Source organism: Triturus cristatus, chromosome 6, assembly GCF_964204655.1.
Source record: "Triturus cristatus chromosome 6, aTriCri1.1, whole genome shotgun sequence".
In the NCBI taxonomy this organism is placed as follows: Eukaryota; Metazoa; Chordata; class Amphibia; order Caudata; family Salamandridae; genus Triturus; species Triturus cristatus.
In genome coordinates this window covers 1819967775-1820111953 of record NC_140589.1, presented here as the reverse complement: position 1 = coordinate 1820111953, position 144179 = coordinate 1819967775, and the positions used below count along the sequence as shown (strand labels likewise).

General features: G+C 45.3%; 1 protein-coding gene across 1 annotated transcript; it reads right to left on the bottom strand.

Moving 5' to 3' along the window:
* Positions 1-62813: 62813 nt before the first annotated feature.
* Positions 62814-121002, bottom strand: LOC146822088 (fucolectin-like). Its single transcript, XM_085613189.1, has 4 exons — positions 120875-121002; positions 109163-109230; positions 99157-99448; positions 62814-63132 (listed from the first exon to the last, which is right to left on the bottom strand). The coding sequence occupies exons 2-4, from the start codon at positions 109227-109229 to the stop codon at positions 62958-62960; spliced, it is 534 nt and encodes a 177-aa protein (XP_085469315.1). The 5' UTR covers position 109230; positions 120875-121002; the 3' UTR covers positions 62814-62957.
* Between the last annotated feature and the right edge of the window lie 23177 nt (positions 121003-144179).

Genomic DNA, 144179 nt, shown 5'->3' with positions numbered 1-144179 from the left:
AAAAATGTGGACACAACGTGTCCACACTAATTGCAACTCCACCAATGTGGTGTACCTCATCACGTGCCCCTACCAGTTGTGGTACATGGGCATGACCACAGGAAAGATAAAGCAAAGACTATGCGAACATAGAAGCAACATTAGATGCCAGAAAATTACAACCAAAATGAGTGAACATTTCCTACAGAACAACCACACTACCAACGACTTTAAATGGACTATCATTAAGCAGGTTAACTGTGGGAAAAACATACCACGGATATTGTTTGAGAAGGAACAAAGATGGGTCTACCGCTTAGGCACACACAAACAAGGCCTGAACGACGATATTCCCTGGGGTACTGTACTGAGGTGGTAGGATCCCCTGTGCGATAGTACCAAGATGCCACTTTTGAGAACACTCTTTCTCACCCCAAATTTCCCGTGTAAGATAACAGACAGATATACCCATTAAGTTATATACGGGTCCGCAAATAAAACCCCCCTTCCCAGTCCCCCGTGTGAGATTCACGCTGCCATATAGTCTTTATGAATCATTGGAGGTACCCATATAGGGGATTCCTTTAGTAATACACCAGGTCACGAAGCTCTGTAAAACATCTGAGCTTAGTACCAGCATTAACTGAACATTAATTAACTATGTGGTGCAGCCAGCCCGTACACTTTACAATCACGCTGATACTCCCTTAATACATAGTTTCTATGAACCATTGAGGTACCCATATAGAGGGCTGCCCCGGGGAGGTTTTTCTGTTATACACCAGCCCACGCAGCTTGGTGTAACATCTGAGCTCAGTTCCACCATTAACTGTACATTAATTAACCTTTTGATCCTGAGAGGTCGTACTCTTGACTAAATCCCCCTTTTCATCACTGTCGAGGCTACCAGCACGCGGGTAGACCTTAATGACTGGGAGTTTAATGTCAGCTAAAACAACTCGCACCAATAAAGTTTTCTTGAAGGCATACTGGACGAGGTATCAGCCTTCGTTGCTCCGACAACCCAGCGAGTATCAAACGCCACTGGCATCATTGACATCACTTCCGCTATACACGTCCCGTGATTGGCCAAGTGTAACCGTCTAAACACCATTATGTATTCTGACACGCCCATGACATCTCAGGAATCGCGCGTGATTACCCGGTTTCCCTACTTGTTTAAAAACCACCACCGAACCGGACCTCGCATCGATAGGGTCCAGTTTAAGAGGGAACACGCAGGTACCAAGCTGGTGCCTGGCGACGTCGGCGTGAGTCTTCTTGGCGCCTTTTGAGATAAGTGAATTATGCATCTCGTGGGTCTTGAACTCACTCCTCTTTCTTCCCCCCCCTTTTATCCATAGGGTGTGCCATTCTCGCCACCACCCCCCTCCCGAGACCCATGGTGTGAACAAGTTTCACACTTAACCTGAGACACATTCTGTATACTTTGTAAATATCGTTTTAATGTAGCATGTGTTTGTGTGGGATTTCGGCCATGCCGCCTAGGCTCACTTACTAGGATCTAAAGGAACTCCTCCCACCAAATTCGAGATACCGCTAAACGCCCTAGTAGGCGTGCAGGTGAAATAGCGCTATTTGGAAGGTACCAGTCACATTAATCTAGCTGGCTGTATTGAAATTTTGAAATCTAGTGCATGTGATCATTCACCTCAGGGAATTGACTCACCTTGAGTACAAGTGCACGTTTTAGAGCACCAGAGCATGATATTCTTGAAACAAACAATTGCGCAAGATAGAACATAACGGTTTGTCTTGTCTTCTCTTTATATGTTTGTTATTGTTTGTCTATCTATTTACAGGTACAAACTGGTTTCTCTGAACAAGAGCGACTATCCACCATACTTTGACTGACCTTTTTTTGACACTATTTTCACTTTCACGTCCTCAGGTCAAGGTGGGCCTTAGCGCGACCATACCGCCGAGGTGTAGCCTTTTGGTCCTGAAGAATGCCCAGTAAATTATACTACTAGGGCAGAAACATGTCGTCTCCACGCCATGGGAAATAGCTGACCAATCTATTCAGCCCTTTCTTTCCCACACCTTGTTCTAAGTGTGTCTGATTGGCCATTTAATACAATTTTCTTTGGACACAATCCAGACACTTTTAATCACTTCATTACACCTTCACTTTTCACCACTGAATCCAGCTCCGCAGTAATTCCGGCGTTAATGAAATGGCACCAGTAAAACAAAATGTGCACAGAACCAGACCTGTAATCAAGAACCGCATGCAGAGTTTGAACCTTTGGTTTCTAGCATGTTATTTTCCATTCTTTATAATTTGGAATGGCCAGTACTTTAGTGGAAATTTGGCTGGAAACTGTGGGCCCGATTCATGAAGGTAAACTGAGATGAAAGTCTAACTTTACGACTTTCAGTATTCACAAAGAGCCTTTAAGAGTAGTAAAGTTAGACTTTTGTTCCGGTTTAACTTAAGTTTTTGTCTCAGTTAGACTTAAGACCAAAACCTACGTTTTTGTCTCAGTTTACCTTTTGTGAATTGGGCCCTGTCTCTCCAGGCCCAGTATTCCAGCTCTAGTTACATGAAAACACATGACTCTCTCTTCGCTTACATTATAGTTACTCTTCCTAGAACAGTCCATGCTCTTGCTGCTAACAGTGACCTTGACCAGACAGAATACAAAGACTTGAAAAGAAAACCATTTGCCAAAATAAATAGGATGTACATGGTTCGCTTCTCAAAAACAATCCAGCAGCTGACTTTTAAACAATACCTATTGAATGCTGGAATTTGATGATGCACAATTTTTATACTAAAATAAGAACTGGTAAAGAAGAAGAATAATGCAATCACTTTGTGGTTTCCATATGGAAATTTTAGAAGAATGACCAAAAAACACCATTTAGTCACCTGTTAGTCACATTTTATCCTAATAAATAATCATATTTTTATCTATGTTAATTTCTATAAAGATACAATAGTAAGGACATGACAATAAAGTATGATTGTATTACAAAATCAATAGTTGATCAATTTTCTGTGAAAAATTAACCTTCTCAATAAAGAGTTGGTTGAGAACAATAATTCATTTTACGGCTCATCATTGATTTTTTGGCTTTCTGGTTGCGTTAGAGTTTCTTCTGTTTTGCCGCACCATCTGCATTGTGTGTCGACTACCCCCTTGCTTCGCACGTACCAGTATGCTCTTAGGGGATCAGCCCAAAGCACATTCTCATTAGGGCACACTTAGTGTGATAGGGGAGCGGCAAGCGTAGATAGTCGGTAAGAGTGCCAAGATGCTAAAATTTCGCAGCCCAGCTGTAATGGTGTTTAGATTTTAAATCCATTAAGTCCAGTTACCCTGAGATTATCTTGGCGTGCTTTAATATTAGTTTTGCAATTGTTCTCAGCGGTAGCTTGCTTTTTAGTGAGTCTTCTGCACGTAAGGTCTTAATTGGGGTTTCTAGAAGCTGGGCCAATGTGGAGCCGGGTGACTGGAGCTTCTCCCAAAGCAGATGTTTCATTGTGTCCATCGGGCCGTTTGTAGTGTTCTGCAGTAAGTCACACATTTTGCCTTTAGGGATAAATCCTGCTTTATCAGTTGAAATTCTAGCCATTTTTGTGACTGTCTAGTGCAATCTGGGAGAGAAAATAAGCGGCATTACCAAATACCTTGCTGTCTATCAAGCCACTTGTGGAGATTATCTTTGAACATCATTGCACCATATGTCAGGGCTGGCATCTCCTAGGCCTCTGTATTTCGGCTTGTCATATTTCTTTTCAGCTGTCCCTTCTTGTAGGTCAGATGTTTTGCAGTTCTTCTTAGGGCACCCAGCGGGGCATGCTTGCCCCCTCTTCCATCCAATGTAACTTCGAGGTACCTAAAGCTTGCTGTTCATTCCAATCTTTTAGCTCCAATTGACCAGAAGCTCTTTATTAGGCGTCTGTCGAAGACCATTGCTTTTGTTTTGTTCAGGCTGGTGGTAATTTGATTTGCTACTCAGTAGCCTTCTAATGCGTCCAGTGATGTTTGAAGGCCAATTTGGTTGTTGTCGAGGATTGCCATATTGTCTGCATATTGCAGGCCTTGTTTTTTCTGCTTTATTTGTCTGGGTGAGCAGATCCTTGGAACTGTCAAGTGGTCTTCCGTGACTGCCATGTAAAGGTTGAAAAGAATCGTGGAGATTGTTTCTGACATCGCCCAATTTGCTGTTAATTTGACCCTGACCCACGTGCTGTGTACTGATATGATTGCATTTAGGAGTTTTGATGGTGTCTGCCACTTCTTGAATTTTTTCCCATAATCTGCCTCTGGGGATATAATCAAAGGCGTTGGTAAAATCGATAAAAATGCATTTTTCTGAGGGCCTTGGATCTCATTGCTTCCTCACTCAAACATGAAAGCATTAGTAAATTGTCCTTTATGTGGCAGTGCTTTTAAACACCTAATTGAAACCATGGCATCAATGTATTCCCATAAGCCCACCTTTCCCATTGTTTTAATGTTATCTGGCAGATTTCTGGCTTCTAGTTTTGGTGAGCTTATTCACTAGGGCCCAACATTTCTTAGAGTCTTTTTCTTAAGTTTGGAGTGTAGCTTAGCCCAAATTAGATTGTTACTTGATTGGTTGGTTGTCCATAACTGCCTTCTGTATACTTGCCTTAATTTTCTTATTCCTTCTCGAGTTCCTTTAGGGGCCTGACTTTAATATTTGAGGTCCTGCAGGGCTTTAATTAGCTCCTTCTTTAGATGTTTTATTTTCAGGCTGTCAGCCTGCGTTTCTCTCACATGTTCAGCTCTTCTTTTAGGGACTTCTGCTTATTCATCTTGGAGCGATGTGATCAGGGTGGGCCATCCTGTTATTAGGACCTCTTCCCTCTGCTTCATGTAGCCTTCCTATTATGGCTGCACTTTGTGTGTTGACTTGAGGGTTGTCCATTACTCACTACTCTTAATTTGAAATACTTATAAATACTAAATAAACTGCTTAATTCGATTACTAAAAACCTGGCTAAGAGCAACCATGCATGCTGCTACATATAACTTTAGTTGTGCACTACAAGGACTAAACTTGGCTAAACAGACACCCAATACATTCTTTCCCTTACAATCTCGTAAACCCAAAGCGTAAATTGGCAAAATGTATGTATGTGCTGCAAAATGAACCCACTGCTTGTTCAAATACATCAAAATTAGTCTTTTACAAAAATATATTTAAATGTGTTTGAAAAAGCATTTAAGAAAAGGAGAGGCCTGGCAGAAATGGTAGCTGCCGGTCATTGAAAATAATGACGTTTTTTAGAGGATTACAAAGAAAGGAGAGAGGAGCAATAGGAGAGAGCATAGGATAAAAGTCAACGTGGGATTAGCAACAAAGGAGCTTGATGCGGGATAAGAAAAACTAAATAGAAAGTAAATAAATGGACAGGAAAGAAAAAGATAAACTGTGAATGGAGGACAGGGGAGCAACGCGGGGAGTTCGGTATTTAGGGTGGATGCAGAAAAAAAAACATATCTACTCTCACAGACTATGGAAAGAAAAAATGTGGGGGCATATCATCAAGGGCCGGCGATAAATATCGCAAAGCGCGCTTAGAGCTTGCATATTTATCGCCGGCTATCTCTGGAATTTATCTCCCTGTTAGCGCGTTATCAACAATGCGCATCGCCGAGGCGATGAAAATTCCAGAGTTAACTGCCAAATGTGCGATTATCGCTGGAAATCCAGCGATAATCGCACATCGATTGCCGATACGTTGTTGATAGGGCAGGGCAGACTTAGCCATTATATCCACCTTCCATTGGATATCATGGCTAAGTCAGCCTGAAAGCAGGCGTAAGGAAAGTAGCGATAACCGCGGTTAGCGCTACTTTTCTTATCGCTCTGCAGGTTAGCGTTCACATTGTTGATAGGAGAAATGTTGGTTAGCGACATTTCTCACGTTGTTTTGGGGAGGAACGTCCACTTTGCATCTCATTAGAGATGCAAAGCTGGGCGTTAAGGGAAAGGGCGCTGCGGCAAGGATTCACGCGATAGCGTGACCTTGCTGATAGGGCAATAAAATTATCGCCGCTTTTGGCCCGAAAACGGACGCTTAAGCGGCGATAATTTTATCTCGGGGCCTTGATGATATGCCCCGTAGTTCGCTGAATGTGAGCAGTGGAAAGAAATATGTAATTTATCAAAAGGGTGGCAAAGAACCTATGTCCAAGAGAGGGACACGAGAAATCATTGTTCATTGCATTTTATGTTTCTTTGTCTCCTCAGGTGGTTTTTGGTCCTGCCTCGCCACCCACCACTGCTGCAACTGAGGAGCTAGTTGAGGTGGATGTAACATGCGATGCGGAGGATGGACAGGAATGTGTATCCTCAGTCCAGGACAATCGTGATGAGGTCATGTCTTTTACTTTGATTTGGACAACTGTGGGTATCTGATTCAGAATGATTTTGATTATGGACTTTTAATTTATATGTTCATTAAATTCTTTTTCTAAACATTTTATATATTCCTATTTCTACATCATATGAATGATGTCAATTGTTATTACATTAACTGTCATATCACTGCGTGCTTCATACATTGGTTCACAATCATTCAGTTCTCTTCCAATGCTTTTTGTTCCTTTTTTCAATTTTGAACTCCATTTTGTGTTTAGAATAAAGGAAGGAATTAGGAAGATTTATACGGCTACTCCGAAGAGTGTCCTGGTGATAAAGGAAGGGCAAATCAAACGCAACAACCAACAGAGCCCTAAAGCCCAGAGGAGAAAAGCCAAGGACCGGTGAGATGGCCACCTCTGATTCTTTTTTTCCCAATTAAACAGTTCTTTACCTTACAACTAAACTAAGGTCTAGGTAGGGTGTAAAATGACCGGCTGTATGCCTGTCAGCATGTGTGAACACAAGCATAATGATGCATGTATTCAAGTCTAATTGCCAATAAACAATTTTGGCAAAGTCAATAACACAGCCATTTAGAGCAGAGACCTGTTGGCTTTGCCAGTGTTTGTTTCTAACCTAGTGCATGGACGTTATCAATACACAATTAAAGTGGTCGGATGGCTTCAGATGCATGTAGGGTGGTGATGTGTGCAGATGGGGAGTGAATGATAATTGCAGTGTTTATGGGATGGGAGTTGCTGTCGACCTTCGCAGGCATTGCCCACATCCTGTGCTAACGCTCAGCCCACAATGGGAGGAGAATAAGGTTGTTCACTGTGAGCAGGTTAGTTGATCGGGGGATGGTGAGCTACATAATAGTTGCATATTGCCGCCCATATCCCTATTTCTTGGATCTCATACCTAAGAGCCTTTTAGAGGGCATTTACTGCACATATCACCCCCCACCCCCCAAAGTATGGCTACCTTGTTCTCCTCCTTGCTGAGGGATGGCACCGGAGAGGACGTGGTGCGGAGATTGTTCCATGGGAGAGAACTGTGCCTTATCTGGGGCATCCTCTCTGTGAGAAGACGTCGGGGACAGGAGTTGCATTTGGGGAGATGGGTCTAATGGTGGAGGCGGGAGGAGGAGAGTCCTTCCATCATCTAGCACCTTTGTTCTTGAGCCTGGGTATCTGAAATCTGACAGGCTGCTGGCCGGCAGTGAGGTGTCTTCCGACATGGGCCAGCAGTTTCCTCTTTCTCTGCAGGTTTCGAGGCAGTGAATAACACAAATATTGATAAAAACTAATGTGTTACCTAAAATATCATGTCAAAAATACTGTTATTGCTAAAATATCGGGTAAAGAATATCGCCGTAAAAAATATTTTGTTTTCTATATATATAAAATATTGTTTTAATGATATTGTTGGGGAAACATTCTTTGCAACAAGATGCCTTTACCACAACGTCTTTACTGGTGTCTTTATCAGTCATCCATGTGCCAAGCATACCTTTACCATGCATGGTAAGTACATGTATGGTATAAAGAATGAATATATCTACTACTGTGGTATACCATGGTACATTGCAATGACAACAAGCATTGGCATAGCCAATAGGTCTCGCTTTTGGGACCTTATAAGTATATGTGCCGCGATTATAGCAAAAGTAAAGAAATAGAAGAAAAATCTATTTCTTTACTTTTGCTATATCATCTATTTCTTGACTTTTGCTGTAATCGATAGGATGTGGTCCGTCGGCTTAAGCTGCCGACTTTGGTGCAGGACACCAGGGTTCGAGCCTCGAGGTTGCGTCCACATCCTGTGATTCTGGGCAAATCACTTAATCTCCCCTTGCCTGAATGTGTAATGTAAATATGGTGCTCATGTAAAGCGCTCCAATACCTTCGGGTCGAGTTTGCGCTATATAAATATGCAAAAAAATAAATAAAATATGGAGACACCATATGGCGCCACGCGCTCCCGCAAGGAAATCGCCAGACGTGCACACGTTGCCATTGCAAGCAATGGAACGCGTGCAGGTTTTTGCCCCCAAAGCTGTGCTGGCATTAGGTCTCTCTCCTACGCAACGCATGCGCGCTGCGTACGCGAGACCTAAAAAGGCCGAAACACAATAATATTAGCTAGTGAAAGGCAGCCCTATTGTTTTGACCCACTATGTGTTTGTTCTGGGATTGAAGGGGAAATATTGCTTCCTATTTTTAGTGGGCTCTTCTGAGCGGTGAAATAATGAATCCGTATTTAGCGTAGAGAAGAAGATTTAATTCATTTCAAACAGCACAACGACCACCCTCAGCTCCAGGTGTCAGCCATCAACTGACAATCCTGGAACTTCGTACAAGAACCCCCAGAGAGGTCCAACTCCCACACTCCAAAAGGAACCCTGAATAGGCAATAAACACAACACTATTGTTTCAACAATGTACAGAAACACATGAGGCACTTTAAAACATTCTTATACTTTTATATGCATCCATATGAGACCTAGGTTAGTAGTATTTTTAAAATCGGTATGAACACACAATGTAAAATGAGGGAAAAAAGTGTTTTACATGTTTAAAAAACTGTTTACGGGGTACTGCATTCCTATTGCAAAAACGATCTAGGTTGTATCGCGGTTCCTATGAAATAAAAAACAATTACATTACATACACTGCACTCTATGCCACTGCACTCTTTGCCACTGCACTGTATGTCACTGCACTTTGTTTCTGCACTGTATGCTACTGCACTTTATGCCAGTCTAGCCACTCACTGTGCGCCACTGTACTCTATGACAGGGAATTGTACAGCACTGTACTCTGTGCCACTGCAGGGTATGCTACTGCACTCTGAACCAATGCACTTTATGCCACCTCACTTTACTCTACTCCAATCTACCCACTTCACTCCACCCCACTTCACTCTACCGTACTTCAATCTATACCACTCTACACCACTTTAATCCACCTACTTCTCACTTCTCCACTTCTATCTACACCACTCTACTCCACTCTGCTCTAGTCTACCCCACTCTACTGTACACCCTTTACTCTACCCCACTTCATTCTACCCCCTGGTAACTCTACTCTACTCCGCACCACTCAATTCTAAACCACTGCACTCTACTTTGCACAACAGTACTCTAAGCAACTGCACTCTATTCCATTGTAGTCTACAACACTCTACTCTACCCCAGATTATTCTACCCCAGTTCACTTAATACCATTTCACTGCAGTACACTGGGCTCTACGCTACTCTACTCCACTCTACACCACTGCATTCTATGCCACTGCACTCCACTCTACACCACTTCATTCTACCCCACTTTACTGTACGTCACTGTACTCTGCCCTACTTCACTCTATCCCACTTCATTTGACTTTATGCAACTCTAAACTACCATGCCACGGTCTACTCAACAGCACTGCACTCTAATCTTTCTCACTGTACTCTAAGCAACTGCACTCAATGCCAATCCACTCAATGGCACTCTAGTGTATGCCATGCTACTGTACCCTAGCTCATGCTACATCACTTCCTTCTACCCCACTTCACTCTATCCCACTTCACTCTATGCCACTCTACTCTACCCCAATGCACTGTAAAGCACTGCACTCTACGCATCTGCAATCTAAACTACTGTGCAGTACGCCTCTGCACTATATGCCACTGCAATCTATCCACTGTATCCTATGCCACTGCACTGTACCGCACTGCTCTCTTGTCTGCCCCACTTCACCCTATGCCAATCTACTATACCCCAACTCCCTCTACTCCACTCTATCCCACTTCAGTCTATGCCACTCTACTCTACGCCAATCTTCTGTACCCCACTTCACTTTATCCCACTTCACTCTACACAGCTCCATTGTGCTCCACTCAAACCCAATTTACTCTACCCCACTTCCTTGTGCACCACTGTACTCTACACCACTCTACTTTACCCCACCTCAAAGTATGCTACCTACTCTCCACCACAATACTCTAAATGCTTCACTCTATGCCCCCCTACTCTACTGCACTCTGTGCCACTATATTCTACACCACTCTGCTGTGTGCCACAATGCTGTAGGCCACTTCAAACCACTATACTCCACTCTAGTTTACAACACTCTATTTCACTCTTTGCTTCTGCACTCTGTACCACTGCAATCTACACTATTGTGCTCTACCCCACTCTACCCCAATTCACTCTACACCACTTCGCTCTATCCCAATTCATTCTACTCCACTCTACTCTACCCCTCTTCACTTCACTATCCCCCACTTCATTATACCTAACTTCACTCTACCCTACTTCACTAAAAGTACTCCACTCTACCCTACCCCACTTCACTCTATGCTACTTCACAGTAACTCACTTACTCTACGCCACTTTAATGTACCCAACTCTACGCAACTTCAATTTACTCCACTTCAATTAACCTAACTTCACTGTATGCCATTGCACTCTACGCCACTGTAATCTACCCCATTTAAGCCTACCCCATTTCACTTTACACCACTCTACTCTAAGCAACTGCACTCTACACCTCTGCACTCTATGGCAATCTACTGTACACCACACTACACTTTACTCTATACCACTCTGCTCTACCCCACTTCACTCTATCCCACATCAGTCTACCACACTTTACTCTATGCCACTCAAATGTACATCACTCTACTCTATGCCACTCTGCTCTCCCCATTTTGCTCTACCCCACTGCACTTTACCCCACTTCACTCTATGCCACTATATTTAATTCTGCATTACTCTCCTCTACGTCGATGCACTCTACACCACTGTACTGTAAGCTGCTGCAGTCTATGCCTCTGCACCCCACACCACTGCACTTTATGCCATTGCACTCCACTCCAACCCACTTCACTCTATGCCACTCTACTTTACCTCACTTCATCCCAAATCACTCAACTCTATGCAACTCTACTCTACCCTACTTCATTCTACCCAACATCAGTTTACATAATTCTACTCTACACTATTCAACTGTACTAACTTCATTATAACCCATTTCACTCTATGCCACTCTACTCTATACCACCGTAATCTACTCCACTCCATTCTACCTCACTTCAATCTACCCCACTTCCCTACATGCCTCTCTTATCTACGACACTTCACTCTACCACATGTCACTCTACTCTGCGCCACTCAAATTTACAACACTGTACTCTATGGCACTATACTATATACCAGAGCTGAGCAGAGCTTGTTGAGTTGAACTCCGTGGAATTACGTGGACTTACATCCAAACTATGTGAGATTTTACGGAGTTCCGCGAGCAGCGGAATTCCGGTCTGCCATGCACGCTCAGGTAAACCAGTCGTTATAGTACAGGTTGGAGTCACACGTGGCCATTGGATTTCTGAATCTTAGTACAGGTTCACTGATCAGTTTAGCTGCTGCATTCGGTCAGCAGAGAAAAAAGATAATTATTGGGGTACCTCTTTGGGTCTCTGGATGCGCAGTGTTTGTAGATTGCTATATGTCCCGGTGTACGATTGATTCTGGCTTATGGTAATGTCAGGTGTGTGACACGTGGTCCTGCTTACAGTCTGTGAACATAAATATATATATATGTTATGCACACAAGTGTTCATGATTTGTACTGTGTTTTCCGTGGGAGACTGTACGATGTCTATATCGTCAGATGTGCGTCACCACGCAGCATACTGTTACTACTCTTCTGTGAAGTGCAAACTGGGGCTGCTGCCACCGCTGCCAAGTGCACTCTGGGCCAAGGTGGACAGGAACCACTATCTTTTGCCGGGTCATTCAGGCACACTCACACAAGCAGTGATCACTGAAAACAACTCAGCAAGCTGTAAAGGATTGACAGTGGGAGCTATGGTGGGTGTAGGAATTGGAAACCTAGGGCCATTTTTACTATATAACTATATTTTCCCTGCATCTTGTGTCTTTCAGTCCCTGAGACTCCATTGATTGCTATAGACTGGGCAAGCTAACAAGCGCATGATAAGGAAGTACTGTGTTTAACGTCACAAGGACTATGGGCCCGACAAAATCCTAAACTTACTACACATGGTATTCACAGAATGCACTTATGACTGTCCTAAGTTCACGTCCGCACTCGGGCCAGAATTTCCGCACCCTAACAGTGATTAGTTTGTTGTACTGATGAGAATTTGCTGAGTTGTTTATGAAATCGGACATTTTTCACATTTCTTTTCCAGGCCCTTCAGCTTCTCGCATTTCACTTTCACTGAAAAGGGAGTACATGTCCCATGACGTGAAATGAAGTGTTCTCATGCCGCCCAGAGCAAAAGCACTCATTCGTGACTTTATACCACACTCAGAAATCTTGATTTGCTGTGCTCTTTATGTAGATTATGCTTTAACTGCTTGAGGACGTCGAAATTGATTTTTGTTGATGGGAGGGGCTAGAACATTTCTTGCTGCTTCCACCTTCGTGTTTAAACATATGAGTTCATTTAAGTAGTGGGTACAGCAAACTCCGTGGCGGCGTTTTTGCCAAACTTTGTGCTCCAAGCAGAGCACGGACTGATAAAAATTGTGCAAACTCCACGGACAGAGCATATTTTACTGCCCACCCTTACTATATACTGCTCTACTCTACGGTTCAGTGACTAAATATCGAGGGACAAAATATCGACTATACAAAAAATCAACACTAAAATATCGAGGGACAGAATATCGACTCCCTATCTACAAACAGGTAAGTACTAAAATATCGATTCCAAAATATAGACTGTCAAAATATAGTTAGCCAAAATATCGAATTTTTTAAATGTATTAAAAATAATATAAAATTAATTAAATATTAAAAACAATTAAATAAAACATACATAATATAATATAAAATAGCTTAAAATGTAAACATAATATAAATAATTTTAAAAAGTCGAGATTTTGTTGGCTACTGAGAGCGTAAAAATTACTATTCCCACTCCAGTGAGTGCAACAGTAGGGAAAGCGTTGGATAGCGTAGGGGTAAAAATTACTATTCCCACTCCAGTGAGCGCAACAGTAGGGAAAACGTTGGATAGCGTAGGGGTAAAAATTACTATTCCCACTCCAGAGAGTGCAACAGTAGGGAAAGCGTTGGATAGCGTAGAGGTAAAAATTACTATTCCCACTCCAGTGAGTGCAACAGTAGGGAAAACGTTGGATAGTGTAGGGGTAAAAATTACTATTCCCACTCCAGAGAGTGCAACAGTAGGGAAAGCGTTGGATAGCGTAGGGGTAAAAATTACTATTCCCACTCCAGTGAGTGCAACAGTAGGGAAAACGTTGGATAGCGTAGGGGTAAAAATTACTATTCCCACTCCAGAGAGTGCAACAGTAGGGAAAGCGTTGGATAGCGTAGGGGTAAAAATGACTATTCCCACTCCAGTGAGTGCAACAGTAGGGAAAACGTTGGATAGCGTAGGGGTAAAAATTACTATTCCCACTCCAGAGAGTGCAACAGTAGGGAAAGCGTTGGATAGCGTAGAGGTAAAAATTACTATTCCCACTCCAGTGAGTGCAACAGTAGGGAAAACGTTGGATAGCGTAGGGGTAAAATTACTATTCCCACTTCAGAGAGTGCAACAGTAGGGAAAGCGTTGGATAGCGTAGAGGTAAAAATTACTATTCCCACTCCAGTGAGTGCAACAGTAGGGAAAACGTTGGATAGCGTAGAGGTAAAAATTACTATTCCCACTCCAGAGAGTGCAAAAGTAGGGAAAGTAATGATTTAAATTAAATATAAGATGACATTAATTATCAATACTGATAAAAAGTCAATTAAAAATAATTACCAATTAATAACAATTAATTACCATTTAAAAATAATAATTGTCAATTGATAAAAATTTAATACCAATTAATAATAATTAATTACCAATTACAAATTAATTATCAATTATCAATACACATAAATAAAAAATTAATTATTTACTTTATTACAATTAATTTACTTCTCACCCAATTCCCCTACAAACCCACAACCCGCTCCTATTAATAACAAATACAATTAACATAATTATCAATTAATCAATTAATATAAATTAATTACCAATTAATAAACAATAAATTACCAATTAATAATTAATTATCAATTAATTAATTATCAAAACATATAAATATAATTAACATTTAATTAACCATAATTAAATTACTTCCCACCCTATTCCCCTATAAACCCACAACCCGCTACGGAATTAAATTACGCAATAATTAAATTGCATAACATTCATTTGTTTAAATAAATTAAACATACATTACAACAATAATACATCATTTTAACACATATACTACCATACATAACACAAAAAAAAATTCGATATTATGGTAATCTATATTTTAAAATTCGATATTATGGTATTCGATATTTTTAAGGTCTATATTTTGGTAATCTATATTTTTAAGGTCTATATTTTGGTAATCGATATTTTGTACCCCAATTTCGATATTCTGACCTATCTATATTTTGTAGAGTCGATATTCTGTCCACTCTATATTTTAACTTCGATATTCTGGGCAGTCGATATTTTGCAATCGATATTTTGGGTGTTTACCCTACTCTACGCCACTTCAAGCCACTCTACTTCACTCTACTCCACTCTGTGTTACTGGACTCCACTCTACTCTACTTAACTCCATGTCACTGACCTCTATGCCACTGCACTCTACTCTGTACCACTGCACTCTATGCCACTCCACTCTATGCTGCCCTACTCTACACCACTCTACTCTACTTAACTTCACTACGCTCATCTTCACTATACCCTACTTCACTGTGCGCCACTCAACTATACGCCACTTTAGTCTACTCCATTGCACTCTACACCAATTCACTCTACTCTGCACCACATCATTGTACCCCTCTTCAAGCAAACCCCACTTCTCTGCACACCACTGTCTTCTATGCCTGAATTCTACCCCACTTCACTCTACCCCACTTCACTCCATGCCACTCTACTGTGCACCACTCTACTCTATTTCACTTCACTCTACTCTGCATAACTATACTGTAAGCAATTGCACTCTATCTCACTGTACTCAACTGCGCACTACTGTACAACACGCTACCTGATCCTAGGTCACTCTATCCCACTGTACTCTACGCCACTCTACTATACCCCACTTCAATCTGCCCCACATCACTCCATCCCACTTCAGTCTACACCACTCTACCCCACTTCACTCAACACTACTCTATTCTAATCGGCACCACTCTCCTCTATGCCACTGCACTCCACACTTCTTGCACTGTATGCCACTGCAGTCTATGCCTCTGCACTCTACGTCACTACATTCTACTGCATCCCACTTCACTGTAGTCTACGCCACTCAATTCTACCTCACTTCACTACACACACATCACTCTATCCCAGTCTACCCCACTTAAGTCTACATAACTCTCTTCGGCACAATCCTACTGTACCCCACTTCACTTTGCCCCACATCATTCTACCCCACTTCACTGTTTGCCACTCTACCCTATACCACTCTACTCTGCCGAACTACACTCTACTCCACTTCACTCTATTTCACTCTACTCTACACCACTTCCCTCTACTCTGCACAAATGTACTCTAAGCAACTGCACTCTATGCCAATGTACTCAATAGCACTCTACTGTACTCCACTGCATTTGACCATAGTTCACTCTACCCCATTTCCCACTACTCCACTTCATTCTACACCACTCTACCCCACTTCACTTTCCCCATATCAATCTATCCCACTTTCCTCTATGCCACTTTACCACACACCACTCTACTCTATGCCACTCTACTCTACTCCACTTCACTGTACCCCATGGCACTGTATGCCACTCTACTCTACACCGCTCTACTGTATGAAAATGCACTGTATACCACCTCACTCTATGCTGCTGCACTGTACGCCACTGCATTCTATGCCACTGCAGTGTAAATCAATGCTCTGTATGCCATTGCACTCTACTCCACCCCACCACACTCTACCCACTTCCCTTCATTCCACTTCACTCTACCCCACTTCACTCTATGCCACTCTATTTGGTCACTCTTCTCGACACCACTCTACTTTACTTTAGTCTCTGCTACTCTACCCTACTCTACTGTAACCCACTTCACTCTGATCCAATTCACTCTACGCCACTCTACTCTATGCCACTCTACTGTACCCCACTTCACTGTACTCCACTCTACTATACCCCACCCCACTGCCCCACTCCACTCTACACCACTTCACAGTACCCCACTTCACTCTACGCCATTCTATTTTACCCAAATGCACTCTACCACACTTCATTCTACCCCACATCACTGTACTCTATTTCACTACAGTGTATCCCTTAGACGTGGGGATGAAATTGATTCCAACATTTGCCATATTCGCCTCAATGATTTTGGGTAATATTAAAGGGGAAGCAGCAGCACTTACAGTGAGCCAAACATCTCGCACAAACTCCATTAGTAAATTAGGAGCTAGAGCTTAAAACAAATAACAACAAAAAAAACGCTGACACCTACACCTTTTATAGGCCAAGATAGTTTAGGAGCCATCCTACTAGGTGCCACACCAGGAAGGATGGTGTCACTATTAGCGCATGAGGATTTGGGACAACAGGTCACAGCAATTCCTGTGGATACATGTCTTTCTGTGTGGCATATATGTTTTGATAGTGCATACACCAGCGCTACTGTTGTAGACAGTGCAGATATCCAAAGAAATATTGTTCAGAGCCGGTGGATCCCATAGAAAAATCTGATATGGTAATTGAAATATCAGCCCTTGAAATAAGCCCAATTTATGCATTGTTGATAGCATTTGACAGGTGGCTGAAAATGTGGGCCTCCACAGTATTTATGGATCTAGGGATCAAAGTAAAAGACATATCAGATGAGGAAATGTTTGATGATGGCCCATCAACTGATACAATGGTTTTTGAAATAGATATTCACGTGTAGAGTACAGTTACACATGCACAAGACAGCACAATAAGAGAAACGGATTTGGCAATGATACAAAAGCCCCAAATGATGTCTGACTGATTAAAGGTGCTGAGCCTGTAGACATAACACTGAAACACGGGGCAATACTGCTGTGGTATGCCATTATCCATTATGCAAAGAAGCAGAAGAAGGCATCTTTCCTTCATTACAAGCGATACTTGAGCATGGAGGAATATATGAGAGAACAACACCCTGTAACACCCCAATTTTTCAGATAAAGGAAGCTTACAGGGGAACTTGGAGGATGATTCAAGATGTCCACCCCCTTAACGATATAGTAATGCCAGAATTTCCAGTGGTACCAGACCCGTCAGTCAGACTGACAAACATTCCTATGGATGCCACCCTCTTTTCAGTGATTGATTTGAAATATGTATTTGTCAGCATTCCATTTCACCTAGATAGTCAGTACTTAACAGGGTTTACGTACAGACAAACTCAGTATTGCTATAAGGCTCCTTCAAGGCTATTGTGAGTCCTCGAGGATCTTCAAACGGACAGCGAAAACGGATTTAGCAAACGTGAAATGCAAAAGCACCCTTTTACAGTACGTGTATGACATTCTGGTACGTAGCCCCACTGAAACGTATTCAGAAACTGTACTATTGGTCTACTTTGCATGCTTGCAGAAAAAGGATACAAAGTGGAAAAAGACAAATATATAATATTTGCAGACAGAAGTTCACTATTTAGGGCAGACAATATCCAAAGAGCGCATCAGAAACATGCCAAGCCCATCCCCACAAAACAAATGCGGCAGTTCCTAGAACTCTGCAATTTTGTGAGACAGTGGTTATTTAGTTATGTCACCCTAACTGCTTCGGTGCTCATGACAAGCCCAGCTCGTCATGAGGCACAGTGGAACCGTCGCGGCCCGCCCACGCGCGGTTGATTCCCCGCCTGTGCGGGAGAATCAATCAGTGGGCGGGGTCGTGACGAGCTCAGCTCGTCATGAGCACAGCTCCACTGTGCCTCATGACGAGCTGGGCTCGCCACGAGCACAGCGCCACCGCTGCCGCCCCCCTCCCGCGTTGCGGAAGAATTACCCACGCATGGAAGGGGCTAACTGCATCACTTCTGACCACTCCAAAAGAGTCCCATACCAATTGGAACAAAATAAACTGGACTGATGAAAGAGAGAGAATTTCAGGAGCTAAAGAAAGCAATCACAAAAGCTCCAGTGTTAGGTACACCTGAGTACAGAAAATAATCTACCTCTTCTGTCATAGTAATTGAATGACAATGGTGGCAGTACTGACTCAAAGGTTGTCCATGGGATGCAAACCAATTGACTACTACAGTGGGCTGCTGGATATCATCATGAAAGGTCACTACGCATGTGAGCAAGCGTTTGCTACAGCAGCATTTGCGGCCCAGAAATGCACCACCAAATTGATGTGGTGAACTTTAAACACTGTATGTAGAGCATGCGATATTTCCTATCCTGCAAAGAGGCAAGAGCACCATCACAACTCAGAGTGAATCTGTGTTCAAAGTAATACTTTCAGTACCATCATTGCAAGTGGTTTGCTGTCACACAGTTAACCCAGCAACATTCTTTGCACACTCAATTACTGATGATGAACAAGTACACAGCTGTGCTAGTTACATGACAGATAAAGGAAGTGAGGTGGGAGAAGACCCCATCCTAGGGAGCATGTTGCTCTTTGTTGATGGGTTCTCTTTAATAGATTAGGAAAATGGGATTAGATATTCTGGGGTAGCAGCTGTAAGAGCTAAACAGCAGGGATTGTCTGATGCATTATAAAGTACTAGTCAGATGCCACAACCTTCTCATTTGTCAAAGAGAGGCTGCAGAATTAGTGGCCATTATTGAAGCATTGCAGCGAGCTGAGGGACTAGAGGTCACCATTTATTCAGATTCAGCATACATCACCACTACTGTATATTCTAGCACTCACAGATGGGAAAGGAGGGGAATTCTTAAATCTGATGGGTCCCCCGTGATGAACAAAATATTTTTGGCACACTTAATAAAAGCTTTAACTCTTCCATCTAAAGTAGCAGTGTTAAAGTGTGCAACGCACACCAATAAGCAATACCTTATCTCCAGGGTTAACGCTCTGGCAGATTGGGCAGAAAAAGAAACAGCTAAAACATCCCAAAATTATGGGGGGGCGTGTCTTGGCCAGCAATCATGGTGGACACCGCTTAAGGGAGCTCTGTGCGCCCGCCACCATAATCCAAAGATTATCCTACCCATCCTGACTTGTGTGCAGCAAATCCTTGCTGAACAGGACGGCAGCATCATCTGGTACGCCTACAGAGCCATAAACTGCGGAAATCCGGTGAACTGAGGGCGAAAGCGGAGGTCAAGACAAGCACGCTGTGGCCTGAGCTGGCTTCCGGCTCCTGAGGGGCTGTGGCCGTGTTTGGGGTTGGGGCGGATTGCCTACCTTACCCGAGGTAAGGGGGGTGCAGGGAGGTCCACTGGGGTTGGCTGGTGATCGCACGCTCTTGCCCCCAGGGCCTTTACCGGTGGTGGTTTGCTCACGGGGTGGGGCCTCATAGGCCCGATCAGCTTGCCGCTGTGGTCGTGGGGCTGGTCCCGGCTCGGGTGCTGGTCGGTGTGGAGGGCTGTCTGCTGTAGGGCTTAGGATGGGGGGTGTTGGCACTTCACGCTGCATCTGTTGGGCTTCACCAGTGCCATCAGCCTTATCTCCCTCGGGGAAGGGGGGACTGCCTGGGTGTGGGGCACTGGTACATGGCTGTTGGCTCACTGTGTGGCCGTGCGGGGGTGTCTTGGCCCATTGGAGCACAAAGAGAGGCTGACCCGCTATCCATGAAGCAGCGGTTTCCCTGGGGTGCGGACCAGGGCCCGCTACCGCATCTGCACCATAGCCGCCAATTTGGAAACTCCTGACCTTGAAAACAGGCTGCGTGTTGTCGGCCTGGGCCATCATTCTACATCATTAAATGTGCCCGACGAGGGGGCTCGGCTAAATGGTGGCACCCCTGCATGGTGGAATTTGGACCTGTGACCCATTAGCCTTACCTGTCAGGCCTCCGGGGGTAGGGTGCTGCATTTGGCAGCAGGAGTCCGGGGTGCTCTGCGTGCTGGTGGTCCGGTGAGCGTGGCTCTGCTAGAGGGGCCCGCTTGGCTGTCAGTCACTGGTTGCAGAAGCTGCTCAATTAGTTCCAGTGCAGCTTGCAGCCTGGGGAAGACAGAATCTCTGAGGACCGGCCGCGGAGGCCCCCAAGAGCGCCCCTGAAGTGGTGAATTGGTGCCCACACATAACTTGCTGGAGCTGGAGTGACCAGAAATTGCTTGCGCCATCCACCGAAGACCCAAACATGTGGAAGGACAAACCCGGTGCCACAGGACCGAAACAGAGCACCCTTTACCAGTTCGCAACATCTGCAAGCGGGGGCCCTCCCCTGGTCCTGTCCCGGATAATGCAGGTTTGCTAGCAGCTATTACGGATGCAAGGGACTTATTGGAGGCAAAAATAGGCGCAGTGGGCACCGAGGTCTCATTCCTGCGACAGGATCTGCGTAAGGCTGTAGACCGTATCACGGAGGCCCAGACGAGGGTGTCCACAGTGGAGCATACCCTACAGACTCTTCAGCAGCAGGTTAAAAAATTGACTGTGATTTCCCAGGAGCTTGTTGCCCGTGCCGAAGATGCTAGGCATTGTAATCTCCGCTTTGTCAGCTTCCCGGAGGGCTGTGAAGGCGCCTCCATGACTAGCTTTCTTATGACATGGCTTCTGGATCGGCTCCCGGTGGACAAGATATCAGTGTGCTTCATGATTGAGAGGGTGCACAAGGCGCTTGTGCGAAAGCCACCTCCCGGAGAAAATCCACGGCCTGTCATTGCCAAGCACCTAAATGATGTGGATTGGGACGCTGTGCTGCAATATGCCCGACAAAATAAGGACAATCTTGTTTTCGACTCAAGGCCCATTATAGTCTTCCCGGACTACACTTGTTTGATGCAGCAACAACGACAGTCTTTCATTGCAGTGAAGCCAAATTTGCGTGAACTCAACATCTCTTACATGCTCCTGTATCCTGCCAGGCTCTGAGTGAGTTATAACTCTAAAACATTTTTCTTTGATTATCCTGAAGTGGTCTTCGCCTGGTCCGATGAAAGGGCCCATTTGAAGCTGCAATACCGGCCTCCACTGGAACCAGATTTCTCTGTGGGCTCGCTGCAGAATCGATCACACAGAATGAAGTCCAAGCGGCGGCATCGCTCTGGCTCTGAACGTCGATCTCCAAGTCCTGTGAAAGCTCCTTGACTGACTCACGGCTTGTGATAGCCTTGTCATATATAATGTTCTGTTTGTAAGTTGGACTTGCCTTGATTATCATGCACCGAGCAGAGTTGGCTGCTATACATGGTGGTTGACCTACACAGCCACTAGCTCCCCAAGGTTTATGTTCGGAGGGGGGGTTGGGATCCATTTGGGGGGTTCCTTGGGGTCCACGTTTGGGGTCCTGGGGTTCCCCTTACAAAGAAAGATGCTCCTTTTTTTTGGCAGTATGGGGTGGGGGAAGTGGGGTCGTTGACAGGGGGGGGCTTCATAATGGTAAGGTTTGTTTTATTATTGTTTGTACACATTGACGCACATCCCACTCCTTGATATGCAGATTGCTGCTCCTGGACCCAGATTAGATAATCGGCTAATACAGCAACAACAACTTCTCATGTAGGTAATCTGACGGTGGAGTCATGTAATGTCCGGGGCCTGCTCAACAAAGTAAACCGGGGGCCAAGCGTTATGGGGCAGACATTCTTCTACTGCAGGAGTCTCACCTCCTAAGCAATAAGGCCCCGTGTCTCGTTAGATTCGGATTCCAACAGGTCTTCCACGCAGGGTTTACTAGGGGTTCATGTGGGACCGCCATCCTTTTTCATGCCCGTGTCCCTTTCCTCCTCAACAAACAATGGTTGGACCCTATGGGCAGGTGTTTTCCTGGCTGGGACGCTATATGCGAAACCGTTCACGCTGGGTAGTGTGTATGCTCCTCCGCCCCTTGGGGCTACATTTGTGGAATGTCTGGCTCAGTTGTGGGGTGAGCTCCCTGGGGGTCTGACTTTGTTGGGGGGTGATGATTGGAATGATGTTATGACAGCATGTGACAGGAGTCGGGGTTCCGCCCCCCCCGGCGGGTGCCTCTAGGTTGTCTTCGCTCGCGTGGACACTGGGTTGGGTGGACCTTTGGCACGCATTTCACCCTGCAGAGACAGATTATACATACATATCAGCGGTGCATGGGTCTTTGTCCCGCTTGGACTATATGTTCACACTACAGAGCTATGTTCACAGGTTCTCCCAGATCGCGTATCATCCGAGAGGGTTATCCAATCATTAGCTGGTCATGGCACACTCCTCCTAAATTTTCAGAAACCCACGTTTCTATGGCGGATGTCCCTGTGGCATCTACGTGATCCAGTCTATCAGGAGTGCCTTACCACGGCAATCAAGGACTATTTTTCCTTGAATGTGGGTACTGTTTCATCAGGTGCTACCCTGTGGGAGGCCCTGAAGCCCACCATCAGAGGGGTGGACATTAGTTATAGGACTAATGATAAGCGCAAGCGTTCCAGAGGTCTGACCTTTAGACTCGATGTGCGTCCCTGGAGGCGAGGTGCACACAAGGGCCTACCTCGGCCCTTAGAAGGAATTTAGCCATGGCACAACAGCAGCTAAGCAACCAGCTGACAGAGGAGGCGAAGGACATTGGGTTGGCATCCCAGCATAGGATATATCAATGGGGGGATAAGTCCAGTAGAATGCTGCACAGATTATGTCAAGCCCGGCAGGGCCCAGTTATGGTCCCCTCTATCAGGGTTGGTGATGACATTTTATGCACTGTGCCCTCTACGGTGCTAGAGGAATTTGCCCGTCACTTCTCCACGCTATATAGCCGCAGGGAACAGGTATCCCGAGAGCTTATCGCTGAGTTCTTGAGGGACATACCCCCCAAGAGGTTGTCAACTCAAATGAGAGAGCAACTAGACGCCCCCATTTCCATCGATGAACTGACAACTGCAGTCAATATGATGCGTCCAGATCGTGCTCTGGGTCCGAACGGATTCCCTATGGAGTTTCTTTGCTCTCATATGGCTACTCCGGGTCCGCATCTGCTGGCCACGATCCATGAGGCCCTCGAGCAGTGTCTGCTTTACAGGGATTGGCGTCAGGCCGAGATTGTCCTATTCCTAAAGCCGGCTGCCCTCTGGAGGAGCCGTCCTCCTATCGCCCTATCTCCTTAATTACCTTTGAATCCAAAGTACTGGGGAAGGTCCTGGTGGATTGGCTGGGTGCAAGTATTCAGGACCTGATCCACCCGGACCAGTCTGGCTTTTTGCCGCATCTGGCCACCTGCCACAATATTCACAGGGTTCATAATGCCATGGCGATGGCTTCAGAGTTGGGACGTTCTGCCGCCTTACTCCTAGCAGATATGGATAAGGCTTTCAACTCTCTCAGTTGGGAGTTTCTTTTCCAACTCTTGGAAGCGATTAATTTTGGTCCGCGGTTTTTGGCTTATGTGCGCTTCCTCTACACTGCACCTTTGGCCTCTGTGCGGATAGCTGGTCATTGCTTCCCTTTCTTCTCAATTGGCCAGGGCACATATAAGGGTTGCCCCCTATCCCCTCTCCTCTTTGCCCTGGCGGTGGAAACTCTGGCGGTATAGGTTCGTAGAGAACCAGTGCTTAGAGGTTTTGACTGGCCACGTTCACAACCAGACCGAATAGCGCTCTAGGCGGATGATGTCTTGTTTTTTATGACCGACCCCTGGATCTCTTGCCCCCGCATTCTGCAGATCCTTCGGCTGTTCGGCTAGAATTCAGAGCTTCATGCTAACCCCACCAAATCAGTGTTGTTTCCGGTGTCTGGTCATCAGGGTAGGGGAACTTGGGCTTCCCAGTTGAGGCACACCACAGATAGGTTACAATATTTAGGAGTGTTTGTGTCCCCCTGTCCGCAGACTACGTGGGCACACAATATCAACCCGCTCCTCGCCAAGCTCTGTGAGGAGACGGCTGTCCGGTCATCCCTACCGCTTCGCTGTACGAGCGGTCGGCTATATTCAAGATGGTCTCGCTCCCCAGGGGCCTTTACCACCTACAGAATTGTCCTTATCACATCCTGCGTGCCTGGTTCGCGCAAATTACTGTGGTAAACAATATATTTTTATGGGGGGGGCGATCCACGTGGCACTTTAGACATGCACGCAGTCTACCTATAGTGGAGGCATAGCGGCTGCCGACGTGAACTCCTACTATGTGGCGGCGCACCTGTTAATTATTAATGATTGGTGGTACAATCCACCTACGGATCCGGCGTTTGCCCTGGAACATGCGGCTATGGAAAGGACTCCTCTTCTGCAGCTCCTCTACGGTGCACAAAGCCTTGATCAGTTGCCACAGGCCAGTCAAAAATGATCAGGTTGTGGCGGTATACGGTCCGTCGAATGGGTTGGCATATGCGGCTAATGCAGGCAATGCCCTTATGGCACGGCACCTATTTGCGCTCGGTGGCTGCACTAAATGGGTTCCGTCAATGGGACCTGATTGGAATCTCTACCTTGGGGGATGTCGTACCGTGTTCAAATCATTTCAGCAATTGCAGGAAGAGTTCCATCTTCACAAAACTCAATTAAAAAACGACATTACACAAAACAAGGAGAGCATGGCAGGATGATATTCCAGACCTAACGGATGACGATTGGGCAGAGGCGATAGCTAGTCCCCGTGGTGCCGCGGTTGCTTCCAGATTCCATCTCATACAGTTTGAATATGTGCACCGTGCGTACTATACCCGTCTCCGTCTTTGGAAGATGGGAGTAGTGGCATTCCCACTGTGTTTACGATGCGACAGGGAGGAGGGGACATTTCTGCATACTGTGCGGAGTTGCGCGGCCCTTCAGCCCTTTTGGCGTAAAATATCCTCCTGTCACCAGGAGGTGCTGTTGTGGGACCTACCACACGATCCCCGTTTGGTTTTACTCCACAGCACAGAAGATATAGGTGGGAACCGATATAAACAGCATCTTCTCTTCCTCGCCCTTACAATTGCCAAACGTGACATTGCCCAACAATGGAAAGGCACCTCTCTGCCGACACTGGGAAAGTGGCATAGAGAACTAGATAAGTGTATGGGTGCAGAAATTGCGGTATTCTAGACGAGGGGCTGTCCCCAAAAACATAGAAGAATTTGGTCCCGTTGGGCAGCATACCAGAGCATTGATCTTCCACCTTTACCATCACAAGCCCCGTAAAAGTAGGTTCTTGGGAGGGTTGCAAATTATAAGGTATGCCGTATTGTCCTGTCTATTTGGGTGTGCGGGGAATTGTTATTTGTCTACCAATATAGGTGGGGTGGGAGAGCATGAGCGCAGATTCCAATGTACTGTTATTGTTATTTTGTGTTATATATACAAATTGTACCCTTTGATATCCGCACACTTGGCGAGCCCTTATTTATGTATCCGTATGGGGATTTTGTGGCCCTTCTGCCCTCGTCAAAATCTAATAAAATACGTTTACAATAAAAAACTCCCCAAATTATAATGAATATGATGAACACACATTACATGTAATAACAAGCAGGTAACAGCATGTTATTGAATTGCAACACCCATATACAGAGTCAGTAAAGTTGCATTTGCTTGAATTGCAAAAAGAAGCACTCTCATGAAAGGGAGCTGTTGGGACAGCAAGGCTGCAACCTTGCCACAAGCCCTGTTGTACACTGCTCTAGAGCAACTACATCTCCCAAAAGAGCATCTTCTTGCTACATTACATGCAGATTGGTTTATTCAACAACTTTGTGAATTGATCACAGTATAGCTCAAAGCCTGCAATAAAAGTGATCATCTCAACGATACGAAGCCAGACAGGTCCATTTGAAAATCTACACTTTTAGATTTTGTCGACATGAAAGAAAGATGTAACAATTACAGGTATCTTATAGTAATTGTTTTGTCCATTTTCATTTTGGATTGAAACAGGACCCTGTGTACATAGTGATGCTAAACCAACTTTCTGATGAGAGAGGTAATACCTAGGTGGTGCTTGCCAGAAGCGATTCGCTCTGATAATGGCCCCCACTTTGCTAATACAGTATTTCAACGGCACCGCCCTAGGAATAAAACCTAAACTGCCATCCGTCTATCACCCCCAAAGTAACAATGTTGTAGAGCACCTGAATGGCTTCCTCAAGTCAAAATAAGTAAACTCTATGCCACTCTGTAAAATAAATTACTGCACTGCCTACCATAGGCTTTGTACGCCCTCAGAAATCACCAAGGAAGCAACCACCATTTGAAACCACATCAAATAGTCACAGGACATCCCATGCCCACGCCTTTAACAATAGCATAGCAAAAAAATGAATTCCAGAAGACGGCTGAGGTTTTGAGGGATGAAATGAGTTGTTACTTGTCTGAGTTAATGAAGTCTGCCAAGCTCTTCTCCAAGCAGATATTGAGAAAGGAGAAGTGCACCACTGCAGCCGTTGGCCAACTAGTGGACCTCTGCAATTTCGTTAAAAAATGGCAGAACAAGAAATTTGAAGGCCCCTTCTCAGTGGCAATGACGCCCCCCCCCACCCCCCCCCCCACTGCCATAAACATCAACAGCAGGGAACCATGGATCCATCTGACCGATGTTCGACTGGACCCTGCCTTGCCTCAGACAACGCCACAGATAGACAGGGAACAAAAGGGGGAAAGAGAGAAACAGGAGTAACAATGTCTCCCTTCAAAGCACGAGTGGAGTATTTTGTCGACTCTGCTGGCAGACAATTATGTTTTTCTGCTTTGTTTTTCTTTTTATGTCTTCTTATGCAGGTGGCTACATTGCAATGGTATTTTAACTCATGTAAGGCACCATGTCAAAATATTGTGCGCTTGCAGAGAGCAGTACCCGAGCATAGATATCCCATAGTATTCATTCTTACTTATTTGATATTATGTAGTACCAACATATGATGGAGATAGGTACGCAGACTTCTAATAAATCATGTTTTGCTTGTTTCTTGATTACTCATGCCACTGACTGGTTACACTCATCCAAAGAGGTAACGCTGAATATTATCATGTGTCTATTACATCGTTTCATGTGCGAGCGCGGATGCAGCCCCTGCAGGTAAAACAGGAAATATTTCTAGTAAACACCACACAATATGAAAAAGAGTTAGCAGATATAGTGAATGTCCTTACAGAACGCAAAGAAGTAGTACTAATGTTAGTCAATGGCCAAGAGAGGAATTATGAGGTACAAGGATGAAATGTGGAGAGCCAAAATATTGCAAACAGGATTTTTAGGGGTATCCTGACATACACTATTCTGTAAGAATAACTTAGCCACACCCCAGCCCCACGATTGTCAAGGGAGGCTGTATTTCTGAGTAAATGGATCAGTATACATTCATGGTCAGTGGCACCATGGCGCCAAATTGGGGTGCAGAGCCATTTCTTTATGGAGAAGAAACCAAAGAGACAATAGCACAGGACAGAAGTGTCGGACAGTGCGGGATGAGAACATATCTAGATTAACTTGGGTAGAAACACCTACAACCCTTCAAGCAGATAGGAAATCCATTATTTTCTCTTTATGTTTCAGGGGGAATCAAATGGAATCGGTGGGGAACAACATCAATTACAATACCACAACATAGAATGCTGACACGCAACTGGGCACCTACAGTCTAATGGACTGCTACTGGAATTGTGGAGAGTGGTTGTATACACAACTTATTCCAGATTGGAATGGTCTCTGTTCTTAGGTCATTGTGCACACCCCCCTTCCTAGTGATTCCAGGAGTGGATATTGCAAAGCTACATGACTATCTTATGAGCCATCCAACTACCTTGCTGCATTATCATTGGAAGAAGAGAGCTGCAGATTATATTGGTACTACAACCTGGAAAGACTACCCACAGGAGCACAGCCTGTTCAATGATGCTCAGTTGGTTTTCAGAAGCATTCTTTCAGTCATTCAAGCAAAGCAACTGCACATTGGTTGTAGATAACTCGCTTGGAACTCATGAAGGTGATCAACACCATGCAGTCAAAGAAGAGTTGGGAGCTATGATAGTAATGTTCATGCCGCATAGGTATATTCTGGACTTCCATGGAGGGGGGACTATGTGCCAAGAATGCAACTACTTCTGTACGTACATCCCAGCCAACGATGCAGACAATGGAACATTAACAGAGGCCATACCAACTCTGCATACCTTGCGAAAGAAGATGGTGTACAAGGGGGATGCTCCAGAAGATTGGTTCTCAGGGAGGTGTACCTGGATACCCACCTGGATGTCAGGACTAGTTAAGGCCTTGTTACCTATACCTATGGTAGTGCTCTTGATGCATTGTGTCTTCCAGTTAGTGATTAAAAGGATTAACCAGAAGTTTTGCAGGGATGGTCATCACTAGATTGGTGAAATGCAGGATGTTGAGGAGAACAAATATACATTAATAGATGTAAGTAAAAGGGAAGGTAAGGAAATAGTTGAAGGTTCTTCTTGAAGGCAGTGAGATTGCTGACCATGCATAGGTCTTTCGGGAGATTGTTCCAAGTGAGCAGCCCTAGGTAGGAGAAGGATCTCCCGCCCACTCTAAGTTGGTTGATCTGGGGCAAACTTGCCAGGAGAGCAGAGGAGGACCTCAGTGTCCGTGCTGGGATGTATTCGTTAATCCTCTCTCTGAGGTATACGGCACCAGAGTTGTGCAAAGCCTTCTGCATTAAAACTATGCCTTATAAAGTATATTCTTCTTTATAGGGAGCCAGTAGAGGGCCTTCAGATTAAAAGAAATGAGAGACCTAGGTGAGAGATTGAGTAGCAGTCTGGTCGCCGAATTCTGCACCACCTGAAGTCTGTTGAGAAGGAACTCAGGGAGTCCGAGATAGAGGGCATTCCCATAATCCAGCCTCATCATGATTAGAGTCTAAATTACCTTTTTGCCTGCTGACTCAGACAGGAGAGGTAGAATTTTGTTTAGCATGCGGAGAGTGCTGAAGCAAGAGCCGCTTAAAGCTTGAATCTGTGGTTGGAAAGAGACGGTGCTGTCAACTTTAATACCTAAATTCTTCACAGAGTTTTGAAGGGGGCAAGGCTGAGGCATATCGTTCGGCCAGCAAGTTCTCAATAGATTGTGGGGGATATCTCTGAAGACCACAATCTCGATTTTGTCCAGGATGCACTTCAACGCCGTCGCCTCTACCTGTTTCAACACCCTCTGCATCCTTCGGAAGACATTCAAATGGATCCCCCCGAATCAAGAAAGACAGTCACTCATAACCAGCAGACTGGACTAGGGAAATGCCCTCTACTCCTGGATCAACAAATCACTGCTCTGCAAACTCCAGACCATACAGAACACCGCAGCCAGACTCGTCCTCGGCATCCCTCGACACAAACACATCACCCAACACCTGCAAAACCTCCACTGGCTCCCAGTTGAGAAGAGAGTGACTCTCAAAATACTCACCCACACCTACAAATGCCTCCACAACACCGGACCCCAATATCTCAACGAAAGAATCTCCTTCCACATACCCAAGATAAACTTCCGATCCACCAGCCTCTCCCTTGCTGAAACCCTGCGCATCCGCAGAGCAAGAACGGGTGGAAGAACCTTCTCCTACATCGCAGCTAAGACCTGGAATGAGCTCCCGATCAATATCAGACGCACCCCCACTCTGCACATCTTCAGTAAGACCCTCAAGACTTAGCTCTTCGACTGACCGGAGCTCCCCCACTCCCCCTCCCCAGCGCCTTGAGACCCTCACGGGTGAGTCGCGCGCTTCAAAATTCCCTGATTGATTGATTACGTCACTCTGCTAGTATAGCCAACGGTGTGAGGTAAATGTTAAACAGGGTGGGGGTAAAGGCAGAACCCCACGGTACACACACAGTCAGAGATCTGGCTTGAGAGGCATATGGTGGCAGCCATACTTCTTGAGTACAATTGCTCAGAAATGAGGTCAGCCAATACAAGGCCATATTTCTGATCCCTAACACTTAAAGACGCTAGAGAAGTTTAGAGTAGGGCACAGTATCAAAAGCTGCGGCAAGGTCCAAGGGGATCAGAATGGCCTTGCCTCCCTTGTCAAGACTGTTCCTAGGGGGCGTGGCTTGACCGGCTGCAAAATGGCCTCACTCTGAATGGGCTCTGCCGTCCAAGCTCAAAATCCTAGACAATCCTGCAGGCATTTCACTAATCGCCATCCTGAACTCGCATCGTCGCCACTCACCTGCTCAGGTGGCATGGTTTGAGACCTTTCTTACCTCCCTGGGCCGCTGTTAGACCGAGATCTGCTGGTGTGCGAGGTCCAGGCCTGGGCCCTGTGGTGTGCACGGACTTCTTGGCCCTCCCGGAGCTGCCTGCAGGACCCTGACCGGGACCGGATCTCTGTCCGAAGCAGCATCTCCACCCTGCGGATGCTGGAGCTGGTAGGTTCGCTGTTGCGGGGGCGTTTGCGGCGGGGCTGGAGGCATGCACGTCATGCGGCCCGGCCTACGCACTACCCGGTGCCTTCATTTCTCTTTCTGCGCCCGGGGTCTAGGCCTCTGGCATCAGGCTTGGCGAGTAGGGCAGCGCGCTCTCCTTGACCTCCCCGCTGCATGCGGCCCACTGCGACTTCCGGCTCCCCAGCGACGGCGATCAACAGCTCCAGACTTTGCCCCGGAGGCCGCTGGGGCCCTCACTGCGGTGGTCCCGCGGTACTCCCCTGAAGTCAGCATCATGCTGTTGCCCCGCTTGCTGCCTCTCGCCTCGGCCCCTGCTGCCCTGCGTGGACGCTGCGGTCTGCTGCCTCACCCCAAGCAGATCGGCGAATACTCCCAGCGGCATCTGACCGAGACGCGGCCTCCTGCATTACATGGGCTGGGCCCTGTTGCGGACCTGTAACACACTTCTGGACTCTGCGCTGGTGATACTCCCAACCTCACCTTCAGCCTAAAAGTCTGCCTGACCTAGCCACCTCTCCCCCTGTTGGCCTAGCTGCCCGTTTTGTGCTACTCATCCCCGGTGTGGACCACTGGTATAACTAGGCATAATTTGGGTCGCACCCACGTTTGATCTGGCGCTGGATTCCGCTGCTGTACCTGCTGCCTGGGGCTAATTGTTGCGACCAGCCCAACCTGCCCATCCTGAGCCTGACACAGCTGATGCGCCCTCACTTTGGCTGCTCGGTCGCCTGACTGTGGCGGCCGCCTGATACCGGATCCTCATCCCATCGGACCCATTCTTCCACCACGAGTGTCCCATCTGAGTGCTGGGCCCCCGCCGGCTGACTGCGTCTTGAGCACCCTGGTCTGCTCCCTCACCATGCAGCCTCCTCTCCTGTCGCTAGGCTGCTCCGACTCCCTACGTCCACTGGCCATGGGCAGAAGTGACCCCAAGCAACCCAAGATTGCCTTCGACCAGCGCCGCCAGACACGCCAGGAGGGTGCCGGTGCGGACAGAGGTGACCCCCTAGCTACTACCTCAATGGCGCAATCCAGCGAGGATGATCTAAAGGCCATCATGCTGGAGGTTAAATCTACGGTCACCACCATAGCGGTGCAGCTATATCAACTGTTGACCGGCCTGGACACGGTGAAGGCCCGGGTTGACTCCCACGAGCTCGCCTCCTTCATGTTGAGACCATAGTGTCTGACGCAGAGGATGCCGCTACCCAGGACCGTCAGAAACTGTTACAGATGGACAAGTTACTAGCTATTATCTGCGACAAGAACGAGGATTTGGGGGCGCGCTCACGTCAAAGTAACCTTCGCATCACTGGAGTGCCCGAGTCCACCAACATCTCTCTCATGGAGGACTATGTGGAACAGCTGGCTCGGGAGCTGTTCGGTGACGTCCTCTCACCGTTTTTCATCGTTGAGCGCGCCCATCTTTCCCTTGGCCCCGCCCGGGCCCTGGCTTGCCGGCACGTCCCATCATTGCCAACATATTGAACTTCAGAGACCAAGATGCCTTTCTCCAGGCAGCTAGGGAAAAAGGGGGAATCCGCAACCAGGGTAACAACCACTCGTTTTACCCAGACTACACCATCACAGTTCAGGCGGCTCGCCGTAAGTTCCTACCAGCCAAACGGATCCTACAGAAACATGAGATCCCCTACTCACTAGCATACCCGGCCAAACTGCGCGTCAAACAGGGCACAAAGACTCTCACCTTCCCGGATCCTAGAGAGGCACTGGCATTTGCTAGAAAACTCAACAAATCTCACCGCTCCTCACCTGCAAATTCCCAGGCTGCTGCTGCTGGAAATCTCAGTGACAATGACTGACTCATTCTTAGTTCTCTGCTGTTGTATCCTTAGGTTTGTTTGTTCTCCTGGTCTGTAATATTGATGTAGACCTCTGGTTCCTGCGGCCCTCCGAGGCACCTCTGTTTGTCTGTTTATCCTCGATGTGTAGTTCTGTTGCTCTTTAAAGGCCATCCCTATGTCTGCATACTCTTGCGGCTTGGCCACCCTGTCTCCCTGGTAGGGGTGTATGCCGGGCTCCGCCATGTCTCCACGGGATAATTCCCATCATGGTCACGGAGAATCCCTCTGCAAGTTCTCGGTCCCTGGGGTGGGTGTACCTCAGCCTGATTGGGGGGTTGGTGTGGGTGCAGGGTTGGGGGTGTTCCTGGGGTTTTTTGTTTTTTGGGCGGGCTCCAGGGGATGGGTTCTTGGGGTTTGGGGTCATGGCTTCTTCATGAAGCCTTGTTGTTTGTCTTTGCACAGTCAATTGCCTATGACCTGTCCTTACCCAGGTTTCTACTTCGTGTTAATCATCTTCCGGCCAAGGGCCAGTACTGTTTGTACTATTGGTTCATTTCAGAGATTGCAAGATATGTTTGTTTATATTATGTCACAATGTTCCCTTGATTATTGTAATGCTCCTCTCACACGCATCTCATCGCATTGCTCACCGTCCATCCATGCAGCTTCTGCCCACCATACCACTATTCACAGACATTCCTCCCTTGCTTACTGCACCCTGACTGACACTATACTTTGGACTGGGAATATCCGCGGGCTGAATGACTACCGCAAGGCACACTTGGTACATGCTCATCTCACTCGACACAAGGTGGACATATGCTTTCTATAAGAGACCCATTTTATGCAGCCCACTGCTACCAGACTCCTCTCCCGACATTGGGGCGAAATCCACTCCTCCTTCCATTCCAATTATTCCTGGGGGTTGTCCATACTACTACGCAGAGGGCTCCCATGGCAGACTTCCCAAGTAGTCATCAGCCCTGATGGGTGTTTTGTAATACTTTGTGGCGCCTTGCGAGCTCAGCCCCTGATACTCGCGGCAATATACGGTCCCAACTGCGACGACCCAGACTTCTTTGCTCATGTCTGGCACCGCATATCATCTCGTGGCCCTGCTGTTCTTCTTTGGGGGGGCGATTTTAATGTGACCCTGTCCGCCGCCCTGGACCGGTCTGGTTCCCATCTCTCTCAACCACGCGCAACCTCACTTCTTAACTCTATCCTCCTGGACAACTCACTATATGAAGTGTGGCATCATTCTCACCCTGCGGCACGCGAGGGCACATGTGTCATGGGCTCTTGGGGCTGTTGCTCCCGGCTGGACCTATGGATCACCTCCCCTGACGCACTGGTCTGGATGACCTCAATAGACCATATGGCACGCACTCTTTCCGATCACGCTCCCGTCCGCTTATCGCTCCGGTTCCCCCACACTCCCTGCTGTGCTTTCGCATGGCGGCTCCCTTCAAATGCTCTTCACGACTTGGTATTCTGTGATGAGATACAGACCGCAATTGTGAATTATTTTGAGCTCAACGAGGGGTCGGTGGACTCCCCGTCTACGCTCTGGGAAGGCTTTAAGGCAGTCATCCGCAGGGATTGCATTTCCAAGCAATCTGGTGTCTTATGCTCCATCCGTGGTACTCTGGACAAGATTGAAAGGGAGATCAAATTGTTGGATGCCTCTCATGCCCAGCGCCCAAGTGCTGACACACTTGCCCAGATACGTGAGAAGCTTACTGAATTTTCCGATGAGGCAAATAGGGAACTGGCTTTTCTCGGAAGAGAGGCGAGGGTGCGCCGATTCGGTGAGGGTGACCGCTCCGGTAAGACTTTGGCTAATCTCCTTAGGCGGCCTCAGGCGGCATCGTATATCACCGCCCTGCAAGATGGTGAGCCTTCACGCACCACCTCCCCAGATGACATCAAAGCCCGCTTCACCGAATTCTACACTCAACTCTATACAGCCGGTTCGGTCCCGCCCCACGATGTACTCGACCAATACTTTGACACTCTTGAACTTCTCTGGCTCGTAAATGCGTATCGGGAATACTTGGATGAGCCCCTCTCTAAGGAGGAGATTTCAGCTGCCATAAACAGTATGCCAGGTGACAAAGCCCCTGGCTCCGACTGCCTACCGGCGTCCTTTTACAAGGCATTTGCTCCCGTACTGATCCCGCATGTTGCGGCGTTGTATAATGAATCCTTTGAATCGGGTCAATTACCCCCATCGCTGTACAAGGCACTTTTAGCATTACTTCTCAAGCCGGACAGGCCCCCTGAGCTGAGAGATTCATATGGCCCCTTTCCCTTATCAACACAAACAATAAAATCTTTGCCAAGTTGCTCGCCTCCTGCTTACTCCCTCTCATGCCACTCATTGCCCGCACTGACCAATCCGGTATCATTCCCGGCCGCGCCAACTCTCATAACCTTTGGACGATCTTCTCCGTCCTGCATCAGATCAATCCGTCACTTCCGGCAGTGACTGCTCTACTCGATGCTACCAAGGCTTTCGATACCCTGAAATGGCCTTTCCTTTTCTACCTTCTCCCTCGTTTGGGTTTCAGTCAGGTCTTCATATGCAAAGTGTTACTTTTCTACACTCTCCCCACTGCTCGCCTCCGTATCAATGGCCAGATCTCGGAGCCCATTCCTGTCAGGCGTGGCACCCAACAGGATTGCCCACTCTCCCCCATGCTCTTTGCTGTCACTATGGAGCCCCTTGCGGCTCGCCTCCGGTAGCATCACACTCATAGAGGCATTGGCTTTGCGGCGCGGGCTTTACTAGTCTCCATGTATGCAACGATATCACCCTTTATGTTCGTCACCCTCTGGAGAACCTCAGTCCTCTTGTCCGGAAGGTGATACGCTTTGGTGGCTATTCCGGTATCCAGGTTAAATGGAACAAATCCGTATTATTCCCTCTCACGGATGCCACGACCCCCTTTGATTCTGACTACTCTTTCGTGTGGGCCTCGGAGCCAACTAGGTATTTGAGCATTTGGTTGAGCAGGGACGTGGATGAACTCTGGAGGGCCAACTTCGGCCGCGCTGTTGATTGGTTTGAGTCCAAGATCCCACTTTGGAACCGACTGCCGCTCTCCCTGGCCGGGCGCATAGTGATCCCAAAGATGGTGGTACTCCCAAAATTCTTATACCTTTTCGTCAACATCCCCATTCCTCTCACTGCTCATTTCTTTTGCAAGGTCCGCTCACTGCTCATCACCTTGGTTTGGGTGGGACAACAACCCAGGATCGTGTATAATACTCTGACCCTTCTGATGTCGCGAGGTGGGCTGGGAGCCCCGGATTTTAAGCTTAATGCCTTCAGCACTCAGGCCAGTTTTCTTCATTTCTGGCTCCACCCCACTCTGTTCCGACCTCATGTGGCGGTGGAGGCTGACCTTGTTAACCCGTGGCCGCTTACAACTGCACTCTTCGCCCCGGCGAAGCTTCTATGTACTGAGATCGATACGGTCGAGACCTTGCGCTGGGCCTGGGATGGCATTCGTAAGAGCTCCGGCTCGGATTTGCTTTCAGCTAACACAATGCCCATCGCCAATCACCCAGCTTCCCCCCACTCCAGTCGTAGGGATGGCTAAACACGCTGCTCGCCTCGGCATCTCCACACTCTCGGATCTGTACCCTGGGGAGAAATATTTCTCGCTTGCCCCCGATGCTGGCCCCATGGACACTTTGTTATTCTATCAGCTTCGGGCGGCCTGCAGGAAGCTTCACCCTACTTTCCCCCAACCTCCCCCATCGCTGGCCTCTCTTGATATGCTTTACGCCTCTTCATCTCCAAAGAAATTGGTCACTAAGATCTATGCTTATACACTAGCGACTTCCTCCATTTCCACCGATCGGGCATGCGCTGCATGGGGCGAGCACCTGGGAATTGAGATTTCTCAAGCGGACTGGCTGTACTGTTGCACTCAGATTAAGCGTCTCTCCCCCAACTATCGCTTGTGTCTGATACACTTCAAATATATACACAGACTATATCGCACTCCCACCCAACTCCATAGAATAGGCCTTTTGGCCAGTGATAGATGCCTGCGCTGCTCCGCGCTCAATTTTGCTCATCTCGCCTGGTTATGCCCCCAAGTTTCAGCATATCGGCGGGAGGTCTGTGCAATTATCTCCGAAATCACCTCTTCACCACTCCAACCTGACCCTGTGATCTGCCTCTTGGGCTTCGTTAAATTTTGTCCGGATGCCTCCCGTCATCTGACTGCCATGCTGTTGGTTCTGGTGAGGCGCAAGGTCTCCATGTGATGGGGCCGCAGGCCCGCGCCCAAGGTGCCTCTTTGGCTTGAAGACGCATCTCGCTGCCAGACCCTCCTTTCTGAGTTCTGGGATCTCCTGCCAGCCAAATCCCGTCCACTGGACATATGGGGCCCACTCATCACCTACCTCTCAAGCCGTGACTCTCAGCAATCCGCGACCTCACCCGCGCTCCCCGCCGGCTCCCCGCCCACGGCGGCCACCAGTGTTGGTCCATAAGCTGGCCCCTACTGATCCACGGCCCTCCCATCCTCCCTGCCTACCCCCCTCTGCTTGGTGCCCCCCCCGAACGTTTGCTCTCGCCCCCTCTTAATGAATCCTTGATAAGTCCACATGGCATTGTCTCTATTGTTGCATGAACATGCAAGTATTCCTGCTGTGCTGCAATGTATTGATGTGCCTCATTTTTTGCATTTGTGGTACCTATGTAATTGTACTGTGCATATTTCTCAAATAAAGATTTTTTGAAAATCCAAAAAAAAAAAAAAAAAAAGACTGTTCCTAACCTGCTCAGTAACTTCCAGACTGTGCTGAAGTGGAGTCAAAAACCAGATTGGCTGGGGTGTAATATTTTATTATCCTCCAAGTGAAGGGACAATTGGCGATTTACTTCCTTCTCAGAAATCTTGGAGAAGGCAGGATGAATGGGGATGGGCCTATAGTTAGCCAATTGCTTAGAGGTAGCTGCCCGTTTTTTCAGCGGAGGGATCACTTCAGCCCTTCACACCTGTCGCCAGCGAGGTGTTAAGTATGTTGTTCACTACACGATTAATGGATTCAGTTCAGGACAGAGGCTCATTATGAGGGCCTGTCGCACATCTTTATGTTAGGATTACCTTAAATGGGATAGGGCAGGATAGAAGTGCAGAATTAAAACTCTGTGCAGGACCCGGTGCCAGGATAGCTTTGCATGGGACAGTTCATGGAAGAGGAGCAATGTGGGGTTTCAGTGCGCTCTCAGTGGACCGCTCGGTGCAAGGACTGCCAAGTAGTTGGTATTTTACTGCCCTGGGCTATATTTTTATGTCCATGATTGTTAAAAAAAGATAAGTTAGGAAAAGCAGTGAAATCTGCTATTTTTCCCTGGTAAAATCCAAAGCCAAAACAGCGAAAACAGAAAGAAATCACTTTGAAAGTATTTGAGAGATGCCTTAAACAGATGGATAACGTGCAGGTTTCCACACCCTGTCAAATATCAGCACTTTTTACCATCATTTGCAAAATCCTTCTCCAGAACTCCTATTTCCCACTTCACCTTCAATCCAACACACCTCTTTAGGGAGCCAATCCTTTCTCACTCTGGAGAAAAAAGCAAGATTCTGATTTCTATGCCATGAGTGAAAGGGAAGTTATCGAGGTTTTAAATAAAATGAAGGTGAACGCAGGGGGCTCTAATGTCCGTCCCTTCTGCACCCGTGGCTTCAGACAGTCTGCTGCCCTTCCACAGGGCCACGTCTTCTGTTCCTGCCATGTGGAGCACAGAGCCCACTCATCCTGGGACCCACTCTCAGTCTCCGAAATTGATTTAAATGAGGCCTCAGTCGCTGTCGTAACATACAGGTTATATTTTAGTTTTTTTTGCCCTCCGACCTGGAAGCTGTGGGGCGCCTGACGCAACACATGGGGCTGCGGGTTCATCAGTCACACCTCAGATACAACCCAATCTGACTTCGCACTAGGGAGATAGGCTCGGGATAACATAGAACTGGCTACCGGCCTTTGTCAGGCCACTGAAAAACAAAAAAATCCCCTTCCTGCTGCTCTCCTTAGATGCCGGAAAGACTTTCGATAGACTAGATTGGCAAAACACTTTTAAGGACCTGGACAAGACTTACTTTGGCCCAAACATAAACAAATGGATTAGAACTAATAATGTTTGCCTCCAATAGGGGCCGGCATGGATCGGGGTGGTGGGGCGGCTTTAGAGGGAGATGTAAAAAAGTAAAGAAAAAACGAAAAAAAGTACCTCCTCGCCACTCTTCCGCTCTCACCCATGTCGTCTCAGTCTCTCTGGGGACAGAACTGGAAGCAACAAGGTTCCCTCCCCTAAGCCAATCACAATGCTGCAATGCAATGTTGTGATTGGTGTGAGCGCTGTGGATCGGCGCTCACCCAGGGAATGAGGGCCTGGGCCTGTTCTCTCCCCAGGCTGTAATGCAGCCTGCATGGAGAACATGTGAAGTGTGAATAACTGTTTGACTGGCCCGAGAGGCCCAGCCAAACAGTCATTGCACACTTGGAGTGGGCAAAACACTCCTCCCCTGCTCTGAGAGCTGAGCAGCCCTGCCCGCCCCACAAAGCTGTCTTTCAAACCCCGCCCTTCTGTTTCCGAGGGAGGCGCTCCATTCTATGCAGAACTGATAACTAGCCACTCACTGGTGAGGCAAAACAAACAATGGCCAAGAAAGTGTTATACAGAAGTCCCCACGAGGGAGGCCTGGGGTTCCCACAAATTGGCAGATGTATCAGAGCTGCACTGCTCTGGTTGCTTCTCGACTTGGCTGACTCATGGAGTGAGAAGCTGTGGGTTCGAGTGGCGAGAGGTTTCTCCCCTAGCCTTATGCACATATTGCCCTGGCTCCCCCATGAATGAGGCATCACGATGATCTCCTCAACCCCTAGCGGATCACCTATAGTCATTGGAATGCCATTATTATAAGGGGAGGAATCACATCAAACCCCTTCCCAATGTCTACAATCCTTAATAACCCAGATTTCTGCTGGATCTCGTTGATGGGGCTTTTCGTAAGTGGTTCAATAATGCCACTGCGATACTAGGAGTACCATACAAAAAGGGAAAATGTCTTGCCGCTGATGAAATGGGTTGAAAATGGTCAATGCATACCGATAATGTATTCAGATTCACGCAGCTGCAATTCTAGGCAACTGTGTCTGGAACGCACTCTATCCAATTTTTGTTCCATTTTTTTATTTTGAGTTCCTGCTGTTAGTATGAAGCTTTCACATTGATGACTCTGATTTAATTGTCATAATTCTACATTCATTGACACTGGACTGCTTCAGTACCTGTCATTTATATGTTAGTTGGTCGTTTGTAATGTTTGAAGTCCAGGATATTACTGTAGACAATTAATATGTCCCAAACTGTGTTGTGCTTGCCTATCGAGAAGGTAATAAAAACTGGCCCAACACTCCAAGCCTGGAAGTCACCTTAAAAGTACTAGTTATGCCTTGATTACCTGCAGGCATAATTACTAAGAGCTGCCAATTCCAAACTAGTACACCAGCCCAGCAGTGCATGTCCAGCTGACATGGCCACCCTGAAGCTGCCCATTCCATACTTGTATACTAGCTTAGCTGTGCATGACACGCTGACATGTCCATCCTGGAGCCTTGGAGCATCCCATTCTACCCTAGTACACCAGCCCAGTAGTGCATGACACACTGACATGTCCACCTGGGAACCTTGGATCTGCATACTAGTACACCAGTCCAGGTGTGCATACCCAGCAACAAGTTGTTAGAATTAAAACGCATAATTGTCATATTACTCGTATTTTACCTGGTATTATGTTAGCATTTATTTAGCTATCTTATAATACATGCATGCGCAATAAACAAGGGCAGATGTTATGTAAGTTAGGTTGACATCCGTACCAGTATTTGCTCGATGTAGATGCCATCTTGTATTATAAGCGAAACTGTTACGCATCATTTACGAGAAATAGTCCTTGGTGAGTTTTGTTTCTCGAATTTTGAATCTTGCTCATTAACACACGCCTTTCTCTCTGTGTAGAGGCCCTCTCCCACCTAGCTTAGTAGGGAGGATAAGCCACACCACCTTGGCCAGTAGATAGCTTGAACCAGGCTGTGGAATTGAAACTTATGTTCTGTACCCCCATTGTATTACTTATACCAGTGTTTTTCCATGATAGGCGGGTCTTTGTGGACTCCGCAACATACATAATGTAACTGTATGCTTGTTAGAGTCAGTCCCTCGTCAGCCATCATAGGAAGCTGGTTTGACTGGACTCCACTGCAGTGTACTTTGTGAATAAACCAGTTAGATTGCATTCTCTACTGCGTCATTGACTCTTCATTTTCTGGGAAGGCTAATGGAGGTCGAGAGTGACCCGAATGACCCTAGTTGGGTCACTTCCTTCAGTTGGTACCCGAACAGGGACTCTACCAGGTGACCCATCCGCCCCGTAGTCGGGCTGTGGGGTCAGGGTTGCGTCCGGTCAGATGGGCAGATCGGGGATCTCCATATGATAGAGCTTGGTTCTCGCGGCTGCCCCGCCTGTCTCATCGGGCGGCTCCTCGTCTACTGGTCATCTCGGCTGGGATCCTGAAAAGGCAAAACCATCGGATCTGACCGTTTGGTCCAAAGAGTCGGCAGTGGAGAATATTCTTGTTTGACCTGTGTGCATCAGGTGAGTTCTTCTTGATTCTTTGCATATGAGGCGCCACCTTGATTACCTTGGTGGATCTGCGGACTCTTGTGATACGGAGCATTTTTTAATGTTCTGCCAGGCCACTTGTTGAATTTGGCTTATTCTTGAAAAGGCCTTGGGCTAGATCCTATCTTGTCTTGGTACAGTCTGAAGACTGACTTGTCTTGGTGCAGTCTGAGGACTGTTTTTGGAGACCTTTTGTTTGTGTGTGTGTCTTTATTACGTTAGTGTGCGTGTTGATTGAGTGAAATAGTGAATGTGTCTGATGCTAGGATGCCTTGTTGGAGTAAAGTGTGGTGCTCGGGGTGGCACTGCTGTTCTGTTGAGCATTGGAGGAAAGGCAGCCTGCGCCTCCAGAAGGCACTCTGAGTTTTGAGATGTATGTGAAGCACGGTATTGGCCCTATTATATTTTGTACATTGTGGCACAAGTATACGATGGACAATGCTGAGCTTCAGTGGCCACTGGATGGTACCTTTGATTACATTTTTTTTACATTATTTACAGGACTAATAGTTCGCTAGAAGAAGTAGGCAGTCAATGTTTAATAATTTGCAGGTATGGCAGAAGGAAGCTAAGCAGAGGCGTATACGGGCCGAGAAGGAGTCTAGGAAAAAGGCAATGCAGACAGTGGTTCAGAAACCTGTAGCTTATGATAAGGAACAAACTGAAAAAGGTATTGAGTGTGCAGATAGGAAGTTTCGATTACAATGTAATAAGCCTTATGTTGTTAGAGAGGAGAAGGATCCCTTTGTGGAGGATTTATTGGACACTCGTCCCCAACCTCCCTATGCCCCGCAGAGAATCTACTCTGTTCTCCCGACGTCTCAGTTCCCTATTGCTCCTTTGCCTTCCTCTGTTTTTTCTGCGGACTCGACTGCTTCGGCTCCAGCCCTGCTTACCTCCCCTTCGGTTTCACAAGCTGAGAGTGTGGTGACTGCAGGCACCCCTGCAATATCTGCTATTTCTGCTCATGTTTCTCCTCCATCTCTTACACCTACAACCCAGTCCTTGCTGACCTTGTCACCTGCGTCTTCTTTTTTTGTGACTTCCCCAGACATTTCATCCCCAGTGTTGTGTAGTGTCGGGACACCGGTGCGTGGGTCAGATGGAGGGAATTGGGCGGCAGCACGGGAGCGAATGGAGAGGGTATTCGTTCGATCTGATGTGGGTGAAGAGGAGTTAAAGATGGTTACAAATCAGGCGGCGCAATGGGCTCCGAGTCCGATTTATAGTGTGGAGGATTATGGAGTGTGATGAGAGATCTCGAGCGATTTGTGCAGCAGCATGCCCTTCAACATGTGTTGGCTACATTGATTGGTTTGTGGGAACAGTGTATTGGTGGCACATCTCCTCAAATTAATTATGACATTTGAGATCGTGTATATTCCGCTGGTATGGCCCCTGCAGAAGTTTTCAGCAATGTTGGGATACTGCTCGGTTATCGCGAAAGTTTGCATCACTGTACTCCGCCTAGTGTATCCCAATTTCCGATGAGGGAGGTGCACCCTATTTTTCATCCTGAGATCCCTGAGCAGCGTAACCAGAGAGGTGATGTGGTTCAACTGTGGGTAGTGGCTCATTTACAGGAACAGTGGGTCTATACCCCGTGGAAGAGAAGTGAGGTGCTAGCTCAGTTACCAGATCCTAGGAAGAACCCTACGGCGTATTATAAAGAGTTAACAGAGACCGCCTCCTTGTCAGTTATGACCTTAACAGATATTGAGACGTTTTTCGTGCTCTTGGTGCCCATCTATATGTGGCGGCAGGTGTATACGCAGGACTCTGTGGTACTTGCAATGAACTTAGGGCATGGGATTAGGAGAGGACGGCGGGTGAAAAACCTAAAGCTGAGATCCTGGCTTTGCCAAGTCGTATTATCATTTATATGCATTCTCTTATCCCACCCAGATGTGTATATTGGGATAAGCTGACGGCATGTCGGCAAAAGAAAGAGGAGAGTGTGTCTGATTTTTTTTAAGCCTGGGCAAAGCACTACGCTACGCTCGTGTAGTTTGCGAAGTTTGCGCTACTTCGCACAAAGCGAATTGCACGTAGCACAGTGCAAACACGCGTAGCGTATTGCAGCGGTCATTTTTTGCATGCTCGCAGTCCTCAACGTCAAGTTGGCGACCGCGAGCAAGCAAAATGACATCCCCGCGAGACTTTTTCCTTGTTCGCGATCAGCAACATCAAGTTGCCGATCGTGAGCGTGGAAAATAAACCTCCCGGCGAGCTTCTCAACGCGGGGAGGTCAGGTTTCTCATTGCGAGTGGTCGCGTATGCTCGCGACCGCTCGCGATGAGAAACTACCAGTCCGCGTTGAGAAAGCTGCCGCTCGAGTAGAAATCTACTCAAGCGGCAGAAAACGACCGCTTGCACTGTGCAAGATGCAGTTTGCACTGATTGCACAGTGCGGACAAGCATCCGGCACTGTGCAATCAGTGCAAACAGCATCTTGCACAGTGCCTTACGCAGTTTGCAAAGCTACACGTAGCTCGCGTAGTGCGAAGTGCACTTCCCGTAGCTACGCGTAGCGCTACATCGCAAACTACGCCCAAGGTTAATTTTTTTACTCAGTTTGAAGGGGTGTTTTGGGATTTCAGGGGGCAGGATTTTGTCAGTTGAAGGTGGTGTTCCTCTGTTTGTTAACAGGTTTGTAATGAATTTGCTTCCGGAGATTGCGGCTCGATTGCAAGCTTCTGAGAGTGCTTGGACTACCTCCTTCCCTTAAGTGATATTGAGTATGGCTCAGTACTATGAACATCGAGAAAATGAGGAAAAGGACAAGGTGGAAAAGAAGAGTAAGGATTTGAAGACAAGGGTGTTGATGTAGCAGGTTACAAGGGAGTTTGGCAGGGGATGGAGCACTGGCCCGACTCAACGGTCCCGGGGTGCAGGTAGAGGAGGTGCACCCCTAAGGAATCAGTGTGCGTAGTGCAGAAAGGAGGGACATTATCGTAGTGAGTATCCGGATTTGTTACAAAAAATTGCAGTACCTAGAGGGCGGGGTTCAAGTGGAAGGGGCCGTGGAGAGATTAGTGAGGATGAGGCTCAAGCTGGTGCATCCTCGTGGGGTCGTTCTGACCAGAACTATTTGGATGACCCCCGGGGAAGGCAGTACTATCATGATGATTATAATATGGATGATGCAGCAGGGATGTCCTATGGCTAAGACAGCCAGGCACAGCCAAGGACAGGGAAGGGGACCAGTCCATATTCCTGTAGATCAGCGTGATCCTTATATCACAACAGATTTGCATGGTTCGGATCAGAAATTTTTGGTGATACAGGTGCAATGAATAGCTCTGTTTCTCGTTCGCTGGTCCCTGGGGCAGCCTTGTCTGGCAGTAATAATATTTTGATAGGTTTTTCAAGCGTACCGGTTTTGAGACCCATTTCCCGACCTCTTGCTTTAACTGTTGGTCCTTTTACTGTGGACTCCCCATTCCTGTTGACAACAAATTGTGGGGAACATTTATTAGAATTGGATTTGTTGAAGAAGCTACATGCTACTATTTACTATTCCCCAGATGGTGTCTATATCATTTTTGGACCTAATGTGGTTAGTTCAAAACAGTGTTTGGCAAAGGATGCACCGCTTCCTATTGAATTTCAGGATATGCTGTCCTCATTGGGGGCTACAGGGGATACGGATGTGGGGCTGTTACAGATACCACCAGTTTCAATACAGGTCAAGAATAATGCTGTTCCAAGTTCCAATAATGTCAACAGCAGGTCACCTATGTAGGTCACCTGCTGTTGAAGGCGGGTCCGAGACTAACACCTGAACGAGTTGATGCCATTGTTAAGATGCCTGTCCCTGTGACACAGAGGGAAGTGCGTGCTTACATAGGCATCACCTCATATTGTCGACACTGGATACCCGCTTATTCTTTATTAATACAGCCCCTGCTTTGCCTAACAACTAAAGATGTACATGAACCCTTGCACTGGACGCATGAATGTCAGCATGCTTTTGAACAATTAAAAGCTGTGCTTTGCTCTGCACCAGTGCTTGGTATACCTGATTATAAGAAGCCTTTCGTGCTGCACGTACACAAAATGGCCGGATGTGCACTTTCTGTGTTAACACAAGCCTTTTGAGGTAAGCAAAGGCTGTGTGCTTATTTTTCTGCTACGCTTGACCCTGTCACCAGAGCCCTCCCGAGTTGTTCAAGAGCCACGATGGCTGCGGCGGTCTCTATGCGACAATCGGCAGGGCTCGGCCTTAATCATGATCTCACAGTAATGGTACCTCGTGCTGTGGATGTACTGTTAAACAAGATGCAGCACCTCACCAGATCTCGTCTGACTGGTTATGAATTGACTCTATTTGCACCTCATATTACTATCAAAAGATGTGCCATTCTCAATTCAGCCACGTTACTACCCCTCCCTTTGGAGAAGGAGGACAAAGATGTCCATGATTGTCTGTTCCACACCAAAATAGAAACAAAGGGACGGGTAGACTTGACTGATGTTCCCTTATCTGACCCACAAGGGGACCTATATGTCGGCTCTTGTTTCAAATTGTCAGATGGCACCACTACAGCGGCGTATGCTATTACAACGCTGCGCCCTGTAGTTGAGACATTACGTATTCCTTACCAATCAGCACAGGCTGCGGAGCTGATAGCCCTTTTGTGAGCATGTGAACTGAGTGAAGGACTGATCGTCAACATTTATACTGACAGTCAGTATGTTTTCGGGGTGGCTCATAATTTTGGGCGCCTCTGGGCAGAGAGAGGATTCTGGACTTCAATGGCTCTAAGATCCGACATGGCCTGTTGATAGAAAGGCTTTTAATAGCCTTGACCCTTCCCAAATGATTGGCAATAGTTAAGTGTAGTGCCCATAAAGCAATTACTGATGATGCGGGGAGGGGAAATGCATTCGCAGATCAAATAGCAAAAGAGACAGCTAGGTTGAAAATAACGAAAATGTTTGTGGCAGGTGCTGCTAGGTGGGACCAGATGTTACTATGTTTGAAAATTCATTAGAAAGTGTTGGAGAAATACAGAGTGAGGCAACCGTTGAGGAGTTGGCAGTATGGCAGGAGAGTACAGGGCGTTTAGATGTTGAAAGGTGCTGGACTGACAAGTCTGAAAAACAAAGAAGGATGTTACCCAACGCATATGTATTTCCTGTAGTTACAATGGCACATGGTCCAGCTCATATTAGCGCAAAGGTAATAAGTAGGTTAGTGGAGCCTGTGTGGCGAAATGACAATATCTCAAAAGTTGCTGCCCATTTAGTGAAACATTGCATGATTTGTTTGAGGCATAATCCTGGAAAAGGTACCCCTATACCTTCTGTTAATTTCGAGCCACCTTCCTTCCCTTTCGAGGTTCTCCACATGGATTATATTGAAATGAAACAAGTTAATAATTTGAAATATGTCCTAGTGGTTGTTTGTGCATTTAGTACATGGATTGAGACTTACCCAACAAAGGAAAACACAGCCATGGCAATGGCAAAGGCTCTAATTAAGGATTTTTGCCAGCACTATGGTTTGCCCTGCTTGATTTGGAGTGACAACGGAAGGCACTTCAATGCAAAAGTGATCCAGTTGGTGTGCGTTGGTTTGCACATCAAGCAAAAATTTCATGCAGGAAATCACCCTCACTATACAAAAACAATATTCACAAGGAACTCATTTATAAACATTGGTATCTTATGTGCAACATCTATCGTTGCTTTTAAATTAATCACAAAGGATGTCACAAAAATGACCTTAGTAAGCAATAACACTCAGAAAGTAATATTCACAATGAGCCCACAGAAAAACCTTTTCTTTTCAGAATCTACCAAACCTCAGCCGAGGTGAATATATTTAATATACAATTTCTATGTTGCAGACTTGTTGTCCATATACAAAAAAGAAAATACAAATATTCCTAACAATGACAGTGATTTGTGACCCCAAGTGAAAGAATCATAACCACTTATTATGTGACAAAGTGAAAAAGTTAAAAGGGTTATTGGAAAATTACAAGGACAGACTTTATACAATTTTTACAATAACTAAATCCAAGCTGTCTCTATAAGTGTTGTCGATGGCGTTTCGACCCGCTCTAGATACTGGGTCTCATCAGGACTGTGTTTCTTGGGACGGTTTTAGCTCATACATACGTCCATGTAGGATCCAGTATGGTATTGCTATTCTGGATGGATAAATCTGACCAGACTTTCATTTGTCTTTATCCGAACGTATCAGTTTAGAATATAAATCTTCTTGTTATCAAGGAATCTAACGAATTATAGATTCCTAAGGTTTTGATCACTCATGTGTGGGGATTTTGTCTGGCCTTTTGATAAAGAAGGATGAGTCTTCTAACTTTTGTCGTTACTTCAATAGTAACCCTTTACGAGGCGCTGACCCGTTGGTGTCAATCGCCAGGTCTACAGTTCAATTTATTCCGTGTGTTGGTAGCTGACTAAATCCCGCTATGATAGCGGGATTCGTTAGATTCCTTGATAACAAGAAGATTTATATTCTAAACTGATACGATTTCAGTCCATGATACTAATGTATCTATAATGTTTCAAAAGGAGCTTGATACTATTATGCAAATAGATGAAGGTGTTTTTGGTTCAACTACATCTGTTGCAGGTTCTGTTCCTGATGTTACTTGTACTGCTAATGTCTAGTGTTATTTACCTCTATATGTTTGCTATGCATATATATATATATATATATATATATATCGGTATTTCCCATGCTATTGCCTGTATTTCTCAATTGTCTACACCTTTAGAATTGTAAAGACCCTTACCTGATAGCAAGAATAAAGGCGTTTGTGTTAGCTAAATAATGCTAAAAGGAGGGTCTCTTAGAATTTAAACGTATAATTGTCATATTACTCGTATTTTACCTGGTATTATGTTAGCATTTATTTAGCTATCTTATAATACATTCTTGTTTGATGCATACGCAATTAACAAGGGCAGATGTTATGTAAGTTAGGTTGACATCTGTGCCACTATTTGCTCAATGTAGATGCCATCTTGTATTATAATCGAAACTGTTACAGCATCATTTATGAGAAATAGTCCTAGGTGAGTTTCGTTTCTCAAATGTTGAATCTTGCTCATTAGCACGTGCCTTTCTCTCTGAGTAGAGACCCTCTCCCACCTAGCCTAGTAGGGAGGATAAGCCAGATTACCTTGGGCAGTAGATAGCTTGCACCAGGCTGTGGAATCGAAACTTATGTTCTGTAACCCCATTGTATTACGACATCTACCAGTCTTTTTCCATGATAGGCGGGTTTTTGTGGGCTCAGCAACATACATAATGTAACTATATGCGTGTTAGAGTCAGTCCCTCATCAGCCATCATAGGAGGCTGGTCAGACTGGACTCCACTGCAGTGCACTTTGTGAATAAACCAGTTAGATTGCATTCTCTACCGCGTCATCGACTCTTCATTTTCTTGGAAGGCTAGTGGAGGTTGAGAGTGACCCGAGAGACCCTAGTTTGGTCACTCCCTTCACAGTCCACTGTGGAACCTTGGAGCTGCTCATTCCACGCGTCCAGCGCAGCCCAGCTGTCCATGCTCAGTGGACAATTCCACCCTGGAACCTTGGAGCTGCCCTTTCCACACTAATACACCTGCCCATCAGTGCATGCACCTGTTATGGCCACCATATAACCTTGGAACTACCAAGTCCACCCTAGTAAACCTGCCCAGCATTGCATGCCCAGCTGACAAATCCACCCTGAAACCTTGGAGCTGCCCATTCCACCCTACTACACCAGCCCCTTAGTGTGTGTCCAGCGGTAAGTCCACACTGGATTCTTGGAACTGCCCATTCAACACTAGTACACCAGCCCAGCAGTGCATGCCGAACTGGTGTGTCTACCACGCAACAATGGGGATGCCTATTCCACTCTAGTACATCAGCCCAAAAGTGCATGTCCAGCAGATGTATCCACCCTGGAACCTTGGAGCTGCCTATGAGTGGAGTAGTGGAGAATCTAATGGTGAAAACACCCAGAGTGCCAGAGCAACAATGTAGAGATGAGCAAGCAATAGCAGTAACCCTCATGGTCAGCTTGCTAAGACCCTGTACTATTATGGAGAACTTAAATTCCCCTTCAGAGAAGACCCCATCCTTTCTCACAGCCACCTTTGCCTTTGGCCTGTCTTTTTGACGCTATCAGTTGCCAGCTGTGCTAGGTCTCAAAAGTGTCTGAATTAAAATATGTGATGCCTCATTCCTAAAGATCTCTGGGCTTTTGGCTTTTCGAATATTTCCAGTTTCTTTTGCCGCTTGGACCTTGCTCATGATGGAGAAAGGTTTTGTATTTAAGAAACTTGCTTTTATGCAATCCTCCCAAATAACATGTAACACCGTAACCAACAAGTCTTACAAATACTAATATTGCTTTACATACAAACATACTGTATCTAGGGGACGCTTTCCTATGTGTATTACTAACAAGTAACCCGAGTGTCTAAAAATGGCCGCTAAAAACGCAGGAACTTCATTGCGCATGCATCTACTGCATCTATGTAGTATGACGCCTTCTGTGCTTGGGGGGGAAACTTTGCAGCTGCGCAATAGCTTTAAAAATGGCCGCTTGAAACTCACATGATAATTCACATGCTGTCGCTTAAACTAAACTTATAAGTTCTACTAAGCACTAATGCGAAAAGATTAAAATAAGTAAATGGGAATAGAGTAGAGATAAATGGTATACAGTGTCACATTCTAAGGTGTCTTTTCTGACTTTATTATTAGTTCATATTTGGGCCTCGGAGGGTGACTGAAATCCCTACCCCACCTGATCCGCGCGCAGGCGCATAGACACTTGCCGGAAACTATGATGGCACACTTGAATCACAGCCAAGGCCACATTGAACGAAAACGCCTGGGAAAGCAAACTGATGGCCCGGACAAGAGCAACAATTTTGAATAAAATGTATAACTTGTATCGATCATAATTTGAAATGTGGGTGGGAATAAAGCTATGGGAAAGTAAATCAAGGGCCGGAAACACAGAACAATGATCCAAAGAGAAAATATTACTTTTAATATGGCGTGATGAACTCACCTCCTCGCCCTGACCAATCAGAATAGGGGAAAATATGAATATTGAAACTTTTGGGGGTGGTACATGAATACAGAATAGTATAATTGAGGTAAGTTAGCTAGCGACTATTGTCAGACTTGTCAGATCCGTCATTCCGACTTGTCACCAACCAAACACGTATGCTGCTACAGATTCTGTCCGAGACGCTGTCTCAGACCCTGCTGCTGCCAGAAACTCTGATTGAGAAAATGAGATACTAATCGATAATCTAATCATTTAGAAAGGGATTTCGGAATAGGGACATTCGAGGAGAGTAGTGCCTGAGAGCGGTGCGACGCTGGCGTTGCACTTTAGAAGAGGTCACCATCCCAGATGAATCTGCCGATCCTCTGTCTTCATCCTGTCCTGGGAGATTCAGTCTGGCCCATCTTTAAGGAGTTGGGTTCACCTATCACCTTAGATAAATATAATTCTGTAAACTTGTCTTTGTACCTGCTCTCACTTTCCTCCCTTTTCCAGGTACCGTCTTCATTGATCATTATTATGACTTTGCTTTATTTGACTTTTATCTTGCCTCTTGAGAGAAGGTGTTTAAGCTGCATTTGATTCTGACCCACAAAATTATTGATTTAGATAAAGATTTTAAAACTTTTTGAGTTTGTGGTTATTTCAATTTAAAGTTAAATGTCATTTTCTACCTTAAACTATCTCAGCAACCTGATTCATTGAGTAAAGGATTTATTAAGGAGATCAAGGGGCATATCAACAACAAGCGGCGATAATTATCGCTAAGCGCACTTAGTGCTCGGATAATTATCGCCGGCTAGCGTGGATTTTTATCACTGAGATAGCGTGCTATTAGCAACGCTTATCTCAATAGCGATAAAAATCCTCACGCTAAGTGGCTAACGTGAGATTATCGCTGGAAACCCAGCGATAATCTCACGTTAGCTTGTTGATAGGGACAGACAAATTTAGCCATGATATCCTCCTTCCATAGGATATCATGGCTAAGTCAGAAAAATACCAGACGTAAAAAAGCAGCGTTAACCGCGGTTAGCGCTGCTTTTTTTGTCTCTAACAGGGTTAGCGATATTCTTGATAATAGAGAAATGTCGCTTAGCGACATTTCTCCTATTATTTTACTCTGGAACGCCCCCTTTGCATCTCATTAGAGATGCAAGGGGAAGCGTAGAGTAAAAGGGTGCTAACATGCGAATTTGCATGTTAGCACCCTGTTGTTGATAGGGTGCTAGTTTTATCTCTGCTTTTTTGGCTTTTAAAGCCAAAAAAGCAGAGATAAAGCCCTTGTTGATATGCCCCCAAGTTGGTAAAACTTGGTAAAGGTGAATATCAAATTACAGGTAAACTCAAAATTGATGACAGCGGGCCTTACTAGCTTATCTATGTGAATGTTTTTGGCCCAGTTGAGTATTAGGTATGTGTGTGTAACCCAAGCTTGTAACCCACGCTCCATCAGTTTTGCTTGGCAGCAGAGTCATGTTTTAGGTTCTAGTTAGTTAGGTAGAGAATACTGTGGATTGAATTTATGATTTATGCATTAACAACAGCTATTCGTTAATTATTTATGTATTGTTTCATGTTGTCTGGAAAATTCCTGGGAATATTGAATAGCGGGTGGCGAATGGAAGCCATACTGCAGTGAGGTTACTTGTCTGGATCTGGAAAGTGCTGAAAGTTACGCAGGACTAGAAGCACTGATTTAGGGATTATTTTTCTTTCGTATAAAAGTGAGAGTAATTGGTAGCAAAGGAGTTGGCTGGTGAAACTTTGGTCTTATATCACCTAGAAAGGGTAATACTGAAGGAGTAGCAGGTTGTCTGATGCTTGTGTGAAGAGTAAGCGGAAAGTTTTACTCGTAGTGTGTGAAGAGTAAGCGGAAGTGTTTTTACTCATAGTGTGTGAAGAGTAAGCAGAAAGGGTTTACTTGCAGTAAAAGGTTGACTATTCTTTGAATATTAGAGGATCAGGCACAGTAGCGCATGTTTCTATGTTGTTGAATAATGAAGATTGCATGTAAAATTGTGAGAAAATAAGTTTTTGTATTACCTTGTAAAGGAGGGGTCAGTTGCGGGTGCTGCACTGACGTCACAGAGAGTCGCGCTGGGATTGGTGGAAACAGCGGATGTGTGACTGACGTGAGAATTGTGAAGGGGTCAGTAGTGAGGAGTGATACTGACGTCACTGAGAGCCGCGCTAGTATTGGCTAAACGCACAGTCAAAAACTAACTTTGATTGGTTACTCTATTGGAGAAGTGTATTAAGAAAAAGTGGACATTTGAATAGCTGTAAACATAGAAATCCCATGAAAATATAGACAGTGGATTTTGTATGTACGATCCAACATTAATAGGGACTCGTCCAGACAGAAGATATTTAGACTTTGCCCATGAACAGTACATAAAAGGGAGATCACGCAAAATGCATGGAGCGAAAAGAAAAATGTCATTTATGCAGAAGATTAAGAATTATTTTAAAAAGGATAAACCCATTAAAACTAGAGAAGGAATTCTCATTCCTCCTCCGAATACTCTCGCATCCTATATGATGGTAGAAAGAGGTTATCAAACTTGCGTATGGTTAGAGAATTGGGTAGAATATACAAAAGATAATGGAATACGTTCCCAGAGTACGGAACATGTAATGGAAGAATATTACATAATTTACGCACTAGAATGAATGAGTTAGAGCCAAGACCCAGATTAACTCAATATGAAGCGCTAGAAGAACGGGAGACTGAGGCATTTGAGCGAGATAGACCCAGGAGTAGCAGAAATTTGAGTAGATTTTATCAAAAATTTCCCCGTGAAACTCGAGATAAGCAGATGAAACTGTGGAGGCAGTCCATGTTAACTGAAGGGTTATATCCTTTATTGATGGCTGAGGAACAGACAGGAGAAAAGTGCACAGAAAAGAAAAAGCATTTAACATTAACAGGTTGCGGAGACTCAGAAGATAATTATTTAGAAGATATTTTAATGAAAAATCCTCTGCCTTATCAAGAAAGACCTAATAGAACTACCCCGAGTGCTCCGATTTTAGATGCACCCTTAGTGCCACAAATAGTACATGAGAGAACAATGGAAAGGGTGCTTCAGAGAAAAGAAAGAGGAGCAATAAATAAGAATAGAGACAAATTAATACAGAAGATAACACAATTAAACTCACATCCTGAAGCTCTGACTATGCCAGTGACTATAGGTCCTGTTGTCCCATTGTACAAGGATAAATCAAATTGTTCCAAAACACCTGTCATGACTGCCCCTATTGTTGAGCCAAGAAAAAAGGAGCTAAAAGTTGACGACCAAACTAGTGATTGCGAGTCTGTAATTTCATTAATGGACTTGCCGATAAGAGGGCAAATAAATGACACACCCAGAAGAGTCACACCAGGTTGCTCAAAAGAAGTACAAATTGAGACATCCACCGGATCAAAAAGTGCCACCATTGTAACTCCAGAAGATATAGAAAGATGGGCACAGGAAATAGAGAAACCAAATCCACCACCGAAAATATTAGACATATTCAAATAAAAGTTGAATTAGAAGAAATTATAGCTGGGAATGTAGGATTAGATAGGTTAAATACATATAGTGAGGAAGAATTGCTGTTTATTTGCAGAAGCATAACCCGAAACACGAAAACATTTCATGAAAAATGGGTAAATTCAGCTTCTGAAAAGGGAATAGAAATAGGGCGATCCAAAGTATTGCAAAAACCTTATAGAGCAGAATTTTCCGATAAGGAGAACATGGACGTGTCAGGAAGAACACTGCAGGTTAAAGAATTAATGGTTATATTGCAGACATGGGGAGACTTAAAGTTCGGTGGTCAAAGAAAAAGGAGGAAGCCCAAAAAAAACGAGAAACATCTGAATATTTAATGAACGAAACAGAGAAGGCTGAAAGGTTGTACCCGATGAGAGAAGTTCCAGGAGGGGGTTATGAACATGTCCTGTGGACCCGACAGGATATTTTATCATTTACAAATGATTTCCCTAAGTTGAGAGAAAAACCAGTGTATTGGTACAGGCAAGTTGAGAGGTTTGTGAAAGTATCGAAAGTTTTGTTGAAGGATCTAGATGGTCTTTTTGACATAGTGGTGCCTGCTGATTTGTGGACCGAATGTAAAATTACAATCGATTGGCCTTATAATGAATACCCGAGAAATGAGAAAACAGGAGCTCCATCAGAGGAGGTTATGAAAAAATATAACCAAGTAATCACTTTCTTAAAAGGGAAAATTCCCCCGAAAGAAACAGATTGGATAAAGATAGATAGTACAACTCAGGAAAAAGATGAATCTGTACATGTGTACTATGAGCGCCTCCTGCAGGTGTTCAAGCAGTACAGTGGATTTGAGAGTATTGGGGATAAGGACATGACTCATTTTGTGTATCGATTTGTGTCAGATTTACGAAAATAAATATCTAAAATGATTAAGTAGCATCATTTGTGCTGGCAAACAAAGCCAATAGATGAGATTTTAAAATATACAAAATATTGTGGAGATGAAATTGACAATAGACGAAAGAATTTAGAAGAAAAAGTAATGTGGGCTCAAGTAAAATGAGCAAACAGCAAGAACTCCAGTTACAAAATCAGGCAGGAAATATAGGAAGGGGGCAAGGTCAAGGTGAAAATAATGGGGGAAAACCGAAAGGGCAGTTGAGCAGAGAAGAGGCCAAGAAAAAGTTTCCTTGTCATGGGTGCATAAAATTGGGGCATTGGAAAAACGAGTGTAAAAGCATACAGCTTAATGGCCCAAATCAAAATTTAAATCCACAGACGCAGAATGAGGTGCTAATGAATCAACTGCAGCAGGTTGTAAACCTACAGAGTCAATTGCCACCTGCCCCTTTGCCAAATTTAGTGAGTCAAGCCAAGTACAGTGCGGACACCGGATTCCAAGAAGGAAGTGGTAAGAAAAATTATGTAACATCACAGTTTCTTTTGCAGGATACATATTTCGAAGATCAAGATCAATGACGGTGCCTGAGAGGGAGGAGAAGGAGTGCCTACTTGGCGCATCCTTACCGATAGATCAGTCAGGTCCATATATTGATGGTAAGGTAGAAGGAAATGATATTACCTTTTTGTTGGACACTGGTGCTACCCGTTCTACTGTGAGAACAGCTGACATTCCAAACCTACCCCTCTCGGGAGAAGCGATCCAAGTAGTGGCCGTTTCTAATAAACAAATTAGGACCCCTATTACAAAACCAATGGAAGTGTGCATCGTAAATTTTAAAGAAATGCACAAGTTTGTTGTGTGCGATTCTAGTCCTGTAAATTTATTGGGAAGGGACTTGTGCAAAAGGAATTGCACCATATTTTGCACACCAGACAGTGTTGCCATTCAGACACCTGATGAAGATGGAATATATAAGATCATGCCAAACAAGGAGCAGAAGTAGATGAATTACATTCAGTAATGATCAAAGATGACTTACCCGATGAGGCTAAAACGACAGTGAATCCTGAAGTGTGGGATTTTACAGGAAAAGAAGTAGGGTTGATGACAGATGTAGACCCTGTTAAAGTGACTGTGAAAGAAGGTGCAGTCTATCTAAATACTCGACAATACAAGATGAGTCCTGAAATAAAGGCTGGTGTTGCAACAGAAATTGATCGAATGGTTGAGCAAGGCATACTAAAGGAAATCATGAGTAGTCCCGATAATTCACCTACAATTGGCATTAAGAAACCAAACAGAAAATATAGGGTAGTTCAAGATTTAAGAAAGATAAACAAGATTGTTGTGCCATGTTGCCCTATAGTACCAAACCCTGCAGTGATTTTGTACCAAATACCATGCAATGCAAGATCGTTTACCTAATTGATTTATGTCATGCTTTCTTCTCCATCCCACTGCATCCTGATAGTCAGTTTTTATTTTCCTTTAAATTTGAGGATCATATCTATGTTTGGAATCGCTTTCCTCAAGGGTACGCAGAAAGTCCTTCGATCTTTAACCACATTTTGAAAAAATGTCTTGAGACATTGGTACTACCTCAAGAGTCAGTCCTGGTGCAGTATATTGATGAAATATTGGTTGTGTCTAAAACATGGAGTGACTGTGTAACTGATTCCATTGCCCTACTGAACCATCTAGCAAAGGGTGGACATAAAGTGTCCCCTGAAAAACTACAATTCTGCAGAAACGAAGTAAAATATTTGAGACACCAAATAGAATGAGGATTAAGAAGAGTGACCACTGAGAGAATAAAAATAATAAAACAAATGAAACTACTACAGTTACAAAAAGAAATAAGAAGGTTTCTTGGTGTTGTAACACCGTAACCAACAAGTCTTGTAAATACTAATATTGCATTACATACAAACATACTGTATCTAGGGGACGCTTGCCTATGCGTATTACTAACAAGTAACCCTAGTGTCTAAAAATGGCCGATAAAAACGCGGGAACTTCATTGCGCGTGCCTCTACTGCATCTACTTAGTATGACGTCTTCTGTGCTTGGGGGGAAAACTTTGCAGCTGCGCAATAGCTTTTAAAATGGCGGCTTGAAACTCACAGGATAATGCACATGCTATCGGTTAAACCAAACCTATAAGTTCTACTAGGCACTAATGCAAAAAGATTAAAATAATTAAATGGGGATTTAGTAGAGATAAGTGGTATGCAGTGAAATAATGTATTGTCACATTCTAATGTGTCTTTTCTGACTTTATTATTAGTTCATATTTGGGCCTTGGAGGGTGACTGAAATTCCTACCCCACCTGATCCGCGCGCAGGTGCATAGACACTTGCCGGAAACTATGATGGCACACTTGAATCACAGCCAAGACCACAATGAACGAACACGCCTGGGAAAGCAAACTGATGTCCTGGACAAGAGTAACAATTTTGAATAAAATGTATAACTTGTATTGATCATAATGTGAAAGGCGGGTGGGAATAAAGCTATGGGAAAGTAAATTAAGGGGCGGAAATATAGAACAATGATCCAAAGAGAAAATATTACTTTTAATATGGTGTGATGAACTCACCTCCTCGCCCTGACCAATCACAATAGGGGAAAACACGAATATTGAAACTTTTGGGGGTGGTACATGAATACAGAATAGTATAATTGAGGTAAGTTAGCTAGAGACTATTGTCAGACTTGTCAGATCCGTCATTCCGACTCCTCACCGACCCAACACGTATGCTGCTACAGATTCTGTCCGAGATGCTGTCTCAGACCCTGCTGCTGCCAGAAACTCTGCTCGAGAAAATGAGATACTGATCGATGATCTAATCATCTAGAAGGGGATTTCGGATTTCGGAAGAGGGACATTCGAGGAGATTAGTGCCAGAGAGGGGTGCGACGCTGGCATTGCACTTTAGCAGAGGTCACCTTCCCAGATCTGAATCTGCTGATCCTCTGTCTTCATCCTGTCCTGGGAGATTCTATCTGGCCCATCTTTAAGGAGTTGGGTTCACCTATCACCTTAGGGAAATATAATTCTGTAAACTTGTCTTTGTATCTGCTCTCGCTTTCCTCCCTTTTCCAGGTACCGTCTTCATTGATCATTATTATGACTTTGCTTTATTTGACTTTTATCTTGCCTCTTGAGAGAAGGTGTTTAAGCTGCATTTAATTCTGACTCACAAAATTATTGATTTAGATAAATATTTTAAAACTTTTTGAGTTTGTGGTTATTTCAATTTAAAGTTAAATGTAATTTTCTACCTTAAAGTATTTCAGCAACCTGATTCATTGAGTAAAGGATTTATTAAGGAGATCAAGTTGGTAAGACTTGGTAAAGGTGAATATCAAATTACAGGTAAACTCAAAATGTATGACAGCGGGGCTTGCTAGCTTATCTGTGTAAATGTTTTTGGCCCAGGTGAGTATTAGGTATGTGTGTATAACCCGAGCTGGTAACTCACGCTCCATCACTCACTATCATACACATTGCCCAGCAGTCAAACTACAAGATCCTACCCAATGGACCTACTCTGGTGGTAGAACTGTTTTCGATTCACCTTTGACTCCTGACCTTGATATGTGCATTTACTTCATCATTTGTTACTGGTAACCCTGACCTTGATCATGCGCTTTTATTGCATCATTTCTTACAGGTAGTTCTGACCATCAGGCCACAATAAGACCCTGTCTGTAAGACTGCAATCAACCCCTGTGTGGCTGTCTGGACCACCACCAGGATGTTCCCCTAAGTATAGTAGATCCATGCCATCATCATCTGAAAATAGCACTCAACTCAGCTGGTTGGCTCCAGTATCACCTGTGGATGATAATACCCAACTTCCTGTTCTGCCACTGAGAAGTGGCAGAAAATATATGGTGTTGACAAAACTCAAGAAATCATGTAAGAGTAAGCAAATTTCACAAATTTCAATCTGAACTAATTTTACGACCGGACACACAACACCTTGAGCTTCTACAGCTTACATGAACAAAGGTATCCCAATCAGTCAGTCCGCTCTGGACATAGAGATGGGCCTATAGTTCACAAGAGCAGTACAATAGAAGCAGCGAACCCTGCACATAGCAAAGAGTCGCCATTCGTCGCTCCCTGAGTAGGAGCCGATGTGAGGTCATCTTTACCCAGGGTACTCCGTGAGGGGCAAGGAGTCATCTTCAGGCCAGCCGTTTGAAACAGGGTGATAGGTGAAGGGTCCCACCCAGATCCTTCCCATTGGTGAAGTCATCCTAGGGGTGCCACAACAGAGGGGACCTAGAAATATTGCAAGCCAGTGGAGCTGTCTCATTGTTCCTCAACCACGTGACGGAAGGAATCTCCAGAAATACTGTCTCTCTGGCAGGGTGGCACTTTGGAAAGAACACCCTCCCATGCTCTCCTAGAGCAGAAGGTGGCAATTTGATATGAAGATAAAGGGTCTACCTGAGAACTAGGGATAATTTGCCGCTTTTTCCACTTGATGAGGTAATGCATTTTGTGGTCTGGAAGGTTGGTTGACCTGCTGGAAGTCATGGACCTTTCAGCCCTACCCAGGGTTGCCTGGAAATGATTATTGATGGGGGCTTTGCTTGAAGGCTGGTCAGGCTCTGGTAGACTGGCAGGGGCAGTGTGTTATGTGGTACCCTAGTGTTGAGTGTTTTGTATTAAGCTGTGGGGATTTTTCATCCTTCGCCTAGTCACCGGTGAAGATTGTGTTAATAGATGTTCATGCATCATTTGCCCGTGATCACTTGGCAGAGAACATGAATTGTTGGCACCAGGTTCTAGTGCCCTGGGGGATATAAATAGATTATCCACAATTTTGAACTGTTTATCATTGATGAATGATAGCTAAATGCATTTTGGCTTTACATATTTCAAGTCTCCCTTTTTGCACAATCTGTTTGTTGCCTTCCTTGTTTTCTTGCTTCTCATATCTAAGTTTTATGTAACTGCCATTTTATTCTTTCATGGAATTTTGATTGATTAAATAGCTATGTGTGGTGATGTCATCAATGCTTTCACTGTGAGATAAATTTGCATAAAGAACTTTTAGGGGACTTGAATATTAATGTTACATACAAGAAAACTGTTGAGGTACAAGCTATTTTGTGGTTGAGCATACATAATTGCACACAACATAGTGTCAGCTGTGATATGCACACACGTCTGCATTCACTATTGATCATCTAAATATGCAGAGCAATAATGCTCCACCTCCTTTTCTTCAAACTTGGAGATCCCCCCATATCTTGGAAGTCATGGTTCAGGGCGTTCCAAAATACATTGAAGCCACAGGAGGAAATCGATATTGTACCAGAGGAAGAGGTTTCTTCTAGAACATAATTTGGGGTTTGGAGGTCAATCCATCTATGAACTCTTACCACCACTTGAATTAGGGGAGGATCAAGAAGATGTTGATGAGTTTCAGCCAGCTGTCATGAACCAACTTTCTTTTGATGTTCAGACTAGCTTGATAGTCCATCGACATAAATGTTTCACAAAAGAACAGCGTCAGGATGAGTCTATTGATAGTTTTGTGGGTGCACTGGGCATACTTGTGGCTGATTGCGAGTTTGAAAATTGGACTATGCAAATGATACGGGATGAAATTGCTGTAAGCTGATGGGATAAGAAGGTACAGGAAAAATTGTTAATGCTAAAAAAAATCCCACACTTTCAGAAACCATTGATATTGTAAAACGTATTGAGCTGTCACAAAAGTCGTACAAGGAGTTGACACGCAAAGAGCAATGTGGTGTTGCTCTAATGACAGAGTCTTGGAGTTACAAACAGGATACTGGTAAGAGAAATGTCGAGAAAGAAGAAGGGAAAATCCATTCTTTAATGTAGAAGAATATGTGTTTTCGTTGCGGTTATCCAAATCATACACCAAATGGTTGTCCCAGTCAAAAAATTTAAATTGTAAAGTCTGTGGGAAATTGGGGCATTTTGTTAAAGTGTGTCAATCCAAAAAAGATACAATTTTACACCATTCCTGAGAAAGAGATTAGTGAAGGATCTGAAGATGAACACAGTTTTGGAAGGGGTGTACTTTCAGATGTCCAGGGAGGCGATTGAGAGTGTGTTGATTCTTACTATGGCTTGGTAGAACCACACACTTCGAGTGTGACTCTTACTCGTCATGGGGCAAGGAGGAATGATGGGAAGAGTGAGCTGAGGGTCTGTGGTGTGGCATGTATATTTTACGTTTTAGTGCCCAGCACGTTGTCAGTGCACTATATCCACTCATCTCTGTATCAATGCATTTGAATGTCAACATACTGTGTATTATAATTTCATTGCAGCTAATAAAGAATACAATTCTCAATATTTTTGTAAATATTTATCGCTCGGAGGTCTATAAAAGGGGTATTTATGGGTTACCTGTATCTGAGCTTGTAAACATACATCTCCCACCTAAACTCTAGCTGCTTGACCCTTCCCACCCCAGGATCCAGGGCCCTTTCATAGCTCACGGTAGAACTGGATTCCTGTGGCTGCAGATGCAACAGGTGCCCGCGAGCACTTTTCAACCTAGAACTATCCTACCCTCCCCCCATCCAATCAAAGAAGAGCTGGGGTTCCATGATGCAACCCACTACCTCTCTCTGACTCTCAAGAGAGAGGGTAAGGCATTACTTCCAGCGCTGCTGACTTTGGAACTGGGAAACTAGATTTGATTATCGGCTTTGGCTCAGCATCCTGTGATTCTGGGCAAATCACTATGGGGCATATCAGCAAGGGCAGGCGATAATTATCGCTAAGCGCACTTAGCACTAGCATAATTATCGCCGGCCAACTCTAAATTTTATCACGGAGAGAGCGTGCTATCAGCAACGCTTATCTCCAAAGCGATAAGATTCAGAGCGCAAGCTGCCAACTGTGCGATTATCGCAGGAAATCCAGCGATAATCGCACAACTTTTGGCGATAGCTTGCTGATAGGGCCCCACAAACTTAGCCATGATATCCACCTTCCATAGGATATCATGGCTAAGTCAGTTTCAAAGCAGGCGTAAGGAAAGTAGCGATAACAGAGGTTATCGCTACTTTTCTTGTCGCTATGCTACTTTGCATGAGGCTTGATAATAGGAGTAATGTCGCTTAGCGACATTTCTCAGGTTATTCTGGGGAGGAACGCCCACTTTGCATCTCATTAGAGATGCAAAGCTGGGCGTTAAGGGAAAGGGCGAAGAAGCATGGATTCACGCGTTAGCGCGTCCTTGCTAATAGGGTGTTCAAATTTTCGCCGCTTTTCGTCCGAAAACGGACGCTAAAGCGGCGATAATTTTAACTCCGGCCCTTGCTGATATGCCCCTTAATCTCTCTGTGCCTCACAAAATATGAATATGACCTTGTATAATGTACTCATGTACATGCTCATGTAAACCGCTCCAATGCCTTCGGGTCGAGTTTGTGCTGTATAAAACTGCCCCAAAAAAATCCAGAGCAAGGCGGTAGAACTGTCTTCCGGAGATCTGTCACACGACTGGCTTAGGAGGTCAAGCAGAATATGGCTGTCCTGCCCCCAAGATTGATAAACAGAACATCAAGTGATAAAATAAAATTTCCTATGTTTTATCAAACAGGAAAGACTGCCGTTTCTCAGAAACATTGGCCCTAACATTTCCTACGGTAAATATCAGCTGATTAATACACATCTGCAATCACACATCTGCCAAGATCAGTCTTTAATGAATGTGTAGACCTATTATTTGTAAACACATTGAAGATTTTTCCTGAAGTGCCCTTGAAAGATCAGGAGATGAGTTTCTGCTGTCTCAATCTGGTATCGCCTTGGCATCATTTCTCTGTGATACGCTGAACCTCTATGAAGCTGTGGCTCTCTCCTCACCCCAGTGCTCAATCTGTAGAGAAGAAAGTGTCAGGGCCCTTGTTAGGAGCCGCTGCAGCTTGCACCGCCCCTACCAGCGCTGCCAATGACAGCACCATCATAGCGCCTAACATCACTGATAATTCAGACTATTCCAGAACACCCAAAGCTACAAGAATGCTGCGGGTGACAGTTATTAATCATTTTTAATTTATATTGTATTCCTAACTCACTTGTTGTGCTCATCTCAAAATTAGACAGACATCGCCACCATGTGGTGGATGGTAATTAGTGCTGGAGTTGAGAATGAAGTGCAAACCACCGGCTCAAATTAGGCACTGGCCAGGCAGCTCAGCTTCTCCACAGGGTACGCAAAGACTTCTACTTCGCACGGCGTTAAATATTCCCATCTACCAGGCACAATGATGTTCACATAGCGGCCGACCATTCCGTTGCACTCAAATGACGGTGTTGCACCTGCCAGGATGTTCGGAATTGTGTAACACCTGTGGAAACAAACAGGGCACACTTAAAAGTTGATACTTATCAAAAAACTATTGTTTACTGTTTCTGTAAAAGAAATATGTTACATCTATTGTGCACTTTTATTTGTGCAGTGTGTAGTACAAACAGAACAGTGGCGTAACATAGGCCCTAGCAGCCCCAGGGTTCCAGGGGGCCCCCAAGCTATATATAGTGTTCTTAGAGACACAGTAACGCAATGTAAGTGACCACAACTTTGGGGTAGCTTCTACACTGTGTGCACTTTCAGTTATAAGCCAAACCTGTTGTATTACTTTTCAATTAATTGCTGGCATCATTTCACCAAAATCTCCTGGGTAGCGGAAGTGGTGAACCATGAGGTTCCCAGGCATTGTATGACTTGTGGTCCTGCATTATTCCAGTTCCTCAGCAGTCCTGCAAACCACCAACCTTTGACCCGCCTCTATCACATGAGGATCACCCCCTCTGGAAGACCCAAACAGGATCTGGGTTTGACAACTGCGTTGCCAGGTTTGTTAACCGAGCCAGAGACTAGTCAGGTGGCAATGACAGAGCCAAAGATCAAAGATGGGGCAAGAAATGCACTCTTACCGACCTTGGGGGCAACAAACAAAAGAACCAGTGGACAAAAGGACTGGGGGCAATGGCAAAGATAAAGGCTAAGATAGGACAATCAATGGAGTCGTAACAAAGCACGGAATATATTGAGCCACAGATGAAGGCAAAAGAGCTATAAACCAATGTGGGCATAGGATATGTTACATTCAATATGGATCATTTTCAACGACTTCCTTTTACAAAGCATTTTTACATCTTATAGTCATTAACAACGTATGCATGTATGGTAATGGATATGCGATATAAAAAAGGGGTTGTAAAAGCAAGTCGTTAAAAAGTATTGATCCTTACTACATTTGTGTGTAAGCATTCCACTGCAGAATGCTATCTATCATTGTCCACTAGGTGGCAGCTGGAACCAGTGTTAAAAGGGCTCCTTTCAAGGGTTACTCATTTTATGTCAAGATTGGAGCTGTATTATGCTTTCCTTTCCTTTTATTTATTTATTTAATGCAATTTTATGTAGCGCGGACTTTACCGAAAAGGTGTCACAGCGCTTCACAATAAAACCAAGTATGTTACATGAGGAAATTTACATACTTACACGTTACAGATACAAACGAGATAGATGAAAAAGTAAAATAAAACAATAGATGGCAGTCACACAAAAATCAAAAACACAATAGGATTAGGATCGTACAGGCAAAGATTACATATTTACAACATTGTAAGAACTTCCTTGAGGGACATGAGAAGGGATGTATTTATTCTGGAAGTGTCTTTGGCAGAGAAGAGATTTGAGGTCAGTTTTGAAAGTCCGGGTAGAGGTGGTGGTACCGAGTACTGGAGGAAGGGAGTTCCAGATTCTGACCGCATTGCCTGAGAAGGATTGAGCCATACATCTTTCCCTTTTGAAGGTGGGTGACTCAAGCAGTAATTTTTCCTCATTACGTGAAGGTCTAGAGCCTCCAGAGATTTTAAGTTTATTTACCAGGTATCGCGGGGAGGAAGTGTGCAAGGCTTTGCGGGTGATACAGGCAGTCTTGTAGATTGATCTTGCTTCGAGGGGAAGCCAATGGAGGGAAGACAAAATGGGTGTGATGTGGTCACTTCTTTTGGCCCCAAATATAAAACGAGCTGATGAATGGAGAACGGATTTAAGAGGGGAAAGGTGGGATTTGGGGAGGTCAGTAAGCAGAGAATTGCAATAGTCCAATCTAGAGAGAACCAGAGACTGGACCAAAATTTTTAGGTCTTGCTCCAGAAAGAAAAGTTGAATCCCCCAGAGAAGGCGCAGTTGGTAACGTGCATTCTTTGCAATGGAATTGATGTGGGAGTGTAGATTGAGCCTTTTGTCAAGAATGACACCAAGGGAGTTAGCGCTGTCGACAACGATAGGTTTGCTGTTCAGTTTATTCATCCAAGATTGAACATGAGGAGGAGAGAGTGAGGTAGAGAGCAGGAGGAATTCAGTTTTGGATGGATTCAGAATGAGTTGATGAGCTAACATCCAGTTTTGAATAGAGTTGAGAGTAGAGTTGAGGATTGAGATGTCGTGTGAGGAAGACAACTTAAAGTAGATTTGGGTGTCATCAGCATAGAGGTGGTAAAGTATTCCAGATTTCCTTAAGAGATTATGCAATGGCTCTAAATAAAGATTGAACAGAGTGGGTGCGATTATAGATCCTTGAGGAAAGCCTCGACCTACTGCCATTGAACATGAAAGGCTGTTAGTTTCTTTAATCACTTGAGATCTTTCAGAGAGGATTGAAGCAAACCATTTAAGCACTGATCCTTCCAAGCCCATTCTCTGTATTAAGGTGTTAAGGAGAGTGTTGTGATTAACAGTGTCAAAAGCTGCAGAAAGGTCTAGAAGCAGTGCATAATTTGTGCCGGTGCTTTCCGGTGCTTTCCGGTGCTTAGCACCGGCACTTATTTCTTAGGGCCGGGGCTACACACAATAGATAACAGTCTGCCCGGCAAAGAGAAGATATTACACAGTCAAGGGTAAATCCATGCCTGCCTGGCTTCAATCAGTGGTGCCTGATTGGGCCGGATTTGTGAATTCTGTAAAATATTTAAATTTGGATGATTGGCTGCCCGCATTATCACGAGGCACACTGACTGCACACACACACACACACTCACACACACCGCCAGAAACTGCCTGGTTGTGGTGACGTTTGCCCCATCCTCCCTCCTTGACTTTGAATCGGCAAGTGTTTCCTCCCGAGTCGGATGGATCAATGCCGATCAGGGTCCCCACTTTTCGCCCGCCCCAGCATAATGCGCAGCTGGAGTGCTAGTCTTTCGACAAAGCAAGCAGCTAACAGCAGGCCTATAAATGAAACCAAAAGAAGGCAGTAAGTAATTATTGAATTTTTATTTCTTAACATATGTTACAGAAGCAAGTATATATTTTTAACGGTTTTGTTACATGCGTGCCCAGAATGAGTGCAACTTGTGATTTCATTCTAGTGGTTGTTTTTATGTGAAAGTAGCGATGTTACATGTGGTGGCGGCAGTCTCACATCTGAGCGCAGGGTGGGGTCAGTGATGGACTCCGCCTGGATCTTAACCTCCTCACCTATTCCTGGGTGCTGTTTTGGGAGTCTCAATCAGGTTTTGGGGGCATCTGCCAAGTGAGCTAAATATCTTAACTTTTATTGGGGCTTGCTTTTGAGGTCTTAGGCAGCCTTCAGCGCCTATGCTGCCTGAGAGCGTATCTCGGTCTGGTGAGCCTGTCACCTAATCTCTGGTGGGCGGGAAGTGGAAGGCCTCTGGGAGTTGTGGCATATCTGGAGTGAACAGGCACACACTCCACGCCCTCCTGCGCTCACTGACCCACTCTGGTGACAGATCTGGGCAGGACTTCTAGTGCCTCGAGCCCTAGTGCCAGAATGATTCCTCTCACTCCAGTGGAGAGCCAGAGCTTGCGAGGCAGGCTCTGGCAAGCGGGACGGAGGAAGCAGGTGGACAGAGCGACCAGCAGACAGTAAACAGCGAAAAACACAAAAATGCAGCATATAAACTGAAGCATTTTGCAGAATGTCTGACAGCGAGATCCACATGCAGCAGGCCCCCCCTTGAAGCACCCGCGAGTCCCTGCACAGAGCTCAAGGTCGCCATGGAAAAATGGGGAGTGCTCCTAAAATGTGATGCTTGCCTACAAGAATGTACCCCATAAAACTACTGAGCACAGCCTATACAGTGCGCACCACAAACTGAGTCATTAGGCGCTTTAAATATTTAATGAAACTACCTATCTGTGGGGTTTCCGTTTTATTGAGCTTTGTAAATGGAAAGGCTGACTTTCCTCTGCCATGATCCAAATCTTAAAACCACAGATTATATACAGATCTGAACTGTACAGCAGATGGGAGGAGCCATCTAAACTAACTTACTAAAAACAGCAACCCATGACCTGCAGGTTAAACGCAGGTCACTGCAGTGCGCACATTAACCAACCAAGCTATCATACTAGGAGTTAAACCTGGGCCCTGTATGTGGCACAAATATCTCTGTAGTTAGAAGAGAACCGGCCATAGGAGGTCACCAGGAAGCGTGGCTGGGGTGTACATGAAGGACATGCTCCAATCCTGATGCCTTGGATTTTGTTTTTCGCAAGCGAATGAAATCGGATTCTAATTTTGGGGTGAACAAAAAAAATACGGAGTTTACTTTGTCCTCTAATATGGCGGACTTCTCTGGCTTCACCTGGCTGCTGTAGAGAGATCAGAGTTTTGTCTGGTGGCAGTTGGACTCATCTAAGTTAGTGCAGAGTAGGTGCAGACGGCTAATACGACGGCTGCAAAGAATGTGTACCATAGAGAACAGTATTGTATGTGCAATGCTCAGTGGGTTACTGCTTTTGTCCTAGAGATTCTTTTGTTACTGTGCAGTTCATAAGCTACAATCATGATCTAGCACAGTAACCTATGAACTGCCATCAAAGCGCTAGATGCAAACAGCGCGGTACAGATTAGAAAGTTACGTTTTTTTCCCAGTCTTTGACTATCCTAATTTTACTAAAATGTGTTTGTTTAGGTAGAATTTAGAAATGCATTGTTATTAGTAAAGTCAACTCAAACCACTGTGTTACATTGCAGAAGTTGCATTAGTGGCATTAGCCATATTAGCCAATTTATTCCTAGGGTGTTATTTTGCTTTCATTTTTTCCAAACTTTTCTCAGAGGGAAGGGAGAGTGAACCTCCTACCAAAACCGTCCTTGAGGAGGTCTCCCTTGCTGAAATTCAGATTGGGTATTACATCTGGCTTTCAGCAGTACCAGTCGAGGATGTTGGTTCAGCCCATAGAGGAAGTGGGTGGAGCCTGTGGAGGAAGTGGGTGAAGCCAGGATAAATGGGTGTGGCCTCCCCCCAAAAAGGAGAGCACCTGCACTTAATATTTTACAAATTAAGCACTGATCAGAAGACAAGACTCCCCCGAGTCAAGTACACGCAGGGCATCATTGATCACTTGCAACAGGGCTCTTTCAGTGCTGCAGTCTTGCATGAAACCAGATTGGAATTCGTCGAGAAGATGTTTATCCTTAAAATATAGGGAAAGTTGGAAGGGAGCCTTGGCTGAGGAAGAGGTTAACCAGACTTATCCAATAGGAAAGAGTGTGGAAGTCAATGGCGATGTCACATGGGATGGGGCCAGAAGAATGGTTGGAGGGTTTCATTTCAAGAATGCATTTGAGGAGGGCATCTTCAGAGATGACGTCAAAGTTCTGCCAAGTGACTAAGGATTTGCGCTCCTCTAGGGAGGTAGGGTGAATGACCTGATCCACCAGTGATTTCACTTTTTCATCAAAGAATATAGCGTATTCTGCTGCTTTCTTTGGAGAATCATCAGGTTTGAAGGATGAGGGAGAGACGTTTGTATTTTTGATGATGTCAAATAGTTTTCTGGGTCTGATTTTGGCTGAGTCGAGGAGGGTTCTGACGTGTGACGCATTTTCATGGAAGATGTGTTTGTGGTATTTTGATCTTACTAAGCGCTGAATAGAGAGATTATTGGTGGATGGTGATTGTCTCCACTGTTTCTCCAGGAGTCTCAGGTTCTTCCTTTCTGCATAAAGGAATTTATTGCACCATGGAGCAGATGGAATAGGGATTTTTCTTCTTGCTTTGAAGTGGAGCAACATTATCAATTTCGACTGCAAGGCTGGAGAGGCATTGGGAGGTGTTACACCTGGCACCTTGGCGTGAGTCTCCCTTCCACTTTTTGTCGCTGTGCCTCATGTGCTTTTATGGGGATGGCCGCTCAGAGCACTGTGCCACTGCCAACCAGTGCCACAGTGCAAGTGCTCCCTATGTAAAATGTATATGTTGGTTGGATTCCATAATTGGATCATTTGGTTTACTATCAGACCCCAGTAAAGTGCACCAGGAGTGCCAGGGCGTGTAAATACAAATACCGCTGGTGGGCTTGCAGCACTGGTTGTGCCACCCACAGACGCGGCCGGGTAAAATATGTCTAGGTCTGCCATAGCAGAACCTGCGTGCAGTCTGGTACTGACAAGCTGACTAGGCAAGTGCACACACTTGCCAGTCTCTAAACCTTCCCTTAACTTCATGTTAGTCACCCCTATGGTAGGCCCAAGGGCAGGTTGCGTTGTAAGCATAAGGTGGGACAAGCCCTGATGTGTGTGGCATGTCCTAATAGTGAATTACAGCCATTTACGTTTTTCACTATTGTAAGGCTACCCTGTTATCATAGGCCAGAATGGGCTGTTAATATTGTTACATCCTATGATCCTAACATGCCCAGAGAACATGGTAGAAACTCGAGTTTAGTATGCCTGAACTCAGAATAATAAGGTACATCTTTTAGTAAGGTTTATTTTAATATTCTATGTTTGCAAACGCCACTTTTAGAAAGTTGGCCGTTGCTTGCCTAACCATTTCAGCCCGCCTCTGCATGATGTGTATCTGCTGTCTGGCTTGTGTGAGTGAGAGGGCTGGGGAAACCCAGATGGGCAGGGCTAGGTAGCCTGGTGGTGAATAAAAGGATTGACAGATAGATGGGTGGGAGGAGTGCACCTGGACTCTGAATAGGCCTGTGCTCTGCCACCACAATGCTGGCTCCGCCCCCTGTGGAGCGTCTGATGGCTCTGCCCTGCACCCTGAAAGAAGAAGCCTGCATCGCATCAACAAAGTGCTCCAGAACTGGACTGAACTAGGCAAGGGCCCCCCCTGGCCTGGGAGAACAAAGGATTTGTGGTATAAATGTAGGAGCCCTGCTCCTAAGAAATTAGATCCTGTCCTGCCAAGAAGAAACCTCTGTCCGACGAGGAACCGGGAAAGCTGCATGGAGGAGTACTGTCCCTGACCTGGGGGATTGGCCTGCAGTGGTTGCCTTGCTGCTGAAGAAGAGGAAGAAAAGACCCAAGAAACTTTTATCTGACTTGTGCTGAAGATCTCCAAGGGCTTGTGAGTGAGCTTGCCCCCTGAACGAAGTCCCAGGACCAGTGGACTTCACCGCCGCGAGAGTGCACCGGAAAACGGACCGTTTTCCCCGTAATCTTGAAGCGAACTGCTGTGTACGCCTCGACGAGCGTACCCCCCTGGAAGCCTGCACCAAGCTGTCCGGCCCGAACAAAATGACTAAGGCCCCTCTACGAGCCGTAGCTCACACCGCAAAGGAAGGTATCGTCCGGCCTGAGCAACGTGACTAACAGGCCCCTACGAGCCGTAGCTCGCACCGTAATGTAAGGACTGCGATCCGTACTTGCTTTCATCCTTTACGAACCGTACTTCCTAGCGTACGCTCCTTTCCCCTGCTTTGGAAAGGCTGCGGTGCGTACGGTAGTCGCGTACGTCTCCCCTGTGCGGAGCTTCATGTTCGCTTGTATCCAGCCCTTCAAATCAAGATTGCCGATCTCATGGTACGGCGCGAACGCCGCGACGAACATTGACCGCACCGTCCCCTGAAGCTCTGCACACCCAAGGTCCAACGTACCGTAGTACGCACCGCACCAGGAGGAAAACGCACCGTACAGCGTACTTGATGCCCGTGCAGCCTTCGTGACGAACTCACCAAAGACAAAGGTGCTGTGCCTGTTCGCACCGTAGGGTGTACGCTTCTTCCCGAAGCGCCTACAGTGCGTGTAAGACCCGTTACCCAAGCCTATTTTTGACGCATACAAAGCGTACTGAAAGGAACGAAGCTCACGGAACATTAACACTACGCTAAAGTTAAGAACACTTTTTGGAAATCTTATTGTGGGCCGTTTAAATGTTATTTGGTCTTGTGCTAAGCCTAATCTATATATATAAAGTACTATTTTTATATATCCCAGTGTGGAGTCCATTTGTGGGGTTGTCACTGACTGACTGTGTGTGTGTTCACAAATGCTCAACCATTACGCCTAAGATAACGCCTTGTCTGCTCGTGCTAAGCTACCTAGAGGGTGAGCAGGGGTTATTATTAGAGTGTACCCCCTTACCCTGACTAGAGGAAAGGTTCCCTGCTTGACACAAGTACCTACCTGTGCCAACCAGAGAACACGGATTCTAACAGGAGGTAAGATTGTTGACATCCGAATTAGGGTCTAATGATGGAAGTGATAGCATGGCAGAATTGCAAAGAATGTCAAGGTCAATGTTTTTGGTGTTACGGAACCAGGTAGTAGTCCTTTTATGTTGGCCAAGAGTTACAGAGTGAGATAGCTGAAGAGAGAAGGGGATGAGTAAGTGGTCGGACCAGTCTACTGGAACAGGGACAGCAATAGTTAGCATATCTGTTTTGGATATAACAAGGTCAAGAATTGAGCCCTTCAAGTGTGTTGGTTCCGTGCAGTGTTTGATAAGATCATTTACTGAGAGAAAAGTGTCAAGCCTATTGGCAGCTGAGTCTTTCAAAGGAGCCCTAGTGGAGATTAAAATCTCTCAGAAAAATCTGTCTGTCACTTTGAGACTATTGGTCGCTGGCGAAGTCGGTGAGTTCTTCCAGGAAAGAGGAGCAGTCACCGGGCAGGTGATAAATGGCATGAAATCTAAAAGGGGAGCAGTGTTACACTTGTAGCTCTAGAGAAAGGCATTCAAATGTATGGAAGGAGCTGTTAGGAAAAACCTTGACTTGAAGGGAGTTTCTGAAGATGATTGCAATACCTCCCCCAACTTTATCTGTTCTATCGTTTCTAAAGATGGAGTGGTCGGTGGGTAGCAGAAGATCAAAAGTAGTATGAGAGGTGTCGTTGAACCAGGTCTCAGTGAGGAAGAGAATGTCAATATTGTGAAGAGTGATGGTGGCAGAAATTTCCACTTTGTATTTAACTGCAGATCTTTTGTGTAGGGGGCATTTGGGCTTATAGGGGTGATAGGGATAATGTTCCTGTATGAGTGTGCCAGGGTAGAATCAGGCTGATGTTTAGTTCTGGCAGAGGAGATGGTCGGGATAGTGCACAGAGTAGATATAATTGGAGAGGACAGGGGACAGGGGACGGGGGATGGCATTAGAAGTCTTGTAACTAGCCAGTAAATTAGCGATGTCTGCAGAAGAAAGATTATGTGTGACTTTTTTGGGGTGCGGGAGCAAGGTATTCCTCGGGAGTTTGGGGAAGTGGGTGCTTGCCAGGGGAATTGGGTTGTTGGGAAAGGTGGACATTTTAGTACTTAGGAGTGAGATATAGGCTTCAAGCTGGGAGATAGATGAGATGAGAAGTCCCAGCTTGTTTTCTAAAGAGAGTAGGTCTGAGCAGGGAATGTTGGGAGGATCGATGGGTTCCGGAGGGAGTGCAATTGGCGAGGGAGAGCAGTGAGAAGTAGGGGTGAGGACAGACTAATGGGGTGCAGGAGTGAAAGGTGGAGATAGATGGTGGCTGGAAGAAGTTGTCGGTGCATCTGAGGTGGAAAGAGAGTTATCTTTGCAGCTGTTGAACAGAGGAGAAGAATTAAGTTCAAATTTAGGAAGAGACGGATGTGGAAAATGGAGAAAGGGCGGAATGCGGGGAGGGTAAAGAGGGGAGTCAAGGAATGGCAGGAGGTTAGGGGAAAAGAGAGGAGTAGGGGCTGGAGACGTCCTGTGGGCTAAGGGAGGTGAGTGTAAGGGGGATGGCACCAAATAGAGCAGGGAGATTGACATAGAAAGTAGTTGAAGGAAGAGATTGCCAGGGGGGATACAGGGTTGCGCAGCAATAATGGAGAGAAGGGAGTATGAGGAGAGCAGAAAGGGGTTCGCCCAGAATTCAGGATACAAGGAGAGGGGGAGAGCGGGTAGGGAAGGTGTAAAGGGAGGGAATAAGGGGGAAGTATGCAGAGTTAACTGGGAAATCAGGGTGCTGGAAAGATGGATTTAAAAAGGGGGTGGTGGACAGGGTTAGGGGGGATGAGGTTACTACGAAATTCCAGGATGGTGCGGAGGGGAAAAGGAGAATGTTAGCCATAGATAGGGCTGATGAGTTAAGAGTAATGTCTTATTTGGAAGGGGGAAGATTGGGAGAAGAGGGGGCAGGGGGTGGGGGGCAAAGGGTCGGCTTGGGGGGAGGCCTGCGCCTCCTGGTAGAGCGGCCTATTGGAGTTTAGGAGGGTCAGGAGAAGAGATAGGGAGTGAAGGGAGGAGTTAGATTTAGAATAAAGGGAGATCACGGTTGCAGGGGTGGGGAGAAGGGAAGGAAGGAGGTGGTCAAGAATCAAGACAGTACTGTTGTTATAGAGTGAGATAGTGAGTGAGCCATTAAAACAAGTAGAGGGGGAGATGTTTAGATGTTGCCCATGTGGGATAGAGGAGGAGGAGGTGACGTTGAAGGAGTTAAAGAAGCTGGTGGACCAGGAAGGGATGTAGTGAGTGAAGAAAATGAAGTCAGTTTTTTGCCTCCCATAACAACCACTATAGAATTGGTCAACAAAGAGGGAATCAGAAAATTGTTCAAGGATGTTATGTTTGAACCGTTTTGCTGAAGCTTTGGATAAATTAGGGGGATAAATGATCTTGAAACAGTTAACTCCAGTCTTAACACGATTAGTCGCCATAGTTGGAGGGTAGCGGGGGGAAGAGGAAGGAACCACTAGGGTAGTGAATAGAAGTACTAGAAGGAGAGGGTACATATTCCGGTGAGCAAGTGAATTTTACGATTATTGTGAGGTCATGAGGTGTCAGGATTAGCAAGCAAAAGTAACTGGTCCATCCAAACAATTACTGCAGCATCAAGGTGTGATATTTGTTCCTCAGTACAGCAATCAGGGGACAGGGTCACAGAAGGTGATGATTCATGACGACATTACAGGTTAAGGCATAATCGGGTGATTGAGGTAGGCACCAAGTTGGAGGTGGCGCAGCTCTTTAACCTCCTTAGTCACTTCAGTCCGCAGAGTCGCTCTGTCTTTTCGCAGCGTGCTAAAGAGTGACTCCATGAAGCTACGCCTGATGGGAGCCTCCTCACTCACTTCCTGCTTTCCCACCATATCTAAGGTCGGCAGGGTCCGGAGAAGCAGAGTCCAAAATAGGCTTCATCCGTTTAGTGGAGCTCTTGGTGAAGAGATCCTTGATGGTGGCATCCTTTTTTGTCCTGGTGGAAGTAATGGGGACAGCTCTAATGATGCCTTCAGGGTTGCTCTTGATTTCACTGTCGTTCCCCCCTGCAGTTGCCAGGCAGGTTCTGCTCTCCACGTCCTGCTGGGCCCGCATCTGCTGTCGATCCTCCCGGCACCCAGGTCCACCCAACCAGTCTGGATCCGCCTACCGCCGAAGGCAGTGCCGGGTGAGGTTCCCCAGCCGGCCTGTTTGTAAGTCCTGAGGTTGTCCTCTTGATGTTGTGCCTCCGTGCTGGCCACTATCTCCCTGTGCTCCGATTGTGGTCACGGTGTGTTCTTAGAGCCCACCTTATAACTTATCCATGTCTCTGACCCGCCATCTCTCTTGTAGCTGGTATTTAATTAATTCCAGTGCCTGTTATCACTCAAGTGGTTGTGGTCACCAGCACGGGACCGCTGGTCGTTCTGCCCATTTCCCTTGCCTCGGCCCGATTGCCGCATCTCAGCCTCCAGAGGGCCCTCCTCTCTGATCTTATGGGTGAGATGGGAGGGAAGCGTGATGCCCAGACGGTCGTTACTCCGAAACGCTGTCACACTCGTTATCTCACCACAGCTAAAGCGGTTTCCGCTTTCACTAAGTTTCCCTTCAGGCCTTGACCGTCCGAGCCTCTCTGCTCAAATCGAGGCCCCTTTGCGCTGCATCTCCCTGGTCAGAACTGCCCGGCTGCCATCTTAAAGTCAGGCAGGCTCGGGAGCTCTCGGGAATCGAGGCTGCCTGTGTCTGCCAAAGTCAGATGCCCTTAGTCCGTTGGCAACCTTGACTTTTATGGCCTTGGGGGCCCGACTTGGAGCATCTATTTTGGCCAGGGAGGCCCCACTGTCTGTTACTTCTCGGGGAAGGGGGGGAGAGGTAGGCAGAAGGCAGCGATAGGAGGGTGGTCACTCTCTCACTTTGCCGGTTCCCTCGCCCCCGCCTTTTCGCTGCAGCTCAAGCACTCACCGATTTAGCCGGTCTCCAGGCATACCCCCACTCACTAGCGAGACAATGGCTAGTCGCTGCCTCTCGCCATAATTCAGAGGTGCCTGACTGCATCTTGCCTCCGGGTCGGGCGGACTGACGGGCCGGCATCACCTTCCTGCACTCAGTGGTTGGGCCTCCGGGGCTCAGGATGAGATGCCCCCGACTTACCCCGCTGAACGCTGTCACAGCGGAATGGCTAGCCCCCCGGGGACCGTTGCTTTCAACTTCGGTGCGGCAGAGCTCCACAGATCAGCTACAGTACAGGCACCATCTTAGTTCCTGTTTTCCTTTCTTGCTTTTAATTGGATAGCAGTCGAAAAATAGTGATAACAGATAAAACAGAAGAAAAAACTACATATCCCAGAAACCCTGGCTAATGATCTACCAATAGAGTCCACATGTGCTACATTAGTGTCCACTAGTAGTCTCTGAAATCCTTGTCTTTCCTCTTTCTTGCTGCTGTCAGCCACTCAGATAAGTCGCTTCATTGTTTGAGCAAGCTTTACTATTGAATGTTTATGGCAATTTATTGCCTACTACTAACTGTTTTAACTTTTATTTCCAAGCGGGCCAACCTAATCAGGTCCCGCATTGTGTCGCATTGTGCTAATAATGCCATGCACTCCACTCGCAGTGCACGCCACCTTTGTGCTGATTGCTCCCCGGGGCCTCCATACTGTTCGGGTGCACTCACCTGCTGAGCACCTCTCAGAGCTCCTTTGGTCACAGAAGCCTCACAACGTGTCGCTCTTGTGCTTGTCGGCCTCCTTCTCCCATTCCTGCCGGGTAATTCTTGGTTCGAATTTATCCCTGAGCCTAACTAGCTTTTGCTACACTGTTGCACGGCCAATTTCCTAAACTTTTCAGTCAATTCCTAATCCTCTGCTGCAGCGTACTGGCCAAACCATTTTTTTTTAATAACAATTCTACTATGACAGAATATGTCGATGAGGAGGAAGTTATGGATACTAATGAGAACATTTTAAAAACAAATTAAAAAAACAATTCCTCAGCTCTTCTGTCACAACGGCTGTCAATTCCTCCATGTATTCTATTGTCTAAGTTCTTGGAAGAAGTGTTCATGAGGCGATCCTGGCCCAGACCCTCCCTGCTTGTAGCAGCAGTCATGCATCCAACATAGCTAATAAAAGCTCTGACAGCTACAAAGAGCATTTTCTGGCAAAACCTCTATGGGAATCTGTTCCAAAGGGATCTTTTTTAATTGGGCCAGTTACTAGAGCAGCTCCGTCTGCCAACAAGATTGCTGACACTGTTAGCGTCATGATTTCAGTTTATCCCCACGATATAGGGGTGAAGTATCTGCCCCATGACCCTCAATACAAGAAGTAGAAAAGCGCACACAGAAGCGAAAACATATGGCTAAAGACAACCATTTTATGGATAATGAAGAATCAGATGTTATTTTATATACTCCTGACACTGATTCAGATATTTAGGATCAGTCCGACTCGACTTGGTTCTTCCTGTCTAAACAAAAACTTAGGGGAATAATAAAAAATTCTGATGGAGGAGACAATACCTCTCACTGTGAGATTTTGGATGTGTCAGTGGATCAGTCAAACTCTTTTCCTTTCCTCAGGGTTGTTAAGCAACATTTTTCTAGCAAAAAAAAAGAACTAAAACGTTTCTCTGTCATGAATCTCAAACTGTTAAACCAATTCGTTCTTCACAGACATTTCAAGATGGAAATTATTCTCCATCTCCATGACTGTCTACAACCTCCAGTCTGAATGGTTTGTTTGTATTTGAAGGATGCATATCTTTCAGTTCCAATTTTTCACGACACCAAAAATATGTTTATTTCCAATAGGCAGCAGATTTTTACAATTTCAATGTTCTTCATTTGGACTTTCCCTGGCTCCTTGGTGTTTCACCAATTTATTAAAACCAGTCATCACCCAACTCTAAACACAGGTTAACCGACTTCTTGTTTATCTAGACAATCTTCTGTTAATGTCCCAGACCAGAGACAATCCCCATTCTCACCTACAGACCACAATTTCCTTGTTGGAAAGTTTGGAGTTTGTTATACACCAAGAGATGTCTCTTTTATCTCTTGCCCAGTCGTTGGATTTTCTGGGATGCCAGGTCAATTTGATATCTGTCACTCTCCACCTGCTTCAATTCAAATTGTTAATGATCACAAATGAATTGTCTTCCCTTTTAATTTCTTCTACAATATCTCTGCACCACTTGGCGTGTATTGTCTGCCATTCAGACAATAGTCCCAGGCCCATTACATTATTGGACATTACAAGGTTTAAAGATCCACCATCTCAGAAAGGGTCTCACACACGCAGATCATATTCCTTTGGATCAAGACACCAGGGAAGAGATCACCTGGTGGTTGGAACCAATCAAGATTGGAATGACAGATCACTTTTCAATACAACAGTAGATCTTCTTTTACAATCTTACTCAAGTTTGTCAGGGTGGGGGGCTCGCTATGGGCACTTCTTGACGGGAGGGACATGCTCAAGGAAGAAGTCTTCAACGCCTATCCATTATGGAGAGCTTCTTGCAGGCCCCTTTGCCATCCAATGTTTCACAAAAATCAGAGCTCTGTGTTGTGTACCTCTTAGAATGGACAACCTTTCTGTGTTAAGATACATCAGCCATCTGGGAGGTTCCCACTCCTGTATTCTAGCAAAACAGTTCTGGGAGTTTTGTCTCCTTCACCACATCTCGGTCAAGGCAGAAATCTCCTGGTTATCTCAAAACACAGGCAGATTGGTTCTCTTGGCACCTGAGAGATTACAGTGATTGGCAATTACGTGTCCCCCTCTTCCGGAAACTCCAAACTTTGTGGAGTCCCTTTTCGATTGACCTGTTTGCCACCAGACTGAATGCTCAACTACCTCAATTCTTCAGTTGGAGATCAGACCTAATGGCCTTATCATTGATCATGTTTCTCCAGCTGTGGAACAAAGGGCTACCTTATGCATTTCCCCCTTTCCTCATGATCTCTCTTTGTCCATTGAAACTCGCAGGAAGTGGTCCTCTTTAGTCATAAAATCTTCTTTTTGGCCCTCCCAAATCTGGTGATCAGATCCTCTACAAATGTCAACAGTGGCTTTTTTTCTCTTTCCTTTATTCACAGATCTCCTGCTGAGTCCCAAGGGAAAGTTCACAACCTGGTTGTTTTGGGACAACTGCAACTCTTGGCATCAAAAATATCCAGCCATCACGGTCTGTCCCAGGCCTTTCGACAGCCACTATCAGTTTAATCGCAAGGGCCTAGCCTCTGGGCACTTCCAGAGCCTACAAGTCAGCCTGGAACACTTGTACTCGCAGAGTATGGGATTACATTGAGAACCCTTGTTAGCTGATGTCGCTACCATATCCAATTATCTCAGCAACCTGTCAGCTTCTGGGAAACCTTACAGAACTGTTCATATTCAGTTGTCCACAATTTCCTTACAACATGCCTGAATTTAAGATAGGTGTGGTAGTTACACACCACCCCACACAGATGAAGTTGAAAGTAGGAGCTATAATGGAAGCAGCTACAACCCAGGCAGCAGCAGGAGCAACTGCCAAACAAAGAACCTTTAACACTAAATCACCCACAACATTCTATACTCTATTATGTGAGCATTCCACACTAGAGTGGCCAAATGGTCTTCGGATTCTACTTTTAAAAGGTTTTATTGCAAACAAATTGCACACGCTTCGTATACCGCAGTCGATTCACTTAAAAATTAGCATAATACGAGCCTCCGGTTTTGACATAAAACTGGTAGTTCATTAAAGAGGGTTGCTGGAATATGTAGTTTTTCTTCTTTTTTATTTGTTACCACTAAGTTTTGGCCGCTATTCAATTAAATGCAAAAACAACAATTGACGGACAGAATGCACTACACCACTGGATTCAAGCTAGCCTGGTTGATGAAGGGTGATGGCCTGAAACCTGTCCCAGGATGCTTGTTTCCGGGCCAGGGAGGACCTGCCTTGGCAGCTCAGGCTGGACTGTTCCCACAAGGAACAGGGTCAAGACCGATTTGCATATGGCTGGGTCCAAACAGATGTGGTGTGCTGAGCAAAAGAATGATGGATTTAACACAGATCCTTGTGACTGGGGTGAATGTTTGCACTGTCCAGCATTCCGTCCATCAATTGTTTTTTTTTGCATATGCCGCCCTTAGTGGGAAGGGTAAGCCCAGACGTGGGTCCCATGCTCACTACACCACTGGATTCAAGCTAGCCTGGCTGATGAAGGGTGATGTCCTGAAACTGGTCCCAGGATGCTTGTTTCCGTTCCAGGGAGGACCTGGCTTGGCAGTTCGGGCTGCACTGTTCTCACAAGGAACAGTCAAGACTGATTTGCATATGGCCATGTCTGAACTGGGGTGGTGTGGTGAGCAAAAGAATGATGGATTTAACCCAGATCCTTGTGACTGGGGGTGAATGTTGGCACTGTCCTGCATTCCGTCCATCAATTGTTTCTTTTGCATATGTCACCCTAAGTGGGTGCCCAGACGTGGGTCCCGTGCTCACTACACCACTGGATTCAAGCAAGCCTGGCTGATGAAGGGTGATGCCCTGAAACCGGTCCCAGGAGGCTTGTTTCCGGTCCAGGGAGGACCTGGTTTGGCAGTCCGGGCTGGACTGTTCCCACAAGGAACAGGGTCAACACTGATTTGCATATGGGTGGGTCCAAACTGGGGTGGTATGGTGAGTAAAAGAATGATGGATTTAACCCAGATCCTTGTGACTGGGGGTGAGTGTTTGCATTGTTCAGCATTCCGTCCATCAATTGTTTCTTTTCCTATTCAATTAGAAGCAAGAAAGAAATGCATAATAGTCGCCGCTGCGTCTTTAAGAACATTTGGACTTTTCTGCATAAATATTTAGAAAATCCACATGTGCAAGCATAGATTCCCTGATTGCTTGTTTGCTGCTCTTCAATTGCTTGAAAATGTAAATATATTTACTTTGTAGACACGTTTTAACATTATGCGTTGTAAATGTATTTTACAATAGATATTATTAAGATGCGTTGTGTGTGCATGGGTTGTAGAAGAATGACGCGTTGCACATGATTTCGTAGTTTGCGCCTTCTAACTAATGACTGATGACCTGGGACCAAGAGGAGCTTTAGTCCAAACAGTGCCAAAAACAGAGTTGACTGAGCACAAGCAAAAAACAGACCAATGAAACCAAATCACCTTTAGTCAACCAAGGATGAGCTGCTGCCCAAGGTTAAACATGAGAGGCCTGGAGGCCAGGCACGCCGAGACTGCAGCAGGACAGGCTCAGCGGCAGTTTATATATTCTGTAGTTTTGTGCAGGACAAACTAAACCCACAAAGCCTACAAACGCTTTACACACTGGATCAGGAAGAGGCCGGCTGGTGTCACAGAGCCAGTTAGTGTACAGAGGTCGATGATGCAGGGTAAAAGAAATATTATAAAGAAGCGCACTGTCGCCAGGATAAGTGTATTTAATTATTAACTATCTTTTTTAAATGGTGTCTGGTTATTGCTTTTTTAGCTCATTCTAGGAGATGTTTTAGCTTATTATCATTTTTCTTATTATTATTCTTTTTCTGGAATCCATTTCTACCACTATTTATTTCACTTTAATGCCCGACGGTGTTTATTAATTAAACAATGTAATACTCAGCCAGGGCTGTAGCCTGTGCTCTAGCAGTGATCACAGGGATGTGGGGGCTACCAGCACTCTCACAAAGGTGTCCACCAGAGATAAACACATTCACCAGACAGTACTGACACCATCCATGCCTGGGTCTGCACACAGCAGTAGTAGTAATCATGCATACGCTGCAGAAACACACAGATGTGTACTGTACACAGGAGAGTAAGGCAAGCCACTGCTGGCTCAAGCCAGATGCCTGGCTCTGGCTCAGCTCGAGGTCTTCTTTGACTCTTGGGCCTAAACGGAGCCAAGCTTTCCTGTGGCTTCTTCCTGCAGCCCCCACTGTGACCTCAGGCGCCATGAATTAAAGGCAGAGCAGTTATTTTTGAAGTAAAACGGCAGGAAAAATAGATACAAATCTAATGGCTGAATGGGAGACAAAAAAACAAAGATGAATCCCAGCTTCCCACTTGACCAAATTGTGTGTTCCTAGCAATCATTTATTTTCATTATGTTTCCTTTTTCCTCATTATCACATACAAGAGCACTTTGAAGCATATGAGTTCAGGTTGGGCGTTGTACAAAAACCCTCTCCAGTTGGATTTAATCTTGCTCCATGTATTATAACAAACTAAGCCACAGAAATGATGGCAACTTCTGTCTTAGTTCACCAGTGGCATTGTCGTCAGGGAGGAGGGGATTTGAGGGGGGAATGAATGTTTATGAGTTCATGTACAGTGAGGGGAGCTAGTTACTGACTTCAGTAACACCCACGCTCCACCCATGGAACGCCTTCCCTATGCTGTGTAACGCAGGGCAGCGGCTTGCGCTGCATTGCGTTACAGCAGATTTACCAAGCAGTGCATGGTAAATCTAAGTCTAGGATTGATTTGCTTCCCCTTGCGTGGTACAAAGGCAATGCAAAACCATGATGAATCTGGGCTGAGGTTTGGATATTTGAGGTCTACTGTAACCAAACCAAAATATATATACAATTGCAATTCAAACTGCATCATTGCCGCAAAGTATAAATCACTTACCTGTGCCAGGCTTGCTTGGTTCTAGGAAATAAAATAACTAAAAGAATATTTTATACAAACAAAATTTGAGTTCAGTCTTTGAATGTGTGACAGTCATTTGCTGATTGAGTGTGTACAACAAATGCTTAACACTACCCTCTGATAAAGCCTTACCGCTCGCCCACACTACCACAAATAGAGAGTAAGGTGCTATCTACTTTTACCTCTGCCTACCTTTGGAATTCCACTCGACTCTGAGCACACTATACCTCACTATGGTATAGTCTATACCAAGCCAGCTTCCTACACACGTGTTTTATTTTTTAATTGTTACAAATTCCTCCTTGAAAGGTGGTTTGAATAGTGTCCCATGTAACATGGAATGTTAGAGAAATGGTGCAGTGTGAAGTTACACCCTAGTGTAAGGAGGCTGGGCAACAAATAAGGGCATTTCCAGCAAGGGCGACTCCTCCATGTGGGTGGAGGAGCGTTGCCCCACTGCTTTCTCGCAGTACGAGAAGCAGAAACAAAATATGGTGTTATAAATATCATTTCATGTTTTGTTGGGGGTGGTCATGTGGGCTGGTCTGCTCTAGGGCAGGGGAGGAGTGGCTTGCCCACTGCTGAGGGCGCTGACCTCTGGGGCAGACCAAATAAGTCATGCGCACTCTGCCTTTTCTCCATATAGCCTACATGGAGAAAATGAGCTCCCTATAGACGCCTGGCTGGTCTGCTTCCCGACCAATCACAATGCTGCGTTGTGATTGTCTTAGGGGAGGGGATGGAGGCTGCCTGCTTCCTGTTTAGGAGAGGAACAGAGAAACAGAGATGACGCGGGACCGGGCCGGCGATGGTAAGTTAACTTTTTAAATATTTCTTATATTAAACCTGCCCCTCCTAATCCCACGTGACCCCCTCCCCGCATGACCCCCCGCGCCCCCAACTCCCCAACCGCGAGTCATGCCGGCTGCTACAGATTTCCAGCATGGTGATTTCCTATTTTTGAAGCCTTATTTGTGTATTTTATCAGTTTTAGACCAAACCAACCAGGCATCAGACTGCTTTACACATAAGTGATACAGCGTTGCATGTAAGACAAGAAAACACGTTTTGGGGAGGGTTCATTTAAAGGACAAAATAACACAAGTAGTAAAATAAAAAATAAAAAACTTCCAGGCGAAAATGTCAAAAAACTTTAAAAAAGGATCCATTTATGTGTAATATGAATGCACAAATCCGTGAATAAGCGGAACTACTGAAATGAAAACCACATAAGGACACATTTGTCGAAGGAGACTTTAAAGCATTAAATAGGTTCTTAAAATGTAACAGCAGTGAGCATTCTGTAAGTGTAAGAAGCAGCGTAACTGTACCGATTCTGTACCGAAACAAACCATTTTAGGCCTGGTAAAAAACTGGTGGAATTTCCTTTGCGTAAATTGTCTGCATATTTTGTGGAATTAAGCAAAATGCTGATCCAGTATTTTATTTTGATTTTGCACAATTTTTAACAGGAAATGCAGCATTAGCCCATAGTATCAAGATTTTGTGTCTCCCTTGTGCCACGCAAGGGGATGCAAGGCATGCAAGGGCAATGCAAAAACCTAAATGAGATTTATCAAGCCACGCACAGCCACCTTGTGTGGCCCTGCGTGGCTTGATAAATGTAGGGTAATTCAAGGCAACGCAAATCGCTGCCTTGCCTTACGCTGAGGCTGGGAGGCATGACATGGTGGAAAGTGGGTGTTCCCACGCATCCACCCTCGCATTCTGACAAATTCCCAGATTTACCACCACTGGTAGACCTAGGAATACATCAGAATTATACGCCTGAGGCACAACGAGGAGAAATATCTGTATATGTCTTTGTTGTTTCTGCTATCTACGTGTGCAGCATTTTACAGCACACATAGAAAGAGGAAAATGCCTCTGAGGATTGTTTTTGTACAGGAAGGTGTTCCTTGCTGCACAAAAACAAACCGACACACATAAAAGGCACTCTTGGTGCAAAGGTGCCTGCGTCCGCACTATTTAGGAGTTTGTGCACCAGCATAGGCAGCGAGCTGGAATGTGCTGTATAATGTTAAATATGGCGCATTCTTGCCTTCACTCTTTCACGCAGCGCAGCAAGGGGACTTGCTGCATTGTGTTGCATTAAATATTGATAAATATGGCCCTCGTCTCCATGATGTAAGCAAGGATGCATTTCATGGTAAACAAAAAGTTGTGCAAAGTGATCCAAGGAGTTGGCGGCAGATAAAACACCTCGGGTGTATTTTAATTCATGAAAAATGTTTTAAGGACACACAAAGGTCTGGACCAAATTGTTAAATTGTGCAAATAATATATGAAATTAGAACATTTTATGAAAAAACATCAGGAAAAAACAATGCAGGACCTCATTTATTAAAAGTGATGCATCGCTGCGTGAAAACAGCCATGCGCCACTTTTCATTGCGCCCTCCTGGCGACATGATGGATGCGTCATAATTACTTATGAAGCATCATGTCGCAAAGAATGACAGATACGCATTGCTGGAGTTGTGTCGGAAGCATGACGCAACTCCAGCAATGCAGGGGGAGGGCTATGGATATAGCACTGCGTCACCCTTATGTCTGCCATGAGTCAGGCTTAAGGTTATGACGCATTTGCGTCCTAGAAGTGGTGCAGTGAAATCTCATAGATTTCACTGCGTCACTTATACGAGGCTTACTTGAGCAAATAGGGCACAACAGGGGGCATGTTTTACGCCGCCAATGCGTCACAAAACGTGATGCAACGGCAGCGCAAAACTGTCGCAAGGGGCTCATAAATAAAGCCTGCAGTACTCTTTACTGTACAAAAGCATTGATATCCATAACAAAGCAGGCACTGCCAAAACCAATCGGCCCTGGTATGGCATACTTGAAAGTGTTTTCATTGATTAGTAAGTTTATGTGTGCTATTTGATTGATGAGCAGTTTGTGCTTGGATGAATGAGTGACCCAGTTGATGACTAAAGGGACGAATGAGTGCATGGATGACCAGGTGAGTCTGTAATTGATTTGTTGAAAAGCTGCTACATGGCTGGATAGATGGATGAGTATATTAATAGCTGAGAAGGTGAGTGAATGTATGAAGGGATGCAAACAGATTTCACCAAACGTATTGATATCAACATACCATATCAATGTTCTGCATGTGCAAGATTTTCACCAGAGAAGGGCACTGAAACTCCACGTATACCCACAGTATATGGCACATAACTACCATTATGCATGTTTAGATTTGCTCTGTAATTCGTAGTGTGGTTTCTGAAGTACACCACAACTCATTTATACTAAAAACATGTTCAGATTAGCCTCATTAAGCCATGCTATCAACCAGTAGCGGCTTGCAGGGAACAGGGGTGGCGGAACAAAAAAAAAGTAAAAACGTACCTTTGCATGGCCACCGTCTCTCCTCAGCTACGTCCCTTCTCATGGCCGCTTTCTCCTCAGCTTTGGTCCCGGAAGCACACAGGCAATGCAGCGTTCTGATTGGTCTGAGCGCTGTGGTTCGGCGCTCAGATGGGGACAGGGAGCCTGTGCATGTTCCCCACCAGGCTATGTATTACAGTTTGGTGAGGAACATGCAAAGCGTGCATGACTATTTGGCTGGGCCAGGACGGCCGGCCAAACCATAATGCACCCTTAGAGGTTGCGTGAACCACTCCTTTCAGGCTCTGACACCAGCCGCGCCCCTCTCCTCCCTAACCCAGCCCCAGTGCGAAAAATAAAATGATAATAACAAGGTTATTACAATTTAATTTTTCCTGTTCTGAGAGGAGTGGGGCGACACTCGTCCGCCTTAGAAGAGGAGCCACCTGCTTTCAACTTGTCACCAGTCACGTCTCTAATCTGACCTCTCGGACTACCAGGTCACATTAGCATAGAAGGTGCACTGCATGTTCCCTGCTCCATTCTCACAGTCTTGTGATCACAGTGAGAGGCTCAAGACACATATCTCTCAGCCTGCACAGAGGTCAGTTTCTGATTATCCCCTTCCTGTCTACTTCCATGTTAACCTAAAAACAGATGTCATTATTACATTCCCTTCAGTAAAACCCGCTGATAGCACACAATGGGTCCAGTAGCTACTGCAGTAGGCCCAACCTATGATTCCACCTATGAGTCATGGAGGAGTTCATGAGGACTGTCAGAGAAATGCCTTGTGGAGGAGAAAACTGCTTTTTTTGATAACTCAAAGAATCCAGTGGGTGAAGAGGACTGATATAAAGCCCACTCCAAGGGGTAGTCTGCTGGCCTGCTATTCAGAGCCACAGGAAGAACTAACAATGGGGCGGACGTTGCATTTCAGACAAAATAGGTGTCTAAATACGATGGGAGAGCTTGCCCTTGCCACGGGGATGATCCTGTCGTATTTAAGATGTAAAGTAGAATCTGCAGAGCTAAATAGAGATCATGGCTCCAATGGGTCTGTGTTAACGCCACAAATCCAAGAAACCATGGCTCCTATGGCTCATTTTGGATTTGAAGATTACGAGGAAATATGTCAATCTTGTACCAGTGTTAGCTTAGCTCCATGTCCAGCACCAGTAGTACACTGTGCTCAGCTAAAGACAATGGGCAGTGGATTCGGTGGGCCGGAGTGCAGAGTGCAGTGTTTGGCCAAAAGCTACTGCATAGGCCTAGAGCTGCAATGTATGGCTGTTAGCAAGGAAGGGTGTGGTCAGAAGCTACAGCCTGCATCAGAATTGCACATGGCCTTTTGCTCAGTACTGCTGCCTCATGTTGTGTGAAGGATGTGGCAAAGAGAACATATGTGGCCATAGATAACAGTGGAAGTTTCTAAACCGTTGATACATTTGTTTCCAAATTGGGAATAGGAAGGGGATGCCCCTTTCATGCTCCCTCCTCTTTGTGATTGGGAAATGATTGTAAAAGACCTTAACAGGTTGGAAAGCCTGTTCTGACTACTAAATTGGCTTTTGAACATAAATGAAAGCCCCTTTGCAGTTGTAATCCCTGTGCTTTTGTGAATCATAGCAACTGCGTACACAAATAGTCTTTGTATATGAGGCCCTTAGGCCGGTGGATTTATGGAGGTGGTGTGGAAGCCCTCTTCACCCAGATATTCTGTAGGGACAATCTTAAAACCATATATTCTTAATAGTGAAACCCATAAATCCCTTAATAGATGGAAGGAGTAAACAGGATTGTCTAACTGACTATCACTACCCTTACTGTCATGGTGTCCTGCCACACCTGCAACTTTCTCCCCTGTCCCCTAACCCACCCTGCTACAAAGGCCCTGGCAGGCCTGTTTTTGTTTATTTTTTCAGAGTTTTATATAGCACGAACTTGACCCGAAGGTATCAGAGCACTTTATATGAGCACCAGTCGCATTACAGACGGACACATTCATTTTCGTTAGTGTTAACCCTGGTACCATTGGCGTGAGTCTACCTTCCATTTTTCACTTCTTGCCTCCTCTGTTTTTTATCTGTTTGCTGGTTTTAGATGCTTTGGGCACTGTGCCACTGCTATTCAGTACCACATTGCAAGTGCTCCCTATGTTAAATTGATGTATTGATTAGTGACACCATGATTGGGTTATTTGATTTACTTGTCAGACCCAATACAGTGCACCATGTGTGCCCAGGGCTTGTAAATCAAATGCTGCTGGTGGGCTTGCAGCACTGGTTGTGCCACTTACAGAAGCAGCCTGTAAAGTGCGCCTAAGGCCTGCCATTGCAGATCCTGTGTGCAGTATAGTACTGCCATGCTGACTTGGTAAGTGCACCCACTTACCAGTCCCTAAACCTTCCCTTTTCTTCATATCAGACACCCCTAAGGTAGGCCCAAGGGCAGGGTGCATTGTAAGTATAAGGTAGGACATGCCCTTAGGTGTGTGTGGCATATCCTAATAGTGAATTACAGCCATTTTCGTTTTTCATTATTGCAAGGCTACCTGTCCCCATAGGCCAGAATGGGCAGTTTGATTATAACATCTGATAATCCTAACTGACCCAGGGAACATGGTAGAAATCCGAGTTTAGTATGTCTGAACTCAGAATGATGAAATACATCTTTTAGTAAAGTTGGTTTTAACATTCTGTGTTTGAAAATACCACTTTTAGAAAATAGGTATTTACTTACCTAACCATCCAGCCTGCCTCTGCTAGCTTGTGTATCGTGTGTCAGGTTTTGTGAGTGACAGGGGCTGGGGATTCCAGGAGACAGGGTGAGTCAGCACAGGGCTGAATAGACCTATCTGCATGTAGAATGGTGGGAGGAGATAGCACCTGGATCTGAATAGGGCTGTGCCTGCCTTTCACAATGTTGGCTTCATCTCCTGTGATGCATCTGATGTCCCTGGCCCACCCTGCCAAAGGAAAGAAGGAGTCCTGTAAACAAAGTGCTCCAAGACTGCACAGAACTGGTTTGGACTAGGTACAGGCCCCTGTGCCTTCAGAGGACAAAGGATTTATTGGTATAAATATGGGAACCCAGACCCCAAGACTTTAGATTACTTCTGAAACAAGACAAACCTCTACCAAGGGGAAGCATCAAAGGAAGCTGAGGGAGTTGGACTGCCCCCTTGCCAGTGTGCTGTGTTGCTGGGTTGGCCTACAGTGGTGTCTTCAGTGCCAAGGAGAGGAGAAGGAACTTTTAAAGAACTTTCATCATCTTGCAGAATATTACTCTAAGGGCTTGATTTGAGCTTGCCTCCTGACCAAAGTCTCAGGGATACCAGACTCACCCCTTCTGTTTGCTTGCATCTGGAACTTGCTGTTCTAGCTGCTACCGAAGGAATTTTGCAACACCGACGCCGGCAAGCAACACCGTCTTCTGCATCGAAGCCGTGAGCGCTGCTCCGACTTGCAACGTAGACCCAACGCCGGCCGCCGTGCCACATCAACGCCAGCGAACGACATCGTAAGCCTGCCATTGCCGTGAGCGCTGCCCTGACTTGCGATGCCGGCCCGACGCCGGCTGCTTTGCGGCATCGCCTCCAAAGCCGACATCATCGCAGAGCCGATCGTCGACGCGGGTTGTCAAGAGTCCATCGACATCGTGACATCATACGGAACCGTGGTTTTGGCGCCATCGTGACGTCACCTCCTCTCCAGTCAGAAACCGCCACCTCCCCTGTCTGCGCAAGCATCCAGGTCCTGAAGCATCACCCCCCCCCCGAAGCAAGGAACCTCCTCAAAACCGTGAGCTGTCTTTGTTCTCGCTCTTCCAAGGTACTGTTCTTTGTGGGTCTGTTTTGACTCCGGGCCCGACGCCGCGTACCTTGCGGTCGGTGCCGTACTTTGGGATTTCTTTGACCTTGAAGTCGTGATAACTCCAGTTGGGTTTATCTGTTGCTAAAGACTGCTTTTAAGTGAATAACCTATTTTTTAACTATTTCTACCATCTTGAAGAATTATTATTGATTACTGTATTGTGGATTTTTGACGTTTATGGTCTTGTGATAAGTCTATATAAAGAATACCTATTTTTATAATACAACCTGTGTGGTGACCTGTGTGGTGTCCATCTGTAGTGCTGTCACTGTATTTCTGTATGTTTTCACAAATGCTTTACACACTGCCTCTGAGATAAGCCTGTCTGCTCGTGTCAAGCTACCAAGGGGGTGAGCAGGGGTTATCCAGTAGTGTAATCCCCTTTCCCTGACTTAGAAGCAAGGGTCTCTATTTGGTCAAAGGTACCTACCTCTGCCAACCAGAGACCCCCAGTTCTAACAGTTAGGCACGTGGAGATAAAGACTTGAACCCAGTTCTCCAGCTCCGAGGGCGACCACTCTAGCCATCAGGCTAAATCCTCTCCCCTGTTCTTAGTAAGTCTCAGGTGTGCCTTCTGGGTGAGTCTGTAGCAGGGGTGGCTCCTCCTAAGGAGTGGAGGAGCATCACCTCACCTGCTGCGAGCGCAGCAGCTAAACAGAAATAAATAAAATGGCATGTCAATGACATTTTATCTATTTGCCACCGCACCGGCTCATGCTGTGTACAGTGTGAGGGCAGGAGAGTGGCTGAATCCTGCAAATGCAGGAAGACTGCCGTGGTCTACAGTGTGTATGTTGGATTGACCGGCCAGCCCGACATGCGCACTGTAGACCCATCATTCCAAAGGCTGTGAATCAGCCTGGGGATTGGAGGCACAGGCCCTCATCCTCAAAATGAGCGCTGGGCTAACCTGCTCCAACACATTCTGAAGCTGCTCACATGCTGGAAATAGAATGAGAACAGCTGCAGGATTGTTTGGATAGTATTCCACTGAGCAGGAAAGAAGTCCTTTCCTGCTCGTAGACAAGGATCCTGAGCGAGAAGTGTCCGCACCGGCCATGCTCCCTCTTCCTACTTATGGTGAGTTGTGCACCATCGTGCCTCACCATACTTTATTACTGCTAGTCGCCACTGTGTCTATAGTGCTGATCTACATTGGAACTCCTACCTTTTCCCTATCCTGTGAATGCTGTGATGTCAGCAAGTCGTGTCTCAAAAAAGGAGGGCATTTCCAGGTACTAGTATTTATAGTCACCTAATATATCTAATGAAGGTGGGGAGAAAAGGTGCATTTCTAGTTCTAATCCCCAAGTTCAGGTGTGTTACAGAGAAAAGTGACATACAGGTAAAACCAACAATATAAATTGTAACACATCTAAGTACAAAGTTGTGCAAAAGCAAAAGTAAAGCTAGCTGTGCTCAAACTGACAATAGATTCTTAAATAGGGTTTCCACTCACTGCTTTTTCTGGTCTTAAAGAGGCAGGCTGCTGAGCTACAGAGTAAACAAGGCAACCGGTGGCAGCATCCTAGCACAGGGCACCAAGATTGGAGACCCTCAGTCTGTCTTATTGGGTGGGTGGTGTCAGCAAGCCACGTGACCCAAAAAGAGCTTGTGATCAAGAATGGATGTCCTCGGTATGTTCCCTGAAATCAAACTAAAAGCTAAAGTCTGAGTTTATCCTTTTACATGACTTGTGTATTTATGAGGTCGACATTTACATACGGGCTTCTTGGCGCTAATTAACGGATGTATATTTTTATGCATTTCAACGGTGCTCATTTTATTGACCTTGGTAGGATGAAACGCTAAAATGACCTGCCTGACCTTCTTTCAAAGAACAGGAGTAACCCATATGTCTATGCAAACTGGGTATTATTCTCTGTTGATTTAATCAAGAAAAAGGGAGATGATAATAAGTCACAACATATTTGTCAGAAGTTAATGTGAACAAAAATAAAGTAGCCCAATTATTGCCTTTCTGCCAACTCAATTCAGCTGAACTGAGTAATTTATTTTGATTTTGCTAAAAGGATTATATTTTAACATTATACCTATATTTCTCTCGGTGCATTATGTTTCATCAGTGGTGTTTTAGGAAAAAGAGGTGATAGAGATCCCCAAGGTAAGTAACCATTACCAAACAAAAAAATGACAATAATGTAATTAGAGAAGGGTTATCGGTATGTACAAGGATGTCAGAATAATCATTTTTCAATATACAAAAGAGATCAGCCAGATTGTTTTTTAGTGCTTTGTTAGACTATCCGTTAGGATTGTCGACGACGTTTCAACCCTACTTGCAGTGTGAGGGTCTCATCAGGACAAGGATGACCTGGGGACTACAAATGGCCCTTGTTAGATAAATGTATCTCTAAGATGACACTGCTAATACAGTATGGCTGAGGGGCTACACAGCCTGGGAGGATATGCTTACCCAAGGTGGATAGTGGTCTGATTATTAGTTCTGTATTTTCTCATTAGGACCAAAATTAGATGGTTTTCTTTACATCATAGAAGATCCTGGATAGAGATCTTCCTTCATGGGGGCTTAATGATGCCGAGGGAGGATGAATAAACAATTGTGCGTGTTTCTTTTTAATAATAATTATGAATTTGGTATTAGAGGATTCCCCTTTAGGAAACTCACAGTGAGACCGGAGTCAAAAGTACTCCTGTAGATTCAACGAGAATTTTCAATAATGGATAATCATGTTGTTATCATGGAAGAACCTTGGGATATGGTCTTCCTTCAAGTGGAAAGCTGCTGCCTAAAATGGGCCAGAGAGGGCAGGGTTGCTGATCTTGTCCAATAGCTTACAAAAATAAAAGTAAACAGAGACTTTTGTTATAAGGTCGCTTATTTGAGACTCACCGTGAGTACAGAGTGAAGGTCTACTCTGTCGGATGCCCTCTTGTGTCACCCCTTAGTACCGACATGAAGAGGATCAGTCACTTCTTGTGCACACTGCCAGTCGGAGGCGCGTCTGTGCTAGACGGTGAGTGTTCGTGCCTGAATATACTAGCGGTACCTGACCTCTGATCTTGCTCACCTGACAGGTAATGGCAAGCATCATACGCAGGAGTAACAACACAATCTGCCAACCAAGAGGTTTTACGGTGGTACGTGGTGCGCTTGTTCCGCTCGTGTCAATAATGGTTTTTGCCACTGTCGCTATTTCATCGGCATGGTAATTAACATGGATTTCACATATAGCTCATTTTTCACAGCACTTTCAATGTAGAAAAGTATTATTCATCTAAAAATAAATTCAAATTCAAATTCAAAACCAATGGCACTCAATGATCGCCAAAATTCCAAACAAGGAATCAAACACGTGTATACACAGATATGAATACAATTGGTACCGTTTGGAGGACGTTTTTAGTGACAGTTTTGGATTTAGAAATGTTAGGCAATTTATATACAATGTATTGCTGATCTCAGATACTTAGAGTAACAAACTTGCACTATTCCTCCAGTGTGAATAAACTTTGTCTGATAGAGTTACATTTATTTGCACTCTAGGGGGCAGATTTACAACTTCTGGCGCATCTCTGCAAATCAGAACAGATGCGTCACGTAATCCCCCCCTTGCGCCACCATGGATGCATCGTATTTACAATGCGGCGCACCATGGTGCAAGGAAGGAAAGATGCGTACGGGTGGCGCATTGCTGGATTTGCGTCGCAAGCGCGACGCAACTCCTGCAATGCACAGGGGCCGCCCATACTTAACGTGGTGCGTCACTCCTTATGCCTGCTAGAAGCATTGACGAAGCAGCGTCGTAAAACAGACTTAGTGAAATCTTGTAAATTTCACTGCGTCAGTTTTACAGGGCTTTCCTGCGAGGGAGCGCCCACCCTGCGACAGAACGCCCACATAAAACCTGACGCAGGTTTCATGTGGCGCAGGGCTTCACAATGTGACGCATCTGCCTAGATGCATCACGTTGTAAATAAGTCGCAACGTGGCGCATGGTTTACGCCGCCGTTGCGTCACAAAAGTGACGCAATGGCGGCATAAAAGTGTCGCAAGGGGCTTGTAAATCTGCCCCTATGTTCTGTAGGGTAAATGAGACATCGACACCTCTTGGAGAAACAATGGCCTTCTCAATAATCTGTCACCTCTAGTCATCGGCTTTGTGTTTTTCCTCTATGTAGTTGTTGCACGAGTGGGGCATTCTCAACTTGGCAATGTATGCGGCTTCTAAGTTGGCCAGTTCTTGCCTTGATTGGGTGCGATGTATGCCCAATGTATATTGTTGGACTTGGCCCTTTTGCAGGATCATCCTAGAACTTTTTGCCTTCCTCCTGTATATTTTCTGATCTGATCTGTTGTTGGTGCTAAAGTGCACGTGCTCTCTATGGTAAACTTGGTAAGACTGGTCTACACCTGTTTGGCATATTTAATTTACCTGTCAGTCCCAGGTACAGTGGTAGCCCAAATACCGGGGGCCAGTAAATGAAATGCTACTGGTGGACTTGCAGCGTTGCTTGCGCCACCCACCAAAGTAGCCTTTCAAACCTGTTTCAGGTCTCTGCCGCTGCAGGGCCCGTGTGTGCAGTTTGCTGCCACTGTGACGTGGCACATAAAGTGGTTGCCACGTCTGTGGACCCCCTTTTACTACATATCAGACACCCCTAAGGTAGGCCCTAGCTGGCCCTATGGGCAAGGTGTGGTATAGGTATAAGGTAGGGCATGTGCCTTAACTGTGTGGCATGTCCTGGTATTGACAAACAGCGTATTTGGTTTCTCACTGCTGTGAGGCTGCCCTCTCATTGGAATGCATTAGGGATTACCTGATAAGTGTTTCAATGGTAAATCCTGACAGGAGAGGGGTAGCGTGATCAAGTTTAGTATATTTGGAAAAGTGGTGATGAATGCTGCCTATTGGTGTTTGCGGATTTATTATCACTATTTTAGAAATGCCACTTTAAGAAGTAGGTATTTCTGTGTGCCATGTGTCTTTGTGCCTGCCTGTTGTGTATTGACTGTGTGGCCTTGGAGAGAGAGGGGTTGGGGAGGTGCAGTGGCTCCAGAGAGTCTGGATGAGTCAGCGCTGGGCTGAATAGGCCTGGTCTGCATTTGGAGTGGTGGGAGGAGTAGCACCTGTAACTGAATAGGGCTGTGTCTGCCTTCCACAATGATGGCTCCTCCCCCCTTTGGCGTATCTGGGGCCAGGGCTTACACTTACAATGGGGAGTGTTGTGCACTGTTTAAGTGCCCCCAGAACTGGTTTACACTGGATCGAGGGCCCTGTACCAGGGTAGAACAAGTATAAGTATTGGGGCTGTGACCCTATGTCATGTTTTTTAACTGAACTGAATAGAAGACGCTGCATGGGACTTGTGACCGGCAGGCTGCTGTGAGCCTGGAGGAACGGCCTAGGGACTTTGCTCCACTGCTCTTCGGACCTGCTGCCTATTGGGCTCAAGGAAGGACAGCAGCCCTGCCCTGAGGAACCCTTGTGCTGGCCTGCTAACCGGCACCTTTCCGGTGTGTCCCTTGCCTTGAGGAGGCATAACTCAGGTAAAGCGCTTCTTGTGAGGTAGCTAAAAGCACTTGGGAGTGCAATCCTTTTCTCCTGCTGTTGGGAGAAAACATGTAAAGTGCTGCCATGCCTGCGTGGTTCGGCTGGGCACCTTACGTAGCAGAAGAGATTGCACCGTGGGAGGTCTGTCCAGTGCACGCATATGTATGCTCCTACAGAGCTCCCTTCCCGCTGCCCGGACTGCAAACATCCCCTCCGCAACACCTCCCCGTTGGCCACAGCCCAGAAATACTGCATGTACGCGTTAAACTGTCGATCACTGCCAAAACATTGTACACAAATCGCCATGCTGCTAGAGGAACACAAGCCAGACGCGATCTTCTTAACAGAAACCTGGCTCTTGGCTCAATCAGAGCCTGATTTAGTCTCAGCCTTATCCGCTGGCTACCATATCTTCAGAGTAGACAGACCGGAAGGGAGAGGAGGAGGTCTAGCAGAAACCATCCCTGGTTGCGAGAGTGTAGAATTCTGTATAGAGTTCCACGCGAATAGTTCATTCTCTGGCACTTTGATCTATCGCCCCCCCGAGCCTGCAAAATTATTCCATACATCTCTCCCAGAGATTATAGCGAAAAGAATTTTATCCTCTGCCAATCATACGGTTTTAGGGGACCTTAATCTCCATTTTAACTCCCCTTCAGACCACACTGCTAAGGAGCTAATAGATGACCTTGGAGCTCTTCAACTGGCCCAACTGGTCACAGCCCCGACCCACGAAAAGGGCAATCTACTAGACCCTATTTTTAGTAACTGCATTGACTTAACTGTTGACCAACCCATTCCCCTCCCATGGTCGGACCACTTCTTGGTCCCGTTTACCTGGGTCACCCATAAAGCCCCCCAATTACCCCCTCAACCCACAACTAGGAGAAACTGGTCAAAACTCCCCGTGGAATCCTGGACGCATGATCTGGACTCCACCCGTCCGCCACTCTGCCCAGACCCCAACGTGGTTAACAGAAACTATGTAGGTTGGATTACGAACTCATTAGATATGATCCTCCCTCTTCGCAGATCGTCCTCAAAAAGAACGCAGAAATCAGCCCCTTGGTTCTCTGATTCGCTAAGAGAGCAAAAACGCCTCTGTAGACAACGAGAGAGAGCCTGGCGATTAGACTTTCTCCCGGAAAAAAAGGCATCCTACAAAGAGGCGATCAAAGCCTACAGAGAAGGGGTCAGGACGGCCCAGGCTACTTATTACTCTGACAAAATCCTGGAAGCTAAATCAAAGCCCAAGGAAATCTTCCATATAATAAAACTATGCACCAGCGTCACCACCGCCCCCCATCCGATCAAGACTCAAGATCAATGCAATGAGTTGGCGGAATTTTTCCATAACAAGGTGTTGAAAATCTACTCCACCTTCCCAACAATAGTCCCGAATTCGGATGTGATTGACCCATTCCTCCCGAGAACCCCCCTCCCCCCAGACCAGCCTGTTCTTGAGCATTTTCCCCTTCTGGACCTTGACACCCTAGATAAAGTGGCACGCCAAGTTAAGTCGGGCTCTCCACGTGACCCAGCGCCCCCAGAAGTCCTGATGCAGGCAGGTGAAGTCACCTTGCCTGTGATCCTGGAACTGCTAAACTCATCTATATCGGCATGCTCAGTTCCCACAGCCTGGAAGCAAGCAATGGTGCGGGCGCTGTTGAAAAAACCTAACCTGGACCCTGATGATCACTCCAGCTACCGCCCCATCTCACTCCTCCCTTGGGCTAGCAAGGTGTTGGAGAAATATATAAATGCCCAGTTGGTCCAGTTTCTAGAGAACCACTCCCTATTACATACGTCCCAGACAGGTTTCAGACCAAAGCATGGGACTGAAACCGCCTTATTAGCAGTCACCGAAGAATCTCGAAGGATACTGGATCAGGGGGGATGAGTGGCAGTGATCCTCCTTGATCTAAGTGCCGCCTTCGATACGGTCAGCTATGCCACCTTGCTGAACCGTCTCTATAACATCGGAGTCTCGGGTGATGCACTAAGGTGGTTCGACTCTTTCCTGCCTGACAGATCTTTTCAGATCTGCGACGGCGATACAATGTCACCCAGTAAGCCTCTCAGCTGAGGAGTACCGCAGGGCTCTTCACTGAGCCCTGTGCTATTTAATGTATACATGAAACCACTGACTGGGGTAGTCGAACCGTACGGCATTAAAATCGTGTCGTACGCCGACGACACTCAGCTAGTGGTTTCATTGGCGCAAGAGAGCAGCAGGCAATCCCCGGTAGGTCTGTCGAAATGTTTAGAGGACGTGAAGGAGTGGATGACCAATTCCTCCCTCAAGTTGAACGGAGAAAAAACAGAGCTCATGCTCCTAGGCCCAGCATCACCAATACCTTTCACCTCCTTGTGGCCCTGCGGTCTGGGTGCTCCACCCACCCCCAAGGAAAGTGTCAAGAGCCTGGGAGTATGGTTAGACAAAAGGCTCTCCTTCTCCACCCAGGCCACCAAGCTGTCCGCCACCTGTTTTGGCCTACTTAGAGTCCTGAGGAAGGTCCTTCCACTTCTGCCTCTAGAGGCCAAAAAGGTGGCAGTACAAGGCCTCATCCAGTCCCGCCTGGACAGTTGTTCCTAGAGTGAAAAGAGCCAGGACCGGGGGTAGGCTGTTCTCGCTGAATACCGCCAAGCTCTGGAATGCTCTCCCCCTCTCTTTTCGCTCCAACCCCGACTTGCTCGCATTCCGGAAAAAGCTGAAAACATTACTGTTCGCCAAATCTCTCTAATCCTAATCTCCCTGTTCCGTCACATCTCTGCTTCTACTCAGTGCTTGGACGCCCGTGGGCAGCAACCGCTCTTAACAAATCCATTTCCATTCCATTCCATTCCATTCCAGTCTGTGATTGCTCCAGGGACCCCATGGCTGGATTTTCACCTACGGTCCCCCTGTGGTAAAGGGGGCCGCGACTTGCATCTACCAAGGGATGAGTGCCGTCCCACAGCATCGCCTGGCTGCTGGGATCAGCAACGCCAGCCATCAGGGATCTTCCTGAGAGGGCCCTGCCTCCCTGTCCCAGAGGGGGACAGATAACTCAACGTGCGTCTGGCCAGGGCCAGCCGATAGTAGAGCCACACCCGCTCTCCGCTGAACCACCAGGGCGGAGGGCCCTAACCCAACGGAGGCTTTTGCCTGTACGAGAGTGGAGCACTGACCCGACGGAAGCTTTCTCCTCAAGAGGAAACCCGTACTACTGCAGCTGAGCTGCCAGGTCAGTTCAGTGGGGGAGACTAGACTGCCAGGGGTCATTTTTCAGGTGGAACTATGTGAGGTCTCCGCCTTCGGGGGCATTTCGATTGCTGGCATTCCTGGAGGGCCAGTGGTCCTGTTGGCCGGGGTACAGTAGGCTGAGCCCCGCCCTCTACTGTATTGGTTGTTGGCATCTGCAACACGTGTCTGTGGGCAGCTGCATTGCACGAATGGGGGCACTTGTTCTCTGGTGGCATTGCAGGGTGAGCTCAGGACAGGGACCCCGCTCAAGAATGTGCTGCCTTGGGGACAACATCACTGGGAGTATGGTAATCCCAGTTGTGGGTGCGCAGTTGCTGTTGTGCCCAATTCTGTGTGAGGAGTACCACCTCCTAGGACAAACGAGCGCAGGAACACTAGCATAGGTTTCTGCTGCTGATGGTGTTTATGCCATACTGTACTGTGTTATGCCTAATACCTGATGCGTTTATAATGTGTGCACTCCGCAAGTGTTTTCCTATGGTGCGCTGCTGGTGATGTCTACGCCTAATGCTTTGTGCTAAAAAGGGAATCATATAAGTAGCTACTGGTACCTGAATGTAATGTTTACGACAGAGGCCCGATTGGTCAAAGTGATTGGTGTAATCTCTGTGAAGTCATGGCGAGTGCCTGGTGGCACAGTGTAATATATGTGATTATGTTCTAACGTGTTTTTATGGGTAATACAAAGGCTTTTTTTATATAACCTTTTGTGGTGTGCCTAGTGTGTTGCTGGTGTGTGAGTGTGTTGTGCAAATGATTTACAGATTGCCTCTGGGATAAGCCTGACTGCTCTGCCAAGCTCCCAAGGGGAGAACAGGGGTTATCTTCAGCGTGTAACTCCCTTTCCGTGACTAGAGTGGTGGGTTCTTCCTGGCTTAGGCACATGCCCAAGCCAATGAGAAACCCCATTTCTAACATATATCAATTTGCAAGGACACCAAATGCAATAGCTTACGTTCGTGGAGACGCAGTTAGTATGTTGCTTCAGAGCTTATTATCATCTCCCTTGTTTTTACTTAAATCCGCACAGAATAAAATTGTGACAACATGAAATTGTTTATAAAATGAGTTCAATGTGAACACTTGTTGTAAGTTGATACTGCCTGAACATAGCACCATAAAAACAAACACAGATGGACTGATGCAGCGAATGTATTAGGACACTGGCCCATCAGGCTTCCCTTACAATGTGTCTACAATGGTCCTAGTTGAAAACTGTAAGTTAGCCCTACATTTCCAGTGCTAATAACCCATTTTTAATGAACTTACAGTGGATTGCTGTTCCCGTTGTTTTCGAGGGAGTCACCAATGCGAATTTCCGCTCCATTCATCCGTTCGGGGTAGAGGACTGTGTTGGTGATTGCTATATGGAGAACTTTGTGTGGTGCCAGTAAATCGACCCTCCACCAGGGAGACAGCTGATAGTTGGTGATGGCGCATGAGCCATGGTAGTAATCAGAGTCCAGGTTCCCATCTATGGCGTTGTAAGCTCCTGCTGGGACGGCCCAGCCCAGGATCACACTTGACTGTGTGGCCTTTCCACGCAGAGCCACATTTTCAACTGAAAGAAGAAATGACAAGGAGGTTGTGATCAGAACAACATAGAAAGCAGAGAACATTGTGAGGATCAGTGGTGTAGTTGGAAAAAGTGGGCTTCGGGAACCCATAAATCAGGGGACAGGGTGTGGCAGAGAAAAGTGAGGTGGAGTCACAAGGGATGGAGCTTGAATAGCACAGTCCGGAAGACGACATATACATTTATTTGAAAACATCTGCAGCAAAGAAATTGGCAACAAGGACACATTTGACAGCAAATCTGTTCTATCTTACTTAGTCAATCCCAAAGAGGCTGCACTTAAAAATATCTTACTGTTTAAGACACCTGCTGCAGAGATTTTTCCCAGTGTGCCCAGCAATTTTGAGGGGATTGTAATAGCGATAAGATAAGAGTTCTGTGTTTTGTCCAGTCACAATTTTGAATAATAAAGAGTTAATGTGCCTGCTGAAAATTACATCGTGTAACATGCGGATCCAGATTTGTATTTTATGTAGATAAGAAGCGGGCTGCTACTTTTGACACTGAGATCATTTTGCTACTCCCAGTTCCTGAATTGCAATCCTTACATAGCAGAGGGATATATTTAGCGGCATCAAGGAGCTGCATTGAAGCTGTAAGTCATGGGTTTAGATTCTTATTGGTTTTTTTCTCAATCTGTTTTTGTTCTACGATTGCAAAGAAGAGCTCCTCTGGAAATTAATAAAGTCTTGTTAGGGCTGGCAACCTCAATCACTTTGTTATGTTTTATATCCTGACTTTCTGTTTCTCCCGCCCAATCCCTCTTAACATACATTGACCATATTTGACTCCTACAGCTTATAACCCTAATTGTCTTAAGTAATATTTCCTGTTCATTGATTTAGAAATGTATGATTTATTGTGTTTCTGTGTGTGATATAAAGTGCTCTGACACCCTACACTGGAATGAGTAGCTCACCACATGGGAGCAACTCAGCACTCCGAACACTACCACTCTTATGTACCCCATCCACTCTGGAGCTCCCACCGATCCATGCCCCCACCAACTTTTCACCCTCAGAAGAGACAAGATCAGCAACCAGCTCACCACCATCCTCACGCCTCCAAAACCACAGTACTCGTGAAAAGACTCCAGACGATCCAGAACGCTTTGGCCAGACTGATCTTCAGCCTGCCCAAAAGGTTCCACATCACCCTGCACCTGAAGGACCTCCACTGGATCCCTGTCCTAAAAAGATGGCAATTCAAACTTCTGACCCATGCCTACAAAGCCCTCCACAACCAAGGACCCGCTAATTGACTCACTGCCTGCAGTTCCACCGACCTCCAAGGAACCACCGCTCTGCACACCTTGCGCTCACACAGATACCACACATCCGCCATGGCCGCTATGGAGGACACTTCTTCTCCCACCTCGCTGCCAAATCCTGAAACGCCCTCCCTCTCTGCACATCACCCTCGCTGACCCACTTGAGGAAGGGACTCAAGACCTGGCTTTCGACTGATAGCTGCAGCGCAAAGCCTGGATACCTTCTTGGGTGATAAGCCGAGCTAAACCAATGTGACCTGATTGATTGATTGAGTAAAGCTATAACAAAACTAAAGAGAAAATAAACTAATAGGTCCTACTTATTATTACTTATCCATATTAGTGTAATTACTCTTCCAGATAGATAAATCTTGCTTTTTTACAATTCATGGATATTTCTTACATGGAGGGCCGAACAAAGTGAAAAACCTGTCTTCATAAAGTATTTGTGCAGTGATAAGCTATGTGCCTTTGTTTCCTTCCATTGCATCACATGTAGGTTTTAAGCTGTCGATGACTCAATGATACTCAAATAAAATAAGGGCCAATGGCCCTTTAAATCACGCCTTTTTTAGACCTGTCTGGAAGTGAAAATAAGAAAGCCCCCTCGCTGCCTGCAGGCTGCTGCTACCAATGCCATGCAGACAACTTGTTGTCGCTGCTGAATTATGTCACCATGTCAGGAAATTACACTAGGATAAATTCAGCATATTTGCCTGGGATGGCCGGATCCCAGATCCCACCAGGAAATAGCGGCTGGAACCGGGACCTGCAGCAAATGTTTCCATAAGACAAATGATACATTTCTAAGGAAATGCCTCCGTGGCCATCTGCATAATTAGTTATAATTAACCAATATAAGAAGGTCTGGGATCTGATGGACAAAAGAGTCCGGGCACAGCATGATTGTTACATTGCACTCCTATTAGACTCTCCTTTGGCAGTATCAGGGATGCTCAAAGAAAAGGAGTAACACAGTCCCTTGTGGCGCTGGGGCCCATCCCCAAGACTTCAGTCCCTCCCACAGACTTTAGTGGGGGCCATTGACCAAAGTCCAATAAATATCAGGAAATCAGGGGCACCGTCTTGCATTCAGCAGAGGGGCCACTTATTTTGCATTAGGCCTCCTTGCTCTGCAATGAGTTTTTCCACAGAGTCACCTCGTAACTTTTAATGGTTGAGGATAAGATTGGGACTCCTGGCGAAAGTAACACATGGTGGGGATTGGGGGCCTACAATGGACAGCAGACCATCTTCACAGCATTCACATTTGCAATATACTTGCTTTACACCCCCTCTCCCTTTATGTGTCAGCGTGACAATGCCACATCGAGTGTCCCAACGTAAATGTGTCATAGGACAGTCCTTGAAGAGGACAGTGGGAACTCTGTCTGCAGCACCAAATTAATGCAGGCTGCTAAAGCAGAGTGGGAGTGGCAAAATTGAGAACGTTTACACTTTGTGTCTGAAGAAGTGTTCACAAAGCACTTTGGTGCATATTTATGACCCGGTTTGCACCATGTTTGCACCATGCAACCTGATACATGCACGACACAAACCTTAAGTGAGTTTTATGAAGCCACGCATGGCCACTTTGCAAGGCCCTGAGTGGCTCCACAAATCGGGAGAAAAGGAACTCAGCGCAAATCACTGCATTGCCTTACTCCGCCCTGGGAAGGGCTTCCTTGGGCGTTGTGTGTGTGTTCCCACACAACACTCATGGATTTTGACACATTAACAGAATTGGTAAACCTGGAAATGGGCCAAAAAGATACACCTTCTCAAGAGAAGAATAACAAGGAGAAATATCTTTATGTAGCACACAGAGAAAGAGGAATCTACCCCTTTGTATTCTGTTGGGATTCACGCCTCATGGCTGCCCTTGTTTCTACAAAGCTTTCAGAGCACAGCAATGTTTGCATCCTGATTTGTATTAGCCAGTACGAATGGTAACACACTGTTCTCCATTTTGAGTTTATTTAAACTGGCTTAGCGAATACCAAGTTTTTCATGCATCAGGTTGATCTTTAGTTCACCTCACTCACTTTTTTGGAACTAAGTGAGTTATCTTGGCTGCTGTGGATACCATGCCCCACTGCAATATTCTAAAACTTGAAGAAAAAAAAAAATGAAACAATCTCAATTATTAAGTCTTGTATTTTGTTATCAATGGGCTGAGGTTTTGAGTACTACTGCAAATTCACCCTATGGTGTCTGAGGCTTGAGTACTTGCTACAGTTTGCTACATCCTAGCTGGTCTTCAAATCCCACATCAGAAATAAACCTGTTGTTATTGCAGGGCAGGTAAAAACAATTTTTCAAGTTTTGCCCCTGCTAGTATTTATAGATTTCTTCTGTATCAATCAACTTTTTTCTTAAAACACATGAGCTTCTCTGACCTTAGCTGACAGAAATATTGAATCACACAGACAATAGGCTTAACCTTTCCAAAATAATTTGTGCTCACTTTACATGTATTAAGAAACTGAGTTCAGCGGCATTGCTGTTAGTGGTGAATATGAGATCAGCCGCACTGCTGTTAGTGGTGAATATGAGATCAGCCGCACTGCTGTTAGTGGTGATACTGAGATCAGCCGCACTGCTGTTAGTGGTGAATATGAGATCAGCTGCACTGCTGTTAGTGGTGAATATGAGATCAGCTGCACTGCTTTTTTTGGTGATACTGAGATCAGCTGCACTGCTGGTATTGGTGATACTGAGATCAGCTGCACTGCTTTTTTTGGTGATACTGAGATCAGCTGCACTGCTGGTATTGGTGATACTGAGATCAGCTGCACTGCTGGTAGTGGCGATACTGCGATCAGCTGCACTGCTTATAGTAGTGATACTGAGATCAGCCGCACTGCTGTTAGTGGTGATACTGCGATCAGCTGCACTGCTTATAGTAGTGATACTGAGATCAGCCGCACTGCTGTTAGTGGTGATACTGAGATCAGCTGCACTGCTTATAGTAGTGATACTGAGACCAGCTGCACTGCTGGTAGTGGCGATACTGAGATCAGCTGCACTGCTTTTAGGCATGATACTGAGATCAGCTGCAACGCTGGTATTGGTGATACTGCGATCAGCTGCACTGCTTCTAGTTGTGATACTGAGATCAGCTGCACTGCTGTTAGTTCTGATACTGAGATCAGCCGCACTGCTGTTTTTGGTGCTACTGCGATCAGCTGCACTGCTTGTAGTTGTGATACTGAGATCAGCTGAACTTCTGTTAGTGGCACTACAGAGATCAGCTGCACTGCTAGCAGTGGTGATACAGAGACCAATCACATGTCCATGGATCACCAGGATTCAGAGGAGGGCATGAAAAGAAGAAGGTGACAGGGATAACTGTGGGATTGAGGATTCTTCAATTTTGGAATCGATTTGCTAATTTGTGTTGTCAGTGTCTAGAAAAGGAAATCAGACGGGTCTTTTGCAAGCCTCCTGACACAGTATAAGAAGAATATTAAACATATTGAAGTGTGTACATATTGGAAAGTGGATTATTAGTAGTGGTGATTATGCATCTACCATTGGCAATAAGGCCACTAGCCCAGTCTAAGGCTCACTACAGGTCTCAACAAATTATTCCCATGTACAAACTTGGTAGCTTGGCTGCAAGCTGACAGGCTTAACTTAGGAGAAATGTATGTAAAGCATTTAAAAACACCAATTACACATTTAAAAGCACCAATTCAGTCATTATTAAGATACAACACACAATGAACATCCGACACAAATTTATAAAAATAGGAAATATGTTTATCTTTACAATTACACCAAAAGGACAGAAATCCAATGTAGGGAACCGGAATATGAATTTTTAAAGATTTAACACAATCTAGCACTTAGAAACGTATAGCGCCGCTTTGGAACATCAGGTCGCCCCTACCAGACCAAACTCAAAGTTTCAGTCCAACCGTGATGGAGCCCTGCGTGGTTACACCATGCGTGAGGTCCCGGTCAAAGTTTTACCTTCGGACTTTGGAACTTTCCTGGAGCTTTTTCTGCTGGGGTCCCGATGCTCTTCACCAGTCCAGATTCTGTGAGGGTTCACTGACTTGCCTTTCAGGGAGCTCCAGGTCAAATGCTGGAAGTCTGACCTGCGTAGCTCTACAGCGGGACAAACCAGGGATCCATGGTGGCTCGGAGTTGAAGGTGGGCAGCTTTGGCCTCGCGGTTGAGCCGGTCAGCTTATGGACCTTTTTTTAAAGTTGGTCCAAAGTTCTCCTAACTTCTGGAACTTCATCCTGAAGTTCCTCTTTAGGGTCCAAAGTGCCCAAAACACAATCCAAGGGTCTGGAAGCACAAAGATGGTCCTTGAAAGTTTGGGTACACAATTCTCACAATCCACCTGGAAAAAACCCTTACAAATCCCCTGGAACCATTCCAGGCTGGGGATTCCTTGTGGTGATGATCCAGGTGATCTCTGTGAACCTGTAGCTTGCAGGGAGTCCACTCTTTAGTATTTCAGAAGCAAGATAGACAGGGTTGTAATTCCAAATTGTGTAGCAGGCGCAGGAGTGCATGGCCTGGTCGGTGCAAATCAAGTTCCAGGATGGAAAGCCTTCTTCTTATCTTAGCTTCAAGCAGAAGATCTGAGAGGCTCTGCACCTTTCACATATTTATTCAATGCTCTCTGGGGTCAAGCAGGAGAGCACTTCTGTCCAATGAGGTGCAAGATAACACCACAGAGCATGACCACTACCTTCAAAGTGTGGCATATTGTGGTCCCAGAAATCACTATTCCTGCAAAATTCATCATGGCTAAAATCTCAGCAGAAGAGAAAGAACTAGTTAAACCAACCTCCAGTATGGCCCATTTCCATGGCTCTCCTCCCCCTAAGATCTGCAAATTCCTTCCCTAAGCTTACTGTCGGGCTGGGTCAGAGAGGATGGTGGTAGGTGGACCTGGCCTCCCTGCCTGTCCTGTTCCTTCTTTGAAGCTTCATGCTTTATGACCCCTCCCCCCATACTCTGACATTCTTGTGTAGCAGAGCTCTCTCCAATAGCTAGCCTCTTTCCTGGTGAGCCTCTTATCACTTCATCAAAGCAGCCTGGCTAATCCTGTTAACTCTGACCAATCAGGGAAGACTGCAGAAAGGCTGAATTCTGACTTACGGACAAGAAAGTCTTATAACTTCTTTTTTGTCCTAGGTATGATACTTTTAGCAACATCATATTGCTGGATTTGACAATACCATTCTCCTAATTTCTTTGAATGGCATTTTATTCAGTTCTCAGCAATATGTATGCATTCAGAAACTATTGGCATCTTATCCTATGGGCTAGGCATCTACAATAGAGAAAAGGCAATGTGTAATTTCTCTAGCACTAGGGCATATAAAATATATTTTTAAGGACCCTTCTTATATTTATATGACCCCCCATCCCTGGGACACCTAGGGGAGACCTTGGGCTTATGAATATGTAAATTTATTGTAGATCCTCAATCCACAGTGATCACAGCACCAAAGTCGATTTTGGGAGGCACTTTACTAACAGGGGGAAAGTGAAATGTGCAATTCCTCTAACCCCAGGGCATATTAAACATCTTTTCATAGGGGCCCGCCTTATAATTACATGATTCCCCAACCCTGGGATGCCCAGGGGACCCCTGGCGATACTTAATATGTAATAATAATGTAGATTATCCATTTTTAAGTACCCCTACCACCAAAGTCTAGTTTGCAGTGAAATTACCTTTTAACAGCAGTTCTGCAACACAGGGTTGCTTTTAAAATGACCTCAGGCTCTCAGTAGTGCACACAAGCAAGTGCAGAAAGGCTTCTGGCCTCTAAACTGGCATGTCATATTATATACTATGGACTTAAAGGTAGTTCTAAACCCCCTGCCTTCTTATCTACTAGGGACATATAGGGTAGGTCACGCCAATTAAGAGTGTACCCTAATGCATAGTTTACCGTAATGCATGTGTGTGTGCTTTCACTTGTGTTTTTAACACACCACCGGTCCTGGGTGAACAGAGCCCAGGGTCAGTCAGAGTCAGTGTCCACCAGTAGCAGTCAGCAAAAATTAGGGGTGCAGAGGACACAGAGGATAACTTTTCAACAGTACAACATGCTCAAAAGAACAGGAACCGAAAATAGGTTATTATTTTGGTGAAAGAGCAGGACATGTGGGGGTGAGAAAGGTTACAGATGTTGAAAATGTGTAATGTTCAGGTAGATGGTGCTAGGAATTGATTTATTTTTAGCATCTGGTAAGTTGTGAGGGTTTTGCTACTTAACACATCCCAGTTTGTGACATTTGTTTTGGGGACACTGACATTTGTGCCATTTTTAATTGTGGGTTCATAATTAGGCCTGGGCGGAGTTTGTGGGGAACTCTTCAAATTAACCGAAAATCTCAGCTGCACTATGAGGAGTACCGCAGGTGGCGGAGTGCGTTAGGTAGCTCCATTCTCACAGATATTTAGCGCCAGTTGTTTGTCCCATGCTGGAAAATCTTCGGGAACTGCACCATGGGCAAGAGGGTGCAGCTTCTTCTGCCTACCGAGTAGATTTTCTACTTCAGTGGGAGCTTCCTCAAAGCGAACGGATGATTTCACAACGCGAGCGGTCGTGACCCTCCGCGACTGCCCACGTTGAGAAATCTCACTGGGAGGTGGTCTAGCGTTGGATTTTCCTCACTCGTCAGCATTGGCGAGCGAGGGAAAAAAACTCCACTTTGCGGGGCGGAGTTTTTCAGAACTCCGCATGATCCGTAGAGCGCTAAGTGTGGAAAACTCTGAAAACTCCACGAATGAGTGGAGTTCACCACTCAGGCCTATTCATAATGTGATATTGAGATCACTGCATTTAGAGTTAGTGTGTGCTGGACTCTTTTTCTTATAGGGCAGTGACGAACTGCCAGATGTCATACTGTTTGAGGCAGAAGAACTACATGATGTGTTAACTCCTGCATGTAATACTGTAATTTAAGACCCAGTATCATTTTGGCGATAGGAAGCAGGGTAGCTGAATTTGTGAGAGGGTTGCGGTGTCCCTTGATTTTATTGTTTTTTCATTAGGTCTGGATTGCTCAAGGTTCACAACTCATAGATGAGATGTCTATAACTCGGGCCGCTCTGGTTGAAGTTAAGCTGCTTCTGTATTTTGTCTTCCACCTTGTCTGTCCCATTCTTATAGGGTGTTTTCTCACTTCCCTCCACTCCAAGTGCCTATCAACACTCAGGCACAAATTGGGAGATGAAAGACATGGGGCAGATTTACAAGAAGTGACGCATCTCTGCATAGCAGCAGAGATGCGCCAGTTAATTTGCATCACTCAAAGAAACCCTTGCGCCACCATGCATGCGTCGCATTTACAATGTGGCACACCGTGACGCAAGGATTGACAGATACGTGACGCATCTATTGGCGTAAAGGCAACGCATTGCTGGAGTCGTGTCGCAAGCACGATGCAACTCCAGCAATGGTTCGGAATGCCTATTTCTATTATGCTGCGTCACTCCTTACGCCTGCTTCAAGCAGGTGTAAGGTTTTGACGCAGTGATGTCATAAAAGTGACTCCGTGAAATCTTGTAGATTCCACTGTCTCACTTTTTTAGGCTTTCTTGCATCGGAACGCCCACCCTGCATACATTATACCTGATGCAGGTATAATGTAGCGCAGGGCTTTACAACGTGACACATCTCCCTAGATGCGTCACATTGTAAATGTGTTGCAACGTGGCACATTGTTTACAACGCCGCGGCGTCACAAAAGTGACGCCACGGTGGAGTAAAAGTGTTGCAAGGGTATTTTAAATCTGCCCCTTGATCTCAAATTGTGACCAGGCACATTTTGCTTCCCTCCTAAGCCTTGTAGTGTTGGATATTCAGAAAAACTCCTTCCCTTCTCCTGGAAGGTCTCTGCTCTTCTGTCTCTTTAAGACTGTCATCCGGCCCAGCCCCATTTGCCGTTCACCATTTTCAAAGATGTCCTTTAAAAATTAAACAATTCTAGGTGGGACTTTCTCTCCTGCAATTACCCCCTTTTGCTTTCCTATTTTATTTCGGGAACCAATTGTTTTTTGTAACTTTTCTTTCCCTACCTAAGAATCTATTCGGGCAAGAGGTTCGCTACTAGCATCTGAAGGTCACAAGTTCTATTCCTGGGGTGGCCACCTTCCCCTTTCATCCTTCAAACATAATAAATTAATTAAGTTGAGCAGTCGCATCACTGTCATTTACAGCGCTTAGAAGTAACAGAAGTGCGGTATGAAGCACTATATATAAATACAGACAGCTAACCCGCCTCACACCGCCTCACCCCTGCATACTGCCTTGGCCTACAACCTCGTGCTTTGGATAACTGCACACGTGTGAGCAGCACGCGCACCGACCAGACCCTTCTGCTTCCCATCAGTATTAATCAATTATCAGATAATATTATTTACAGTAAACCTGAGCCATCATTACCTGGGTTTCCTGCAGCACTGCCAAGCAGAGCACAGCACAGAAACACAGCTGCAAGGAGAGCTTTCATTCTGCAAGAAAATAAAAATAAATACGCATTTAATTGACAATAGCGTTAAACACTGCCATGTAATATTTTATTCCTTACTCTGAACTGATTGCAGTGTAGAAACTGTAGGTGGAAAGTGGACAGTCTTAGGTCAACAGTTGAATAATAGGACGTCATAACTCCTGAAAGTGATCTCCGGATCCCATGTGCACTTGGGCACAGCCCGTTGTATCTGCTTTATTAACCCCACGAGTGCAGTGGGTAGTAAAGGTGCCAAGGGCCCTAGTGCTAGCACAGAATATGGGCCTCACCCCTGGCGAATGTGCAACTCCCAATTGCTGTCCTGAAAATTGTTTCTGGAAACACTTCTTTCCCCTCAAATAGTTGTGGGCCTCCCTGCCACAACTTCAGATTGTCCTTTGCCACCTGTGCTTTCATTGTCTCCTGCTTCCACATGGACAGATACCACCTCCCACTCCCATGTACATGCTCAGACACCACTAGTCTTCTCAAATGCTCAGGCATTCCTATTTTAAGTCCATATTCTGCCTCATCATCCCAGGTTAAATATTCACATTAATCACAATCATATGCCAGGTATGGCCACTGCATGCCACTCTGGGCACCTTTATGTCAAGATTCTAACTTGGGGTCGGCACAAGCTGAGATTGGGTAAAAATACCACCTAAGATTACAACATTTGTCATATAACCTTCCTTTTTGTCAGGGTGCCTGTGTGTGAGGTTTTATGATGGCCAAGTGACAAGATAATGTCAAACAATCAGGGACCGGTTCACAAAGGGACTTGTGGCTCGTATAGTTACAAGTGCAGAGTCTCTGCTCTGGGGGCGGGATCTCCGCACTGCAGTTCTCAGTGCAGAGTCCGCACTCATAACTTTACGAGTCATAAGTCGCTCTGTGAATCGGGTACTCAGTGAAGAAGTGACCTTACATAACAGTCATAAAGTCAGGAAATATCAAAATGATGCCCTTATCATTCTTTCTACAGTCCTTGTGTCCTGAGTTGATGAGTTCTGTCTGCCTGACCTCCACGGCAATCTGCCTCTTTGCAGCTCCTCATTCCATCTCTAGCAGGCAGGATTTTCTATCTCTAGCAGGCAGGATTAATAAACCTGATGGAGCACCCAACAACCACAGATCAAATGTGGTTATTCCTTGAGTTGATGCACATTTTCCGGCTTTTCCAGCATTGGACGTGTGGAGCTCACCCAGTTCAGCTGTTGTCTTTGCAGTCTGATACTTGTAGCTCTGAATTTTTAATATGAAAAACAAAACTACAAGAGCAACAACCATTTGCAATGCAATAGGTCTCGCATTACTGATAGTTTGAGGTATTGGCATTGCAAATAATAATGCAACGCCAATAGCTCATACTTCAGTAATGTGAGACTTAGTGCATTCGAAATGCTTGCATTGTGAGCCAGGAACCAGCATTGTATGTGTCAGTGCAGTACCCCAAGCTGCTCCTAGAGGTCCCTAATGAGCAAGGCACCAGCATCGTATGTCTCAGGGCAATACCACAAGCTGCTCCTAGAGGTCCCTAGTGAGCAAGGCACCAGCACTGCATGTCTAGGTGCAGTACCGCAAACTGCTCCTAAAGGTCCCTAGTGAGCAAGGCACCAGCACTGCGGACCTCTTTTGGTCACTTATGGTACTGCACCCCGCAGAAGATATGGTAAATCCACCCTACCCATAATGCATTGCATGCAAGAAAGTACTAAAAATACATTCAAATAGCTATGTCCATATATACAAGTAGTAGCTTTGAAATGTGACAAAATAATTATTACATTAATTTCGGATTAGGTTGTACTCTGTGTGGAACTGATGAACGGAAATTTATAGGCAAACTCATTTAAATGTGAGATGTTCTAGTGAGCGAAGTAACCACTGCCAGCCTAGCTTAGGAACAAATGTGTGTTTTGCCTGGAGCCTTTTAAGAAAATAGTGCCTTGAGACTGTAATTAAAACCTAAGGAGTAACAACACATGTGACATGGGTTGTCCTCATGGGAGGTGACAAGAAGAGACAAGGCGGTACTAAGGAGGGACTACTAAGCCAATTGACCAATGACAAGCCACCATTCACAAAGGACAGGGACAGGAGCCAATTGAATAGATGGGTGGAAAGTGGGTGGAGCTTTATGCACATATCCTGAATACAGCATGTCTCGAAGAGACAGCGCAAGCGCTGCCTAGGCGAGACCTAAAAAAGTGAAAAAGACCTGGCAGTAGATTAACTATTCACACTGGAAAGAGTAACACAAGTGTGCTGGGGTTGTCATTCTTTAATGAGAATGCTTCCTTAAATCCCCCCTCAAAGTTTGAAAAGTTTGGCTAAGGAGAGGCTGGTCTGTGGTTAAGCTATGCAAAGGCTGTAACTGTCTGTAAAAGCAGCTTTGCGTCGCTACGGCTTCCTCCAGTGTCTCTGAGCAGGAGGTCTCATGAATCTTTATTATTCACATTCTTGTTGCCTTTTCCTGATGAACAATACCTGATACCACCCATGCCCTAATATCTGAGTCCTGGTAACCAACACGGAGCAACACAAGTCACAACAACCATCAACACCGAACAATCCATTTACACACATACAACAGTTCAACAGCAGCAGCAGTTCTGGTATCTCACCAGTACATGCCCAGACAAGCACATTATGAGCAGTAGCACAACAGGCTCCCCTCACATCTAAGCGGACAGGCACAAAGCATGCTGAAAACTTGTCATGCACAATGCATGCAATACAGACCACTGCAGTAGGAGCTCATCTCCCACACAAAACATGCCAGAATTAAACAAGATACCTTCATACATAACATACTGAAAAAAGGAGGCAGTAGTACAAAACTCTCTTATTTAGTAGTAGTACAGACACAGGCATTTGCATTGCCAGCTTCCCCCACAAATACAGCGCAACATGCACAGAACAAGTAACACAAATGCAAGATTCTCTCACTCAGAACATGCACAGCACAGGAAGCAAAAGTGTAAGCTTACTTCAGAAACCTACTATAAACATTTACACTCAGACTACTCACACATCCCTACAGCAAGTGCAATAACCTGTTGAGGCACTTCACATGTGGACATGAAGACTGACTAACCTCAGCCAGCTCCTTATTAGTCATTTCGCTCATTTGAGTTTATATGTGGATATAGCAACCAGCTTTCCAATCAGGGTACGTAGTTACTTTTTCCTTCTGAGACACCGCTGAGGGCACCAGTGGACTGAGTACCCCTTCCTGTTCCTTCCAGCACATGACATAATCCATGGCTTTGGATGCACTCAGCAGGATGTGTTTTTATATTCATGCCTCTTTTTGGCTGCCAGATGTTGGGCAATGAGTTGCCTCTGAAGGTGTGCACTCTGACTATTGACACCAAAATATTGATGGGACATAATATCGGGGACATAATATTGAAAATAAAATATCAATCAGTAAGTAAGTCTGGATTTTCTATACCTAACTCCTCATATATGTACCTATACTATACATATATATTCAAGGTACATAGATGTGCAGCTGTGAATATTATATCTTCCCTATATGCACAAACTTTTGATATTTTGTGCATCTACTTTCTGTCCTCATTATTCTTGTATCTAAATATTGTTGGCGCTGATATTCAGTAGCACAAACCATCTGAAAATCGACCCCCAAAACAGCCTAACTTGACAGCTGAATTGAAAAAGATATTTAGGTTCAGAGGGCCCGTGTATCCCTAAAAGCACTAATTCCTCCTGATCAAGAAACAGTCACCCGATTCTGATCAAAACCGTAATCCTTCCTGAAGATAAAACAATTAAAGTGTTCTACGGTGCTTGTGATCCCATTGCTCTAGTGGTAGCACTGTAAATACCAGGGGCCCTCAGTCAGGTAACTGCAGCAACTTCCAAATGACACAAATGAATTTAAAGGTTGCATATGAAACCCAAGTTCCTAAATGAATACACGGTATCGGTGTGAGAACAGCCCTGCTCACTCTTGACTCTTTTGCCTGCTAATCCGCTCCAAAGAACCGAATGGAGTCTCACTAAGGTACCCTCGCTAACCTTACAAACATGAGTGGAGTTTCACTCACATACCTTAACTAGCCTTACAAACATGAGTGGAGTCTCATTCACATACCTTCACTAGTGTTAAAAACATGAATGGAGTCTCACTCCCGTACCTTCACTAGCCTTACAAATATGAGTGGAGTCTCACTCGCGTAACGTCGCTAGCCTTACAAACATGAATGGAGTCTCACTCACATACCTGCACTAGCCTTAAAAACATGAGTAGAGTCTCACTTACTCACCTGCACTAGCCTTACAAACATGAGTGGAGTCTATCTCGCATACCCCTTACAAGCATGTATGGAGTCTCACTTGTGCACCTTCACTAGCCTTACAAACATGAGCGAAGTGCCACTCAAGTACCTTCACTAGCCTTACAAACATGAGTGGAGTCTCATCCGTATACCTTCACTAGCCTTACAAACATGAGTGAAGTCTCACTCGGGCATTCTCACTGGCCATACAAACTTGAGTAGAGTCTCACTCGGCCACCTTCACTGGCCTTACAAACATGAGTGGAGTCTCACGTGCCTTCACTAGCCTTACAATCATGAATGGAGTCTCCCTCGCATACCCCTTATAAGCATGTGTGGAGTCTCACTTGTGCACCTCCACTAACATTACAAACTTGAAAGGAGTCTCACTTGCATACACTCACTAGCCTTACAAACATGAGCAAAGTTTCACTTGCATACTTTTATTAGCCTCACAAAGATGAGTGGAGTCTCACTCGCCTACCTTCACTAGCCGTACAAGCATGAGTGGAGTCTCACTTGCATACATTCACTAACCTTACAAAGATGAGTGGAGTCTCACTCGAGTACATTCACTAGCCTTTGAAAAATGAATGGAGTCTCACTTGCGTACCCCTTACAAACATGAGTGAGTGAAGTGTCACTCACGTACCTTCACTCGCCTTGCAAACATGAGTGGAGTCTCACTCATGTACCTTTTTACTAGCCTTACAAACATGAGTGGAGTCTCACTCACGCATTCTCACTAGCCTTACAAACTTGAGTAGAGTCTCGCTCGGCTACCTTCACTGGCCTTACAGACATGAGTGGAGTCTCACTTAGACAAACTTGCTAGCCTTACAAACCTGAGTGGAGCCTCACTCGTGTACCTTCACTAGCCTTACAAACATGAGTGGAGTCTCACTCGTGCACCCTCAATGGCCTTACAAACATGAGTTTAGTCTCACTCGTGCACCTTCGCTAGCCTTAAAAGCATCAGTGGAGTCTCACTCGCGTTCTATCACTAGCCCTACAACCTTGGAGTCTCACTGCTCACCACTGTAGAGAAAGATAGGGGTGTTTGCTCGGGAGCCTATGGCAGGGACAAGGTTGCTGAAAAAGCTCTTATGTTTCTTGAGGAGCACATTTTTTATGTATTTCAGTGTCGAAAAGTATACTTTTTTTGTGCAAAACTAGAGAGAGGTATTAGTACAACGGGAGACGGTGTGAGCACAACTGATGATCAACTTGCTTTGGTGGCATGCGGGACAGTGAGACTGTGTTTTTCAAATTAATCAAGGCACAGTGTTGGCTAGTGCTTAGAAACAGTATTAAGTTGTATGAAAGTGGCACTTTTTGCATGGTTAGCCCCCACCTCTTGCCTGATGTATGATGTAACTTCAAACTGTGAGTATACTGAGGCCCTGCCAACCAGGTCCCCAGTACCATATTTCTTTCTCATAAACATGTACCCCAATTGGTAACTTCATTAGATCCTGTAAGTCCCTAGTAAATGGTACCCCTGCTATCTAGGGGATTGGTCCTGAAGAGGGGCCCCCAGGCCTGCAGTACAACTTGTCCCACCCTAGGGAATCCACACCCTGACATGCTGACTGCCATCGCAGGTTGCATGTCTTGGTGCAATCAAATCCGAAAAGTCAACATGGCACAAAGCCCTGTGTGCCATCCGTCAAAGTACTGCTTATGATATAGGTAAGCCAACCCCCTATAAGCCCTTAACAGACCTAAGGGAGGGTGCACTGTATCTCAGGTGTGGACACCCCTGCATGATCAGGGGTGCCCCAACAATGTCCAGTCTATCCTTGGGTATCGCAAGTGCACAGGGAAGCCATAAAGAGCACATAGGCTTGATACTCACCATCACAAGTTTCCTACCTTCACTGTACAAAGGGGTGTTTGGTACAAAACATCTCATCGTAATAAATCCTCACTGATCTCAGTGATGGATTTATTAATAAATTCACACAGGAGATCCTTTGAGAGGGTCCCCTGAAATCCACAGAGCACTGGTGTGGTCTCTGTCTAATCTTAGCTGGCTTGCCATAACCAGACATGTTTCTGGACCCATGAGTTGAGGGCCAGTGCTCTCTGGATCCAGGAATAATGCCTGCTCTGGGCAGAGGTGGCCACACTTCCCTCCTGCAGGATCTGCCTAGCAGAAGTTGGAAGTGTCAAAGGACATGCTGCCTTTGAACCCTGCCCCCAGCCATCTGATGCTAGAAGCAGATGGCGACCCCCCAGTTATGTTATGTTATGTTAACTGAGATTTGTAGAACGCATAATCACCGACAGGTCTCTTAGCGCTTTGAGAGAGTGACAAAACACACCAGCAATCAGAGATACAACACTTGGAGGGGTTTCAGGCTGTGTCCAGAGCCTCCCTAAACAGTAGAGTCTTGAGTTGCTTCCTGAAAGGGAGGATTGTGGGTTCCTTGCGAAGATTCTCGGGCAGTCGATTCCAAAGTTGGGGAATTAGGACAGAGAAGGCTCTGCCGCCATTAGATGTGGTCTTGAACCGTGGGTAGGCCAAAATTCCTGCCTTGGACGATCGCCATTTTAGGCGGGAGGACTGGGGGGAAAATTAGGTAGATTAGGAAGTGGGTCTACCTCCCCCCGCACCGTCCCTCTGGTGGGGAAGGTGAGGTAGACCCCACTTTTCACTATCTGCTATCTTGAGGATGGGGATAGTAGCCTATTAGAAGTCAGGTTATGCCCACGCCCTACCACGGGTGAGCATAAAGAGGGTGTACAGATAAGTAGCCCATTAAGCTACTACCTGTCCTCCCCTTTAGAGCCCCTATATTTAGTATTTCAGTGGCTCCCCAAGAACCTGACATTATATTAGACAGACACAAAGAAGAAGATGAAAGACGACAACTGCCAGAACTGAGCCCCACCGCAGAAGAAACAGGCACCAAACCCTACCGCTACTCGTGACTTGACCCTTGTGACCTACTGTCTCTCCTGATATCTGCCAGGCCTCCAATAAACCACAGAGACCTTCCAGCTGTTGCAAATTGCCAATAACCTCCCTTTGGGCCAGAGGCTCTAGTCCCCAGCGTCCGCCAGTAAAGAAAACCATTGTGGTGAGGACCGGTAAACTCCTTGTCGACAGGACTAATCACCATCAAAACTGTTGTCGCAACCAAGGCTTGTTGGTTCACCAGTCCGTTAAACTGGCCCTTCCTCGTCTCCATCAACTAGAGGGAGTCTCTCAGTATAGCGACTGCTGCTGGAAACAGCCTCGCTCCTAAGATCGTTCACCTTCCTGTCAGTGGCGTCCCCAGCATAAAAACAGCAACTTTGGCATGACTGCCCCTTCCGTGACGGCCTGCCCTTTGTTTCACCTGTGGCCCAACCACTGCTGATGATCTCCGAAAACAATCACCCATGACCTCTGGTACTTCCGACCCAGGTACGACCCGACTGTCTGCTGTACAGGAGTCCTGCGCCTCCCTAGATCTTCCTCCTGCTGGTGAAGAGGACCTCTGACCCCCGAGGGACCGTGGACATCCGCAACTCGTTTTATGGACTCCTGTTACCAGGAACCACATTGATAACCGTATTAGGGGTCCTTGACTATCTGAATACACACCATCCTTCCAGCGACCACGACCACTGTGTTGGCGGTGTCCAACTACATAGAACTCCAGTGGCCTCCTTCCAGAGACCACGACGGTAACTGTGTTGGCCGTCTTCCGAACTCCATTAAAACCAATGCTAACCCATTGCTTGCTCTCCAGACCGCAATGGTAAATATCTAATGGTTAACAAAACCACTGTACCTTGGCACTCTCCAATAGTTATCTCACTATTGTCAATAGTGTAAAACATTTACAATTCAAAACCAATATGATTGCTCACAGGAAGCTAGTCCAATCTGATAACTTCTACAACATTCTAATTAATATCAAGTGACAATGTTTCATTAAAATTGTAGATACCCAATAATCAAAATGCAATCCAAAACAAAGACATATATTATTCTACAAAGATGTTGATATTGCTAGTTGATCCACGGAGGTCATGTTCATAAAGCCTCCCTGTTGGCAACAGGGAACATGACCTCCATGGTTCAGCTAGCAATATCAACATCTTGGTGCAAGCGGGCCTGTGTTGTAAGCAGGATTGGTACCCCTTCCTGAACAAAATCAATCCCCTGAGGCATATTCCTCTTTCTACGTGTGCTGCAGAAAGAGAAGTAATGAGAAGAAAGGAATATATTTCTCTTTGTTATGCTTCCCCTGGCGAGGCGTTGTATTTTGATGCATTACCAGTTCTACCAGTAATGGTAAATCTGGGAATTAGCACAAATTATGCTTTATTGATCATGAGAAAGTTTGTATTCTGCAAAACCTTACAAAAGACCACACATTCACTCACTCACATGTTTACTCTCTCTTTTATCCACTCACCCACCCACTCACTCACTCACTCATCACCTTATTCACTTACCCATGCATCCAGGCGCTCGCTTGCAGAAATATCTTTTGTAAAACAAGGTCCTCTATTTATAGGTTTACACCAAATCCACCATCCCTGACTCCCCTCATTCAAAGAATAATCACTTCTCTAGAACATCATTTCATATTTTGCTTTGCTGAGTGCCCCCAAATAATCACCCAAATCTCCAACCTCCGCTTACATTAAAATGTGAAATATGTCCCATTGCCAGCTACAAACACCACATTCTCTGACCCCATATGTTAAGACTGCCTCTTCTCCAGTGATACCCTTTGTGGAATAGATCTTTCCAAGGGTTTCAGAGTGGCTCCAATGCACTCCACCCCATACTAGACACCGGGAAGGTATAGGTGGGCATCCCGACTGCTGCTGACGCACCTGAACCTTAGTGAGAAGGTCCAGTCATCGTACATTCAAAGGATTCTGCATGTTGGTCTCTCGCCACATCCTCGCATGATGACCCTGGTTGCATGGGAGGAGCAGAACTCTGGCTCCTCACTGACTATTCTGCTGCAGCCTGAGGCTCTGCCCCATTTCACAGGGGCAGATGTATGAACTTTTCATGCAATGCAGCAGTCACATTTTCTAAACTATTTTGTGCTTGGGGGTAAACAGTGCACAGAGGCCAAGATTCACGAAGGTTTTGTGTTGGGTTTGCGTTACTGTTTTAAAGCAAACATGATGCAAACCCTTTTAGGGGATTAAGAAACCAACCCAAATTGGTACTTGCATTGTATGGAAAAGAAATGCAAACCAGAGCAAAATGCTGCTTTGCATTACTTTGTGTCAAGGGGCGTCACATGGGTGGCACATGTGTGTTCCTATGCAAACACCAATGCTTTTTGATGCAAAACCCTATCTACTAACATACATAGACACAGTTTTGAGCCGAAAATTAACTCTGCTGGAGATGTTTTCATTTCTCCTTGCTTTTCCAATTTTGCATGTGTGCTGCACCATACAGCACATATACTAAGTAGGAAAAGGTTTTAAAATTCTCTAGGCATAGTATTTCGTACAGGAAGACTAACCATTCATTACAAAACCTATGCTAGACTGAAGTACACACCCTTGCACTATGGAGCAACTGTGTGTGTGTGACGCTCAACAGCACAAATCAGCGCCGGCGTGAAGGAGTGTTGAGGAGAGTGAACTATCTCTGTAGATATGGTGCTCTCCTGCTCTCTCCCAGTCAAGCAACCCAGCACAGCATCTTTGGGTGCTGCGCTGCGTGACACCTTTGTGACTATGACCCTAAGGGCGGCCTGCTGCTGTCAACCTTTGTGCTGGGGCTGCAGTCGGCCTTGCATGAGGCACATCCTCGTAGCAGTGAGCAGAGGAGAGTGTGTACTGCCTAGCACAAGATTTGTACTGGAAGCATCCAGCATCCATTGTGAATACCTATACATAGCTAAACTTGAGAAAGGTGCCACACATTGGATGTGCACTGTGCACCTCAGCACACATGCAATGCGTGGGTTTTCTGGAGAAATGAAAGCATTTCCCTTTGATGGTGCCTGTTTTCAAGGAGGTGTTCGTTTTTGACACAAAGCATGGTCTGGCTATCTCAGTAGATGAAGCTTTAAGTCACAATCTATGGGTGTTTGCACTGATCCACCAAACATCACCCAAGTAACGCCCCCTGGCACAAAGTACCAAAGCAGCAGAGCAATGAGCTGGCAAAAGAGCCCCTTTCAAGCACCACATACCTTTTGGACTGGAAAGAGAATACCAATGTGTAGCGTTGCATCACTTTTGTCACCTTGCTACGGTGCAAAGCTGTAGTAAACCTGGGTTACAGTGTCTATTACAGGGGCCATTGTCCATTCTTGCATTGAAGAGAAGACATTAAAGAGAGAGCAGCCACGCGGACCAGCTTCTGCAGCCTGATGTTTCTACCCCTGTGCTTTTTATAAAGCAGTATACATTATTTACATGATCTCAACATTATGCTGTACATTTTCTTGACTAATCTTTTATTATTCTTACATGTTGCTAGAAGATTAATTCTTTTTAGAGCAGTAGTGCACAAACAACTTTTTATGCATGTAGTAATTGGATTGGAAGTTGTCTACAGCGCTGGATATCACCTCACAGTCACTTTAAAGCGCTGTACAGTTTGAAAGGAAATGCCAGGATTATAAGGACGCAGAGTCCAATCGCCTCGTGAGGAGGACCCCTGGATGATAGTTCTCACTTGCTCCTATTCATTCTCAAGTCTAGTCCAAGGCTGACCTGGGTGACTCCAGAATTTGTTGTTCTCTGAGGCTCCAATACTGCTGTTAGAGCTCTGAGATGCAAACTTATGAGACTTATGAAATAGACACAGGGACACACTGGGCATTAGTTAAAGAGCTGCACTTTTATTTGAATATTTTGCTGCCCTGGCAGTGAACAGAGCATTGGAAAGAGTTGGGCCAAGCCTTGGCGGATACCAATGTTTAGTGATGAGCTACATCCAGCCTGGAGCCTCCTTGCGGAAGACCTGCTCCGGGTCCAGCATTGCGGCTTCCTTCGGTGCTGTAAAGACTCTTCCCTCCTCTGCCCTCACTGTGCTGCCCAGCCTTCCCTTCTACCCTGTCTGCCTAACCCGGCCTCGCTGCTGGTAACTTCTTAACATTACTAGTCGGTCTATTGCCCAGTGCTCGCTGCTTCAGTGGCAATGGGCAACCTCAAGGAATACTGCAAAAAACATACATAAGTGCATTTCAATACATCTTTGATCTTCTGGGTTTGAAATCCACCCACAATGCTTTCCACTCAAAAACACTATCCTCGATGGACCAATGCAGCCAGCTGCAGCCACCCCCATTCCTCATTTTGGGGCAGAATATGAGTCGACATAGAGCAGAGCAGAGCACACCTCACCTGATGGAGCTGGAGTGGCCGTCACCGCTGTCGTGCTGTCCAGACAGCCGCTTCGCAGGTCTTGACTCTTTACTCGAGGGAACCAATGGATTTATATATTTAGGAGGAATAAAAGGAAATCAAATCTCAATCTGACCTCTGATGGGATTTGGCCTCCCAGTCATTTGTAGATGGGTTAATTATTTGCCTGCAGCAAACCTGGTATGTGAGCTCGTTGGACAAATATCAGAAGAAGGAAATGTGCCAAAGTAAAGAGTCAATATATGGTGAACTTCTCACCTTTGAGTGTTTCCTTGGAAATAATGTTGACTAGTTCTGTTGCCTTCTGCATTCCAGTGCATTGTGTGTTTGCTCACAGCCAGAAGTTATCTCAGAACCTACACATTTGGGGTGTGGCGACTCTTTAACAAGGGTAGGGGAAGGTGACTACTCCCAGTGCATCATATGCAAAGAGTGCTCACTACCTCCACCTAGTTAATGCCAACAACGCTTATCTGAGGGCTAGAAACCATTATCAATCCCAACATTATGAGAGAATCCAAGAGAAGGCCAGTAAGAGAGTGGGGGGAGGAGAGAAAAAAAGGAGCTCAAAGAGAGAAGGGGCGAGGAGGTGAAAAGGGATAGAGACAGAGAAAAAGAGCAAGACCGACAGACACTAAGAAAAAAAGAGGAGGAAAGACTAAAAGAGAGATAGATATAAAAAGTAGAGAAAGGGAGCTATAAGGAATAAATTAAGACATTACTACCGAGAAGGAGAGAAAGAAAGAGCAAGAGATACAAAGAGAGTGTTGAGACGTAAATGTTATGTTATATTAGTAGGTATTTATTTTGGACTCTATCTCCAAAGGCCTCTCAGCACATGACTGGATAAAATGATCAGAAGGGCCACTCAGACTCAATGTTCCCAACCTTTAAACCTCAAATGCTTGGTGGAGAAGCTGTTTCCCAAACCCAAGTAAGGATCTAAACATCTATAAGGATACAGGGTGAGAGTTTCACAGTGTAACTGCTGCCACTGAAAAGGACTCACCTCCCAGTTGTTGACTTTTAAATAAGATAACCAAAAAAGAAATGGCCCTAATATACTACATGGGTTATATGTTGCTGATAAAACCAGGGGTTTTGAACTGCAAGGCCTTAAAAAAAGTGCAACATGCCTTGGATTGTATACACCGTTGTACTGGAAGCTAATGTAGTTTCTAAAGTAAAGGTCTGGCTTGGGTACTATGGGGACAACGAAAAGGTAGCCATGCTGCACTGTTCTGGACGCCCTGATGTTTTGGCATAAAGGCATGCTGGTAACTTCAAGGGCAACGTATTGTGTAGTCTAAATCAGACCCAATAAGGGCTCTAGCTGCTGTTTGCTTGCACTCTATTGACAGCAAAGGTAAAATGTTACATAGAATTTCCACGTAATATGAGCAGGAGCATAACACTGATGAAACCCGGGCCGATAAATTATGCAAAGAATTGCATTTGACCCCCAGACTCTAGACTGTTGCTGACGGGTGGAAGCTTTTTCCATTGCTGGTGGCCAGTATGTATCTAGCCATAAATCACTCCAACCAGTAACAGACAAAACCTCTGTCTTATCAGCCAGAGGGAAGGTGAGTCGATAGACACTTTCTACGCATGACTGTGTGACCTAGCCAATACTTGTACAGCTGACGATCAACCCAAAGAGGTGAGGGCCCAAATCAGCCAGCGCTGCAGGAACAAAGTACTGAGAGAGATTATCCCCAGGCAACCTAATATCAGCCTGGATGATATTCTGGTCCTGCCAGGCCTCATGACCTGTCTACAGCAAGGGCTAATGAAATGAATATCGCGCAACAGCCAGAACACACACCCACAGTGACAATGGAACATGCTAACACTGTGAATACTGGCAACAAGGCGAGGTAAACGAAGACGTCAGTGCCCCATCAGTCAGAATCAAGCTGTGGGCAATGCAGCCACAGTGAACTTCCACTGGATGAATGTCCAAGGTCACCTATGCTCCAAATGTGGCAGAATAAACCATTTTGTTTCTATCTGTAGAAAGGACCTTAGAAGATGAGACACATGAGGGGGCAGGACCCAGCCCAAGTCAGTCTGACAACTGTCCATGAATGACTGTATATCCTTGGGGGCCGCCAATGTACCTCCCCACCAGCGACACCAGCTGGAAGACTCCTCACCTGATGACAAAGACAAAGTATTCCTTATATTATTCATAAATAAACTCAAACGACACAGAAGGCCCCAACTGACCTGCCTGGTTGATGTAGGAGGGTCCAGCGTCAAAGCCCTCATTGACACAGGTGGTTTAGTAAATGTAATGGGAATCCAACAATATCAGCGTCTATGATCAAGACCGCCGTTAGTCAGTACAAACACCAAAATATTCATGTATGGAAGCCAATCTATGCTCTTGTTAAAAAGAAAAATGACAGTCCGAATAAGATCTGAATACCAAAAGGTCGTTGACATAGAGGCCTACACCCTCATGGGCAGCTGCACTGAGGAAGACCTCAGACTTGTGTCTTTCGCAAGGAGTGTGAAGGCATTCCAAGCAGACTAACTCATAAGTCAGTTTCCCGTATTGTTCCAAGGGTTTGGATGCCTGAACCGGTAAAAGTATACATCGACAAAACTGAGAAGCCAGTCACCCTTCGCCACAGATGCATGCCCACTGGTGGAGTAAGAGCTAAACAAACTGGAAAGCCTAGAGGTGATAGATAAAGTATCTGGTCCAATACAGTGGGTTACCCCAATGGTTATCACTGAGAAGCATAAGCAGACCGGCATTGATATGCGATTTTCCAACCAAGCCATACAGCAGGAACGACATATCACTTCAACAATGGATGACATCATTGCTGACCTGAATGGGTCAAGATGGTTCTCTAAGCTAGAACTCAATGGAGGATACCACCAGTTGCTGCTGGCAGAGGAGAATCGCTACATCAACACCTTTTCTCAGCACATCTGGGGTTACACAGATATAAGAGTCTAAATTTCAGGATCTTCTCCACAGCGGAAGTCTTCCAAGATGCTATCAGAGGGACACTGTCAGGACTTCAGGTGGTCATGAATGTGAGTGATCACATCCTGATCCACTCCACAACCTGAGGAGCACCATAGACACCTTCGAGCAGCACTGAAGATACTGTCAGAGCATAGTGTCAACCTCCACTGGAAGAAATGCTCTTTCTTTCAAAACTCAATTGAGATCTTTGGCTATGTCTTCAACGAGGACGGAGTTCAGATTGATCCCCGCAAGTCGCATGCTATGAAGCAAGCCCCAGCACCAACAACGGTTTCTGAAGTTCGAAGCTTCATGGACATGGCCACCTATTGTGGCCGGTCCATCCCCAACCTAGCGACTATTACTCAGCCTCTACATGCCCTGATGAAAGCAGATGCCCCCTGGCAGTGGTACTAGATGGAGGAGGCTTTACAAAAGGTGAAAGAAGCCTTGCTGAGCAAAACGATGATGGACAATGACAATCCCAAATGACAGGCTAAACGCCTGGTTGGTGCCAGCCTCGTATGCCTGGGAGCTGTCCTCACACAAAAAGTGGAGCCAGGGAAATGGGCACCTCTTGCATTCGCTAGCAAAGACCTCATTCCATCTGAGACCCAATACTCACAAATAGAGAGAGAGGCATTGGCCATCAAATGGGCATTTGGCCATTTCCATCTATACCTCAGTTGCAGGCCATTCCGTTTGGTAACTGATCCTCAGCCACTCGTACCTCTATTTTGTGGCACAACTCCACATCCTCCTCCTTGGATAGAGAGCTGGGCCATTCAACTGCCACACTACCACATGGAAATAACTTACTGAATAGTGCCCATGAATCTAACTGACTTCCTCTCCTGCCACCCTCCTACTCATGCCAAAGACAACCGCCACAGCTCGGAGGCCACCGAGGACTGCATCAGCATGGTGACACTCCGTCTGTAGGAGATCAGTGATGCCACTAAGTTGGACTGAGTCCTAGTGAAGGTTGTGGCAGAACTTCTTAAGAAAGGCCTATGACTGGCATGGCCCCGAAAAAAAATGCCTGTTCAAAATGTGGCGGGTTCATGATGAACTGAGTGCCACGCCAGAAGGAATAGTGCTGCAAGGGGCCATCATCGTTATAACCGAAAACTTGCAAGACAAGGTAATGGCCCTAGCGCATGGGGGACACCAAGGGACAGTTCGTATGAAGTCCAGGATGTGAGAAAAGTTCTGGTTTTCCAGGCTAGATTCAGCCGTTGACGAAGCCGTGAGAGGCTATCCCTCGTGCTAGATCACAAGCCTCCAAGAGCCACCAGCGCCCATCATCACTGAGGAACCGAGCCCCACCCCATGGTCCTAGGTGACCCTAGATTTGAGAGCTTCCCAGATGGATACATTACCACTGAAATGGTTGACAGCTACTCTAACTTTTCCCATTGTTGAGGTGGTAGACTCCACAGCTTTCTGCAACAGCCCGATGCTGGAAGGAATGTTTGCGCTGTTTGGTCTCCCACATGAAATAAAGAAAGACACTGTCCCTCCCTTTCAGGGATCAGAGTTAAAAACACTATTTGACAATTTGGGGACCAGACACCACAGGATTACCCCTTTATGGCCGCAAGCCAATGGAAAAGTTGAGCGCTACATGCGAATCCTGAACAAAACTCAGAATCGCTGTCCCTTAAGGCACCAATCCAGAACTGAGCATGCACAGATTCTTAAGAAAATTCCAAGGGACAACTCACTGCACCACACAACGGTCTCCATGGTCTCTAATGCTCAACGGGAACAGGGGAGACACCATCCCAGTCTCCCCAGGATGGACTCCACCTCCATATGATCCAGCATGTGCCAAGCCCAAGCGAACTCAAATCAACGTACACGCCAGGGTGAGGCGGCATGCAAGAGTCTGAGTAAAATCCCACAGACACAAAGTATTGATAAAGAAGAGGAGACCAGGGTGGAAGTTTCGTACTCCATTTGAGCCCGGAACCTGGACGTTCATCCACTCAGATGATACCATGATCACTGCCCGAAAGGGCCTAGAATCAGTCATCAGAAATATGTCATGGTTCTGAAGAGTAGACTTACCTCCGCAGCCAATCTCAGAAGAAGAGGAGCAAGAGAACAAGTGGAACAGGTCATATTGGTAGCCAGGCTCCAGGGAGACCCCGGCAAACAGCCATATCCCTGTTTCAAGTGATTCGAGAGACAATGTTGTCAACACTCATCAGGGCCGCCAGGAGTCTGGGACAGTAACAACTGCTCCAGTCACCACAGATATAACCTCAGGCCCAATCCGCCCTCAAGCCAGAGACTCAGTGACTTTACCTGCCAAGCACAATAGCAAAGTCCCACGCCAAGTTGGGGAGGGATGTAACAACCACCAGACACCGCCCCAGCAGTGACAAAATGCTCTGGAACTGCACCTAATTGATACATAACAAGCATTGGCATAGCCAATAGGTCTCGCATTAATTAAGTTTGAGCTATTGGCATTGCTAAATATTGCAACACCAATTTCAACCAAAGTCTATAAATTGTAGGCCCAAAAAATGTGTATTTATTTTTGTAGCAATGGTGGCATGCTGCGCTTTAGATGAATATGTTTCAAAGTAAAGTGCACCATACTGCGATTGCTACAACATTTAATTGTGGATGCGTTAACAATTGATGTGTGCACTGATGGCTGGTGGTGTGTGTGCTGGTAGAAATTGTGCACTGATGGCTGGTGGTGTGTGTGCCTTGTGGAAGTGTGCACTGACGGCTGGTGGTGTGTGCCTGGTGAAAGCGTGCACTGACGGCTGGTGGTGTGTGCCTGGTGAAAGCATGCACAGACGGCTGGTGGTGTGTGTGTGCCTGGTGAAAGAGTAAACTGATGTCCGGTGGTGTGTGCCTGGTGAAAGCGAGCACTGATGGATGGTGGTGTTTGTGCCTGTAGAAATTGTGCACTGATGACTGGTGGTGTGTGTGCCTGGTGAAAGCATGCACTGACGTCTGGTAGTGTGTGCCTGGTGGAAGTGTGCACTGACGGCTGGTGGTGTTTGTACCTGGTGAAAGCGTGCACTGACGACTGATGGTGTCTGTGCCTGGTGAAAGTGTGCACTGACGGTGTAGTTGTGTGTGTTGTTTTGTGTGTGTGGTTTTGTGTGTGTGTGGTTGTGTGTGTGTGTGGTTGTGGGTTTGTGTTACTATCCTTGTGGGGACTTGAGTATGATAACACACTCACGCTGTGGGGACTTGATTGCACTGTGGGGACCTGAACCCAAGTCCCCACAAGGCAATGTCTTCTAAATAATAAAAAATGACTTCAGGAACATCTGTACCAATTTTTACAACTTTTTTAAAAATTGCCTTGTGGGGACCTGTGTGTCATCAAGTGTGTTTATATTTCTGCTCAGCTCTGCCCCTGTAGACAGGAGGCGGTACTGCAGACTTAAACACACTTTGCATTTAAACACACTTTGCTCACCAGAAACACAAACTAGCAGCAGAAAGGAGAGACATTTAAAAGTAAAAGCTCCATAACTTGCGTTTATCTAAATACTTTTCATGCACATTAACCGTTTCTCTATTTATTAAAATAAAATTTTATTTACATGAAGCTATTGGCGCTTTTGTTATGCATGAAGTGCATTGCAGATCAGTGGCAGCACTTCCTCAACTCTTCCAACAAGTTCCTTTTCAACACAGATAGTAGTAACATCTCTACTGGCAAGGGTTTTGTTTTACCGGAAGCACCAAATCCTGAAGTACTTAAATACAATTACGACAGGGCAAAAAATATAATCTTCTTTATAATGAAAATGTTTTGTTTCCTTTTGATGCAAATTCATATTCATGACCTAAACTTTCAAGAAAGCTTGGGATATTTCACAGAAAGCATTTTCAAAACATTATTTATTTCATTGGCACCATTCTCACAGCAGCAAGAACAGGACGCTCAGAAATCTGAAGAATCCCAAACACATTGCCTCTTTTTAGGTTTTGCCTGCATATAATATTTGTAAGTATGTTTTGAATTTTGAAGAGCACCTTAGTGAGACAAGTACATAATGGCTATACAATGTACAATATTCTTATAGAGGCTTGTTTGATATGGACAGAACATGGTTAATAATGCACAAAATAATTTTTATAATGTTTCCATGCATTGCACCAATCAGCAAAAATCAGGCGGTAAAAGCATGCTCAAAACGCCAGTGGACCTTATTTGCAATCTTTTTTAAATGGGGGAAGGGCAAAAGTGAGCACACATTCTTTGTGTCCATTTTTGTTCTTAAGTTGAAAAGACACTGCATAACTTATGTGCTGGTCACTCATAATTAGTAGTGAAAGAAGTTCCATATTAATGAAGTGCTTCAAACAACACTTCTGCCAATTCTAGGTTCTGTAAACCAAACAGGTGAAGCTGTTATCCAATTTCATGGCTCTCAGTTTAAAAACCTTAGAAAAATGGAAGACTGAATCGGCCTTGCTGGTCCTCAAACACATGGCCTGCAGATTGCTTCATGTCTCAGCAGCGAGCGTTTAACTCATAGAGCCATCCTGCCAAAAATGAGTGGTTTAATCGTTGCCTCCCTAAAAGATCTGTCTAACTATGCAATTGTTATGCAATTAAAGAGGCTCACGTCAGAAATACCGGACACTATGGTTCTCATTATGTGGATCATGTGCGGGGAAAACAGCACCTTTAAACTGCAGTGTTACAGAATTTTCCTCGAAGTAAGAATTACCACCAGAATCGGTGTTAAGTCATCCGATTTAAACAAATCTTTCTCCAGTCTGGGCTGCTTTTGCTGTAAGCTAGGATTTTCCTGGCCAAACGTGTGTGGGTAAAAATCAATAGTGAGGTTTTACCACAACAGTTGGAATTCTGATACAGTTTTTCACTGCAGTTTCATGCGCAATCCAAATTAAAACTGAAGTTGGGAGGTTCTTTATATGAAATACTTTATAAGGGCTCGGTTTATAAGGAAGCAATCATTTTAAAGTCTTACAAGCATAATAGAAATATTTCTTTGGCGATGTTAAACCTTCCGTAAGTTTATTTTAAGTACATTTGCATTGTGGATGTATTGTCACTCTCTGCTGGTTGCACAGATACCCTACTCAATTTAGTGAAAATATGCTACCAGAAACAAATGTGTTTCAATTATTTTACACTTTCAAGGTTTTTTACTGCATGATGCTGGACGATCTTGCCGTTTTTACATTTTAAGGTCTTTAGTTTCCTCTGAGAGCCCCAGTCACAGCATGAGCAACTGCAGATAAAGCGCTGTGCCTCGTTTCTCCACCTGATCTGGGCTGCACGGCACTCCCCACCTGCATCAATAGCACACAACACGTGCTAAACGATTACATTAACATATGTATGGTTGCTGAGCAACAGGTCCCATCCCCCGGACCTCTCTGAATCCCCAAGCACTGGCAGACTTTTAGAAGCAACAGGTCTTCGACCTCTATATACTACAGTGCAAAGTGAGCGGGTAGAGTGTACGTCATAGACATGCCCAGCTTTCTGGCTTTAGTATCTGCTAGGGAATGGGAGCTGCAATGAGGGCACTGGTGTTAGGCCATATTTTTAGAAACAAAATATGTAATTTGGTATTATAAAAAGTTTGGTATACCCCAGAGTTAAGGAAAAATTATTTCACTTAACCGACAGTACGTATTAATTAGAAAGTCATTATTTTGTATTTCACTGACAAACTCTGCTCGAACTTGCCAGAAACGCTGAGAGGAAAAGGGAAGCTAAACACCCTTTAAAACATATTTTAAACAACTGTCAGGTTACATTTCTCTTTGTTTTGTTAACATTTATCTATTGTGCCTAACATATGAAAATAATTAAAGGCCATGAGATAAGCAATCCGAATTAAAAACTTATAACGCAAATCTGTATTTAAGAAATGCATAAGCAAACATCATTGGCACATGTCTTTCCAGCATCTTTTCTGCAAAAGTAATTGTTTTCTGATGTGTATTTTTTTCACGTGCAGCACATATTTGCATTGCATCTGTCCACACACTGTGAGGAGAGGCAGTAATGTTAAATAGTGCTACACTATGTATTAGCTAGGATAAATCTCCACATTACACAGACTCTAATGCAACTTATGTGCACATTTCCTAGGAAGAGGCACAGAATAAAAAATGCAAATTTACTCTGAAAAAGTTGATAAAACAAAGGGTTATGTTCGGGCCTGGTGTGTGGCGGGTTAGAATGTTTGTACAAGAGGAGGACCTCATTTATGAGAAGCGTTGCATCGCTGTGACAAAACAGTGATGTAACACTTTTCAGTGCGCCCTCCTTGCGAAACCATGGATGTGCTGTATTTACAGTACGGCGCATCATGTCGCAAGGAGTGACCGATACGTCAGTATTACTGACGTATCTGTATGTGCAAAAGTTGCACATTTTGGGGTGTGTCTGAAAACAGATGCAACTCCAGCAATGTGTCCTTTCACATGAGGCAAGCCCCATGTGAGGGGCTTGCATCACCCTTACGCCTAACATGAGGCAGGCGTGAGGTTTTGGCAAAATGGCGTCCTAGAATTGGCGCATTGAAATCTTATAGATTTTAATGTATCAGTTCTATGAGGCTTTGATGCGGGGGAACGCCCACCTTAAATACATTATACCTGACGCAGGTATAATGTAGCGCAGGGGTTGACGAAGTGACGGATCTGCCTAGATGCGTCACTTCGTAAATATGGCGCAACGTGGAGCATTATTTACGTCACCACAGGGCACAGTGATGCTACGGTGGTGTAAATGTGACGCAGGGCTTTATAAATAAGGCCCAGAGAATATAGTATGATATAGGCTATGATATAAGGCTTACTTTACCTGATCAGGGACTGAATCGTTTTGCAAACAGTTATCATGCTACTCTGTGAATGGCTTTAAAATGAGAGATTTGGGGGCATATGTATCAAAGGATTTTGTATTCGCAAACGCTGCGAAGCGCAAAAAAACAGTGTTTGCGAATACAAAACCGCAAAAGGAGATGTATGAGGCATTTCAGCCTCGCAATCTTAAGGAATCGCTAAATTTGCGAATCCTTAAGTTTGCGTAAGCATTTAAGAAATCGCAAATTGCGATTTCTTAAATGCAATGTAACACGCACCCAAGTTGTGCGATTTCTCCTTAAGAAATCGCAAATTACCACCAACTACAAGTTGGTGGTAAGTTGCGATTTCTTTGAAATATGCACTTTTTTGCATATTTAAAAGTGCCATGTGGTGCACATACATGCCCTTAGGGCATTTATGTGCACCATATGTGCACCCATGCTGATTTCAGGGGTGCATCAGGGTGTCATCATGACACCCTTGCACCTTTGAAAATATACTCCATTTGCGATTAGCAAATAGCGATTCGCAAATTGAGAAGGACTTCCCATTCATTGCTATGGGCCTCCTGGCCCATAGGAATGAATGGGAAGGTATTCCTTAATTGCGATTTCGCAATTTGCTAATCGCAATTAAGGAATTTTAAGAAATCGCAAAATTTGTGCGATTATTTTAAATACATCCCGTTTTGCAATTCTCAAATAGCGATTCTCAAAAAATCGCTATTTGAGAATCGCAAATGGAGATGATGATACATATGCCCCATGGTCATCCATGTGGATGTTAAATATATACAAGCAGAAGGACTACAGATTGTAATGATGTGTGTGACAATCTATCATGTAGTTTTTCTTGAGTTACTTATAAGTATGTAGATGTTAGATTGGTATTCAATCTGAGATAAAGGGATGCTCAAAACTTTGTCATGCACAGGAAAGTGCAGTTGACATGCTGTTTGTCACAGAGCTGTCATTTCATTTTCCAAAAATTTTCAAATTAGAGTTTAGGTCAATTAATATGTGTGTGTTCTTTTTCTGAACCTATGGGAATTATGAGTTTTGTATAACTACCACACGCTTGCATTTTTCCCCAGATATATTTTGGGGAGGTCAAATCTCCCATACTTAATGGGGGGGGGGGAATGCCTGGTAAATACTGAGCCATGTGAATTTAGGTGCATTAGTGGAGAAGTGTGGCTCAATGTGGAGAAGTGTGGCTCAATGGTTAGAGCGGCAGATCTCGATGCAGAGCACTGGTCCGGGACCAGGGTTCGATTCCCGCCGCAGCAGGGTCTCCGTCTATAAATTCCTCGGACCGGATATTCTCGCCTCAGTGCCTATTCTAATCATGGGTTCTACGCTGCAACTCTGGGCAATAGCTTGCTTAATCTCCACAACGGCCCCAACAGCGCTGGGATGCCTGGCTTCACCATGGGCGTGCCCAGGAGTGGACACTTCACACAGAAAGCCAGGAAGGGTTCCTTCAGCGGTATGAGTACAGTGCTGAGATACCCCTAGGGGTGATTCGGTGCTATAGAAGAACATACACATTTACATTAAGCTCCAAAGGCCACTTCTTTTGGCGCCTTTTACACAAAAAACTCAGAATAAGTGATAATTGCACTAGATAAATTCCGCAAGCCTTAGTGTCAGATTGTGTTGGATGCAATATTTATCTCACTCGGCACCTGGCTATCATACTCCAGGCCTTTAACGTTCTTTGGGATTACAGAGTGCCATGCTGTTATCATACAGCTGTCATGTTTGTGAAAGGGTATCAGTTTTGTGTGTCACTTGTTATATATAGGGATGCACAGATTGGTATGCAAATTTAATTTTAGGAACGTTCACCCGTATTCTGAATTTTATTATGAATAAAAAGTAGAATTTGATATGCTCTTTGTCACAAAAATTCAAACTGCAAACAATTCATCATGCAATTTTGTCATTTAGTTGGGCATATATGGTAATTATAAGCATTAATATAAGCATCATTTTGGGGGGTGGCCAAGCAAGATGGCAGACAGTACGCTTTAGTTCCAGGCTCCATAGAAGCTGTATGCCATCCTCTGGAAGTCTGGGCAACTACCTGTTGATGCCTGGGCAACTACCAGTTGCTGCACCAAAGTGATCAGTAAGCCCAAGGTGAGGAGAGAGTCCTGCTGCCAAGTGTCCACAACAGGTTGGCGGCTGCACTTGGTTGGCGAGAATGACCTGATGAGAGTCAATGATGGACCGACCGTTGCAGAGTGCAGATCCTGCTGCAATGGGGGAGGACCCGGACCCCATGTGTGGTGGCTGCTGCAGCGCACTGTGTCAAGGTGTGCTCATGTGGTGGACTGGCAAGACAGGTGAGGATGGCGACCAGGAGATGGCTTGGCTGCAGACTGCAAGAGTGGGGGCTGGACCGAATAAGCCTTTCCTGTAACGAAGACTGCAGCTGTGACCGAGTTGAGTGGAGTAAAGCGGCGAGGTGGGTTTGGCACCTCTGAAGCTGGGAGAAGGGGCTGGGAAGCCCATAAGCAGATGGACTGTCTGGTGGGCCAGCCTCCTCTGCTGGCTGCATGGTTGCCAGGAGAGGCCTCAGCGCTGACTGTGGTGGGCAGTGGCAGGCCAAAGAAGCTGTTCCCCTCATAAAGACTGCACTTAAGTTGAGCAGGTGCAGAGTGGCTGGGAGGGCTTGGTGCTTCGGAAGAGGCGAGTGTTAACTGGGAAGCCAGGAGGCTGCAGGACTGTCTGGTAAGCCCACCTCTTCACATGGCCATGTGCTGAGTTGCCCAGAACTGAACTGGGAAAGGCATTCTATTTAGGAGGTACTGGGCATTGAGGCTGTGCGGCCACAGTAGAAGAGGAGCAGAACTGCAAACACATCATGGGGTGCTACAACAAATCCAAAAGCTTGCAACAGACGTGGATAGACCAATTTACCAGGTCCATTATGTTGACCACATGATGGGTGGAGGGTAGGGAAAGTCTGTCCTCAGAGATGCCCTAGCCCATTTTATTTTTATTTACATTTTAACCCATATTCTCATAGAGAACTCCAGGCAAATGTTGGAACACAAAATAGACTCCATCTCCATGGAAGTCAACCTGTTTCAAATGGATCTCTGCAAGGTCTATCAGTGGTTACGAGATATTGAGAAGAAAGTTCTGCACCTAACTTTGGAAGAGCAGGAGCTGTGCACCACGGTCCAGATATTGTTGGACAAGGTGAAACAATTTGATGACCGACTGAAGTATGCAGTGGACAATCCCCAGAGATGCAATCTGTGGCTACTGGCTTTCCAGAAAGGTAGGATGGCGAGAACCTTGAAGAGAGAAAGATACCCTCTTGATCTGTATTTCTTCTACTGTGCTTTCTAAGTGCTATTAGTTCTGTTCCACTAGTAAAATACTACATATATGATTTTTTGTAAGATCAGGTTTATTATATTTTTTTTCAAAATATCTAATATTTCATAATTGTGCCAAATAATTTAGGTGACTGATTTCTTGAAAAAATAAAACGCTATGTAACTTAATAGACACTTAAGCTGTGGTTCAAATGCGCTGAAGGCTCACTTTTAAATGCGGCTGTTCTGAGGCCCGTTGCAAGTAGAAAATGATGTGTCTTTGTGCCCCATACAGCATTGATCATGTTTAACAAAGTCAATGTAAGAGTACTTAAACTGGAAGGGGCTGCTTTTGACAATCATTCCACTGCAATCGTACACACAAGCATGGGCTAATTTATCGCATTAGCATATCTATAGGTACTCATGTGAGAATATATAAAAAACACCCCCAGTAACCCGGGATGCTCCGTCAAGCCTTGCAACTGCCAGCGCCAGGATATACACAGAGACAGGTATGCTGATTTGTTTTCGCTACTGGGCTCTATATATGCAGTGTCCCTCAGAGTTTAACGTAGCATTGCGTAGCGAACGTTTCACCACTGGGCCCCACACGTAGATTTTTAGGTCTCGCTGGCTATTGCGTAAGCGATCGCTCAGCGAGACTCTTGTAAGGGGCTCCCAAAAGCGGATTGCATGGCGAGCACGCACACAATCACGTGCATCGTGCCGCCATGCAATCCGCTTTTGTGAAGCGCTTCAGCCCACTGGCGACGGGCGTGCGGTTATGCGCACAATGACGAGCAGAGGCGCCATATGGCTTTCCTCTCTCGTCATGGTGCGCGCACATCGCACACCACTCGCCAGCCAGCCTGCTTTCGCTTTTGCGCCTCAATGCTCCTCCCCCTCCCCCACCACAGAGCGCGTCTCGCGGCCACCTTCTTGCAGAATTCAAGAAGAGCAGAAAGAAGGAGGCTTTGATGTGGAGTGGAAGGTCGTTCCATACTTTAGGAGTGATGTAATAGAACGCCCATCAACCTACTTCTGCGTATGTGTGGAATGTATGCAGATTGGAGTCCTGCGGAACAGTAGTGTCTGGTCTGGTTGGTGGCAGGAGATGCAACTATTCTGATATGTGGTGTCTTAAGTTTTCTAGTGCCTTCAGTGAGAGGTGTTTGAAATTAGTGTATTTGTGTATCAGGGGTCAGTGGAGCTCCCTGAGGTGTGGTGAGATGTGAGCACTATGTGGGACGTTGTGGATGAGTAAGACTTCTAAATGGTTTGTAGTCTTCTAGTGGGCTGCCTGGTGATCTCAGAGTAGAGACAGTTCCGGTAGTCTAACTTGCTAGTGAAGGTTTTTCTAGTGTTGCTTAGGAGCCATTTTGAAGATCCTCCTCAATATTTCCAGAGTGTGGTGATGGTGCTGACTTGTGTATTTACGTCCAGTTTAATGTTGATGATGATTTGCAGGTTCCTGGTATAGGTGCTGGGTGTGGTTGTGGGTCTAAGCTTGGCTGGTCACCAGTTGGAGTCCTATGGCGAGGTGTTCTTGACGAAAATCAATAGTTCTACCTTATCAGTGTTAAGCTTGAGACAGTTGACTCTCATCCATTTAGCAGCTTTGGTCATGCAGGCGGTGAACTTGACTCTTCTGTTGGGCCTCTTATCCGAGAGGGAGAGTATGAGTTGTGTGTACTCAGCCAGTAGCAGTTGGTGACATTTAAAAGTAGCATTTTGTAAACATTGGTTATGATTTTAATATAGGGAGCGAATTGAGCAAGCGTAATGAACAAACAAGAAGTTTGGGAGATCCTCCTCCCGAGAATTGAAAAAAAAACAATTGTCAAATGAGAAAGCAAGGTTTATAAAGCAGTGGAAACGTATAGTCTTAAAATATTAAACACATTGAAAATGTCCCCGTATCTTACTGCATTAACATGTTGAACTGTGCCTGTAATGTGAAAATTGTACAGCGCTACAACTTTGGGCCAAGCAACTTGCACTACACGCAGCATTGACGTGGAAGAAAATGCTCTAACCAGGTTTCGGGAAGCAACCACATCTGCTGGCTGCAATCAGTCATATGGAATTATGTGCAGACAGGTTTGAAGTTAGATCAAAAGTGGGGGCTCTCTAAAAAGGGAAAGGTAAAATAAATTTCTGTCTCCCACAGTGTGTCACTCGAGCAGAATTTTGGTTTCTTTCTGAGATGTTACTGTATCCTTATATATAACACAACAACTGACATACACATAAAACCTGCCAGTACTATTTGCTTTGTCAATGATTGGTAGTTGTTTGAGATAAATGAGTACCAGCAATAATTTGTAATAAATAATTAACATCAGGAATGTTTATGAAATTGTGAGACTGTGAATGTAATATTATTGAGGCTGTGGAAGGAGCATATGGCACTCATAAACACGAGGGAAGAACAGTCATGTTCAAAGCATCACTGTGCTCAGATTCTAAATGGATCTCTTGGCTGCATTTTTTACTGGTGACCATCAGGTGCTTCTTAAAACAATTTCAGAAAGAGCTGGTGTTGTTAAACTGTACTGTTCTGCTTTGTATCAGTTCTTCCGAATGATAAAAAATCCTTACCACCCACAAAACCATACCCACCCAAAACCCTAAAAATTCCCTTGCCACCCAAAACCCATGCCCACACTAAACCCTAAAAACGCTCTTATCACCTTCTGCAGCACACATAGATAGAGGGATTGTTTCTCTGCAGGAATTTGCCCCTTCCTACACAAAAACAATTCTGCCGACAACACATGTACCCTTGCACCATGGTGCAAGGGTGCATGCATTGGAGCTAGACTGCCAAACTGGCGCCAATGCAAGGGAAAAGGACAGGAATTCACAGTATTTCATGAATACGGCGCATTCCTGCCCTTTCACTTTGGCGTAGGGCAATGCAGCAAGCTGATTTGCTTCGCTGCCCAACTCCAAGTCCCCATAAATAAGGGCCTAATGTATTGCACTTGCTACTGTGCACACTTAGGAACAGATTCACCACCATTTGCAATGTGTTTTTATCAAAAAAGTGATGCAAACCAGCACAAAATGTTTTTATTATTATTTACTTTCAAGTTTTGTGCTGAACATTGCCTAAAAGTAATGCGAACTGCTGCTTTGCGATACTTTTTTTTTTTAAACTTTTTTATTTATCCAAAAAATAACACTAAACAGTGCTGGTTACACTTAACAGGTCCAATATCATGACACATACATTATTGGTTATTTACACAGGTAAGATGTTGCAAAGAATCGACTTAAAGTACATCACAGATTATCAAAGTGTCGGATCCTCTGATCCTGGGCATGTATCTGTCTGTTTAATAGTTCTTGTGGGCTAGTCACTTAAGTCTGAGTTTAATTCTTCACCCAGGGGGTCACAAATATTACCCCGCAACAAATTCCACTTGCCCCACACCTGCTCCCACTTTTTTGGACACCCTGTGTGTGCAAAGACTGCTTTTTCGGCCACCACTGATCTATCCATAACTTGGCACCAGTGTCGGTGTAAGGGGGTCGTTGTGCTTTGCGATACTTCGTTTCAAAGGGGCATTGCATGGGCACTCCCATGCAACCACCCATGCTTTTGACCAAAACCCTACCTACCAAAAATGTGAGACAGAGTTGTGCATCAAAAATTAACGTAATTTGAAAGCAGGTGTTAAAAAGAGAAATATTTCTCTTTCTGCTCTCTTTTCCAACATTGTATATGTGCTGCACTGTACAGCACACATACAAAGTAGGAAACGTTGTACAACTGGTCTAAGAATAGTATTTTGTACCGGAAGGAAACCTCTCCATTACAAACCCTATGCTATACTCTCGGCGCACACTTGCATTACTGCGCAAAGGAAGCGCTCCACAGCAAAATTCTATGCCGGCACTAGGGAGAGGGGACGAGAGAGAGCAATGTCTCTGCACATGTGGCACTCACCTGCTCCTTTAGTGTCACACAACACAGAGCAGCGCAGCATTTTTGGCTGCTGCACTGAATTGGGTGACACTTAAGTAAATCTGCACCTTAATGTGCTTTATGGAGGAGGGCTGCCAGAGACCCTTGTCTCCTCTCACATGGCATTCGGCCTAATCATTTTTCTGACTTGTCTTAGTGGCCTCAAAGTCTTGCGCACATCACTTTTGCCTCCCAAAGGATGTTGTGACACAGCCATGGGATCATAATAAAAATCATTGTGACAGCGATTTTCATGCTCTGCAGAGGCCAGTTCGATTAACATCTTGCACCTGGCAAGTCCGATACTGACAAGTACACACAGCATCACTAGAGATGGCAGAGGAGGTCACCAGTGACCACTAACTGTAGCAGCAAGGACACTGACATCCACTTATGCTCTCAGAGAGCCATGTGGTCTCAGACTCACAGTTAGCTGAATCATGCACGGACTTTATAGAAAAGACAAGACGTAAGGTTTTCTTAGTGTACCCAACTGTGGCCCTGTAACTGACTTGTGAAATGTTGAAATACACCATAGTGGTCAACACTAGGGTTCCTTGCCACCCATGTTTAGCAGAAGAAATAGCTGACATTTGTATTAAGTTTTACCATTTTGCAACGTCAAAAGCTGGAGGTGATAAAGAAATTGGGTAAAATTCCCAGTATTCATTGACAACATGGCAAATTGTTTTCAGTGTGACCGTCATAGAAAGGGGAAGTGGGTTATTGATCTTCTGTTTGGGGGGAGGGTGCAGTAATTACAATGTCCTTTTAGTGCTTTTTAATATCTCAAAAGTGGGTCATTTCTGATATGTATCGCTTCACATGGACTTCATTGCTTTGTTTTACTCTCTAGAGAGTGTCATCAGTCAGCGTGTCGCACGTTTGGCATTAGAATGTCACTCATAGAAACACTGAAACAACAAACACTTCCCAGTTGCCTTCAACTAGGCATCCTGGTGTGTCCTAGGGTGAAAGCCACTGACCCAACCTAAACAGTGCCACGCTAAAATATTCAACATACCGATCATTCACACTATACAGGAGGAGGCCTTGTGGACATCAACAAACTCTGCCTGGCCCTGCATCCTTGGTAAAAAAAAATACTTAATACTCTTAACACACCACTTACCACTTTATACTACCAATCTAGCACTTTCTATCTCGCCTATAGATCTTCCAGATAGAGCAAATAACCTGACCTTCTCACTACCTCATCTAATTAACACACCATGCCTTCCTCTTCAAAGACTTCAAACTCCAAACAACTAAAGCACATAGAAATTATTTGACACCCTCTTGAACTCCTTTGGGAAATTCAACCTTATTCAGTTTTGCCCTGAACAAAGCCATTCCAAAGGCCACATCCTCAATGTTGCCCTTTCAACATCCCTGACTATTCAATACAAACCAATTTATACCACTCCACTGGATCAACAATTTCCCCATCTTTATCAGCTTGCTCAACATTAAATGGACATATCGACATCAGCCCCAATGAGAACAGCAACCTTCGATCTTTCCAGGACACAGTCTTTTTCTTGCCACATCTTTCTGAAATCATCCATCTGCATATTTTACACGTTATGTCCTTCCACTTTTATTTACTCTTTTAATTCTGTCCTTCTGCATGTACTTTCTTGTGTCACCTTACCTTTACTACGCCCTCTCTCTCACACACACAATCTCTCTTCCTTCTTACCTAAAAACATAACGTTTTATTCTCCTTTTGTACTGTCAATTTCAACAGCAGTGTACCTACTATGCATATTTTACTTCAAACTGGTAATTACACTTTCCACATAAGTAACCATCAATCTGTGAGTTGTGCAGAGTGGCCAAGGATTGGATGAGCATGTATTCTGAACCATTTATGACTCAGTGACATGCAATGTGAAAAATTCTCACTGCCTTCATCCTCAACTCCACAGCTCTCAGTCATAACCTGTGACGAGCTGCCGCCCTCAACCAGTATTCACCCAGACACATAAAGGCAACTATGTTCATAGTTTGCACTAGGCAAGAGTTCTATGTTGCAAGAAAATAACCTATAAAAATACAATATCTAGAACACGATAATACTGTTAGGGAATGTAAACGTGAATTGAAAACAGGGACTGCATCGCTGACATGGATTACTTTTCGGGTTTTATAGTCATTGCTGAAAAACCAATCCGTGTTATTTTCCTGGAAAATTTGGGACAAGAATATAGGGCCTGGTAGGTGCCCATTTCAAAGTCAGTTTTTAATAATTATTTATTTTTGGATGCGAGACTTGGTAGAACCTACCCCACCAAAAGCCATTTACACCGTATTACCAAAAATAATATAAATAATAATCCACATTTGTAAAGCGCGAACAATCACCCGTAAGGGTCTCTAGGTGCTGGGGGCCATCGGGAAGATTAAGCAAGCTATTGACCAGAGTCACATGGTGCTGGGCTAATCTGCCGCCGGCGATCGAACTGTGATCCCCAGATTCCAAAGTCAGTCGCCCTGGCCGCGGCACCACACCTCTTCTCGAACATCTACCAAACCACTGGCACCCTGGTATGGTGGAGACAACAATCTCTCCCTTCTTCAATAAGAAATACTATGGAAGAAAAGCAAATCCACTGATGACTTCATACTTCTAAAACCCATGCGTGCAACACAAACACCACCAATGAGGTAGCTCAACAAAAGTGGAATGCTATTCAAAACAAATCAAGACTGACTAACCCCACACTCAGCATGCAAGTGCAACACCATCATCTACTCTTTACTATAAAATTACAAACGACCTGACAGCTCATAGACAACACTACATCTCACTACCCTTAGAAAGTCCCCTTCCGCTCTCTGAACCCAGATGTTCACCCTATAACCTCTGATTATATTCCTTTCCTTTGGCCTTGTTCTTCCCTGCGTTGCCACTGGCTAGCTGTGTGATGTATAAATATATACATATACCATACATGCCAACATTTTAGGACAGGGACGTGGGAGATTTAAAATTAAAAAATCGTGAGAATGAAAATTCCCCTTGACTTTTATGATGGAAAATGCAATTTCCGGGAGTAGACAGCTAAAATAAAGCCATTTTTGGCTTGAAAAATCGGTAGTCTCCGGCCTGAATCGGGTCTATTTGCATGTATGCATATACAGTTCTGATGTTATTAAAAATCGTATCTCACCACATCCGGTTTCTTTTTGCATTCTTGTGTTTTTACTCCTGCATTTGTAACTGCAAAAGCACAGCTGCAGTTTGCAGGATACAAAGAATAAAACCATAATTTGAGAGACTACTTAGAGGTGTGTGCACTGTTACACTGAATAAAGCAAGAAGTTGCTTGCTAGGACCGAATGTGGAGGTGTCAATCCGGCAGCACTTAATTGGAAACACCTGAAACATTGCACATGTAAAATTAAAAGTAAGAGCAAATGTGCACATTTTCAATTATACCGCCTCTTTAATGCAAATAACATTTTTTAAATAACTGTTTGGGGACTTGAAATTAAACATGTTTCCTTTTACTGGGGATTTACATCTTATGCAGGAATGTGAATGTCATTTTATTTCTAAAAGTGGCTTATAGTTGCCAGCCAATTTTTACATTTTCAAAGATCTCGAGGTGCTGAGATGCCCGTGCTTTTTTTTACCAGCCCGAGAAAGAAAGTTCCTTTTTTTCCTGTCCCTGCTAACAAACGAACAGTTATTGGATGTATTAAATTATACCTAACAACTGTGGAAGAGGGTTTCTTTTTAACATAATACTTTCAGTGTCCCATCCCTTGCTGCAATCCTTCCCCATACCCGTGTTGCCTCTTTTGCCGACCTCTGCCGCATAATAGTGGCTGACAGATCAGGTGTCAACGCGCTTAGATCCAGGTTCAACATAACAAAGGGCCAAGAGCTTCACAGTCCCCGGCCGCACAGCAGAGAGCCATCCAAGGGCAGCCCCTGCACCTCAGGCTGTAGTCACTGGGGAGGGGCTACAATGGGACTGAAGTGATTGCTGATGTCTGCCCTTCAAATGAAGCATCGTCTGCAGACGATGTTAGCAGATAAGGCGCTGACTTGAATTAACTACATCCTGCTCTTTTAAAAACATTCTCTTAAGTTACAATTTCCAGAACCGCTTCACATGAACCATGCATCTCTTTAAACTTTTATAGTGAAAGTGATGTCCTGACAGGAGGAAGGCCAGGCATAAGTGACTGGTTTGCACTCCCTTCTTGTACTTTGCATAGGCTCACAAAGCACATAGGGATGAGGATGGGAATCAGCTAAGGCTGCAGGTGCCGGTCCGTGCATCCACATCACCTGTGCGAACACATTATTGTGTTCAGGTATAGAGGGCTCATACTTCTCATGGCCTATATTTATATTAACCAGCAGTAAGTAATGGGTGGCAATATGAATTTGACCTTCTATGCGCTTGAGTTTCCTTTTTGTAGGAGTACAGGATCTGCATTCAGATGGGAGACTTTTCTATCTATCCCTTGCCTGCAGTTTGTCTGTCACTGAGGCAGCTCGGTGCTTGTACTGTCATAGATATCAGTTCATTACACTATAAATGAAATGGGTTTCAATTTACACCTGACACACCCTTGGCAAGACTCGAGCTCACATTTTGCCAGTTGTATATCCACAACTCAAACTGCACACGCACGTTTTCGGCAAGACCACTTCGGTTTTGTAAATGTGTGCATTCACAAGATGTCTTGGCTTTTTCCTTCTTTTTAGCCATATAATTTAGTAAAAACTGACTTTTGAGAATTTTCTCCCACTTGTCCTGGGAAACTTTCGACAATACAAAAAAAGGGATTCCTGCTAAGAGGTGTTTCATGGGGTTTGTGTTCAAGGACTGGTACCTAAGTACAAATATTTCTTTTTTTTTTTTCATTTCCCCAATAATGTTTTTACTTCCAACTCTTCCTCTGTCTTAGCAGAATTATTTTGTATTCTTCCTGATATTCCTTTTTTTCACTCTGGACTATGATTATAACATATACTATAAAGGGATCTGCAGAGCTGCTCAAAGCTACCACATTACTGAAAACCATAAACCCAGTGCCTGTCTCTCACACCTCTTTATCCACTGTTCTGTTCCATTCCATGATAACAGCACATCGGTAGCCATCATACAAAGTAGCCATACAAAGACAACACCCTTCCAGCCATACATCCCACATGGTGTAGAATGCTGCCCAGGGTCCGTATTACAATAAGTGCCCCAGGGTTGCAACAGGCATTTGCGTCCGCTTTGCAAGCCCCCGGGGCACCTTTGTATTATAGAAGGGGGTGCAGATGCTTGTGCATCCCCGTCTATAATGCCGATAGCGCTGGCACACTTAAAGCGCCAGCGCTATCAGCAGAGGGTGTTCCCTTATTTGCATAGGGGCATGCCCTGTGCAAATGAGACAATTCCTTTTACTGCGCCCACACCATATTACAGACGCTGGTGCAGAGTCAAAGAAGCCTTCAGGAGGCGCACTGATAGTGCGCCAATTAAAAGGTGGTGCACTGTCAGTGAGCCTCCTGACAACAGCCCTCTGCAGGGGGTAAACGGGATCCCATGGACACCCCAAACATCCTCTTGCAGGCTGGTGCAGTCACTGACTGCACCCGCCTTCAAGGGGATCTCTAGTGCCCTATAAAAGTGCAGGTGGATGCTGCCTGCACTGTGAAAACACGGAGCAGCTGCTCTGTGTTTTCACATGAATGTGCTGCCCCCAGGGCAGCGCGAGGTCGCGGCTGCCCTGGAGGCAGCATATACAACATAATATGATGCATTGTGATTGTTTGTGCCTCGTGCACCTTTTAAAAGGTGCGCCGGGTGCAAACAATCACAATGCATAACACGGACCCAGGTAGGTAAGCGCTTCTGGGCCTGCTTAGGGGTAGTAAACGCAATATAAATACTGCAATACAATTCAATGCCCTGTGTGAAAAGACTCAAACCCAGATTCACCAATATTTGACACAACGTGGAGCAGCCTACAAAGTTGCTACACTATGTTGCGTTGCGTCAAAGGGAGAGGGAAAATTGCTCCACATCTACTAAGACATGGCACATTTTTTCTTTCCCCCAGAGCTAGTGCAATTTTGACTGCATTGTGCCAAATCATACAACTTTTGAACCATAGTGCAAGGGTATGT

Bases quoted from the DNA above. Each gene is read 5' to 3' on its own strand.
- LOC146822088 (XM_085613189.1), bottom strand. From the start codon at position 109,229: ATGAAAGCTCTCCTTGCAGCTGTGTTTCTGTGCTGTGCTCTGCTTGGC. The intron at 99,449-109,162 runs GTAATGATGGCT...TTCTTCTTTCAG, and splicing joins CAGTGCTGCAGGAAACCCAG to TTGAAAATGTGGCTCTGCGT. The intron at 63,133-99,156 runs GTAAGTTCATTA...TTGTTTCCACAG, and splicing joins AACGGGAACAGCAATCCACT to GTGTTACACAATTCCGAACA.